General features: G+C 36.9%; 1 protein-coding gene and 1 pseudogene across 3 annotated transcripts; both read right to left on the reverse strand.

The window, feature by feature from the left end:
- Positions 1 to 36673: 36673 nt before the first annotated feature.
- CEP120 (centrosomal protein 120) lies at positions 36674 to 115460 on the reverse strand. Of its 3 annotated transcripts, XM_063706728.1 has the most exons (20): positions 114999 to 115460; positions 110448 to 110604; positions 108100 to 108214; positions 104492 to 104633; positions 91218 to 91366; positions 85393 to 85590; positions 83204 to 83431; positions 82005 to 82221; positions 80521 to 80695; positions 78664 to 78813; positions 77090 to 77272; positions 75129 to 75225; positions 74879 to 75031; positions 74257 to 74346; positions 70465 to 70557; positions 69499 to 69660; positions 64767 to 64889; positions 56267 to 56365; positions 41729 to 41874; positions 36674 to 38536 (listed from the first exon to the last, which is right to left on the reverse strand). In XM_063706728.1, exons 1-20 carry the CDS (start codon positions 115045 to 115047, stop codon positions 38302 to 38304), a joined length of 2961 nt encoding a protein of 986 aa, XP_063562798.1. In that variant the 5' UTR covers positions 115048 to 115460; the 3' UTR covers positions 36674 to 38301. The 3 variants fall into 3 exon arrangements, with proteins under 3 accessions (XP_063562798.1, XP_018884021.2, XP_055243401.1); XM_055387426.2 differs by lacking the exons at positions 36674 to 38536; positions 41729 to 41874 and adding an exon at positions 52799 to 53678 and having other exon boundaries at positions 114999 to 115446; XM_019028476.4 differs by lacking the exons at positions 104492 to 104633; positions 108100 to 108214; positions 110448 to 110604; positions 114999 to 115460 and adding an exon at positions 95769 to 95988.
- LOC129533664 (keratin, type II cytoskeletal 8-like) lies at positions 91375 to 95756 on the reverse strand (annotated as a pseudogene).
- Positions 115461 to 121896: the final 6436 nt, after the last annotated feature.

The raw sequence follows: 121896 nt of genomic DNA on the forward strand, positions 1-121896 counted from the left end.
TTCACAGGGTCCAGGAGTTAGGAAGTGGACATCTTGGGTAAGCCATCTCAGCCTACCATACCATCTGTTCTTATTTTACTAATACTTTTGAGAGGTGAAGCCAGCTGGACTTCCAGGGCACTTGGAGAACTTTTCTGTCTAGCTAGAGGATTGTAAACGTACCAACCAGTGCTCTGTGTCTAGCTAAAGGATTGTAAATGCACCAATCAGCACTCTGTAAAAACACACCAATCAGTGCTCTGTGTCTAGCTAAAGGATTGTAAATGTACCAATCAGCACTCTGTAAAAACACACCAATCAGCACTCTGTAAAATGGACCAATCAGCGCTCTGTAAAATGGACCAATCGGTGCTCTGTAAAATGAACCAATCAGCAGGACATGGGCGGGGACAAATAAGGGAATAAAAGCTGGCCGCCCCAGCCAGCAGCAGCAACCTAGTAGGGTCCTGTCCCCTGCTTTGGAGTCTTAGTTTTTTAGCTGTTCATGATAAACCTTGCTGCTGCTTACCCTTTGTGTTTGTGTCGCCTTTAAGAGCTGTAGCACTCACTGTGAAGGTCTGCGGCTTCATTCTCGAAGTCAGTGAGACCAAGAACCCACCTAAAGGAACCAACTCCGGACACACTTTCAAAAACCAATAATGGATGCTGAAATCTATTAATGCCTTTCTGGCATCTAAACATGATTATATGATTGTAAAATTATTTTTTCCTTAGATTTATTAATATGGTGAAGTACCGGTTTTCTAGTGGTGAAGCATGCTTGCATACCTAGTATAATTTTGGTCATGGTACATTATAATTTGGATGTGCTGCTGGATTCTGTTAGCTAGGAGTTGGAACATTTAAGAATTTTGAATTGATATGCAAACAAGTGAGCTAAAGCTCTAGCGCTCTAGAGCACGCTCACAGGCCCATATTCTTTCTCTCATCACTTTGCCGAGCTTTGGTGTAAATATTATGCTTATTTCACAAAAAGTTTTTTGGGAAGGTTTTCTTATATTTTTGTATTTTAGGATAGTTTAACATTTAAATAATCTATTTCCTAAGGTTTGGTAGAAATCCCCTCTGAAACCACTTGGGTTTAGACCAATTTCTAGAGTTTAGATACTTGACAACTTGCTTAATTTCTATCATTAAGATTGGTCTCTTAAACCTTTCATCAAAGTTTTAAAATTTGCTTTCATTGAATAGACCAAAATAGATTTTAATACTTGCTATGAATCTGTTTTCCCCCTTTATGATAATTTATTTTCTGTGTTTTTACTTTTTTTAATTTAGGCATTAGTTTATGAATGTTATTTCAGAGAAGCAGTTCTTCGATTTATTAGTTCTATAACTTTTATTTTCTAATTTGTTATTTTATGTCTTTGTGCTTTCATATTTATTCCACTCTCTAGTTCTGCTTTTTAAATTTTTTATTTTATTTATTTATTTATTTTGAGATGGAGTCTCTGTCTCCCAGGCTGGAGTGCAGTAGTGCAAATCTCAGCTCACTGCAACCTCTGCCTCCTGGGTTCAAGCAATTCTCCTGCTGCAGCCTCCTGAGTAGCTGGGACTACAGGTGCCGGTCGACACACCCAAATAATTTTTGTATTTTTGGTAGAGATGTGGTTTCGCCACATTGGCTAGGCTGGTCTCGAACTCCTGACCTCAGGTGATCCTCCTGTCTTGGCCTCCTAAAGTGCTGGGATTACAGGCGTGAGCCACCACACCCAGGCCTCTAGTTCTGCTCTTATATTATCTGAGTATACTAACTTTTTAAAATGTTTACCTAATGTCTTTTTTGGTAATACCAATCGATATTATGGCTTTTCCTCCGAGTATTGTATAAGTTTGGTAATATAAAATTTTTAGCATAATTTAATATTTATATTTTGTATCCTTAAAGAAATATAATTTTACTAATTTTGACATAAGATTTCTATCTGGTTTTCAGCTATTTTTTACTTTTCATGTTGAAATAATTCCAAATTTGTAGAAAATTTGAAAATAGGATTACCAAGAATGTTAACATTGTGTCATATTTGCTTTATCATTCCCTTTTTCCGTGTACAGATATATAGAATTTTTACGTGTGCACATTTTTACAGTAGGTAGCATACATAATGCCCCTGTAATCTTTTTATTTCTGTATGCATGTCCTCATAAGTATTCTCTTACATTTCCAGAGAACGGTGATATTAGCCTCATTTTAAAAGTGAGGAAATTGAAGTACAGAAACTCACCTCTCCTGGAATCCTCCATCCCTCTTACAAAGATAGAAATTTATGTGTGTCCTTCATCTTTTTTTTCCTAGTTACTTTCTATTTTGAGATAGCTGTATATTTATATACACAACTGTAAGAAATAATACAGAGAAATTCTGAATACCCTTCACCCAATCTCACCTAATAATAACATTCTACATAACCATAGTATAATATCACCACCAGGAAACTGACATTGATATAATCTTCCAAACTTTAGATTTCACAGCTTTACATGTACTCTGGAGTGTGTGTTTATGTACAGATCTGTGCGAAATTTTTAAATTCTGGTAAAATACACGTAACATAACATTTACCATTTTTAAGTATAATTCAGCAGCCTTAAGTATTCATATTGTTGTGCTACTGTCACCATTATCCATCCACAAACATTTTTTAATCTTGCAAACTCTGTACTAATAAACACTAACTCCCCATTTCTCCCTTCACAGCCCCTGGCAACCATCATCCTGTTTTCTGTCTCTATGAATTTGGCTATTCTAGGTACCTCATATAAGTGGAATCATTCAGTATTTGCCTTTCTATGATTGGTTTATTTCACTTAGCGTAATGACCTTGAGCTTCATCTATGTTGTAGCATGTGTCAGAATTCCCTTCCTTTTTTTAAAAAAAAATTATTTTCAGTTTATGAGTACATATATAGGTTTGTTACACAGGTAAAAGTGTGTCCAAGGCAGGTCTGGTAGTAATAAATTTCCTCAGCATTTTCTTGTCTGAAAGATTCTTATTTCTCTTTCACTTACAAAGCTTAGTTTTGCCAGATATAAAATTCTGGGTTGGAATGTCTTTTTTTAAAGAATGTTAAATTTTGGGAACCAATCTCTTCTGGCTTGTAAGGTTTCCACTGAGAGGTGTGCTGTTAGTCTGATGAGCTTCCCTTTGTAGGTGATCTGGCCTTTTTCTCTATCTGCCTTTAACATTATTTCTTCTATTTCGACCTTGGAGAATCTGATGATTATGTGTCTTGGGGATCTTCTCATGGAGTAGCTTACTGGGGTTCTCTGCATTTGCTGAATTTGAATGTTGGCTTGTCTAGCTAGGTTCAGGAAGTTCTCATGGATGATACCCTGAAATATGTTTTCCAAATTCTTCCCATCTCTTTCAGGTCACCAATCAGTCATAGATTCAGTCTCTTTACATATTCTCATAGTTCTTCTTGGAGATTTTGTTCATTCTTTTTTATTCTTTTTTCTGTCTTCTTCTTTTTTTTTTTTTTTTTTGCAACAGAGTCTCACTCTGCTGCCCAGGCTGGAGTGCAGTGGCATGATCTCAACTCACTGCAACCTCCACCTTCTGGGTTCAAGCAATTCTCTTGCCTCAGCTTTCCGAGTAGCTGTCATTACGGGCACGCACCACCTTGCCCAACTAATTTTTATATTCTTAGTAGAGATGGGGTTTCATCATGTTGGCCAGGCTGGTCTCGAACTCCTGACCTCAAGTGATCCACCCACCTTGGCCTCCCAAAGTGCTGGTATTACAGGTGTGAGCCACCATGCCTTGCCTGCCTGTCTTATTTCAGAAAGACAGTTTTCAAGCTCTGAGATTCTTTATTCTGCCTGGTTTATTCTGCTATTTATACTTGTAACTGTATAATGAAATTCTTTTATTGTGTTTTTCAGTTCTGTAAGTTCAGTTACATTCTTCTTTATACTGCCTATTTTGTCTGTGAGCTCCTGAAATGTTTTATCATGATTTTTAGCTTCTTTGCATTAGGTTACAACATGTTCCTTTAACTCAGTGAAGTTCGTTTTTATCCATATTCTGAATTATACTTCTGTCATTTTAGCCATCTCAGCCTCAGCCCAGTTCTAAACCCTTGCTGGAGAGGTGATGTGGTCATTAGAGGAAAGAGGGCACACTGGGTTTTTGAGTTTTCAGCATTCTTGGGCTGAATCTTTCTCATCTTTGTGGACCTATCTACCATCAATATTTGAGGTTGCTGACCTTTGGATGAGATTTTCATTTTCTTTTAACTGTCTGGCCACTTTTCCATAGGGCTGCTGTGGTTTGCTGGGGGCCTGCTCCAATCCCTAGTTACCTCAGATTTTCCAGTACCTGGAGGTATCACCAGTGAAGGCTGCAAAACAGCAGATGGCAGCCTGCCCCTTCCTCCGTGAGCTTTGTCTCAGGGAGGTATGGACCTGTTGCCAACCTGAACACATCTGTAAGGAGGTGGCTAGAGACCCCATCTGGGAGCTCTCAGCCAGTCAAGAGGAATGGGATCAGAGACCTGCTTAAAGTCACAGTCTGGCCATGCTTTCATAGAGTAGTTGTGCTGTGCTGGGGTGCTGCTTCTGCCCCCACTTGGCTTGGGCTCTCCAAAGTCTGGAGGCTGGAACAGCTAAGTTGCCCAAACAGCAAAGATGGCAGCCCACCCCTCCCTCTCAAAGCTCTGTCCCAGGAAGTTTTCAAATCTCTGTTGGCCAGAGAACACTGGCAGGGGTGGCTGGAGGGCCCAGGTGGGAGGTCCTATTCAGTGACGAGGAATGAATCAGGGACTTACTTAAAGAAGTGCTCTGGCCGTGTTTTGATAGAGCAGTTGTGCTGTGCTGGGGGATCCCGTCCACCTGGGGTCAGTTTGAACTCTCAAAAGCCCACAAGCTGGAATGGCTGTTGCCCAAACAGCTAAGATGGTGATCCACCCTTCCAACTGGGAATTCTGTCCTGAGGGTAATTCAAATCTCTGTTAGCTGGAGGACACCAGTAGGGGTGCGTGGAGGCCGAAGTTAAGAGGTTTCACCCAGTGAGGAGAAATGGGATTAGGGACCTGCTTAAAGAAGCAGTCTGGCCACATTTTCATAGAGCAGCCATGCTGCACTGGAGTATTGCTTCTGCCCCGGTCAGCAAAGGCTCCCCAAAGCCGACAGACTGCACTAAGTCGCCCAAACAGCAAAAATGGTGGTCCGTCCCTCCCTCTGGGAACTACATCCCAGGAAGAATTAAAATCTCTGTCAGTGAGACACCATCATCAGGGGTGACTGGAGGCCCTGGTTGGGAGGTCACACCCAGTGAGGAAGAATGGATTGGGGACCCACTTAAAGAAACAATCTGGCCACATTTTGGTAGAGCAGCTGTGCTGTGCTGGGTCAGTATTGTTGCCAGTGGTTGGCTGGAATTCCAAGCCAGTAGGTCTTATCCTGTGAGGCACTGTGGAACTGGGGTCCGCCAAGTGTTGCTGCTCGGTACCCTGGATTCAGACCCCTTCCTTGGGGCGTGTATGGAGGTCCAACCTCCTGCCTTGCTGGAGTTGCAATCACTTTTGCTGGGAAACCCAGAGGTGGAGTAGGTAAATCTCCGGGGCCAACGTGCATGCCTGAGTGGCTGCTCTGCTGAGACTCCATGCAGAAATGTATGTCAGACTGAAGGCCCTAGTAGAGTGAATTCACAAGGGGATCTCCTGACCCAAGGGTTGCAAAGGTCCAAAGGAGAAGCATGGTTTCCCAGGGTCACACATTCACTCACTGCTTCTCTGAGCAGGGGAGATTCCCTTGGTTCCATCTTGCTCCCAGGTAGGCCATCATTTTGCCTTGCATTTCTTCATTCTCCATGGGTCAAGTTGTTTCCTTGATTTGTCTACATGGGTCAAATACCTGGATGTTTCAGTTGAAAATTCTGTATTTCCACCCCCTTTTGTTCCTCTCCATGAGAACCATGCCCTGTAGCTGCTTCTAGGTGGCCATCTTGGCCCAAACCCTTACCTCTGTTTTTAGACTAAGTACTATTCCATTGTATATACACACTGCATTTTGTTTATCCATTCATACGTCAATGGACACTTGAGTTGCTTCTACCTTTTGGCTATTGTGATTAATGCTGCTATGAACATGAGTGTACAAATATCTCTTTGAGTTCCTGCTTTCAATTCTCTTGAATATTAAAAAGATAGGAAAAAAAACAGGGTTTTTCCTACTCCTCAGTTGCTCAGTACAACATTCTGACACAGATGTGTGGGTTGGTTTTGTCTGGTTTTGTTGTTATTTTTTAAAATAATTGCTAATGCATGTAACACATTGCAGGATGCAAATCAATTTCTCATATAACATTTCTTTTAGTTATTTTTTTTAAGTTCTGGAATACATGTGCAGAATGTGCAGGTTTGTTACATAGGTATACATGTGTCATGGTGATTTGTTGCACCTATCGACCCATCATCTAGGTTTTAAGCCCCACATGCGTTAGGTATTTGTCCTAATGCTCTCCCTCCCCTTGCACCCAACCCTGACAGGCCCTGGTGTGTGATGTTCCCCTCCCTGTATCCATGTGTTCTAATTGTTCACCTCCCATTTATGAATGAGAATATGTGGTGTTTGGTTTTCTGCTCCTGTGTTAGTTTGCTGAGAATGATGGTTTTCAGCTTCATCCATGTCCCTGCAAAGGATATTAACTCATTTTTTATGGCTGTGTGGTATTCCATGGTGTATATTTAACACATTTTCTTCATCCAGTCTATCGTTAATGGGCATTTGGGTTGGTTCCAAGTCTTTGCTATTGTTAACAGTGCTGCAATAAACATATGTGTGCATGTGTCTTTACAGTAGAATGATTTATAATCCTTTGGGTATATACCCAGTAATGGGATGGCTGGGTCAAATGGTATTTCTGGTTCTAGATCCTTGAGGAATTGCCACACTATCTTCCACAATGGTTGAAATAATTTACACTCCCACTAACAGTGTAAAAATATTCCTATTTCTCCACAGCCTCACCAGCATCTGTTGTTTCCTGACTTTTTAATAATCACCATTCTAACTGGCATAAAATGGTATCTCATTGTGGTTTTGATTTACATATCTCTAAGACTAGTGATGGTGAGCTTTTTTTCACATGTTTTTTGGCCACATAAATGTCTTCTTTTGAGAAGTATCTGTTGTTTATATCCTTTCCCCACTTTTTGATGAGGTTGTTTGTTTTTTCTTGTAAATTTGTTTAAGTTCCTTGTAGATTCTGGATATCAGCCCTTTGTCAGATGGATAGATTACAAAAATTTTCTCCCATTCTGTAGGTTGCCTGTTCACTCTGATGATAGTTTATTTTGCGGTGCAGAAGCTCTTTAGTTTAATTAGATCCCATTTGTCAATTTTGGCTTTTGTTGCCATTGCTTTTGGTGTTTTAGTCATGAAGTCTTTGCCCATGCCTCTGTCCTGAATGGTATTGCCTAGGTTTTCTTCTAGGGTTTTTATGGTTTTAGGTCTTACATTTAAGTCTTTAGTCCAACTTGAATTAATTTTTGTATAAGGTGTAAGGAATGGGTCTAGTTTCAGTTTTCTACATATGGCTGGCCAGTTTTCCCAGCACCATTTATTAAATAGGGAATCCTTTTCCCATGACTTATTTTGTCAGGTTTGTCAAAGATCGGATGATTGTAGATGTGTGGTGGTATTTCTGAGGGCTCTATTCTGTTCCATTGGTGTATATATCTGTTTTGGTACCAGTACTACGCTGTTTTGGTTACTGTAGCCTGTAGTATAGTTTGAACTCAGGTAGCATGATACCTCCAGCTTTGTTTTTTCTTTTTTGCTTAGAATCATCTTGGCTATATGGGCTCTTTTTTGATTTAATATGAAATTTAAAATAGTTTTTTTCTAATTCTGCAAAGAAAGTCACTGGTAGCTTGATGGAAATAGCATTGAGTGTATAAATTACTTAGGGCAGTATGGCCATTTTCATAATATTGATTCTTCCTGTTCATGAGCATGGAATGTTATTCTATTTGTTTGTGTCCTCATTTATTTCCTTGAGCAGTGGTTTGTAGTTCTCCTTGAAGAGGTCCTTCACATCCCTTGTAAGTTGTATTCCTAGGTATTTTATTTTCTTTCTAGCAATTGTGAATGGGAGTTCACTCATGATTTGGCTCTCTGTCTGTCTGTTATTGGTGTATATGAATGCTGGTGATTTTTGCACACAGATTTTGTATCCTGAGACTTTGCTGAAGTTGCTTATCATCTTAAGGAGTTTTGGGGCTGAGACGATGGGGTTTTCCAAATATATAATCATCTCATCTGCAAACAGAGACAATTTGACTTCCTCTGTTCCTATTTGAATACCCTTTATTTCTCTCTCTTGCCTGATTGCCCTGGACAGAACATCCAACACTATGTTGAATAGGAGTGGTGAGAGAGGGCATCCTTGTCTTGTGCTGGTTTTCAAAGGGAATGCTTCCAGCTTTTGCCCATGCAGTATGATATTGGCTGTGGGTTTGTCATAAATAGATCTTATTATTTTGAGATATGTTCCATCAATATCTAGCTTATTGAGAGTTTTTAGCATGAATGGGGTGTTGAATTTTGTTGAAAAGTTTTTCTGCATCTATTGAGATAATCATGTAGTTTTTGTCATTGGTTCTGTTTATGTGATGGATTACTTTTATTGATTTGTGTATGTGGAACCAGCCTTGCATTCCCAGGGATGCCCACTGTCTGGGCTTGGGCTTTTCTTGGTTGGTAGGGTATTAATTACTGCCTCAATTTTAGAGCTTGTTATTGGTCTATTCAGGGATTTGACTTCTTCCTGGTTTAGTCTTGGGGTGTGTATACGTTCAGGAATTTGTCTATTTCTTCTAGATTTTCTAGTTTATTTGTGTAGAGGTGTTTATAACACTCTCTGATGGTAGTTTTTATTTCTGTGGGATGAGTGGTGATATCCCCTTTATCATTTTTTATTGTCTCTATTTGATTCTTCTCTCTTTTCATCTTTATTAGTCTAGCTGGTGGTCTATTTTGTTCATCTTTTCAAAAAACCAGTTCCTGGATTTATTGATTTTTTGAATGATTTTTTTTGTCTCTATCTTTTTCAGTTCTGCTCTGATCTTAGTTATTTCTTGTCTTCTGCTACCTTTTGAATTTGTTTGATCTTACTTCTCTAGTTCTTTTAATTGTGATATTTGAGTGTCAATTTCAGATCTTTCCAGCTTTCTGATGTGGGCATTTAGGGCTATAAATTTCCCTCTTAACACTGCTTTAGCTATGTCTCAGAGATTCTGGTACATTCTCTCTTTGTTTTCATTGATTTCAAAGAACTTCTTTATTTCTGCCTTAATTTCATTATTTACCCAGTAGTCATTCAGGAGCAGGTTGTTCAATTTCCATGTAGTTATGCGGTTTTGAGTGAGTTTCTTAATCCTGAGTTCTAATTTGATTGCACTGTGGTCTGAGAGACAGTTTGTTATCATTTCTGTTCTTTTGCATTTTGCTAGGAATGTTTTACTTCCAATTATGTGGTCAATTTTAGAATACATAATTACTTCCAATTATGTGGTCAATTTTAGAATACACGCTTTGTGGTGTTGAGAAGGATGTATATTCTGTTGATTTGGGGTGGAGAGTTCTGTAGATGGCTATTAAGTCTGCTTGGTCCAGAGCTGACTTCAAGCCCTGAATATCCTTGTTATCTCATTGATCTGTCTAATATTGACAGTGGGGTGTTAAAGTCTCCCACTATTAATGTGTGAGAGTCTAAGTCTCTTTGTAGGTCTCTAAGAACTTGTTTTAAGAATCTGGGTGCTCCTGTAGTGGATGTATATATATTTAGGATAGTTACCTCTTCTCGTTGCATTGATCCCTTTACTATTACATAATGCCCTTTATTGTCTTTTTTGATATTTGTTGGTTTAAAATCTGTTTTTATCAGCGACTAGGATTGCAACTCCTGCTTTTTTTTGCTTTCCATTTGCTTGGTAAATTTTCCTTCATCCCTTTATTTTGATCCTATGTGCATCTTCACATATGAAATGGGTCTCCTAAATACAGCATATCCATGGGTCTTGACTCTTTATCCAATTTGCCAGTCTGTGTCTTTTAATTGGGTCATTTAGCCCATGTGCATTTAAGGTTAATATTGTTATGTGTGAATTTTATTCTGTCATCATGATGCTAGGTGGTTACTTTGCCTGTCAGTTGATGCAGTTTCTTCACAGTGTCATTGGTCTTTATAATTTGGTGTGTTTCTGCAGTGGCTGGTACCAATTTTTCCTTTCCATATTTAGTGCTTCCTCCAGGAGCTCTTGTCAGGTAGGCCTGGTGGTGACAAAATCCCTCAGCATTTGCTTGTCTGTAAAGGATTTTATTTCTCCTTTGCTTATGAAGCTTAGTTTGGCTGGATAAGAAATTCTGCACTGAGAATTCTTTTCTTTAAGAATGTTAAACATTGGCTACCACACTCTTCTGGCTTGTAGGATTTCTGCAGAGAGATCTGCTGTTAGTCTGATGGGCTTCCCTTTTTAGGTAACCTGACCTTTCTTTCTGGCTGCCCTTAACATTTTTTTCCTTTGTTTCAACCTTGGAGAATCTGATGATTATGCGTCTTGGGGTTGCTCTTCTTGAGGAGTATCTTAGTGGTGTTCTCTGTATTTCCTGAATTTAAATATTGGCCTGTCTTGCTAAGTTTGGGAAGTTCTCCTGGATAATATCCTGAGGTGTGTTTTCCAAGTTGTTTCCATTCTCCCCATCACTTTCAGGTATACCAATCAATTGTAGGTTTGATCTTTTCACTTGGAGGCTTTGTTTCCCATATGTCTTGGAGGCTTTGTTCATTCCTTTTCATTCTTTTTTCTCTAATCTTGTCTTCATGCCTCATTTCAGTAAGTTGATCTTCAGTCTCTGATATACTTTCTTTCACTTGATGGATTCAGCTATTGATACTCGTGTATGCCTCATGAAGTTCTCACACTGTGTTTTTCAGCTCCATCAGGTCATTTATTTTCCTGTCTACACTGATTATTCTGGTTAGCAGTTCCTGTAACCTTTTATCAAGGTTTTTAGCTTCCTTGAGAATTTAGTTAGGACATGCTACTTTACTTGAGTTAGGACATGCTACTTTAGCTCAGAGGAGTTTGTTATTACCCCGTCTGAAGCCTACTTGTGTCACTTCATCAATCTCATTCTCCGTCTGGTTTAGTGCCCTTGCTGGAGAGGAGTTGTGATAATTTGGAGAAGAGGCATTCGGTTTTTGAAATTTCCAGCGTTTTTCCACTGGTTTTTCCTCATCTTCGTGGATTTATCTACCTTTGATCTTTGAGGCTGATGACCTTTGGATGGAGTGTTTGTGTGGGGGTCCTTTTTGTTGATGTTGATGTTGCTGCTTTCTGTTTGTTAGTTTTTCTTCCAACAGTTAGGTACCTCTACGGAAGGTCCACTGCAGTTTGCTGGAGGTCCACTCCAGACTCAGTTCACCTGCGTGTCACCAGTGAATGCTGGAGAATAGCAAGATTGCTGCCTGCTCCTTCCTCTGGAAGCTTCATCCCAGAGGGGCACCAGCCTGATGCCAGCTGGAGCTCTCCTATATAAGGTGTCTGTTGACCCCTGTTGGGAGGTCTCTCCCAGTCAGGAGGCATGGGGGGGTCAGGGACCCACTTGAGGAGGCAATTTATCCCTTAGCAGAGCTCAAGTACTGTGCTGGGAGAATCCTCCTTGTCAGGATCAGTGGCTCTTTTCAGAGCCACCTGGCCAAAAAGTAGAAGTTCACTGAAGCTGTGTCCACAGTCGCCCCTTCCCCCAGGCACTCTGTGCCAGGGAGATGGGAGTTTTATTTCCAAGTCCCTGACTGGGGCTGCTCCCTTTCTTTCAGAGATGCCCTGCCCAGTGAGGAGAAATCTAGAGCAGCAGCCTGGCCACAGCTGCTTTGCCACGCTATTGTGAATTCCACCCAGTCCAAACCTCGCAGCCTTCTTAGCACTGTCATAGGAAAACCGCTTACTCAAGCCTCAGTAATGGCAGACACCCTTCCCCCAGCCAGGCTCCATCGTCCCAGGTCAACTTCAGGCTGCTGTGCTGGCAGTTAGAATTTCAAGCCAGTGGTTCTTAGCTTTCTGGGCTCCATAGGAGTGGGACCTGCTGAGTGAGACCACTTGGCTCCCTGGCTTCAGCCCTTTTTCTAGGGGAGTGAATGGTTCTGTCTCCCTAGGGTTCCAGGCACCACTAGGGTATGAAAAAAAAACTCCTGCAGCTAGTTCGATGTCTGCCCAAACAGCCGCCCACTTTTGTGCTTGAAACCCAGGGCCCTGGTGGTGTAGGCACCCGAGGGAATCTCCTGGTCTGCGGATTGCAAAAATTGTGGGGAAAGTGTAGTATCCAGGCCAGGTAGCAGTCCTTCATTGGCTTCCCTTGGCTAGGGCAGTGAGGTCCCTCAGTTCCTTGCACTTCCCAGGTGAGGTGACACCCCACCCTGCTTCTGCTCATCCTCTATGGGCTGCACCCACTGCCTAACTAGTCTCAATGAGATGAACTGGGTACCTCAGTTGGAAATGCAGAAATCACCTGTGTTCTGCATTGATCTCACTGGGAGCTGCAGACTGGAGCTGTTCTTATTCAGCCATCTTGCCAGATCCCCTTGTTGTTGTTTTTAACTACACACCAACCAAGCAATTGTGCAGCAAATATCAGTTAGGTGTCTCCTTATTTAATTCTACCTGGAGAATAACATCCCCTACTTTAGACATCAGTCATATGTACTAGGCTCTCACCTATCCTTCTGACCAACCAGGTATAAATCAGAGTTCTCACGACCCCTCTTTGGATTGCATTAATCAGATAGGGTGGCTCACAGAACCCAGGGCAACACTTTACTTACATTTACTCATTATTATAAAGGATATTATAAGGAATACAGATGAACACTCAGATGGAAGAGATACATAGTGTGATGTATGGGAGAAGGGGCATGGAGCTTCCATGCCCTCTCCAGATGCCTCACTCTCCAGGAGCTGGCACATGTTCAGCTGTCTTGAAATTCTCCAAATCTAATCCCTTTGGGTTTTTACAGAAGTTTTATTATGTAGGCATGATTGATTAAATTGCTGACCACTGATGAACAGCTTAAGAGGATGGGAGGGTGAGGCTGAAAGTCTCAGTCTTCTAATCATGTGTGTTGGCCTATTAGCCATTTGCATATCTTTGGAGAGATGCCTATTCAAGTCCTTTGCCATTATTAAATCAAGTTGTTTTGTTGTCATGTTTTAATTGTAGGAGTTCTTTATATATTCTAGATATTTACCCCTAATTAGATATATGATTTGCAAATGTTTTCTCCCATTTCATGGGTTGGCTTTTCACTCTTTTGATTATGTCCTTTGCAGAGAAGTTTTAAATTTTGATATAGTCGAATTTATTTATTTCTTTTGTGGACTGCGGTTTTGATGTCATATCCAAGAAATTACTGCCAAACCCAATGTCATAAGGATCTCCTCATATGTTGTCTTCAAGAGTTTTATAATTTTAAGTTTTAATTTAGGTTTTTGATGCAGTTTTAGTTAATTTTTATATATGATTTAAGGTAAAGGTCAAACTTTTTTCTTATGCATGTGTATATCCAGTTTTTCCAACACCATTTGTCGAAAAGACTACTTTCCCCATTGAATGGTCCTGGCACCTTTATAAAAATCATCTAACCATATATGTGTACATTTATTTCTGGGCTCTCAATTCTAGACCGTTGGTCTATATGTCTGTCTTTATGCCAGTACCACACTATTTTGATTATATAGCTTTGTAGAAAGTTTTGAAATCAGGAAATGTGCAAACTCCAACTTCATTTCTTTTTTTCAGTATTGTATTTGTTATTCAAAGTCTGCTGATGTTTGAATGGTGGTGTCCTCTCCAAAGTTCATGTTGATACTGAATCCCCAATGCAACAGTATTAAGACTTGTAGCCTTTGGGAGGTGACTAAGTCATGACTAAGTCATGGGGGCTCTGCCCTCATGAATGGGATCAGTACCCTTATAGAAACGCTTAAGGTTGAAGGAAGTACTCTGTTGCGCATCCTTCCCTTCCACCATATGAAGACGCAGTGTTCATCCCTTCTGCTGAAGGATGCAGCAGGAAGGTGCCATCTTGGAGGCAAACAGCAACCCTCACTAGACACCAAACCTGCCATTGCCTTGACCTTGGACTTCCCAGCCTCCATAACTCTAAGAAATAAGTTTCTACTCTTTATAAATTATTCCATCTTAAACATTTTGTTATAACAGCACAAAGGGACTAAGACAGAGTTCCTTAAAATTCCCTATGAATTTTAGGATGGGATTTTCTACTTCTGGAAAAAAATGTTATTGGGATTTTGATAGGGATTGCACTGAATTTGTAGAATGCTTTGGTGGTATTGACCTCTTAAGAATATTAAATCTTTCAATCCATTAACATGAGATGTCTTTCCATTTATTGATTTCTTCTTTAATTTCTTTCAACATCATTTTGTAGTTTCAGTGTACAAGTCCTTAGGAATAAACTTAACCAAGGAGATTAAGTTAACCTCCTTGGTTAAGTTAATTCCTAAGTACTTTCTTGATGTTATTGTAAATAGAATTGTTTTCTTCATTTCCCTTTGGATCATTCATTGTTGTTTTATAGAAACACAACTGATTTTTTTCTTGTCAACTTTGTATTCCAAAAGTTTGCTGAATTCATTTATTAGTTGAAGTTTTCCCTCCTCTTCAATATTTTGGAAGAGCTTGAGGAGGCTTTTTTAAAATTCTTTTTAAAATATTTGGTAGAATTCAGTGAAACCATCTGGTCCTGCTAAATTAATTTGTTGCTTTTTCTGGAAACTTTAGGGTTTTCTGTTTATAAGTTTACATCATCTGTGAACAGAGATAATTTAACTTCTTCTTTTCTAATATAAATGCCTTTTATTTATTTTTCTTGCCCAACTGCACTGGCTAGGACTTCCAGTACTATGTTGAATAGGAGTGGTAAGATTGGGCATTTTATGATTAAAACACTCAAACTAGGAATAGAGAAAAAGTACTGAAGTTTTTCTACTGTAAGTGTTGTAATCATGAAAGGGTGTTCAATTTTGTCAAATGTTTTTCCTAATCAATTGAGATAGTATGAAGATTTTCTTCATTAATCTGATGTATTAAACTAATATTTTTGTTTGTTCTGTATGTTGAACCATCTTTGTTTTCCAAGAATTAATTTCACTTGGTCAGAGTGTATAATTCTTTCAATGTACTATTAAGTTCTGTTTGCTAGTATTTTGTTGAAGATTCTCATATCAGTATTCATCGAGGATATTGGTTTGTAGTTTTAGTTTCTTGTACTGTTTTTTTCATGACTTTGAGATTAGGTTAATGTTGCCTCAAAGAATGGAAGTTTTCCAATAGAATGAAAACTACCTCAAATGAAAGTTTTCCCTCTTCTTTAATATTTTGGAAGAGCTTGAGGAGGATTGGTTTTAATTCTTTAAATACGTCTTAAGAGTTCACCAGTGAAGCCGTCTGGTCCTGGGCTTTTCTTTGTTGGGATATTTTTCACTACTAATTTAATCTTTTTACTAGTTATAGATTTTTAAATATGTTTTCTATTCTTTTATGATTGTCTTGGTAGGTCATGTGTTTCTAGGAATTTGTCCATTTCATCTAGGTCATCCAATTTGTTGGTTTACAATTGTCTATAATATTCTTTTACAGTGCTTTCTATTTCTGTAAAATCGATAGTAATGTCTTCTCTTTAATTTCTGATTTTAGTTATTTAAGTCTTGTTTCTTTTGCTTAGTCACTTAGCTAAATATTTGACAATTTTATTAATCTTTTCAAAAAATCAACACTTAATTTCACTTATTTTTCTCTGTTGTTTTTCTATTCTTTATTTTGTCTATGTTCTAATTTCTATTTCCTTTCTTATGCTAGACTTGGGTTTAGAGTGTTCTTTTTTCTAGTTAAGGGGTAAACTTATGTTGTCAATTTGAGATTATTCTTTTTTTATTTGAGCACTTATAACTACATATTTTTCTTTTAGCATTGCTTTCACTGTATCCCATAATTTTGGTATATTGTGTTTTCATTTTCATTTGTGTCAAGGCATTTTGGAATTTCTCTTTTGATTTCTTCTTTGACATATTCATTGTTTAATTTTTACACGCTTGTGGATTTTTCATTTTTCAGTCTGCTATTGATTTCTAATTTCATTTCATTGTTATTGGAAAAAGTACTTTGTATGATTTCAACCTTCTAAAAATTATGAATATTTAGTTTGTGGCCTAACGTGTGGTCTATCCTGGAGAAGGTTCCATGTGCACTTAAGAAAAATATGTTTACTGCTATTGTCGAGTGGAGTGTTCTTTATATGTTCGTTAGTTCCAAGTGGTATAACGTTGTTCAAGTCATCTGTTTTTTTATTTATCTTCTACAGGTATTTTTTGTACCATAGGGATTACATATATATCCTAAAGTTATAACAATCTACTTTTTTCTCTTTTTAAAATTTTATTTCAATAGTTTTTGGGGAACAGGTGGTTTTTAGTTACATAGATAAGTTCTTTAGTGGTAATGTCTGAGATTTTGGTGCACCCACCACGCAAACTATTTACGTTGTACCCAATCTGTAGTCTTTTATCCTTCACCCCCCTACTGCCCTTCCTTCTGAGTCCCCAAAGTCCATCATATCATTTTTATGCTTTTGTGTCTTCATAGCTTAGCTCCCACTTATAAGTGAGAACATACGATATTTGATTGTCCATTCCTGAGTTACTTCACTTAGAATAATGATCTCCAACTCCATCCAGGTTGCTGGAAATGCCATTATTTCATTTCTTTATATGGCTGAGTAGTGTTACATGGTGGATATATACTACATTTTCTTTATCCACTCATTGGTTGATGGGCGTCTAGGCTGGTTTTATATTTTTGCATTGCAAATTGTACTGTTATAAAAATGCGTGTTCAAGTCTTTCTTATGTTATGACTTCTTTTCTTCTGGGTAGATACCCAGTAGTGGGATTGCTGGATCAAATGGTAGTTCTGCTTTTAGTTCTTTAAGGAATCCCCACACTATTTTCGATAGTGATTGTACTAATTTACATTCCCACCAGCAGTGTAAAAGTGTTCACTTTTCACCATATCCACACCAACATCTATTATTCTTGGATTATGAAATTATGGCCATTCTTGCAGAAGTAAGGTGGTATCTCATTGTGGTTTTAATTTGCATTTCCCTGATAATTAGTGGTGTCGAGCATTTTTTCATATGTTTATTGACTATTTGTATATCTTCTTTTGAGAATTGTCTATTCATGTCCTTAGCCCACTTTTGGATGGGATTGTTTGTTTTTTCTTGCTGATTTGAATTCCTTGTAGATTCCTTTGTCAGATGCATAGTTTGTGAATATTTTCTCTCATTCGGTGGGTTGTCTGTTTAATGTGCTGATTCTTTCTTTTGCTGTGCATCAGCTTTTTAGTTTAATTAGGTCCCATCTATTTACTTTTGTTTGTGTTGCATTTGCTTTTGGGTTCTTGGTCATGAAGTCTTTGCCTAAGCCAATTTCTAGAAGAGTTTTTCCAATTTTATCTTCTAGAGTTTTTATGGTTTCAGGTCTTAGACTTAAGCCTTAGATCCATATTAGGTTGATTTTTGTATAAGATGAGAGTTGAAGATCCAGTTTCATTCTTCTATATGTGGCTTGCCAATTATCCCGGCACCATTTTTTAATAGGATGTCCTTCCCTATGTTTTTGTTTTTGTTTGCTTTGTCAAAGATCAGTTGGCTGTAAGTATTTATTTCTTTATTTCTGGGCTCTCTATTCTGTTCCATTGGTCTACATGCATATTTTTATACCAGTACCATGCTGTTCTGGTAATTATATCCTTGTAGTATAGTTTGGATTTGGGTAATGTGACATCTCCAGATTTATTCTTTTTGCATAGTATTGCTTTGGCTATGCATGCTCTTTTTTGGTCCCATATGAATTTTAGAATCATTTTTGCTAGTTCTGTGAAAAATGATGATGGTATTTTTATGGGAATTGCATTGAATCTGTTGATTGCTTTTGGCAGTATGGTCATTTTCACAATATTGATTCTACCCATCCATATGAGCATGGGATATGTTTCCATTTGTTTGTGTCATCAGTGATTTCTTTCAGCAGTGGTCTGTATTGTTTTCCTTGTAGAGCTCTTTCACCTCCTTGGTTAGGTGTATTCCTAAGCATTTTATTTTATTTTTTGCAGGTATTTTAAAAGGGATTGAGTTCTTGATTTGATTCTCAGGTTGGTTGGTGGTGGTGTATAGCAGTGCTGCTGATTTGTGTACATTGATTTTGTATCTTAATAAAATTAAATTCATTTATCAGATCTAGGAGCTTTTTGAATAAATCTTTAGGGTTTTCTCAGTATACCATCATATCATTGGTGAACAGCAACAGTTTGACTTCCTGTTTACCTATTTGGATGTCCTTTATTTCTGTCTCTTGTCTGATTGCTCTGGCTAGGACTTTCAGTACTATGTTAAATAGAAGTGGTAAAAGTGGGCAGCTTTTCTTGTTCTAGTTCTCAGGGGGGAATGTTTTCAACTTTTCCCTGTTCAGTATAATGTTGGCTGTGGGTTTGTCATAGGTAGCCTTTTTTACTTTGAGGTATGTCCCTTCTATGCCAATTTTGCTGAGTGTTTTAATAATAAAGCGATTCTGGATTTTGTCAAATGCTTATTCTGCATCTATTGAGATGATTGTATGATTTTTGTTTTTAATTCTGTTTGTGTGATATATCACATTTATTGATTTGTGTATGTTAAACCATCCCTGGAAGGAAATTCACTTGTTCATGTTGTATTATCTTTTTGAGATATGCTGTTGGATTTGGTTAGCTAGTATTTTGTTGAGGATTTTTGCGTCAGTGTTTATCATGGATATTGCTCTGAAGTTTTCTTTTTTGTTATGTCCTTTCCTGGTTTTTGATATTAGAGTGATACTGACTCCATAAAATGATGTAGGGAGGATTCTCTCTTTCTCTATCCTTTGAAATAGTTTCAGTGAGATTGGTACCAATTCTTCTTCAAATGTCTGCTAGAATTAAGCTGTGAATCCATCTGGTCCTGGACTTTTTTTGTTGGCAATTTTTAAAAATTAATGTTTCAATCTCATTACTTGTTTTTGGTCTGTTCAGGGTTCCTATTTCTTCCTGATTTAATTGAGAAGGGTTGTATATTTCCAGGAATGTATTCTTCTCCTCTTGCTTTTCTGTTTGTATGTGTATAAGTGTTGATAGTAGCCTTGACTGATCTTTTGTATTTCTGTAGTATCAGTTACAATATCTCCTGTTTTATTTCTAATTGAGCTTATTTGCATCTTCTCTCTTCTTGGTTAATTTTACCAGTGGTCTATCAATTTTATTTGTCTTTTTGAAGAACCAGCTTTTTGTGTCATTTATCTTTTCCATTTTTTTGTTTCAATTTCATTTAGTTCTCCTATGGTCTTTGTTATTTTTTTATTATTATTCTGCTGTGTTTGGGTTTGGTTTGTTCCTGTTTCTCTAGTTCACTGTGGTGTGACCTTAGATTGTAAATTTGTACTCTTTCAGACTTTTTGATGTAGGCATTTAATGCTATGAACCTTCCTCTTAACACTGCTTTTGCTGTATCCCAGAGGCTTTGATAAGTTGTGTCAATGTTATCATTCAGTTCAAAGAATTTTTAAATTTTCATCTGGATTCCATTGTTTACCTAAAGATCATTTAAGGGCAGATTATTTAATTTTCATGTATTTGTATAGTTTTGAGGGATCCTTTTGGAGTTAATCTCCAGTTTTATTTCACTGTGGTCTAAGAGGATATTTGGTATAATTTTGATTTTTCTCAAATTTATCAAGACTTGTTTTGTGGCCTATCATGTGGTCTATCTTGGAGAATGTTCCATGTGCTGATGAATGGAATGTATATTCTGCAGCGGTTGGTAGAATGTTCTGTAAATATCTGTTCAGTCCATTTGTTCTAGGGTATAGAACAAATTAAGTCCATTGTTTCTCTGTTGACTTCCTTCCTTGATGACCTGTCTAGTGCTGTCAGTGGAAAATTGAAATCCTCCACTATTATTGTGTTGCTGTCTATCTCATTTCTTAGGTCTAGTAGTAATTGTTTTATGAATTTGGGTGTTAAGTGCATATATATTTAGGATTGTAATATCATCCTGTTGGACTAATCCTTTTCTAATTATAAAATGTTCCTCTTTGTCTTTCTTTCTTTTTTTTTTCTATTGTTGCTTTAGAGTCTGTTTTTTTTTTTTTTTTTTTTCTGAGATAAGAATAGCTACCCCTGCTCACTTTTGGTTTCCATTTACATGGAATATTTTTTTCCACTCCTTTACCTTAAATTTATGCGAGTCCTTACATGTTAGGTGAGTCTCTTGGAGACAGAAGATACTTGGTTGATGGATTTTTATCCATTCTGCCTTTCTGTATCTTTTTAAGTGGAGCATTTAGGCCATTTATATTCAATGTTAGTATTGAGATATGAGGTGCTGTTCTATTTATCATGCTAGTTGGTGCCTAAATACCTTGTTTTTGTTCATTGTGTTATTGTTTCTTAGGCCCTGTGAGATTTATGCTTTAATGGTGTTTTGTTTTGGTGTATTTTAAGGTTTTGTTTCAAGATTTAGAACTCTTTTTAGCATTTCTTGTAGTGCAGGCTTGGTTTTGACAAATTGTTTGAACATTTCTTTTTGTCATAAAAAGACTGTCTCTCCTTCATTTATAAAGCTTAGTTTTGCTGGATACAAAATTCTTGATTAACAATTATTTTGTTTAAAAAGGCTATAGATAGGACCCCAATCCTTCCTGGCTGATAAGGTTTCTGCTGACAAATCTGCTGTTAATCTGATAGGTTATCCTTTATAGATACCTGATTCTTTTGTCTCACAGGTTTTTAAAGGTTCTTTCCTTCACCTTGATTTTAGATAACCTGATGACTATGGCCTAGGTGATGATATTTTTGAAATGAATTTCACAGGAGTTCTTGAAGCTTCTTGTATTTGGATATCTAGATTTCTAGCAATGCCAGGGAAGTTTTCCTCAGCTATTCTGGCAAATAAGTTTTCTGAACTTTTAGATTTCCCTTCTTCCTCAGGAACACCAATTATTCTTAGGTTTGGCTGATTAACATAATCCCAAATTTCTTAGAGGCTTTGTTCAATTATTATTTTTCTTTTTTTGTTTTTAATATACTTTTAAGTTCTGGGGTACATATGCAGAACATGCAGGTTTGTTACATAGGTATACACATGCCATGGTGGATTGCTATACCCATCAACTCGTCATCTACATTAGGTATTTCTCCTAATGCTATCCCTCCCCTAGCCCCCCACCCCCTGACAGGCCCAAGTATGTGATGTTCCTCTCCCTGTGTCCATGTATTCTCATTGATCAACTCCCACTTATGAGTGAGAACATGCAGTGTTTGGTTTTCAGTTCTTGTGTTAGTTTGCTGAAAATGATGGTTTCCAGCTTCATCCATGTCCCTGTGAAGGACATGAACTCATCCCTTCTTTATGGCTGCATAGTATTCCATGGTGTATATGTGCCACATTTTCTTAATCCAGTCTATCATTGATGGGCATTTGGGTTGGCTCCAAGTATTTGCTATTGTGAACAGTGCTGCAATAAACATATGTGTGCATGTGTCTTTATAGTAGAAGTATTTATAATCCTTTGGGTATATACCCAGTAATAAGATTGCTGGGTCAAATGGTATTTCTAGTTCTAGATCCTAGAGGAATTGCCACACTGTCTTCCAAAATGGTTGAACTAATTTACATTCCCACCAATGGTGTAAAAGCATTCCTATTTCTCCACATCCTCTCCAGCATCTGTTCTTTCCTGACATTTTAATAATCGGTATTCTAACTGACATGAGATGATATCTCATTGTGGTTTTGATTTGCATTTCTCTAATGACCGTGATGATGAGCTTTTTTTTCATAAGATTGTTGGCTGCATAAATGTCTTCTTCTGAGAAGTGTCTGTTTATATCTTTTGGCCACTTTTTGATGGGGCTGTTTGTTTTTTTCTTGTAAATTTGTTTAAATTCCTTGTAGATTCTGGATATTAGCCCTTTGTCAGATGGATAGATTGCAAAAATTGTCTCCCATTCTGTAGGTTGCCAGTTTACTCTGATGATTGTTTATTTTGCTGTGCAGAAGCTCTTTAGTTTAATTAGGTCTCATTTGTCAATTTTGGCTTTTGTTGCCATTGCTTTTGGTGTTTTAGTCATGAAGTCTTTGCCTATGCCAATGTCCTGAATGGTATTGCCTAGGTTTTCTTCTAGGGTTTTTATGGTTTTAGGTCTTATTAAGTCTTTAATCCATCTTGAGTTAATTTTTGTATAAGGTATAAGGAACGAATCCAGTTTGAGCTTTCTGCAAATGGCTAGCCAGGTTTCCCAACACCATTTATTAAATAGAGAATCCTTTTCCCATTGCTTTTTTTTTGTCAGGTTTGTCAAAGATCAGATGGTTGTAGATGTGTGGTGCTATTTCTGAGGCCTCTGTTCTGTTCCATTGGTCTATATATCTGTTTTGGTACCAGTACCATGCTGTTTTGGTTAGTGTAGCCTTGTGGTATAGTTTGAAGTCAGGTAGCATGATGCCTCCAGCTTTACTTTTTTTTTTTTTTTTTCCTTAGGAGTGTCTAGGCTATGCAGGCTGTTTTTTGGTTTAATATGAAATTTAAAGTAGTTTTTTCCAATTCTGCGGAGAAAGTCAGTGGTAGCTTGATGGGGATAGCATTGAATCTATAAATTACTTTGGGCAGTATACCCATTTTCACGATATTGATTCTTTCTATCCATGAGCATGGAGTTTTTTCCATTTGTTAGTGTCCTCTCTTATTTCCTTGAGCAGTGGTTTGTAGTTCTCCTTGAAGAGGTCCTTCACATCCCTTGTAAGTTGTATTCTTAGGTATTTTATTCACTTTCTAGCAATTGTAAGTGAGAGTTCACTCATGATTTGGCTCTCTGTTTGTCTGTTATTGGTGTATAGGAATGCTTGTGATTTTTGCCATTGATTTTATATCCTGAGACTTTGCTGAAGTTGCTTATCAATGTAAGAAGATTTAGGACTGAGACAATAGGGTTTTCTAAATATACAATCATGTCATCTGCAAACAGAGACAATTTGACTTCTTTTTCTAATTGAATACCCTTCATTTCTTTCTCTTGCCTGATTGCCCTGGCCAAAGCTTACAATACTATGTCGAATAGGAGTGGTGAGAGAGGGCATCCTTATGTTGTGCTGGTTTTCAAAGGGAATGCTTCCAGTTTTTTCCCATTCCGTATGACATCGGTTGTGGGTTTGTCATAAATAGCTCTTATTATTTTGAGACATGTTCCATCAATATCTAGCTTATTGAGAGTTTTTAGCATGAATGGGGTGTTGAATTTTGTTGAAAAGTTTTTCTGCATCTATTGAGATAATCATGTAGTTTTTGTCATTGGTTCTGTTTATGTGATGGATTACTTTTATTGATTTGTGTATGTGGAACCAGCCTTGCATCCCAGGGATGAAGCTGACTTGATCATGCTGGATAAACTTTTTGATGTGCTGCTGGATTCAGTTTGCCAGTATTTTATTGAGGATTTTTCCATTTATATTCACCAGGAATATTAGCCTGAAATTTTCTTTTTTTGTTATGTCTCTGCCAGGTTTTGGTATCAGGATGATGTTGGCCTTGTAATATGAGTTAGAGAGGATTCTCTCGTTTTATATTGTTTGGGATAGTTTCAGAAGAAATGGTACCAGCTCTTCTTTGTACCTCTGGTAGAATTCGGCTGTGAATCTGTCTGGTCCTGGACTTTTTTGGTTGGTAGGCTATTAATTACTGCCTCAATTCAGAACTTGTTATTGGTCTATTCAGAGATTTGGCTTCTTCCTGGTTTAGTCTTGAGAGGGTGTGTGTGTCCAGGAATTTATCCATTTCTTCTAGATTTTCTAGTTTATTTGTATAGAGGTGTTTATAACATTCTCTGATGGTAGTTTGTATTTCTGTGGGATGAGTGGTGATATTCCCTTTATCATTTTTTTTTGCATGTATTTGATTCATCTCTCTTTTCTTTATTAGTCTGGCTAGGGGTCTATTTTGTTAATCTTAAAAGAAAAACCCAGCTCCTGGATTTATTGATTTCTTGAATGGTTTTTCGTTTGTCTATCTCCTTCAGTTCTGCTCTGATCTTAGTTATTTCTTGTCTTTTGCTAGCTTTTGAATTTGCTTGCTCTTGCTTGTCTAGTTCTTTTAATTGTGATGTTAGGGTGTCAATTTTAGATCTTTCCTGCTTTCTCTTGTGGATATTTAGTGCTATAAATTTCCTCCTCTGCACTGCTTTAAATGTGTCCCAGAAATTCTGGTATATTGTGTCTTTGTTCTCATTGGTTTCAAAGAACATCTTTATTTCTGTCTTCATTTTGTTATTTACCCAGCAGTCATTCAGGAGCCGATTGCTCAGTTTCCATGTAGTTGTGCAGTTTTTAGTGAGTTTCTTAATACTGAGTTCTAATTTGATTACACTGTGGTCTGAGACACTGTTTGTTATGATTTTTCTTCTTTTGCATTTGCTGAGGAGTGTTTTGCTTCCAGTTATGTGGCCAATTTTAGAATTAGTGCAATGTGGTGTTGAGAAGAATGTATATTCTGTTGATTTGGGGTGGAGAGTTCTGTAGATGTCTATTAGGTCTGCTTGGCCCAGAGCTGAGTTCAAGTCCTGGATATCCTTGTTAATTTTCTAATATTGACAGAAATATTGGGGTGTTAAAGTCTCCCATTATTATTGTGTGGGAGTCTAAGTCTCTTAGTAGGTATCTAAGAACTTGCTTTATGAATCTGGGTTCTCCTGTAATAGGTGCATGTATATTTAGGATAGTTAGCTCTTCTTGTTGCATTGATCCCTTTTACCATTATGTAATGCCCCTTTTTGTCTCTTTTGATCTTTGTTGGTTTAAAGTCTGTTTTATCAAAGACTAGGATTTCAACATCCCCCCCTTTTTTTTTCTTTCCATTTGCTTGGTAACTTTTCCTCCATCCCTTTATTTTGAGCCTATGTGTGTCTTTGCATGTGAGATGGGTCTCCTGAGTACAGCACACCCATGGGTCTTGACTATCCAATTTGCCAGTCTGTGTCTTTTAATTGGGGGCATTTAGTGCAGGTACATTTAAGGTTAATATTATTATTTGATCATGTCATCATGATGCTAGCTGGTTATTTTGCCTGTTAGTTGATTCAGTTTCTTCATAGTGTCAATGGTCTTTACAATTTGGTATGTTTTTGCAGTTGTTGGTACCAGTTGTTCTTTCCATGTTTAGTGCTTCCTTCAGGAGCTCTTGTAAGGCAGGCCTGGTGGTGACAAAATCACTCAGCGTTTGCTTGTCTGTAAAGGATTTTGTTTCTCCTTTGCCTATGAAGCTTAGTTTGGCTGGATATGAAATTCTGGGTAAATTCTTCCCTTAAGAATGTTGAATATTGGCCCCCACTCTCTTCTGGCTTGCAGGGTTTCTGCAGAGAGCTCTGCTGTTAGTCTAATAGTCTTCCCTTTGTGGATAACCTGACTTTTCTCTCTGGCTACCCTTAACATTTTTTCCTTCATTTCAACCTTGGTGAATCTGATGTTTATGTGTCTTGGAGTTGCTCTTCTCGAGGAGTATCTTTGTGTTGTTCTCTGTATTTCCTGAATTTGAATGTTGGCCTGTCTTGCTAGGTTGGGAAAGTTCTCCTGGATAATATCCTGAAGAGTGTTTTCCACCTTTGTTCCATTTTCCCCATCACTTTCAGGTACAACAATCAAACATAGGTTTGGTCTTTTCACACAGTCACATATTTCTTGGAGGCTTTGTTCATTCCTTTTCATTCTGTTTTTTCTAACCTTCTCTTCCTGCTTTATTTCACTAAGATGATCCTCAATCTCTGATATCCTTTCTTCTGCTTGATCGATTTGGCTATTGATGCTTGTGTATGCTTCATGATGTCCTCATGCTATGTTCTTCAGCTCTATCAGGTCATTTATACTCTTCTCTAAACTGGTTATTCTAGTTAGCAATTCATCTAACCTTCTTTCAAGTTTCTTAGCTTTCTTGCTTTTGGTTAGAACATGCTCCTTTAGCTTGAAGGAGTTTGTTATTACCCACTTCTGAAGCTTACTCTGTCACTTCATCAAACTCATTCTCCATCCAGTTTTATTCCCTTGCTGGAGAGGAGTTGTGATCTTTTGGAGAAGAGACTTTCTGGTTTTGGGAATTTTTAGCATTTTTGTGCTGGTTTCTCCCCATCTTCATGGATTTATCTCCAGAGATTTATCAAATACCAAAGTCTCTGATGTGGTGACCTTTGGATTGGGTTTTGTTGTGAACGTCCTTTTTGTTGATGTTGATGCTATTCCTGTTTGTTAGTTTTCCTTCTACCAGTCAGGACCCTCTGCTGCAGGTCTGCTGGAGTTTGCTGGAGGTCCACTCCAGACCCTGTTTGCCTGGGTATCACCAGTGGAGGCTGCAGAACAGCAAAGATTGCTGCCTGTTCCTTCCTCTGGAAGCTTTGTCCCAGAGGGGCACCTGCCAGATGCCAGCCAGAGCTCTCCTGTATGAGGTGTTTGTCAACCCCTGCTGGGAGGTGTCTCCTAGTCAGGAGGCACGGGGGTCAGGGATCCAATTGAGGAGGCAGTCTGTCCCTTAGAAGAGCCCAAGCACTGTGCTGGCAGCTCTGCTGCTCTCTTCAGAGCTGTCAGGCAGGAAAATTTAAGTCTGCTGAAGCTGCACCAACAGCTGCCCCTTCCCCTAGGTGCTCTGTCCCAGGGAGATAAGAGTTTGATCTATAAGCCCTGAGTGGGGCTGCTACCTTTCTTTCAGAGATGCCCTGCCCACAGAGGAGGAATCTAGAGAGGCAGTCTGGCTACAGCGGCTTTGCCAGGCTGTGATGGGCTCTGCCCAGTTCAAACTTCCTGGTGGCTTTATTTATAACCTGTGGGGAAAACCACCTACTCAAGCCCCAGAAATGGCAGACGCCCCTCCCCCCACCAAGCTGGAGCATCTCAGGTCAACTTTAGACTGCTGTGCTGGCAGCGAGAATTTCAAAGCAGTGGATCTTATCTTACTGGTCTCTGTGGGGGTGGGATCCACTGAGCTAGACCACTTGGCTCCCTGGCTTTAGCCCTATTTCCAGGGGAGTGAACAGTTCTGTCTTGCTGGCATTCCAGACACCACTGGGGTATGAAAAGGAACTTCAGCAGCTAGCGCAGTGTCTGCCCAAATGGCCACCCGGTTTTGTGCTTGAAACCCAGGGCCCTGGTGGCATAGGCACCACAGAGAATCTGCTGGTCTGAGGGTTGTGAAGACCATGGAAAAAGCATAGTATCTGGGCTGGAATGCACTGTTCCTCACAGCACAGTCCCTCATGGCTTCCTTTGGCTAGGGGAGGGAGTTCCCCGACCCCTTGCACTTCCTAGGTGAGGCAACACCCCACCCTGCTTCTGCTCACCCTCTGTGGGCTGTAGACACTGTCTAATCAGTCCCAGTGAGATGAGCCAGGTATCTCAGTTGGAAATGCAGAAATCACCCGCCTTCTGCATTGATCTCACTGGGAACTGCAGACCGGAGCTGTCTCTATTTGGCCATCTTACCAGCCACCCCCTACTCAATATTTTTAGAATTTAATATTTTCGATGGACTATATATGCTCATTTTTTCTGAATATTTCAAGTAATCTTGTAAAGGTTAATTTTCTGTTCTCTGATTATAGAATGCATATCTGCAAATTATGCGTTTTAATAATATTTAGTGCCGGGTGTGGTGGCTCACACCTGTAATCCCAGCACTTTGGGAGGCTGAGACGGGTGGATCACCTGAGGTCAGGAGTTCGAGACCAGCCTGACCAACATGGTGAAACCACATCTCAACTAAAGAATACAAAAATTATCCAGGCATGGTGGCAGGTGCCCATAATCCCAGCTACTTGGGAGGCTGAGGCAGGAGAATCATTTGAACTCGGGAGGCGGAGGTTGCAGTGAGCTGAGATCATGCCATTGTACTCCAGCCTGGGTGACAGAGCAAGACTCTGTCTCAAAATAATAATAATAATAATAATAATAATATTTAGGTCTTCTATGTTCTTATTTTTTTCTCACTCCCTTAATGCAGTGAAGCCTGCAAACACAGAGAATCAGAAGCAAGAGCATACAGAGAGGGTCCTCATGGTATTAATCTCAATACCATTTCCACCATTCTTCATTACTGCCATCGTTTTTACATGGCAATTATTTTCTATTTGGTGCTTAGCGATTTCAAAATGGATTTCTGTCACTTACAATAAGAGCATTGATTATGACAATATTCCAGTTCACTAATATTTTCCCTAGCTTTAGTACTTGCTAATCTGTATTTTCTCTTTCCTTCAATAATTTGTTCTTTTCCTTTTGAATTAAATATAATTTCACAAAGCGCCTCAAATTCCCTGTGAAAGGAAGCAAGCTATAAACCTGAACATAATATCAAATAACTCCAAATATAATACTTTTTCCCCTCTGCTGCAGCTGCCCGTCATGGTAGTCTGTGATATATACAAAAGATAACTCAGTTTCTGTAGTCTTTGATTCAACATTCAAAGGAGGCTGTGATACATTTTTTAAAGGTTTACTTTTAAAATGGTTAAAATAAGCAGTTTCCAATGGAGTAAATACTAAGCCTCCGTTATCTGGAAAATCTACTTATGTGGAAAAGTACATGCTGGGCGTGGTGGCAGGCGCCTGTAGTCCCAGCTACTCCAGAGGCAGGAGAATGGCGTGAACCTGGGAGGTGGAGCTTGCAGTGAGCCGAGATCACACCGCTGCACTCCAGCCTGGGCAACAGAGTGAGACTCTGTCTCAAAAAAATACATGCATGCATACATACATACATACATACATACATACATACATACATACATACAAACAAAAAGACAACCAAGGGTGGGTTGGCAGCTGTTATTTTAGTACTGGTATTTTTAAAAAATTCAACAGCTTTATTTAGGTTTAATTGCCATAAGATAAATACGTGCCACAAAATAGTAAGTGGCACATATTTAAAGTATGCATTTTGAAAATTTTGACATGCATAAACCTGTAAAACTATCACCTGAATCAAAATAATAAACCTATCCATTACCCCTAAAGTTTCCTCATGCCACTTTATAATTCCTCCATCCTGTTCATTTCCTTACCCAGCATCCCAATGGGAAACAACCACTGATCTGCTTTCTGTCACTATAGATTAATTTTCACTTTCTAGAACTTTCTATAAATGGAAGCATACATAATGTACTTTTTGTTGGGCTTCTTTCATTCTGTGTAATTATCCTGAAATTCCTCTATGTTGTTGCGTGTTATCAGTAACTCATTTTTATTGAAGAGTAGTATTTAATTGTATGGATATGTCATAGTTCACCCATTTATCTGTTGAAGAACATTTGATTTCTTTTTTAGCTACAAAGCTTTTATGAACATTCATGTGCAATTCTTTGTGTGGATGTATGCTTTATTTCCTGAGTAAATACCTAGGAGTCCGTGGTCAGTCTATGTAGTCCATTTAATTTTAGCCATTTTAATAGCTGTGCAGCAGTGTCTCGTTGTGGTTTTAACTTGCATTTTCCTAATCAGTAAGGATGTTGAGCTTCTTTTCCTGTACTGACTGGGTATCCGTATACGTTTTGTAGTGAAGCATTTATGTAAATGATTTATCTTTTTAAAAATTGAGCTGTTTTCTTATTGACGCTCAAAAATTCTTTATGTATTCTGGATATAAATCCTGTATCAGATATATTATTTGCAAATATTTTCTTCTAAGCATGCCTGGTTTTTTCATTCTCTAATCAGTGTCTTTGAAGTGCAGAGTTATTAATTTTGATGAAGTTCTATTTATCAGTTTGTTCCTTTATGGATTGTGCTTTTGGTGTCACATGAAAGAAATCTTTGTCTAACTTAAAGCCACAACGGCTTTCTTTTAGAGGTTTTATAACTTTAGCTTTTACATTTATACCTATGAACTATTTTGAATTAACTTGTGTATACAGAGTGTAGTTGGGATCAAAGTTTAGTTTTTTACTTATGGACATCCAATTTTTCCAGAAGTATTTGTCAAAATGACCATCCTTTCTCCACTGAATTGCCTTTGCACTTTTGTGGAAAATCAGCTGTCTATGTATGTGTAGTCTTGATTACTGTAGCTTTATAAATCTTGAAATCAGGTAGTATTAGCCTTCCCACTTCTTCTTTCTGAAAGAAAAACAAAATGGGAAGAGTAACACTACCTGATTTCAAGACATATGAAGATATTCTAGGTGTTTTGTGTTTCAATAGAAATTTTAGAATCAGTTTCTCGATTTTTACAAAAAAGTGTGCTGGGATTTTGATAGGGATTACAAAATGACACCCTTAACAACACTGACTGTTCTGACATATAAATATGGCATGTCTCTCTAGTTACTTCAGTCTTCTTTAATTTCTCTCAATAATGTTTTATAGTTTTCACTGCATAGGTGTTTCACATTTTTGTTATATTTATTCCTAAATATTGCATATTTTTATGGTATTGTTACTGTATGAGACTAATACAGAGAAATACAACTGATTTTTGGTTATTATTCATATTGACCTTGTATTCTGCAACCTTGCTAAGTCTACTTATTAGTTCTAGAAACTTTGTAGATTCCATTGGATTTTTTGAGATAGTCAATCATGTCATCTGTGAACAAGGATAGTTTTGACTCCTGTCTTTGCAATCTAGATGCCTTTAGTTTCTTTTTTCTTCTTTATTTCAATGGTTATGAACTTCCAATACACTATTGAATAGAGCAGATGTTCTTGTTTCTGTTCCTGACCTTTGAAGGAAAGCATCTCCCTTTCACCATTAAGTGGGAATTAGCTGTAGGTTTTTCATAGATGTCCTTTATCAGATTGAGGAAGTTCCTCTACATTTACTGGGGAGTTTTTTTGTTTGTTTGTTTGTTTGTTTATCAGGAATGGATACCGATATCCATTTGGTATCCATTTGTCAAATGCTTTTTCTTACTGACCATTAATATCACTTGTCTTAGTCTGTTTGGCCTGTTATAACAAAATGCAAAAGGCTGAGTAGCTTATAAATAATATAAATTCATTTCTTATAGTTCTAGAGGCTAAGAAATCCAAGATCAAGGTGCTGACAGACCCGGTATCTGGTGAAGGTCCACTGTCTGGTGCATAGATGGTCCCTGATAGCCATGTCCTCACATGGTAGAAGAATGAAGGCAGCTTTCTGGGTCCTCTTTTATAAGGTCACAAATCCCATTCATGGGGACCCCACCTTTATGATCTAATCACCTCCCAAAGGCCCCACCTCCTAATATCATCACATTGGTAATTAGGTTTCAACAAATGAACTTTGAGGGACACAAGCATTCAGACCACAGTATCACTTGTACCCCAAATGTCAAAAATGTTATGTTCCATAGAGTGCATTGGACCCTGTGGATTTTAAGGGTACCTTAGAGTCCAACTGAGTTTGCATATACTCACTCCCTCATCCTTTGCTAGCCAACTTTCTTGGAGCACAGGCCTAGAAATAGATTGGGGTGTTCTAGTCTCCTCAATAGGCTTACCTCTGAAGTTCCCTTATGACTAGCAGCTAATCTAATGTAATTTATAACAAATTGCTTCTCTGGTTCAAATAGATTTGGGTAATACTTGTAGTTTAAAATTTAGTATCTCCTCTTACTGAATCTGAGAAAATGTCTCTTGACATAAAATAATTAACATGTATAGAGCTTTTAGTAATAATGCTGTGATTAGAAACTTTTGTATACTGTGCATCATAGCAACTGAAGCTATCATTAGAAAGGTAGAACAGTGAGTGTAGATAAAGAAGAACAAATCTATTTTATGTCTTATTCTTTCTTTGCTATTGATTACATGAAGGCATTGGAGGCCCTCTGACACTTTCATAATTTCTTAATAACAAAGAAATGTGTAAATCTCTTTCCAAGATATCATAATGGGAAGAACAATAGTAATACTTTATACATAACTATGTAAAATTTTAGGCTAAATAAATAGCTTCCGTATAGTCGCTAAATATATACATTTTGGTTGAATGAATTCCTCAATGTATTTGATCACAGTAAAATAGGCAGATTATTCTTTTATCTAGTAGAAGGGCACACCATTGGGAATTATACTAAGTGTGTATATGCACTGAGGGTAGCGTTAAAATGCCTACTGCACATATAGAGGAAATTTTAAATTCTGGAGTCATACCAAAACATACTAGGTTGACATTTGCGTCTCTTCATATTTGCACTGCTGGGATCATAGACATGCTCAGATAGATGTGATAATGACACTGAGGTTCAAGTGACAATATGAGGCAAAAAATAATAGTAGAAGCAGTGGAACCATATAACAATTTTATAGACCTTAGAAGGAAAAAGAAAACATAGACCAAATGAAAATTGGGCACTAAGCTCTGCCTCTCTTCCCCGTCTCTTTTTCTTTCTTTATGTCTGTCTGCCCCTCTCTCAGCCTCTCTCTCTCACTCTGAGTTTTCTAAATAATCTTTTTAAGACAAATTTGGGGTGTCATTGTTCCTGGCAAATACTTATACATTGATAGGGAGATGGAAGAGATAAAAAATGAGGATTGATAATAGAGGAAAAGATGGTAGGCTAAATGTGAACTTGCAAATACATTTTTTATTGGCAAAAAGAAAAAAAGTCTGTGGGTTAAATTACTTCTGAAAACTATTTACACATCTATTTCCTATTTGATACTTTTCTTTGTGCGAATTTTACAAATTTCAGTGACCTAAATAAAATTCTGCCAGAAACCAAGAGAAGACCATTAATCTCATCTGCCAACAATGAAGCTAAATCAGGAATTGAAATCTCCTTCCTCAAGGCAACAATTAAATGAATACACCAAGCACACTGCTATACTGTCTTCTCTGATCTAAACAGAATAACTAAAGATGTATGCTAATATTAACTCCTCAGATTCTTGATTTGACTTACCATCTGCAGGGCATCACATTTTGCTCACAATATGAACTGAATTCAACTAATGCGATAATAGTCTTGAGATTCCAAATTTCAAGAAAACAGAAATTTTAGTAACTAAATCCTTCTTTGCAAATTAGTCACAGAAATGAAACTAGTGCTTGAATAATATCTTTAATCCTGCTCAATCTATTCACTCATATGAGAACTTGCTGAAGAATTGTGCAATATACTGCAAGCTACTAGACACAGACTCTCACTATTGGGTTGACATTCACTAAAATTTACAATTATGTCAAAGCAAGATTTTATAGTAAAGTTTTATTTGCTTTAGCCAAATTTTAATCTAAACTATTGGGGAAAATTCTGCATTCATCCAGTGCATCTTCATGTTTTTGACTAGTTAACATGTTAATCAAGAAAAGAGCTATGCCGTCCAACTATTAAATAAGTTATTTGGAAAAGAAAAGAAATTTGTCTACGAATGTGTGAGTGAAATGTTTCCAAGAAGAAATTATAAATGGACTCTATTTTAGTTCTCTCCTATTACAAATGACAGGTTTAACATTCTTAGAAACCTTAAGAATATAATAACATCTTTAAAAGCCTCTAGGGATTATTGTACATTAATGTATCAGTCAGTAAATTATTTATCTAAAAATTAATCTTCCTAAACAGATTTCCACCCCCCTTCAATTTGAAAGCTAAACTTCTGAGTCTCCACTTCAGCAACTTCATATCTGAAGAGCCTACATCTGTAAAAACATTTCAAATGAAAACACTAAGACAACCCCCAGAGAAGCAAATAAAATGGGAATTAAGTATATAGCAGCCTTTCTACGGTTACATTCCTAACAATAGCAGATTCTAATTTGATGCCAAACAGAGGTTATGTAACAAAATCAGTGAGCAATCTATTTCTTTTGGTTTCAGTAGAACATTTAGGTGCTTCAGTAATTCTGTCTCTGTTTCCCCATTTATGCCAATATGGATGGATTGCGTGTCTCCGAGACCTAGAAGCAGAGGGCACATTAGCTAGGAAGAAGCATGATTGTACACTAGAGCAAGTGGCAGAAAAAGTGTACGACGAAACGTCTAGGCTTCAAGGGATATGCTGTTAATACAATTGCCAAAACACAAACGTCAAAGATGGATTTAAATTTTCAAGTCATAATTTAAAATTACTCAGCCAGACTTTAACACTCTTACACAAACCACTTTATTCGTTAATAAGACCACGAACCAACAGTAAGAGAACCTACCTCCAAAAAAAGATACTAAGCCTACTTTAGGGTACTAGTAATATGTGTTGGGTTTTTTTTTTTTTTTTAATTCTCTCTCCAATTTACATCCATGGTCTGGACTATCTGTTAAATTTTAAAAACCATTTTTTTTTCTAAATTGTCATTAAGAATAACAAGACATAATTTTATAAAACATGAAGGCATTACAATTCTAAGTTTCAAGGAGTCTCCAATTTATCTTTAGAACTCAGGATATAAATGTAGCCATTAGTTTTCACTCATTTCAGATTTTGGTAAAGGTGCTATAAGCATTTAATGAAGCATCTTCGATCCATTTCCACAATCAAGAAATGACAAGATGTTATCTTCAGAAATGACTTGACAAGTGACTCTTGTGCAGAAAACTTTCAGCATGAGAACACTGGGTAGGCAGATTTGAGGCACAGTTTGAAGCAAACTTTTAAATTGTGGTAAAATATACAGAACATAAAATGCACCATCTTAATTATTTTTAAGTGTACTATTCAGTGGAATTATTCACAATGCTGTGCAACTATTTCCATTATCCATATCCAGAGCTTTTTCACATCCCAAACAGAAACTCTGGACCTATTGAACAGTAATTCCCCCTTCCTCTTTTCCCCTAGTTCCTTCCAGCCCCTGGAAACCGCTAGTCTACTTTCTGCATCTATGAATTTAAAGCAAACTTTTATTATTATTTTTTTTAAGCAAAAAACAATCCAACAAACAGAACTCCTCCACTTCTATAGGGCATGGGCAGTCAGACAAGTTCATAAACCTGTCAGTGAGGCCATGGAGGCCTATTTTCCCCTGCATTTCAGCCGTCAAATTTTTTACATCTATTTTGACAGGTAGACCATACACAATCTTTTCATTTCTTTATGAATTTAGCGAATATTATCTGAGTGCCTACTTATGGCCGGTACTCTTTTAATTCTGGAAGAAACTAAGATAGACCTGGTCGCTGCCCTCACAGCCCTCACATTCTGGTTAACACTGCTTCACTTTATCTCCAAACTCTGTAAAGTGTGGAAGAGTGTGCAATTTTGATGAGATACCAATGATATGACACAAGCCTTGTGTCAATAACCCATTTTCAGCATCAGAATTGCTAGAACATTATCTACTTTTCACTATTATTTTTGGTCAGTGCTTTACAGGTGATAGATACAAGAAGAGTTGAACTCTATTCCCAATGGATGATGAATATTATGATGAATATTATGCCCTTATGTTGGCCTTCTGGATCTCTGTATCATTTAATTCAATATCTGACAAAACATATAGAAACTAGTGATAGAAAAAGATATGCTTTAGGTTTTCTAATATTTTCTATTTTAAATATCCAATTTGGGATTCGATTTATATGAAATGCCCAGAATAGGCAAATCCAAAGGGACCAAAAGATTAGTTGTTGTTAGGGGCTGGGATAGAAGAGAATGAGGAGTGACTGCTAATGGGTACAGGAGTTTCTTTTTGGGGTGATAAAAATGTCTTAAATAGTGGTGGTGGTTGTACAGCCTTGTGACTGTATCAAACACTGAATTTTATACTTTAAAATGGTGATTTTACGTTGTGTGAATTATATCAATTTTAATAAAAAATTTAGGTATTCAATAAAGCTAGACACAATGGTATTAGTGAGAACACATCTTTTAAGTCCATATATAGCTACCAGAGGGCCCTTCCTATGGACTGTAAAAAACAGGTCGGTCCATTCTGAAGTGGCTGCAAACAAGCAGTATATACTGGGGCAATCTGAATTCAGATTCAGGCTGGGCAGCATCTGGACAGGAAGTAGAGGAGAAAATCATCTGGTCAGACAAGACTGTCTCCCCATCAGCAGAGGCCCTAATACGTCCTTAAATCACACTCAAACCCCCACATCCTCTTGAAGCAACAGGAATTCAGGTCCAGATAGAAATTACTAGGATTTATCTGCAAGGGAACTCCTATGTTTATACAGACATGGTATTAGATATACCTGGTAGATTACACACCCCTCCTATGCAGTACATGCCCACATTAAACATGGAAACTAGACTTTCTCCATGAAAAACCACAGAAATTTTAAAGGTAAATCTGATTTTACCCTAAAATATTTGATATTTTCCTGTTATTAGGAAACTTATTCACCCACCCATGCCTGCACCCACTCACTGATTTATCTACTGTGGTCATACTCATTAACTCCTAGGCAAAATCAGTGTAAAAACATTCGATGCCACTTACAAATGGAATGGGTATTGCTAAAAGGACTACAAAACAGTGTTAAGATTTCAGACTCCCCTAGTTGTTAAGACAAAAAATAGTATGTAAACACTTGAGAAAAAAAGACAGTCATTTGAAATAGGAAAACCCAAACACTTTGCCCGTTCTGTTTAAAAACAAAAGTAACAGGCTGCTCAAGAACTCAGAGATGCACACAATTATGATTTTATTTGTTAAGTTACAATAGCCAAAAGAGCTTTACAAAAGGCAAAATAAACTACACATCCATTTTAGAAAAGTCCTTTTTGTTTCTTTAAATCAGAGGCCCCCTCTAGTGTTTGAAAGCAGTCACAGGCAACACACAATGCAATTGAAAGTAAACAGTCACAGCATTTTACCGCAGACCTTCCAAAACAAAAGGCTTGCTTCTGTTCCATTCAAGTGGCACAAAAATCAATGAGAGAAAAATAGCTAACCATAATTAATATTGCAAATTCCTGCTATGATTCAGATTCATTATCCTCTCATTCAGTAATTTCTTTATTATTTACTGCTGGGTTATTTTTTACTAGATTAATACTCTGTTAATAAGGAAAAAATATATAATAAATATAGGAACTTTAATTTCCCTAATAAGAAATATACCTCATTTGAAATGACCGAAAATTAATGTTACCATATATCCTACTCTGCTTTGATGGAAGTTATTGGTAACTTCCTAAAGTATATACTTAATTTTAACTTTATTATATTTGGAAATCAGAACTTTTTAAAGTACATATATTTTGAAATTCAACCTAATCTGTGACTTTGCTAAAACTTTTTCAGTACTCTGTAAAAGGAGGTGGGAAGCGTTGCTTTGAGGACAAATGTTGGCTCTGAAGAATATGATATAAAGGAACTCTTAAGAGTTTATACAGACATGGCACTGCATAAATCCAATGAGTGAATCTCGTGCGCTTTTGAAAAAGATTGATTGAAATTAGCGGGAGTAAAAAATAGTTGATTTTCACTCTATTTTTTCAGCTAATGTCTTTATGTGTCTGTTTCCATGTTCTATTACAGAGGGTTTAAGCTGACAGCTAGTATTACTATAACTGGAAAATAAAAAGAAATCTCTAATTTTAACAAAAGAAAACAATGCAAACTTGAGGAAGAAACCAACAGAGAAAACTATATTAAGCTAATACTTCATGTTCTTAAAAGTTATAAATACACTGAAAATTTGAAAATTCAATAGCTCTTGAAACAAATTTAATCTGTATTAACTTTATTTAAATAAATGACCAATCTGTCACCCAACATGTCATGTGGCTTCTCTGCACTGATCTTGCTTTGTTTTCAAACTTGTCACTTGCAAATATTATAAGAAAAAAAGGTCATCTAAAATGAGTTAAACTGGTTACAATTGGTCTCAACTTTTAAGAATTTACATTCAAATGGAATAGGACGCAGCATTTTTAAAGTGCAAGATATACTCTTTTGGCTCAACATGAAACATTATAGAACTGGAAATTACCGCAGTCATTTCTCCTACAACAAACTTAGTTAAAAGCTGTTTTGAAAGTTAGCCATCAGATTATAAGCTATGAAAAACACTGAAAAGTCATTTAAAATGAGTATATAAATGCAAATTACAAATAAAACCAGTGTGGGAGAGGTAGCATAAAGTAAATAAGATCAAATAAATACTATACAATAACATACAAAATTTTGCTTATAAAAAATTGAAAATACCATTTTAAAACATCCATTTTCCTCACTTTTGAGGGTTTTACAAAGAAATTAAAATTTAGACTTAGAGTCTCTATAAAGCTTTTCCAAATGTTATTAATTACTGGCATTGCTTTTTGCCAAAATCTCTCTGATCTGTCGGTCGAGTTCACTTATTATTCGATCCTCGTGATTATACACACCCGTTCTCATCAAAGTATCCCTTTCTTCTATCAGGCGAGTCAAATAATCATCCAAACCTTCTTCCAATACACTGCCATGGGGGCCATCCTTTTTTCCACTTGCAATCTCTGTGGAATCCTGGTATTGTTTTTGCTCTTGTTGCCTTAACCTGAGAAGTCAAGAACAAATGCCATTGTAGCAACTGTGTTGGTTTTCTTAATGTCACTATTTAAAAACAAAATGATTCAATGGTAAGACAAGGTTTTAGTAATATTTTCAGGAAGAAAACAAACCAAAAAAAACCAGTGTTCCACTTGGCTAGTCAGAGTCTGCACATTTATAAAAGGCAACTTTAAAAACAATACTTGTTTTTCTAATTACAAAATACATGAAAACTAGATATTTTGGAGCTGTGACAAAATACATGAAAACCAGATATTTTGGAGCTGTGTAAAGAAGAAAATAAAAATCATCTGTAATGTGATCCCAATTTGAGTAATATTTTTCTGTATTTTCAAGTTTAAAAAATGCATATATGTACTTAAAATATGTATTTTTTGAAAAACTTGATACTACATATGCAATTCTGTATACTACTTTTCTCATTTATATAGAGATTTTTTTATATCATTAAATGTTCCTCTAAATTGTTTTATAATATTCCATCATTTGGGGTATCATCATTTAGTCATCCTTTATTATTGATCTTTAGGTTGCTCCTAAACCTTTGTTGTTGTTGTGAACATATTTTTAAAAATTCATTCAACAAACATTTATTTGTGCCAAACACGTTTTGGGGATACTGCAGTGAACCAAGAAAAAAATTCCCTACTATTATGGAGTTGTATCTCTGTTTGTAGAAAGTGAAATTCTATACATACGCGTAGTTCAAAGGGCATATGCATGTTAAGGTTTTGTATGGATATCTTCAAGTTATGTTTGTTATAATCTCATTTGGGGATAAGAAAAGGAGAGTAGATGCTGACCTGCAATTTGGGTATTTCCAATAGAATACTGTTGATCAAACTGTCTTGAAACTGGAGCAGTAATAATAATACTTAGTATATTTTGTTTGTTTGAGACAAGGTCTCACTCTGTCGCCCAGGCTGGAGTGCAGTGGTGTGATCACAACTCACTGCAGCCTCGACCTCCTGGGCTCAATGGATCTGCCCACCTCAGCCTCTCGAGTAGCTGGGACTATAGGCCATGCCACCACACCCGGCTAAATTTTGTATATATATATTGTTTTTAGAGACGACATTTCATTATGTTTTCCAGGCTGGTCTCAAACTCCCTCACTCTCTTAACCACTTCTTGGATGGCATGATATATTGCCCCTTACTGTCCTGGTCACATGCCATTGGAAGCTCTCTAGGTAGCTGATTTCCCTTAAAGTGTGTTGCACAGTGGTAAGAACACCCCAGAGGTGATTTACCAGTACTGAATACCGAACACTACTTCTATGAATGTCCCTAACTGCACTGACTCTTCGGTAGCCAAATCACACCATTATTAGTGGCCACATAAGTTCTCCTAGGCTTCTTCACATGAACTGTTTTATATCTTATCTATCACTTAAGTGATTTTTCTTATAGCTTATACAGAGGACTCTGCTTTTGTCTCTAATATATTTAATCTTGTTGGTTTCAGTTCTCTCAGAATCCTAATTTACTAAGACATTAGTAAGATTCAATTGTGTATAATCTACAAATTTGATAGGCAACATGGATATCTTTAACCCACCAAAACAGTGCTTAGCAAACAGCAGGAGCTAAATATATATTTGCTAAACTAGAACCAAGAAAGTGCTATATTTTGGAAGGCAAGGATATTATAATTCATTAATTTGTAATATCTTCCAAGTCTACAACATGGTAGATACCAAATAAATATTTCCTGAATAAATGAGAATAAAAGTACCACAGATTGAATCCTGTTAAGGACGGTATTTAAGCTGACCTTTTACAACTGGTATTTCTTCAATTATCTTTTAAATATAGTTATTTAATTCAGCTAGGAACCCACTTAATATAGTGACCACATTTTTCTCCACTTCATGCATGGAGATATAATAAGAGACTGTTTTAAATGTAATGTGTAGGCTCTGAACTGTGTCCCTGTCAAATTCAGATGTTGAACCCTTAACCTCTAATGTGATGGTATTTGGAAATGGACCTTTGGGAGACAATCAGGTTTAGATGAGGTCATGAGGGTGAACTCTCATCATGGGATTAGTGCTCTCCTAAGAAGAGACACCAGAGAGAGGACACAGTGAGAAGGTGGCTCTCTAAAACCAACCACACTGGCACTGTGATCTTTGACTTCTAGCCTCTAGTACTGTGAGAAAATAAACTTCTGTTTAATCTACCCAGTCTGTGGTATTTTTTTTTAACCAGTCCAAGTTAACTAAAACTGCACTTTGCTCAAAGAAAAATATACTAGACCCTTGATAAACTAAGCTAAAAAGTCTTCCCCCAAAACCACCCTCCAAAAAGACTAGAATTCATTTTTATGCTGCTTCCTAGTGATTACTTTTCTAACATGAAACACTTGAAGTTGTGATTCAGATGAACGCAGCACTACAGAGAAGCCCAGTGTAGCACAGTAGTTAAAATGCAATCTCTGGAATCGGATTTGAACTCTGGCTCCATGATTTACTAGCTACATGATCTTGAATAATGTTTAAGCTCTGTCTTTAACCTTCAATCTCTTCATCTTGAAAATGGTGAAAATATCTTCCTCACAAAGTAGATTTGAAGATTTAAAAAAAAAAGGGCCGGGCAATATAAGACATTTAAAACAGCTCCTGGCACAAAGTAAGAGCTCATTAAGAGCTATTGTTACAGATATTAATAACATAACTAAATTTGAAATTTCTTATACTTTATATAAGTGAAGACTCAGTTTAATAGTAGCAATAATCCTGATATCATCACACAAAAATAAATTTTAAAGTAGTAATGCTATAAATGGAAACACAAGAGCTGAATGGACTTGCCATAGCTGTATTCACAGAAAAAAAAAAAGTTTAATAGTCTTTGGCATAGACTTTTTTTTTCTTTCTTTTTAGATTTGACACAAGGTCTCACTCTGTCACTCAGGCTGGAGTGCAGTGTGGCATGACCACAGCTCACTGCAGCCTGGAACTCCTGGGCTCAAACGATCCTCCCACCATCCTCTCAAAGTGCTAGGATTACAGGCATGCGCCACAGTACCCAGCTGGCATAGATTTTCTATTGTATATGTCTGCTACATTTTATATATTTTTATATATGATCTACTTTATCCTTGGGAGACCTCAAGTTGTACCTTCCCTGAACCAAACTTTGGTTTTTGAAAGAAACACTTTTAGTTATTATACCTGTTCAATTCATTTCTTATATCCAACAATTCTTGTCGCTCGGTTTTTACTGTATCTTTTTCCTCAGCGGCAAGGTAACGTAGTCTCATCTGTTCCAATTCTTCCTGCTGTTTTTTAAGACGAGCCATTTGACTTTCTTGCTCCCTCTTGAAAGAAACAAAGAAACAAGTCATATCCTTAATATTAGGAACAAATATTTTATATGACTTTGACTTGTGATTATAATCCTATTTGACAACACCCATGATATAGCCACACACTGCCAATTCTTTTTTTTTTTAACAGAGTCTCACTGTGTTGCCCAGGATGGAGTGCACTGGCTAGTCACAGGAGCAACGAAGCACACTACAGCCACAGACTGCTAGGTTCAAGCAATCCTCCTGCTTCGGCCTCTGGGCCCAAGTAGGAGTATCTGGGCCCAAGGTGTGTGCCCACTCTTGCACTGCTAATTTTATGAGTTATATATTAACCAGAAATACCCAGCTAGGTTTTCTCTAAACACTCTATTCTCTTTTACTATAAGTCATAATCCTTCAATCAGTGATTGATATTAGCTGACTATCACAGGACAACGGAAGTTGAAGGCAAGAAAGAGGGTGCTATCAATACAATGAACTGTCAATACAATGAACAGCCAAAAGGCTAGTGGTAAGAGCAGCATCTGAGAAAAACATTATACAAAGATGTACCTAGAAAAATTCAATAACTGTCCCTATACAAATCACTAATTCCACTCCTACTTCAGTAAATATGCCTTTCCACTCTGTTCTCCAGACTCATACAAAAACCTATGCACATATATTCTTAAACAAAAATGAAAACAAACAATACATTCTAGTTTGCATTTTTAAAAAAGTTTAACAATTCTTCAGGTCAATAGATAAAGTCTTTTAAAATAAATGAGTAACATTCCACATAATGGATGTTCCATGACTTATTCAACCACTTTCTCAATAACAGACACTTTTGCTACTACAAACAATGCTGTAATAGGACACCTTGTCATCTATCACACAGTTAGCTCAGGAATCCTTACGTCATTTTCTTTTGTTTAGGACAGAATCCCAAAGTGGGAGAGCTGAGTCAATAGGTTTTTGTTAACTATTTTTTTAAAGTATTTATTGAATTGTAACAAACAGAAAACTGCCAAATGACAAGGTACATTTTGATATACTTTCACAAAGTAGACCACTCACATACCCACCATCCAGATCAGACTGCCAGAATCCCTGAAGTCTGTGTCTCCTCCCAGTCACTAACCATTCACCTTTTCCCAACAATAACTACTACCCTAATTTTAAAAACAAAAATAAGTTTTGAACTTAACACAGAATCTATACAGTATGTATTTGTGTCAGGGTTCTTTCATTTAACATTGTTTTTGAGACTCATTGTTCTCTGTAGTTAATCATTTACATTATTATACAGCATTCCATTGAATGAATATACAATTTATTCATTCCACTGCTGAAGGACATTGGGCAGTTTCCAGTTTTGAATTATAAATAATGGTGATGTGAAGATTTTATACATGTCTTTTGGAACACATTTGTATGCATTCCTACTGGATATATACATAGGCTTCAAATTGCGTGGTCAGAGGATATAAGAATTACAACACCATTAGTAAATAGAGGTTTTAGTATCCTTTATCTGAAATGCTTGGGGCCATAAGTGTTTTGATTTTGAAATATTTGCATATACATAATGAGATATCTTGGGGATGGGACCATCTAAACATGAAATTCATTTATGTTTCACATACACCTTGTATACACAGCCTGAAAGTAATTTTACATAACGTTTTACACAATGTTTTAAATAATTCTGTGTGAACTGTCACATAGGGTCAGGTGTAGATTTTTCCACTTGTGGTGTCCTGTCAGGGCTCAAAAAGTTCAGATTTTGAAGCATTTCCGATTAGGGATGTTCAACCTGTATTTCCAAACAGTTTGCAAAGTAGTCTTATCAATTCATACTTCCACTTGAGCATTCCAATGCTTTATATTCTTGCCAACACTTCATAATGTCATTTTTTTTCATTTTAGCCATTTGACAGGTTACATAGTAGTATCTCATTGTGATTTTATCTTGCACTACTCAAAGACCAGTGAGGTTGAACACATTTCAATAGTTTTAATGACATTTAGGTATCTTTGTTCATAAAGTTCCTATTTAAGCTTTTGGTACTTTACTTGGTTGTCCATCTTCTGTTATTGATGTTTATAAATACTGGATAAGCCCTTCGTCAATTATATAAATTACAACTATTTCCCAGTAGTCTTCGGCCTGTCTTTTTACTCCATTAATGTTTTTTAATAAAGAGAAGTCCTTAATTTTAACATAGTTCAGATTTTTCTGTTTATTCCTTTTTGGTTAACCGTGCTCTTTCCTATTTAAGACATTTTTTTTGCCTGTCTCAATCTTGAAGATATTCTTTTATGTTACCCTTTTGAAGTTTCACTTTTTCCCCATGTAGAGCTCAAACTGACCTAGCAACATTTATTGAAAAACACCTCTTCTCTTGTTGCTTGGCAGTTATCACCTGTCACATATCACCTCTGTCCATATATGTATGTTTTTGTTTCTGGATGCTCTAAACTGATCTATTTATCCTTACATTAACACTACACTGTTTTAATTACTGTAACACTTGTAACAATGTCTTAATATATGATAGTTCTTCTACATTTGCCTATTCTTCAAAATGATTTTAGCTATTCTTGGCTCTTACATTTTCATGTAAATTTCCATTTCTAAGGCTAAAAAAAACCTGCTGAGATTTTATGATGATTATATTGAATCCACAGATCAATTTGGCCAAAACCAGTGTCTTTAAAATACTGATTTTTCAATCAATGGAATGGTTTACCTAATTATGTAGGTCTTAACTTTTGATAATAGTTTATAGTTCTCTATATGCTAAGACTAACATATTTCTTTGATTATATTTTAGATGCTACTGTAAATGGTAGAGCTTTACAATGTTCACTTCCTAATTGCCTCTAGTAGACAAATAACATTGATTTTTACACACTGACTTTGTTTCCAGCAAACTTGCTAAACTCACTTATTCCTAATAGGTCAATGTAGATACTTTTTAGCTTTCTAAATACATCTGTGTTATCTGCAAATAAGGGTAGTTTTATTTTTTCCTTTCCAAATGATACAGTATTTCTTTTTCTTGCCCTATTACACTGGCTAGAACACCTCTAATACAATGTTGAAAAGAAACGGTAATAGAGGGAAGGTTTCTCTCATTTCTGATCTCAGAAGAAAGTTCCATTATTTTAAGAATGTTTTTTGTAGGCTTTATGTAAAAACTCTTTATTAGATTAACAAATTTCCTGTCTAGTCTTAGTTTGTTAACGAATATGACTTTTTCTGCAGCTATTGACATGATTTTTTTCTCCTTTAATCTTTGAATGTGGTAAATAACCAACCTTGCATTTGTTTAGTAAATAAACTTCGTTGTGATGCTTACAAGTTTAATATCTTAAACTTGTATCTTTAATGTTTTAAAAGACTGGCCAATTAATTTTGTCCTTGTAAGCTTTTAGGAGCAAGGTTATGCTAGTCTCATTAAAAAAAAAGTAAGAAGCATTTTTCACTTCCCATTTTCTAAAATCTTAGTGTAAGATTAGTGTTATTTCTTCCTAAAATGTTTACTAAAATTCAAATGTGAAGACATATGGGTCTGGAGCCTTCTTTGTGGGCAGGTTTTTTAATAGATTCAATTTCTCTAATAGCTATAAGACTATTTCTATTTTCTGTTTCTTGGTGTATCAGTTTTGGAAGTTCTTTTTTCAAATTCACATGAAATTGTTCATACTATCCTCTTATCTCTGTAAATGTCTTTGAGATCTGTAGTCTTGTCTCTTTTTTCAATTCCTGATATGGGTAGTTACTGTCTATTCTTGTCCTTGAATACTTGCTAAGGCGGGGTTGGGGTCCTTTCAAAGACATGACTTTTGGCTTCATTGATTTTTCTTGTACATTTTCCCCCATTTCATTAATTTCTATTCATCTTATTTCCTTGCTCCCATTTTACTTTCTTCTTGTTCAACTGAGTTTTTGAAAGGAATATTTAGAGAGCAGATTTATTGTCTTATTTTCTAAACACAACTGTGGTTATACATTTCCCTCTAAGCACAGCTTTCACTAAATCCCACACTTTGATGTGTTTTATGTGCACTATTTTTCAGTTCAAAATATTTTCTAATTTTAGTGTGGTCTCCAGTTTACCATGGGTTACGAGAAGTATACTACTTAATATTCACTCATTTGGGGACATTTCTTATTATCTTTTTATTTCTAGCTAAATATCACTGTGGTCAGAGAACATATTCTAAATTACAATCTTCTGGAATGTGTTGAGAATTGTAGTTTAATCCAACATATAAGCAACTTCGCTAAATGTTCCATGTGCACTAGAAAATAGTGTATATTCTGGACTTTTTTGATGAAGTGTTCTAGAATATACCAATGGTTAGTTGTGTTGCCCAAATCTTCTACATTGTTACTTATTTTCGGTCTGTTTGCACCATCAGTTCTCAGGAGAGTTACGGTAAAATCTTCTATCATTATAGATTTACCTATTTCTCTTTTTAGCTCTATTAATTTTTTTTATCTAATTTGTTGCTGTGTTACCAGGTACAAATGTAGAACTGTTGTCATCTTCCAGGTGGATTAACTCCCTTTTATAACTAAGAAAACTCCCTTTACCTACAGTAAAATGCCTCTTGCCCTATAAGTCTGGTTTGCCTAATATTAAGTATCGCTAGACCAGCTTTCTCTTACTTAGTATTATTGTAGTATGTATTTTCCTTCTGTTAGAATTCAACCATCCTATGTTTTTTTTTTAAATATATTTTTATTATACTTTAAGTTCTAGGGTACATGTGCACAACATGCAAGTTTGTTATATATGTATACATGTGCCATGTTGGTGTGCTGCATCCATTAACTCGTCATTTAGCATTAGGTATATCTCCTAATGCTATCCCTCCCCACTCCCCCCACCCCACAACAGTCCCCAGGATGTGATGTTCCCCTTCCTGTGTCCATGTGTTCTCATTGTTCAATTCCCACCTATGAGTGAGAACATGCGGTGTTTGGTTTTTTGTCCTTGCAATAGTTTGCTGAGAATGATGGTTTCCAGTTTCATCCATGTCCCTACAAAGGACATGAACTCATCATTTTTTATGGCTGCATAGTATTCCATGGTGTATATGTGCCATATTTTCTTAATCCAGTCTATCATTGTTGGACATTTGGGTTGGTTCCAAGTCTTTGCTATTGTGAATAGTGCCACAATAAACATATGTGTGCATATGTCTTTATAGCAGCATGATTTATAATCCTTTGGGTAATATACCCGGTAAGGGGATGGCTGGCTCAAATGGTATTTCTAGTTCCAGATCCCTGAGGAATCACCACACTGACTTCCACAATGGATGAACTAGTTTACAGTCCCACCAACAGTGTAAAAGTGTTCCTATTTCTCCACATCCTCTCCAGCACTTGTTGTTTCCTGACTTTTTAATGACTGCCATTCTAACTGGTGTGAGATAGTATCTCATTGTGGCTTTGATTTGCATTTCTCTGATGGCCAGTGATGATGAGCATTTTTTCATGTGTTTTTTGACTGCATAAATGTCTTCTTTTGGGAAGTGTCTGTTCATATCCTTTGCCCACTTTTTGATGGGGTTGTTTTTTTCTTGTAAATTTGTTTGAGTTCATTGTAGATTCTGGATATTAGCCCTTTGTCAGGTGAGTAGGTTGCAAAAATTTTCTCCCATTCTGTAGGTTGCCTGTTCACTCTGATGGTAGTTTATTTTGCTGTGCAGAAGCTCTTTAATTAGATCCCATTTGTCAATTTTGGCTTTTGTTGCCATTGCTTTTGGTGTTTTAGACATGAAGTCCTTGCCCATGCCTCTGTCCGGAATGGTATTGCCTAGGTTTTCTTCTAGGGTTTTTATGGTTTTAGGTCTAACATGTAAGTCTTTAATCCATCTTGAATTAATTTTTGTATAAGGTGTAAGGAAGGGATCCAGTTTCAGCTTTCTACATATGGCTAGCCAGTTTTCCCAGCACCATTTATTAAATAGGGAATCCTTTCCCCATTTCTTGCTTTTGTCAGGTTTGTCAAAGATCAGATAGTTGTAGATATGCAGCATTATTTCTGAGGGCTCTGTTCTGTTCCATTGGTTTATATCTCTGTTTTGGTACCAGTAGTACCATGCTGTTTTGGTTACTGTAGCCTTGTAGTATAGTTTGAAGTCAGGTAGCATGATGCCTCCAGCTTTGTTCTTTTGGCTTAGGATTGACTTGGCAATGCGGGCTCTTTTTTGGTTCCATATGAACTTTAAAGTAGTTTTTTCCAATTCTGTGAAGAAAGTCATTGGTAGCTTGATGGCGATGGCATTGAACATTCCACGCTCATGGGTAGGAAGAATCAATATCGTGAAAATGGCCATACTGCCCATCCTATGTTCTTATATTTAAGGTGTACCTCTTACAAAGCATATTGTTAGCTTTTTAAAATTCAGCTTTTAAATACCTGTCTTTAATGGGAGCATTTGGTCCACTTATATTTAAAGCATTTGGTGATATAGATTTATATCTTTCCATCTTATGATTTTCTATTCATTCCATCTATTTTATGTTCCTTCTTCTCTCTCCTTTTAATCACATAATTTGTCATTCAGTTTTCACCCTCAATCTTGTTACTAAATCATTTTTAACTCTTTTTTTAGAAATATGTATCCCTCACTTAACAGAATCTAATTAGGACCCTTACAACTTCAGATAATGCAACATACTTTAAACATTTCACTCCCTCTCTTTGTATTTTTGCACTATTTTTGTCATAAATTTTAATTCTATATATTTTAAAGTCAACAAATACTGTTATTGTTGTTTTCCTACAACCAACATCCATTTACAGTTAGCCTGATATTTAATTTCCATTGTTCTTTACTTTTCTGCATTTCAAAGCTTTCATTTGGGATCATTCTTCTTCTGCCTGAAGAACCCAGGTATTTCTTTTGCTTCAGATTTGCCATGACAAATTCTGCCAATTTTTGTCAGTCTGAAGTCTTTCATTTGTAAATAATGCTTTTACTGGGTAACAAAATTTTAGTTCAGCAATTGTTTTCTTTAGTACTTTAGGGATGCTATTTTACTGTCTTACAAATTTATTTTTGTTAAAAAGTCGTCTGTCAGTCTTATCATTGCTCCTTTGAAGGCAATGTATCTGTCCACCCCTGCCCGCAACAGCTTTTAAGGTTTTTCTTTGCTTTTTGCCAATTTTGCTGTGATGCATCTAGGTAGGCTTACTTTGTATTTATCCTGCTTGCAGTTCATAGATATTTTTGAATCTATGAACTGATATCTTTTTTACTTTTGGAAAATTCTTAGCCAGTATCTCTTTAAATATTGCTTTCTCCCCATTCTTTCTCCAATTACACATAAGATAGTCTCAAAATATACCACTTCTCTAATACATTTCTTCATCATATCACCTATTTTCTAGAGTATAATAATGGTAGTATTTCAAACTTCTTGTCTGATATTCCAAAATCTGAATTACACTTGTTGATTAATTTGTAATGAGCACAAGACATAAACAGGCACTCCACAGATGAAGAAATGTAAGTGGCATGGCAAAACCCTGTCTTTACAAAAATTAGCCAGGCATGGTGACATGCACCTGTAGTCCCAGATACTTGGGAGGCTGAGGTGGATGACCTGAGCCTAGGAGGTCGAGGCTGCAGTGAACTGTGAATACACCACTGCCCTCCAACTTGGGTGACAGACCTTGTTTGAAAAACAAACATAGGAAAAGATGCTCAAAGTTATTAGTAACTAGAGGAATGAAAATGTAAGTAAGTCCCAATGTGACACTACTTGGGGCCAACCAAACTGAAAAATTTAAGACATCTCACAATAGCCAATTGTTGGCAAAAATGTGAAGGACAAGAACAATTATATGCTACTACTGGGAATTATAAATTAGTATAACCACTTTAAAGATAATTATGTAATATTTAGTGAAGCTGAAGAAATGAATGTCCCCTAGTACCAGAAATCCTCTTTTTAGCTACAAATACTATTGAAACTCTTACAGGTACTAACACATTCAGTGTTCTCTTATCCTGGATAAAATTGTGCAATATTTATAGAGAATGACTCTATGTATATAAAGGTTCAAAACATACAAAACTAAGCAATGTTGTTTGCAAGAAGACTTTTAATATATCTTATGTTACAAAATTATGATGAAAAGCAAAGCAATAATAAATATCAAATTCAGGATAGTGGTTACCTCTGGAAAGAGAAGACACAGTTGAGAAAGGGACACAGAGGGCTTCCAAAGCATTCATCATAATGCTCTGTTTCTTAAACCAGGAGGCAGGTGGAAAGAGTAGAAGAACCTTCTTTGAAATGTATATTTCATTTTAAAGTTATTTAAAAAGAAAAACATATCTGGACAAAAATACACCAAACTGTCTTCTTTGGCTGAGGAGAGGATAAGATTGCTGGTGATCTGTAGTGTCTATGTTATATGGGGCTGCAAATTGGCTTTTTAAAAAATTTTTACAATGAGTAAATATGACTGCAAGCAGGAAATAATAAAAGCTGGTTATTAGCTTTAGATTACTCTATAAAATTAAGTTTTAGATTACTCTATAAAATTAAGTTTTTGATAAAATTTAACATTTTCTAAAACATAAGAAAATCCTTTAAATGCTTTGAATTTTTAATCAAGTATAGGGCATTAATAATAATCACACACACACACAAGTTAGAGGTTAGTGAAAGAAGTCCTCTCCAGTGCCAGGTGCTCTGGGTTAAAGGCTCCTCAATCAAGTGAGTATAATCTTTATTTTGCCTTGGCTGCCTATAAATCCAGAAAGGAGATGTAAACGTACATACACTAGACTAAACAGCGGCTAAAAAGTGGCCACTACTTACTCTCCCACTCACACATACCATGTAAGTCTGTGGGAAAAAACTTACAACTAAACTAAGGAACTCAAGTAAAGTTTTCTGAAAATAACCCAGAGCTGACAAGTCAGTAGGAGGGCCTGGATGGTTTCAAGACACAGTTTTTAACCAAGACTTGGACCTCCAACTGTTTTCTTAAACAAAGATTTACATCCCATCCTTGGCTAAATTACTTATAAATTAATCAAATTAATTACTCACAGTGGATAAGCAGGAGGCTGGACAAGATAGTGCTGATGTCAGCCAATGAAGTCTGTGTTGTTTTAACTAAATATATCAGCTCAGTTTTAAACAGATCTACTGTGCACAAATATGGTAAGGGACCCACAATCCTTCCCAAAACATTAGTTCTCTTTCCTGTCCTGGGAACAAACATACCTATTCTGAATATATCTGACATAAAAATGTTAAATTGTCTACAACAAACTCATACTTCATAACAATGCTTCATTTGTTTTTTAAAAAGTAGGTTTTATTCTGCTTAATGATATTCTAAGATGTCAAGAAACGTTTTTAAGTAAATATGCAAATATGTTGTTTAGAGCACAAGTAGGAAAGCAGACAACTTCACTTGAGTATTTGTAGACCAATGCAATTCAAGTATTTGTTTTGGTTTTAAAATATTTCTATAGTATATCTTGAAGAAGAAAAAAAGCAAACTAAATTACCTCTCACAAGTCTAACAAGTAGAACTTTTAACTTTGTCCCATGATATCAAACTTAAGGGTATCACTTCCTCGTTTTCTAAATCAGGACTCACTTTATGTTATGCTTATTTATATTTTACAGCTGTTGCCTTCCCAGTTACCAAAGAACAAAAAAGCTTACCACTGGGAAACAGGCTTTTATGGTTGTGAATCAAAAGAAAAGATTTTTTTCTAAATAATTAGAAGGTTATATTTTTAATTCACAAATAGACGATCCTAGGTCATCTTTGAGTAATGGAAATCTCTGTTTAAACATTCTTCTGGCAATGGGCACCAAGCATTAGGTCTTATTTCCAAGCTTTACCAGCTGGGTTTTGTCATTAACATTTATTAACAATCTAAGATATGGCTTTCACCATCTAATCCGTACTACACAAATGTTTTGTATGGCCCTCCAGAGGGTTTTGATGTGACAAATTACTGGCAGAGATTACAGCCCCGTGGCTATTCACCAGAGGCAATGTAAAATTAACATGGTACTAATCCAATTTAAACAAGAAGTTGCACAAACAATCTTCTGAACAAAACCAGATAGACGATTCCAAAATTACATTCAAGCACAATAAATGTGTTTTTAATAAAAAGTTTAAGGAAAAGAAATTGAGTAATTTTCACACACATGAAATGTGCCTATTTGATGAAGTTATTAATTTTAATCTTACTAAAACAGTCAGGGGCAGAGCACAATTCACTATGATAATCCCAAGGTCTATTACTTTTCTTCTTAAAGTGTTGCATCTCAGTGTAGTCTGCAGAACATCAATGATTCCTAGTGACCTCAAAATGTGTTTACAGTGTTGCCTCTAAAGCAGAAAGTTTGTGGCGTAAGGATTAAAATTGGTTTGCAATGAAAAAGCAATGAGCATCTCTGCACTCAAATAACTTTTCTTTCATGGAGTATAAGTTTCAGAATTGAACCAGTAATTTAAAGCTTTTTTTTTCCTTTTCTTTACAAAAGGTATCTGAATGTTTGTGATATTCTCCTTATTTGAATAAAATAGCTAAAATTACTTTGCAATGCTTTTTGGGCAAGAGGGTAGGAAATACACAAGAAGAAGGTTAAATAGAAAATGGATTAAATGGAAAAAAGATCCAGCAGATAACAAAAGTGTATGAGGATGCATGTGTTAGGAAGGAGGGATTCTTGCAGTGGAGCCTTTCACTCTGAATCTTCTTTTAAAGGAGACTACTTCAATACCCCAGTGTAAAACTAACCAAAAGTCAGGAATTTGGGGGATTCTATTCAGAACATTGTTTACTTATATTATTTTTTGAAACTACCTCAAATGGTGAAAAACTTAAAGAATGTAATCTATAATATACACATATGAACATGACAAAGTAAAAAGTTCTTGCATAGATACTTCTCAATAAAAAACATGTCAATTATAATGACATTGTTTCAATAATTAATGATTATTCAGTTCTCCACAGAAAATGCCCTAACCAATAGCTAACATTGTTCCCCTTTTCAGCTGATTTGGGTAATGTGTAATGACTGTTCACTGCTCAGCTTCTTCAATGGAAGCACTATTTTCCACTTCTTCCCCATCTACTCTCCATTTAAAAACCTGAAATGATTTCCTATCCAGTAGTGTTATTTGAATCATTTTCTCTTTGAGATATTTCTCCCTTAGCTTTGAGTGACAAATGTGGTGATAGCCCCCAGTGGTCCCCTTGTTTTTCTAATACTTGCTGACTTCATTTACATTTCTTACCACCCTGCTATATTCTAAATATCAGTCCTCCTAGGTGAACAACTGCTATATCCATAGCATCCCATTGTGCAAGGTGCATAGCAGGCTCTCAATAAGCACTTGCTGAATGAATGAAAGAATGAACTAACTGCAGATGTTTCTTCATCTCAATGTACTCACATTCCTTTATACTCAAACTTGGGAAGTTTACCTACTGACACTCTTGCACATCTGTACATTTAGCCCTTACATACTTTTTGCTTCTGTACAGTTTTCTACAGAACGTCTATCACTGCATAACAATATCCCCCAATTATGCACACTTAAGAATTCTGTCAGTCACAAAGCCCTCTAGTATTTGTTCTGTTCATCAATATCGAAAGCTACTGTCTAATTAGGTCCCCACTGACTGAACGCACCACCACCACAGAACAGCTTTATGGCTCATCTCTTTTTAGCAAGTTACTTACCATTTACTGAGCACATACTATGTATCAAACACTTTAAAACCACTCATTTAATTCTCAGAATAACCTGTGGAAGAAAATTTGTCATTGTTCAAATAAAGAAACTAATCAGAGAAATTCCCAAAGTCAGAGAGGTAGAACCAAAATTCAACCTAGCTCTCTTGACTCCAGGGCCATGTTCTTAACTACTATTTATGCTGCTTCTGATGGAGCTTATATCTTGTTACCTTTAGCAGCCATTCTCTTCATATTTCCTTGGCCCCAATTCCACAGGGACTCCTCTCTATTATACTACATGCACTTAAATATCTTGGCATCATGACCATATATTAGCTGCTTCTCTCTCAAAATCACTTTAATTCTCATTACCAGACCTGGTCTCTCTTGTCAATGATGGCATTTTCCTTCTTAGGATATACCAACTCACAATGACCCGTACCTCAGTACTCTCGTCAGAGTGGCTAATTTTCTTCTCCTAGAAGTTATTTCATTTCTTGACTTCAATGGACTAAGACCACATCATAAAAGGGAAAGAGCCTGAGGCTGGATTCATCAAAAGCTTTCAATGCTAGGTCTATCACTTAGTACCTATGTGATCACATGCAACTTAACTTCTTTAAGTCTCAGTTTCTTCATCTATTAGGTTGGTGCAAAAGTAACTGCAGTTTTTGCCGCTTTCACTTTTGCACCTACCTAATAAAATGGGAATATTACCTGCTATGTAGGGATCTTTGTGAGGATTAAATGATAAATTCTGAAGGGCTCAGTGTTACACCTAGCACAAAGTAAGCCTTCCATACATGCTAATTGCTCTAACAGTATCATCATAATGATCTTCACATTTTCTCTAGTTGTTATTTCCTTCATTAGCTTTCTTTTCTCTTTCCTAAACATAAGAATTCCAAGTTCTAGCTGGCACAACTTTAAACACTACCTCTGCAAAGGACTCCTTTATGTCTATTTTTAAGCCCAATCATTCTTCCAACAACAGATCCATATTTCTAACTGGTAGCCGAATTTCATTCTGTAAAAATTAAAACATCCAAATTTGCAAATCCTATCTCCTTCCCACCCTCCAAACAGCTTTTTAGTAACTGTATTTCCAAAACTGGACCAGACACTGAAGCTTGAGCCCTTGGCATCATCTTTGACAAGAATCTTCTTGTTGCATTCCTACTGCTACTACTTAAGTTCCAGCCCTTATTACCAGAAATGACTTAGAAAATGGGCCCTCCTCTGTTTTATAAGAACAGCCTATGCTTTCCCACTTCATGCCTCTTTGCTATGATCATTCTGTTCATTTTATTTACATTTCCCCCACTGCTTTCCTAAATCACAACCAATTCCTCTATTAAAATCTTAAGTATCTATCTATCTCCAGAGGTCTATCACAAATACCTCCTCTCCCATGACACCTTTCCAACTCCTATTAAATAGACGTACTTTCTCCTCCTGAGTACTCTATATGGCCTGTGTCAAGGCTCTTACTATTAGGCAGTAAATTTTATATTTATAGTTGTTTCTTATTACTAAATTGCAAGCTCTGTGATGGAAAGGCCTATGTCTTGCATATATTTACACCTGGTATAATATTATTTTATACTTATTGTACATGTAAGACACTGCTTTCAATACAGGAGACTCTTAGTACTACCCATAATGTCTATCCTTAGTCCTGTCAACATTTATATAATATAGTCACATGGTACATTATTTTATATTTACATATATATCTACCTGTCTTCATTTGTAATGCTTACAATCCCAACTCCTCTATCATTTATGTTAGGGTAAACTACCTACCCTAGTTTTTAATTCTCATGTAGACTGGTAGTACTCCATGAAAGTGGTAAGCATTTAGTATAATACCATAACGATGTTTAATAGTATTTGACAGTTATGGAGACATATTAAGAAAAATACAAACCTGAAAGACCCTATGTGTGAAATTTCATTCAGAATAAAACTGACACATTAAAGAAAAGTGAACTTAGAATAAACTAACCATTATTAATCTTTAAAAGATTTAGGTCAGTTAGGGTTAGATTCAAAATAAAAATCTTATTCATAATTTCTTCAAATGATTAAGATCAAATGTGTCCAAAATTAAGATTAATTTCTTCTGAAGCTAACAGCATTTGTTGATTGGTAGCAGGGAAGAAAAAAATATAAGAATTCAGAAAACTTCTATCAAAGTTTTTAAACACTTTAAAAATCATGCAAAAATTCCCAATAATTCCCTTTCTTGACTCAATTACTGTGTCTTAAGAATAACATTTAAAATATATTCTTAAACTTGAGAAAATGTTCAAGTTACCCTTAAATTTCGTCCTAAAAAGCACTCCCAGTGGAAAGTTTAATCCTAAGAAAGAAAAGAGTGGTTGTTTTATAAGTGAAAGTAAAATAAATTATTCCCAGTTTCTTCTGAGGAAAGGGATAGCTGGCATTTTTTTTTAAAAGACATAATTGTTTCAGTTTCTAACTATAAAAAAGAAGGATCTTGCCTTTGTAACATATTTTTATAAAAGCCTCTAATCTCGAAAAATAGCAATATTCAAATGCAGACATCAGAACATAACAGATATTGCCAAACATACGAATTTGCAAAGAAACCAGGGAAAAAGATATAAAAAGAATAAGCTATAAACTACATACCTGTTTAAGTCTGGCAAGTTCTTTCAAAGCTCGTCCCCACTGCTGCTTGTAATGCAGTTTAGACTTAGTTGCAGATTCCAACTTTCTTTCAAGTTCAACCTAACAGTGATTAAAATCATATCAAGTGAAACACTATACCACTGTGTACAACCACTGAAAGATAATATATACAAAGAGTCTGGCTTAAGAAAAGAGTTTATACAGTGTAACATACGACATCATCTAAAACTGTTATATAATTTACTATAAATATTATGGCACATGAACATTTTCTTGTTTAAAATATAGTCTTATTTTTATTGCCTAACAGTCTATCCTAAAAAGAACTGAATTAGTCTTAACCTCCAGACAGTTACTATAAATGTATTTAAACATATATATTATATAAAGATCATAGAGTGAGAAATACATTCTATTTTTTACAAAAAGCAGTTCTAACTGTTAACATTCCAATTTAGCTGTAACTCTAAATCTTAGAAGCCAAATTTTGTTTTTGGAGGCCTATCTTCATATGGAATTTTGTCTTATGAAGACAGCCAGTAGAGATGCTTTTATAACTATATTTTGGCAAAATCATGAAACTCTGAAAACATTGAAATGTTTTATCAGAAAGCAGTTTACTAAGAAAGAGTACAAAGTCAAAAGTATTTTAAGAATGTTAACATAAAGCCAAGAGTAAGAAAAATAATGTTCCTTAATAACACACATTCTATTTTCTATTTTTCCTCAAATATATAAAGAAAAACACTAAAGTGATTCAATTAAAAAATATGATTATTTATACTTGCAGCAGGCAATCTGTTGTACATGAACTGAAGCCAACTTGGCTATGTTTTGGAATGTACTCAGTGTTTCAAACCAAGTACCAAACAAATTCACGTAGCCAACAGACAGTTTTACTATTAAGTGATAATGTAATAATCTGCTTGAATTACAGTAATACACTGTTACTCTGAACCGGTCTAATTTTTATATCAAGTCTAGTTTTTCCCATACATATATGAAAATAAAATGAAAGGAAAAACAGATGGTCAAATTCCCTTCACAAAAGTGCAGAACATCTTCTGCAGTAATATATGACTACATGGAGTCAAGGTCTTTTCTGCTTTACAAATCCCTAGTGCTTGGATTTAAATGTGTTGACATTTCACAACTAGACTCAAGCATCTTAAGTTGAATAATACTGCTGAGATTATTGAAGATGATCTCTTCTACTTATGCCCCAAAGATGTATACCTACTACTTGGTAATTTAACAAGAGGCCATGGCTCAGAAGAAAAGAAAAAAATATTTTTATCACTGTGGGATAAGAGGATAGTATTCAATTATACAAGCAATCATGTCCATGGGTCTTGGAGAGAAGGTCTAGTATACTAGACGAGCCCAAGAATGAGGGTTAGGCCAGAGATGAACCTAGAGGGATTACTTATACTCAATGCACCATCAGAAAAAATTGTGGATAGGTTATATCTGTTCTGCCATAATTATTAAAATAATTTGTATTTGCATAGTCACACTAAAACACATGTATAGTTATAGATATAATTTCTTTATTCTTAATACAATCCTGTAGCTAGTAAATCTGAGACACAAACCTCATTCTTCTAATTCATTCCTATCCCCAAATCAACAATTCCTAACTTATTTTTTTAAGATATAGATGTCTCTGTGATTCTAAAGAAATATATGGACCCAATTCCCAGAAAAAATATACACAACTAAAATTTTGATATAATTTCAAGGCATTCAAAGACTTGGGTTCTTAAGAGCCCTTACTGTAAGTAGATTTAAACTTCTGGAAGCCTTTGTACTTATATTTTTCTTTAGGTTTTCTTGGTCATGACTGAGGTAATAGACCATAAGCCAAGTTATATACTCCTGAAAGAAAAACTCAGCTCAGGACCTACAGTCCATTCAGAGGCTAGGAAAACTCAAAGCATAGATTAAAATTCACTGGTTTCCAATCTCCCTATTTCTACTCTTGATACACCTACAATTCTAGTTCTTTACTAGAAGTACGGCATTGTCTTTGTCTCTTAATCTGCTATTCCCAGATCAATTCTGTCACAAGGAACTCTACATTTCTCTCTTGAAATATTTTCAAATTCTATTCCTTTATATTCCTACCGCTACTTCCTTAGCCCAGGTTCTTCTCAACTCATCTTGACTATGAGGTTCTTTTGTCTCTCCAGCCTCCCAGCCTCAAATCTATTGTATCTATTAATCTTATAAAAACCACTATTAAATAAATCTATAGTAGCTACTATTTATCTACAGCATTAAACCTAAACTACTCCACCTAGGATTGAAAGCATTCCAAAATACAGTATCTGTCCTACCCGCTCAACCTGCTTTCCTCAACAGGAAACCTACTCCAACCAGGTTTGTGTCCCCTGTGCCTTCCCTACTCCTTGCCCAAGTTACTTCCTGAGGCTGCCAATTCTTTTTCCTCTGCTTACCTAAATCTTAAGGCTCAGCTCAGACTCTACCTCTACATGAAGCTGTCTTACAACTACTAGATTCCGAACGCCAAATGGTTTCTATCACATTCCTTGGTGTTTGATTATTCAAGGTCATTTACTGCTCTCTGAGTAATCTCCCAATTACTTTACGAACTCTTTAAGTGAAGTCTCAAAAGGAAGTCTCAAAGGGATAATGTACTTTTTCTCTTCCTGTCTTTGATTTTTCTCTTATCTTTCCCATTTGCCCCAAGTCAGGGGTGGCATATAGTAGATACTCACCAAATATTCTTACATACATAAATTTTAGCTTAATTAAAAATATTTATGTTCTTTCAATATATCTTCAGTCTTTTCAACCTATGTAGGCCCTACTAAATTACATGCCTTCAATATTTCATTTTTTAAAGTCCCAATTATTGAAGCTATATTTATATATATATGTATGTATGTATATATATCCCTAATCCAAAAATCCAAAATCCAAAGTGTTCCAAAATCCAATACTTTTTCAGCACTGACATGACACATAAGAAATGCATCTCAGACTTCAGATTTTCCCATCAGCGATGCTGAACAGGTAAATACAATGCAAACATCCCAAAATCCAAAAAATCTAAAACTGGATGCTGAACAGGTAAATACAATGCAAACATCCCAAAATCCAAAAAATCTAAAATTGGAAACACCTCTGATCCCAAGCATTTTGGATAAGGGATATGCAACCTGTAAAAAGAATCAACAATTACAGTTGCTAAAACTATATGTTTATGTTAACTTATTTTTAGACAATTTCAGTAAAAAATGGGAATATGCATATTACACTGAAAAGAATACGTAATGAGAAAAGAAACAAAACTCTCAATCAGACATAACCAGAGCTTACAAATTAAATCAGATACTTTTTAACTTGGGTCTTTCTTTTTGTGCATTTATCTCTTTGTCACTATTTTAAGAAATAAGATTCTGCCCTCTTCTGGCTCCAAAAAGATTTACAAAGAATTTTCAGAAGAGCTGAAAAGCCTCTTTTCACTAGGCACTTTAACATGGTGGATGAATGTATTAAGTCTAAAATAGAGGCAATTAAATTATGTACTTTTCTCTCTCAAGGCAAACTCACAGTACTGCTTATACTTTTAATATGTTTAATGATTTCTATCCTTCCGATAAAAGCATAGTTGGAAGAAATTTTAAAAGTCATTTAAAATTTATTTTTATTGTGGATATTACCTAGTCAACCAGTCTATATTCAGGGATGAATAAGATAACACCTCTGTTACAATTTTGATTTCTGGTCTTTAAATTTCCCCAGGGTAAAATGGAAGTACTCTTAGACACCCACATAATACATCTTGTGAGAATCCATATGACATTATCCAATGAGTGCTTCAAATATTTCTGGTAGGTACTACAGAATTCATATTTATAAACGCAGAAATACTTTACTACTTGGTTTTATCAAAAGAGAAATGGGGGCCGGGCGCGGTGGCTCACGCCTGTAATCCCAGCACTTTGGGAGGCCGAGGCGGGCGGATCACGAGGTCAGGAGATCGAGACCATCCTGGCTAACATGGTGAAACCCCGTCTCTACTAAAAATACAAAAAAATTAGCCGGGTGTGGTGGCGGGCGCCTGTAGCCCCAGCTACTCGGGAGGCTGAGGCAGGAGAATGGCGTGAACCCGGGAGGCGGAGCTTGCAGTGAGCAGAGATCTCGCCACTGCACTCCAGGCTGGGTGACAGAGCGAGACTCCGTCTCAAAAAAAAAAAAAAAAAAGAGAAATGGGAAATGTCCAGCTGGATTCAAGTTCACTGGTAGAAAAATGAAGAAACTGACCAAATATGTAAGAAAAAGAATCAATTAAGACTTGCAATTAAAGCAATGTGGGGATAAGAGTACCCCAAGATAGCTTGGCAGTTAACACGCTACAGAAACATTTACTGAGTTCAGAAACACTACATGAAAAATATATTTCAGGGAGATGGCTGAGTTTAGTTTTGGACATTCTGGGATATCTTGAAGACTGACTTCCAAGGGTCCAGGAGATGGACACTATTTCCATAATATTGAAAGATTATTCGTCTTTTCCACTTTCATGCTTCTATAAATGTACACTGGAGTTTTTCAGAGGCTACATGATGTATAATATCACAACAGAGTGAATTCAAAATCAGATATAAGAATTCAGATGTCTATTATCCAGACACTAAAGAGATTTGTAAAATAGTAAAACAATGTTACTCTTCTCAATTTTTTGTTTTAGAAAATAGTTATTTTTCATAAAAATGTTATCTAGGTTTTTTTTTCCTGTTATCTAGGTTTTTTTTTCCCATTTCTAATACAGTGATTATCAATAAAGCGAACCTGAGTCAAAAAAGTTTGAGAACTACTGTTCTAAGGCATTCAAGAAAAGATGTTGGGTAGGCAGTTGAATATATGGGTCATAAGCCGAAGAGACAGGTCTTGTCCTCTAACACATATTTTCTACACACTAGATGAATAATTTTTTTCCTTAATGTAAAGATCAAGTTACTCTCCTACTTAAAACCTTTCAATGGTATCTCATTATTTACTTAACTTTTATATTTACAAACATACGATTTAAGTAAAACAATGTCCTAGGTTCTATGTTTAGCATTTTACAAATATTGAGTCATTTAACTCTGTTATCAACCTTATCACCTTACTACCTCCATTTAAAAGATATGGAAATAAGTACAGAGAAGTAAACTAAGTGGCAGAGCTAGGATTTGAACCAAGGTGATGTGGCTCATGTTCATACTGTTAACTACTATTATACTATAACTCTATTAGAATAAAAACCTAAACTCCTTGTCATGGCTTTAATGGCCCATACTTTGAACCTCATCTTGTACATTCTCCTTCCCTCATGCTCTAGGATGGCCTTCGTCCTCAACCTCAAACAATCCAGGCTTAACCTCACTTCAGTTCCTTTGTAGCTGTTCCCAGGACACACCTTCTATAGCTTTTCACATTGCTAGCTCCTTCTCTTCTCACAGATCCCAATTAAAATGTTAGTTACCCTCCTCAAAGAGGCCTTCCTTAACCACCTTATGTGGGGTGGTATCTATTCCTGACAGGCCACCTACATTGCCACATTCAATGACATCACCTTTTTTTTATTACTTTTATGTTTGACATAAACAAAAATGATCTCATTCATTTATTTTTTTACTCTCTCCTCTATAATGGATCTCCCTGAGGAATCTGTCTTGTTCAATGCAAGACTAACTATAATCCTAGGAACATAGAAGGTACTCAATAAATAGCTGGTGAAATGATTAGCAGCAACTTAACATCTCAAAACAATTTTGTACCAAGATGACAACATGCCCTCCATTAATTTTTGCTGAATAAATGAATATATGAAAATTCTGAGTAGCATACATGGTGTTGGTTCATCATCATGAATAACAAATGTTTACTCAGTGCTATAAGGTACAGGGTGCTGTCCTAAGAATAGGTAATATGAAAATAGCTATAACATGGTTTCTGCCTTGGAAAGTTTAGAATCTAGGTTGGATTATGGTAGCTCTGAAATAAGTATAAGAAGTATACAGTAAGTATTAAAAGTTCCTAGAGGAATCTATTCCACAGCCTACTATCAGATTATAGTATCTCAACATAAGCTTTAAGGATTTGAGTGCTGGATTTATTAAATAAAAGATTTTGAAGCTATTCCATAGTCTTTCTCTCCCTGCCACACTTTAGCAGACACCAGACACTACTTCTCTCAAAGTACTCTTGGCTGTGACTGTTATTCCTTAGTCCATTTTCCAAAACATGGAAGTCTATCACTCCCTAATGCTACTTTGTTTCTGTTTTTGTTTTTGTTTTTTGAGATAAGTTCTTGCTCTGTCGCCCAGGCTGAAGTGCAGTGGTGGGATCATGGCTCACTGTAGTCTCAACCTCTTTGGGCTCCAGTGATCCTCCCACCTCAGCCTCCTGAGTAGCTGGGACAACAGGTATGTGCCACCACATCCAGCTAGTGTATATATATGTTATATATACATATATATGTGTGTGTGTGTGTGTGTATATATATACACATATATACTTATATACATACATACACACATATATAATGTATATATTATAATATATACTTTATATATATATTATATATGTATATTTTTCTATAGAGGCAGGGTTTCTCCATGTTGCCCAGGCTGGTCTTGAACTGAGCTCAAGCAATCTGCCCACCGTGGCCTCCCAAAGTGCTGGGATTACAGGCATGAGCCACTATACCCAGTCCCCAATGTTACTTTCTGATTACAATTCATCAAAACTCATTTCTATTAACATCCATTACACAAATCTTACAAACTTGGGAGTAATATTTGACTTTGCTTACCAGATAAAATTTGAATTCTTTAACTTAGCATCTAAGACATTCCCCCATATGGCCAAAAATTACCTTTACTTCCAGCATTCTCTTATCAGCCCTATTTTATAAACTACTATTACAGGTTCAGCATCTCTCATCCAAAAATCTAAAATGTTCCAACATTTGAAACTTTTTGAATGTAACATGATGCCTATATTAGTCTGTTTTCACGCTGCTGATAAAGACAAACCTGAGACTGGGCAATTTACAAAGGAAAGAGGTTTAATGGAGAACTCACAGTTCCACGTGGCTGGGGAAGCCTCACAATCATAGTAGAAGGCAAGGAGGAGCAAGTCACATTTTATGTGGATGGCAGCAGGCAAAGAGAGAGCTGGTGCAGGCAAACTCCCATTTTTTAAAGCCATCAGATGTTGTGAGACTTATTCACTATTAGGAGAACATCACAAGAAAGACTTGCCCCCATGATTCAATTATCTCCCACCGGGTCCCTCCCACAACATCTGGGAATTATGGGAGATACAAGATGAGATATGGGTGGGGACACAGAGCCAAACTATATCAATGCCCAAAGGAAATGCTCAGCGGAGCTCTGTTGTCCAGTGAACTAGAACCACAGGGAGGATGGCCTGAAGGAAGCTGGAGAGAAGGGCTCTCTGATGGGACATGGAACCATAAAAAGATTCAACTACTGCCAGCGAAAATAAAGCAAGTAGAGAGAGATGGAAAAAACTTCCCAACATAGATCCAACTCCCACCTACTGGTCTTCCGCTAGTGCCCCCTGGTGGCGAGTCTATGAGGGAAAGGAAGCCTTCAACACAAAGCTGAGTAGGAAAAGATGGGAATGGCTGGCACAATTAAATCCTTAAACTTTAAAGGTAATTTTCCTATGTATTACCTGTGTTATTTTCCTCTGACTGCTATATTTTTTTAATCATGCCTAAAAGTTATTAAATCATAAAATCTAAAAGTTATTAAATCATAAAATGCAAGAACACATATGGTCAAACTTGTCTATTGGACATTACACATTTTTAATGCCTAGCACCTGAACATTGTTTGTGGAGGAATCTCAATTTAAATGAGAAGAACATGGCTTCCAACCACAGAAAACAAAATAAGACAACTATTCCTTCTTCCTAGCTTAGAGCTAGAGTGCAAGTCTGTGGTTCAAATGAATACTCCTATCTAGGACATTGAATCTACAGGGGTGATACATGGAGAGAATATTCACAATGGCTACCACAAAACAGTTCAACAGCATGACATTAGAATCAGAGGGTAGGGAATCCAGTGACATGGCAGTGACAGCACCAACAGGAGCATCCGAAGTAGACTGTTTTCTGACAGGATCTTGGCTATGCCTTGCTTTCCCTATCCTGCCCATATTCTGAAACTACTTCTTTAGCCTCCTGAAAGTTTTGTAAATCCCTTCCTTACTAGAGTTAGTCAGTTCTGATGTTTGCAACCAAGGACTCTAATCTGTATAAGCTACAACTGACATAAGCCAAGAAATTCAAGTACTAATAATGTCACGTGCCTTTAATTCTCTAATGCATTCTTATTTGACATCAGAACACTACAGCAAAACATTATTATATTGTATACACATTATTGATTGATTTTATAAATTAATCACTGGGACTAGTTAAACTGCACAAAATTAACATGTGTACCTTTTCCAAGGTGAGAAGATTTATTTCAGACTGTAGACGGATTTCTGGTTTGTTGTTTTGCTGGTCCTTGAACTGTTGGAACTCTTTTTCCAAAATCTTATACTTATTTTCAGCATCATTAAGCTGTATTAAAAAAAGTTTAGCCATTTCAAAACAATGATATGCAAAGTTTAACAATAAAGTATTCAATTCAACAAGGTCTTTTTTTTTTATTCTACAGCATGCTCATAGTAGAAAATCTGGAAAACTGATAAAGTACAATGAGGAAAATAAAGATCCTTAGTAATTAAAAATTCAGTAAATCAACTGATTCTACAAAAACTTTTGAAGAGTATGAAATTTCTTATCAAACTGGTATCATGAAAATGTTTTTGGTAAAACTCAAATGTCAAATGTAAAAGTTACCTTCAGAAATACTAACACTTTCTTTACACTTTTCTTAAGATGTCGCATGTAAGAAAAAATTCAGCAAGAGACCACCAGAAGCAGAGAGGAACAAACACATTTCAACACTAAGGCAACTCTGTCTCTCCTGGATTCCATGAGAGCAGAGTAAGTGCAAGTTCTCTGCCAACCCAGGATTAGGCCCTACAGCTACAGTGAAAAGAATCTCAGGAGAAGACTCAGGAATAAAAACAGAGAAAGAGATTACAGGCTAAAATTACTAGAAATCCTCAGAAAACAAAGAAGGAAAAAGAAACCAGAAAAACCATCAGCCCAATTAATTAAATCAAGGAGTGACCGGGAGATCCAGTTTACTAAAAGAATGGAAATTCCTTGAATTTGAAGAGTTGAGGACGAACAATCAGGAATAGTCTAAAGCAATTGCCCAGTGTCCAAAGCACAGGAGCATAAAGAAGAGCTGGCAAGAGTGTCTCCAGATGGTGACAAGTTTGCAGACTTTTACTAGACTACTTTGAGGCCAACAAGCCAACCCTGGCCCTCTACTTATGGAGACGGCCTACACAGGATTCTGGGATACAGATGGAAGGGTGACATCTTTTCAGGTTCTCTCTTTACAGATGTGATTGTCCTTCCAATTCCTGAGTTCTAACTCCAGGCTTGTGTTTTGAGGGGCTCCTCTGAGCCACATGGAAGATCCTCGGGTACCCCAGTGGAGCCCTGGAACATAAGGCCTCCACAGTCAGCTCCATGCCTGTTTCCTTTTTCCCAGAGACCCCCAGCCCCCAGCAGCAGTGGTCAACCTCTGCTGATTCTGCTCCAGATCTTGAATTTAGAGACAGTTACAACCTGGATCCCAATTCTGTTTGAAAGCAAAAGAATACCATAATCATCAGTACTCTGGTGCATGACTCTACCCAGCCCAATGTAATGAAAATAAAATGTGAAAAAAATGAATAATCCTGACCCCCTGCCAAAAAAAGACTGAGCATTACAGATATGCCAGATAAATATCCATGTAAATAAAAATAAGCTCAATTTTAATGTAGCATTTCTTGTTTTTACAGTTTGGTACCATATGAATTTTACAAATTCAAATACTATTACAAGTTAAGGTAATTTAAAGATTATTTGGTTCAATTCCTTCATACTAATAGGTAAAAACAACAACAACAACAACAACAACAACAACAACAACAACTGAAAGTCAAAGAAGCTAAATAATTGAGGCAATGTCAAAGACCTAGTGAGCTAAGTCAGTAGCGGGGCAAAAACTAACTTCAGACCTTTTCATCCCCTTGAATAATGCTTTCATTAAAGCAGTCAATACTTCCTGAAAAACAAAATAACAAGATAGCCTTGACTAAACATTCAAATTTCTCTTAGAACAGTTTCAAAAATTTTTAAAAAGGTATGAAGATGTTCTTTTTTGAATGAGTTTTTTTTGAAATGCGAACAAAGATTGCTAAAGATGTTTTCCAAAAACATATACCGCTATGACTATCCATCATTAGATAAACCAATTGTCTCTCCCCTAAGGCATAGGACTTACCTAAATCTGAAATATTAATACTAAGAAAATATGTGGCAAAAATGGAAATCATCAGTAATAATTAGGATTTATCTAGCATGTTTAGGTAATGTAGTGTTCCATACATGAGAATTGTCCATATGACAGAAGTTTACCTATTTTTTAACATCCAAAGTTGAACAGAAACCTTTCTAAAGTCTCTCACTTTTCTGTTTTAAACAAAAGCTAAGAAAATATTAAATTTGGTAGTTTCTTCACAATTCCAGAACATTATCATACACAATTCTTGTTACAATTGGGTTATAAAGCAGTAAGCTATTAAGGCATGTTGGGCTCTTTTTCCTTTGCTAAGTGATCCACAAACTACAGATTTGAGTTCTGGTGACTGCTATAATCTATTTGAGTACAGATACTTCATCTTCATCAGCTCTCACTGACAGTGTAACTGTCCCTTCTACCAGTCTAGTTAGAATTGTGTGTATAATACATGTAACATGGTCAAGGTAAGGGCCCAAAAAGCTTTTCCACACCTAAAATGTGAAATGTATACAGTCATGGACTTAGCAATCTGGGCATCTTGGAAACTTCTCCTGTCCTTCCTACCCCTTTTTTTCCCCCAGGTTTTAGAACAGTGCTTCAAGAATACAAGTGTGCTCCAGGTAATTTTTCCAAAATACCAGTTCTTCCCACCAAAGTTAGTTATTCCTACAAAGAAGTAAACTACACCATATACAACACCATACACAAGTCTTTTTCTTTTTTTTGAGACACCGTCTCATTCTGTTGCTCAGGCTGGAGTGCAGTGTTGTGATTATGGCTCACTGGAGTCTTGACCTCCTGGGCTCAAGTGATGCTCCCGCCTCAGCCTCCTGAGTAGCTGGAACCACAGGTGTGCACCACTATGCCTGGCTAATTTTTATATGTTTTGAAGAGATGCAGTTTTGCCATGTTGCCCAGGCTGGTCTTGAACTCCTGGGCTCAAGCACTCCTCCCACCTCAGTCTCCGAAAGTGTTGGGATTACAAGTGTGAACCACTGTGCCTGGCTTATACCAGTCTTAGACAAGGTACAGATATGTGTATTTCTCAAGAGCTCTCCTGGTGACTCTAATATGTGTTAAGAGCCTTTGTTCTAGATGGGTGAATCTTCCTGATAATTGGAAGAAGAGAAGCATTACTGGTGAATCCCATCATAATTGCCCACTTTTACAACTTTATCTTTTGTATTTTAAACAAGACTCCCCTACTTGGTAACAATCAAATTCATATTTTTACAACCACCTAAATAATGGCTCTGTGCTGCTGTGGAAACTGTTCATGAGAAAATTTACTGAAGACTTGGGAGGCATTCATCATACATATCTAATCTACATTGGAATTTTTCAAGAAAGATAAGCTTAATTTTTAACAGCTTGATTCTTTTTTTTTTTTTTAGCAAATATTTATTGAGCCCCTATTATGTGCTGACAACTGGCCTGGACTCCTGGGATACAGCTATAAACCAGAACAGTTTTTATGGAGCAAACAATCTGATACTGATTAAATTATCATGCTAATGAAAATAAAAACAAACTGATATGACATATCATAAAGAAAAAGAACAGGAGAATAATGTCCTATGAGACCATAAAATAAAAATTTGTCCTAGACTTGAGGAGCATGAATTAGGGAAGATTTCTAGGAGTGGGTGATGCTTTAGCTTGAAACTGAAGGAGGAACAGAGTATACCAGGCCCAGATAATGCAGCAAACATGAAGATCCTGTGGCTGAAGTGAGCATGGCATGCCTGAGAACTTGAGGGAAGACAAGCACGGGCAGAGAGTACACAGCACAGGCACAAGAGTGGGAGATGAAGTCAGAGAGACAGGCTCTGATCTATGCAGAGGCCTGCAGGACAAGGCAATGATTCTGATCTTTTTCCTATGAGCAACAAGACAATGCTGAAAGGTTTTAAAGAGGAGAGTATCAAGATTCCCAATTTCAAAAATATCATTCTGGCTACAACATGAGGAGCAGATTAGAGAGGCCCGTCACTGAAACAAAGAACATTTACAGGTAGAAGGTCAAGTATGGAGAGAAGGACCACAGTGGGTTTTAAATGCCTTTAAGACATCTGAACAGAGATGCCAAAAAGCCAATCAGATATATGGGTCTAGAGGGCAAAGGTAAGGTCTTGGATATGACCCTGGATGTGAAAGTCCCAGATGTAGACTGTCTCTGAAATCATGGGCATGAAATCACGAATAAGATTGTTTTTGCAGAAAGTAAGTCCTGAGCTTGGAGGAAGTCCAACATGTAACGGCTAAAGGAAGACAAGCCTGCAAAAGAGCCTGAGGGTGGCCAGAAAGGTAGAGAAAAACAAGGGAGAGTGGTGATGTGGAAGTTGAGAAGAGAAAATACAAAAACAAGGACAACAGTGTTGATGATATCAATCAGTTTTACTGAGCATGAGGAGAGGAAATAGGAACAGAGACAATTCTCTCATGAAATTTGGATCTTAACTAAATTTGGTCCTTAACTGAATTTGGTTCAGTGCTACATGAAGAATATCTATATTTGCTTAAAGAAGACTTATCAGAAAAAGATTTAAGTTGGAAATGACCTGAAATATGCACAATTTCATACAAAATAGTTAGAAAAAGATCCAACTTAAAGTATATTTGAATCTCAGTGCAATAAATATGATTAATAGTCTAAATTACTATGAATTTTACCACTTTTTAGTAGTTAGTGAACTATTTCTCTTATTAATAGAATGCAAATAAACTAAGCATAAAAAGATGACAAGTACGTTATCCAACCTGTTGCTGAAGGCGGTGTTTATCCTCTTCGAGCTGTTTGATTTTTAACCTTTCTAGTTCTACTTGATGAATACAGTCCTCTTTGGCCCTACGGATAGAGTCCTGCAGTTCTTGCAGGTTCCGTTGACGTTCTGATTGCAGTTCCTTTTTTTCTCTTTGAAGCTTAAAACAAAGGCATCTTTAAGAGGTTGGTTTATTGCTAGCTGCATTATACTATTCGATATTCCAATATCTTTCTATACACTCAAATGTTGAGGATATTTACAAATTTATTTTCATATCTTTTTTAGTTATTAGAGAGTTAATGTTCAAGTGTACCATTATAAGTTTTCAATCATTGTTTATTACTATTATACACACATATAAAAATCCATAAACAATTTGTATAAATTCACTTGAAAACCCTAAGCACTTAACATTTCCATTTGAATAAAACCTTTTTAAGTGTGTAAGCAAATATGCCCAAGTTTCTTTTCTTCTTTTAGAAACTTCTGATTCTTGCCTAATCACATAGAATACAGCCTTGGTATTAGGCAAAAATCTACACTATTAAGTTTAAACACTCTGACATACTTTTCGACCTATTTTTAATATATAAGATATGCTGAATAGCAGTTTGAATAGCAGTTTTCTGCATGTCTAAAAGACAATTTTCATGAAATATATAGAGCACAAAGTAATAAACAGTATGAATTTCATATATAGACTCTGTGAAATAAAGATATATGATAGATGACATACTTACTAATAATACCACTTTCCACCTCTTTGTAAATAATTATGTAAGACTCTCATAAATGGAGTGCCTCTAGTTCCAGTCTTTGCTTGTCTCATTCTTATAAGCAGCCCATCCTGAGTCCCTTCTCTCTCGGGACTATTTTGCACCTAACTTTTAAAATAGTATTTCTACTTTGCAATAAACCCCTCTATGCTGAAAAAAAAAAATATGATGGACGAATGACATACCTCTGATTCCACACTAGCAAGCTGCTGCTCTCGCTTCTCCAAGTCAATTAGAGTTTTTTGAAGTTTTCCTTCTAGAATAGTATATTCAGCCACCTAAAATATAGTAAAAAAAAAAAAAAAAAAAAGTTACCTACCTTCTCCCAAACTTAAAACACACACAAATTCAAAAATACACATCATTTCACTGAAACAGAGGACCTGAGAATAGGAAAGTCACAAATTACATCCGCCAATTCAAAGAAAAAAATGTGCTTTTATGAATTTGAGACTGGTGATGGTCATATTTCCTCCTCTTGGTCTTTTTTCTTCTCCAAGATAAACACAAATTTTAACTGTTATTCACATATTATGATTTCCACATCCTCTAGTATGTTAGACTTAATCTAAATTTACAGAGGATGGAAACAAAAGACTGCTAAATTTGAAACGCATATGTAGTGTAAGCAACTAAATAGCCAAGTGCGGAGTCCAGGGAAGAAGTCAGGGATGGGGGTGCGTGTGGTGGGTGTCTTGGTGTATATAATGCCAAGAGAGTGAATGACATCATCCAAGGAGTGAGTATACAGAGAGAAGAAAGGATGGTATTTGAGGACTGGGCTCTGGGACAAGCCAATAAAGCCAACATGAGGAGAATCTAGCATGAAAATTAGAAAAGAGAGACCAGTGAAGACAGCAGAACACAACAGTAGAAAAGTGTAGTCCAAAAAAAAAAAGTATAGTCAAAGAAGCCAAATAGAGGAAGTGTTTCAAAGACAGAGATAAACCGGGTAAGGATGAGGAAGGATTGTTTGTTAAGACAAAAACTAACTGTTCTGGCGAGTGAGAAAATGAATTGACTAGGGAAAGCAGTAGGATTGTGAGCAGCCGTGAGGACGTCTTAGCGCTTGAGGTCCTAAACCTCCTTAAAATCATCTCTTTACCACCCATCTTTTCTCCATAACCTTTCGCTACTATTAGTTTTTGGCTTTCGTTTTTTATACACATTGTTTTCCTGGTCTCCTGGACTTTAGTTTCACATTCCTCTATTCTAGCCACTGTACCTCCATCAGAATTATTGTTATAGAATGAAAACCTAATTATTTTATATAAAAATCTTCATTTAAAAAGTTTCTGATATTTCTACCTTTCTCAACCAGGGTTTATCATCTGAACCACAAACCACAGAAAATGATTTAATTATTTTCTCCATCCTCTCCTAAAATGGTACATAACTACCATTTTAGATGCATAGGATAAAGTTAATTTATTACCAATAATGGATCACTTAGGGTATTAAGGGCTTCATTCTCTCAGGAAGGCCTGGCTAAGAAAAGCCTACAGTATCTAGTCTAAACTCTACATAATGGATTTACGAGATCATTTATTCTCCAGGGTATCAACCTCTCTTACCTTATTTCTTGAGGCACACTCTTTCCTCCCCTCTTCCAACATCAAACTACATATATTTTTCTTAATGCAGAGTGTATTTCAAACTTCTTTGCCTTTTGCTCAAGGGGCTGTGTCTGGAATACCCTTTGAGTCTACCTGGCAATATCCACTAATCTTCACAAAAGTGAAAGCATGATCTTATCTACAGAACACTTCCTTATGTAGAACTGATGTCTTCCTTCTCTGTGGGTAATGACTATCTTCAGCTATCTGACAGGCAGTCATAGGTAAGACAGAGTATATCTCAGTTGCTCCAGAGGGCAGAACAAGAACCACGTATATATTTACTCCTTCAGGTAAATTTTCAAAGTGTGAAAGAAGTTATACATCGTTTTTTAAGACAAATCAGGTAAATAAAATAAACAGAAAAGGCTCACATATAATTGACATTTAAAAAATACTATAGTGAGAGTCTCAGGGTATTTAGCTTTAAAATATTTCATCATACTGAAAAACAACTTTTTTTTCTCACTACTGACTTGATTTTATGGTGGTTGATAAAATTTAAAAGAAAAACTGATCCCATGCAAGATAGGATACTTTAAGACAAATGAATTAAAGTATTTGGTCTCAAAAATGCACTTAGGTTGAAAGAAAATGGCAAATCTCAATCTCAGATCTACCTTTATCATATGACTAATTTGAATAAACAGCACAAACACTTATTATGTAGGCATCATATTGTTTTCTGACTGGAGTTATTAACTAGCCAGGAACTCATCATTTCAGGCTGAAAGGGTAGAAGCGTATAAATGGAAACCAATTACAAATTTCAACTGAAAAGATCATTATTACCAAAATGACAACAAACCAAAAATTACTTGGTGAGTTTTCACAGAAAGTTTAATTATGGCACAAAGTGAATTTGTCATGGTTCTAGTAATTTTATTAACTTTTCAAGTATTTCCCGATTTGAATTTTGCAGACCTCAATACTAAAATACTCTTCAACAGCAATGAAGAGAAATGATTCAAGGATAAACTCATCTTGTCTTAAAGGCTAGGTTAAAAATTTTAAAAATTAAAATGATATTTTCCAGCTCCCCCAGATTCAATGAATATCTAATAGGTGAGGTCTGTAAATATTACTTAATATGAAACTCACTTAATAACAGGATAACTCGCATAATGTTAAAATGTATGTCAGGGCTTCTAATTATTGTAATTTTGGTTATCTGAACGTTTCTAAAGAATAGAGACTTTGAAATACTCTTATTTTTGTCTTTCAGCTTTTTTAAAAGTTCACTGGTTATTGAAGTTTTTAATGGTGAGAATTAAGTTAGAAAAAGCTGATTTGGTTATTTTAAAATCAAAGGCCTGTGTACTTCTGTTTCCACCCATAAAAGACAAATGGCCCTCCTTTATAAACACAAATTAAACAACATTTATGAAACAACTGTTTTTAGACATTGGGCAACAGGCAGCACAGGACAATGATCCCTAAAAGGTGAGAAATAAATGAGGCAACCCCTACAATATATCTAGCTTACTGTCTGAAGACTGTAGTAGCTCAAGGAAGGGGAACCCAAACAGACACTAGCAATCTTGCTGAGCTGAGAAAACGGAATGGAGACCAGAGAGGCTGAGGCAACTAGAGTTGATGAGAGGAGGGGGTTATAGAGAGAAGGAGCACTGGAGCACTGGAGACCTGTAGAGCCATCCCCTCAAATCTGAAGCTGAATACTGATTAACCACTAATAAGAGTATTTCTAAAGTCCTAAAATTATTAATAGAATATTTGAAGAAAGTCTGTTAGGGTTGTTTTATTTAATAACTTCAGTGTAAATGGATAAATATTAAGCTTTTGCTTCAGGAATAAAATCAGATGGTCTCATGTTATCATTTTTAAAAATGTAATTTATTTCATAATTCTTAAAAATAGCTTAAACGTTTGAGGCATTCTATTAACTTACAGATTATAATACGTAGTTTTATATATATTGAAATGTGCTTTTATTTCTTTTTTATACATCAGCAGGGTTTTTCTCTATTCATTTTTGTATATTCATACACACACACACATTTTTTTTTAAGAGATGGGGGTCTCACTATGTTGTCCAGGCTTGTCTCAACCTCCTGGCCTCAAGCAATCCTCCCTCAGTGCTGGGATTACAGGTGTGAGCAACCATACCTGGCCTATATTATATATTTTTTGAATATGTAATACATTTGCATATTCCAAAAGCACAAAATACTTTACAGTGAAACGCCTCCCTTCTCTATCCAGAGCCACCATTCACTTCTTCCATGCCAACATATCACCACTAAAATTAGTTATTCCTTCCAGAGACTGTCTTTAATGCAAATACAAGATATTATCATTAATATTCTTCCTTCTCTTCCTCACTTTTACACAAGTTATTACCTTTTTCTTTACTAGTGATTCTCTTTCTCGGTCCCTTTTCTTCCATTCCTCTGCAAGAGCCTGCATATGAGCCAGTTCTTTCTGCTTCAGCTACAAAAGGAAGAAAAATAAAGTCGCCGAAAAACCCCAAATATGTCAAATAAATGAATCAGTTGTCAGTTAAATAACCGATGCTGATCACTAATATGATTTTTTCAGGCATTCTTTTTTATTCTAAAAAAAAAAAAAAAAGGAGGATGCCTGAGGCAAATAATGCCCATTTGAGTTCACTTCAGGAAACTATAAAACTAACAGTGGGTTGTGCTTTCTAACTCTTGTTTGGAGACTAATGATGCAAGGTTCCAGGAGGGCATGCCAAATGAGGACATGAAATTTAAAGAGTAACTTCCCAATTTTACCCAATAATCATGAACAAAGTTTACAGAATTCTGAGTGGCTTCTGCCAAGGTGCCACATTTCAGGTATTTTTTGATTCTCAAATTTTTTTAAGTAAAGCATTGTTGACATTCAAAGAAATTAGATAAGGTACCTACAGAACATAGAGATTAAACCTTGCTATGGAGAAGGAAAAATATACAGAGCAGACAAAGCAGATTTTTTAAAGTAACATTTAAAAAGTAACCTGATTTTCAAATATATCTTCTTGCATCTCCTTCCACATTTCTAGCTCAAGTGCTGCTTTGTATTCTAAGGTTTCACGAGGCTCTGTCTGGATCTCTGAAGGACAAGGTGCTGGAGGAAGAGAAGATGGCTTTTGTTGTACGGCAGATACACCCTAAGAGATGAACCAAAAAGTACATTTAAACACTCACACACATATGCACATTAGATTCCTTTTAAAAAATAATTTGATAACATTCAATTATATTTACCTGAGATGAATCAGAGATAAAAATCTCACGCATTTTTACTAGTCCATAATCTTCTAGAGTCACTGTGTAAGAAAGATCTGCTATCCTGTTATTTGATCTACAAATAAAATAAGAAATACCTTAAAATTCACAGAAATACTTTATATTATTTTTCCTTTTATTTCCCCAGTGCTTTAGCAATGGGAAGTAAGCAACATTTTCTGCTCCTAACTCTATTGTTTTTGAAACTGCAGCAACTTCTGTAGGCTTCAACACCTTCCATATATATATAAATTGATCATCACAAACACCCTGCTAAATACATGCATACATTTACTACAAAATGACCCCTATAAGAGCTTTAAAAGGTATAAAGGTGAAATTTAAAATCTTACTGCCCACAGGTAATTATTGCTAATATGTAGTTTATTTCCTTCCTGTTTTATTTATATATAGATATACATGCACACATGCATGCTGACTTCATACAGTTTTGTCTTGTTTTCCTATTTACATCAGGGGCATTTTCTCACATCATAACATTAATTTAAAAATGTGATTTTTTTTTTTACTGCCTGTAAAATATACAAATGAATTGATGTAGTAAAATATACTTAACAATTCCCCTACTCTTGATTATATTGGTTATTCTGAATTCTTTTTTCTACTTTTCCTGGGATGTACATACTCATAAATATTTTACTAGACATAAGCAATGCCTCTAGGCCTAATTGGCACATAAGCAATGCTTCTAGGATAATTATATGTTAGTATGATCATAATGAGCACCTCTTTGTATCATACAACTGCATGCAGCATTTGTCATTAACCAAATGAGAACAAGATAAAATATTAGAAGAAAATAAAATGCTAGTAATACAAAACCATGATTTTGTCTAAATCAAATATACTCTGGTCAAACAAAACTTGAATGAATGGTTCTCACACAATTAGAACACTTAATTAACCAACTTTTGTATTTTCTTCTTCTGATCTCACAGATTTCAGAAGAAATGAATAAAGTTAAATGAAGCACTACTGTATCTGAAAGAAACTCCTGAGAGTATCTAAGGTTCTCACTTAAGTAAATCTAAAACTTTCTGTCTACAAAGTATGGCAATAAAAGTTAATATTCATAACAAACGAGCAGCATTAAAATAGCTTCAATTATTAGTGATTTTATTATCTTCTACTTATGACAAAAAATGCTAATTTTTAAGAAAGATTCTCCAATAATAGGAGTTGAAACAAAATGGCTATGAATGGTGAGGAATAAGGAAAGACATTTCAATACTTTTAGAGCTAAAATTTCACTGAGGCTTGTTTCTCTTTTTTTTGTCTTATCTTTAATGATAAAGGGCATATGATATATAATGTTAAGTTAAATTTTAAATTTTTATTGTTAATTTTAAAAAGATAATTCAACAAATATTTTACTGTATTTAAAATATGTTAAAAAAACGCAAGTTTTTCTTTGTGGCAATGAAGTTCAGGGCAAAAAACCAATAATTATTTTAAAAACTGCCTCTGACTGCCAAATATCTATAATGTCCTCAGACTTTTGATTTGGGGTAGGAGTAAAATATTTTAAGTGGAAAAACAGTCTCAGCCATTCCCAGTGCAAAATAATGTAAAATACATTATAAAGTTTAACCTCAAATTACAAAATAAAAAAATAGATCCTGCATTTATAATTCTCAAGCTAGAGAGAGGAAGGAAAATAATTAGCCATCTGAATATTACAATACCATGGTAACACAGACTCTTGACTTCTGTGAGGTGAAATCGGTATCAGAAAGCTAAAGGGCAAAGTGGGGTATAGCTGCCACAGGTCAGAGAAGATCAGAAAAAAGAGGTTATGAAAGGGTGAAGTGGTGGATCAGAAAAAAGAGGTTATGGAAGGGTGAAGTGGTGGCTGACTAATCAAAATCATTCCATGAATTGAAAAGAAAAGCAAATACCAAGTCTGTGAAATGCATTACCCTTGTGCTGCTATAACAGGCACACTTTCACTGTAAGTTTGACGCCAACACTGTTCACCATTAGAACCTAAAAAACGAGTTTTTTCTGAAGACAAGATGTTAGAAAGCTGGATTCTCGCAATTCCCAGAAGTAAATCTTTACTCATTTTATCCTTGTGCCATAGTTCAACCAGTAATGGAATCCTAAGGAAGAGAGAAACATGTGTTCATACCTATCAACTCTGACCTAAAGTCTTTTCTGAACTAAATTCTTTGAATTCCCTCAATGGAGTCAAAGATGTTTTTTGTTACCTGGAATGTCGTCTAACACAATTGTTAGACTGAATGCTAAATTTCACAGGCACCAAATATGAAATGATGTTTCCATCAATGATGAACCTCACATACAATGATGGTCCCATAAAATTATATCATATTTTTACTGTATCTTTTCTGTTTAGATACACAAATACTTACCTTTGTCCAACTGCCTACAGTATTCAGTACAGTCACATGCTGTGCAGGTTCGCAGTCTAGAAGCAATAGGCTATTCCACCCAGCTTAGGTGCACAGTAGGCTATACCATCTAAGTCTGTTCAAGTACATTCTACAATGTTCACACAACAATAGAATTATCTAATAATGCACTTCTCATAATGTATCCCTATCTTTAATTCACGACTATACCTGTTTTTTTTTTTTTGAGACAGGGTCTTGGTCTGCCACTCAGGCTGCTGTGCAATGGCATAATCACAACTCACTACAGCCTCAACCTCCTGGGCTCAAGTGATCCTCCCGTTTTAGCCCCCTAAGTAGCTGGGACTGCAGGTGCGTACCACCATGCTGGCTAATTTTTGTATTTTTTGTAGAGACAGGGTTTCACCATTTTGCTCAGGCTAGTCTAAAACTCCTGGGCTCAAAGCAATCTGCTCAAGTTGGCCTCCCAAAGTGCTGGGATTACAGGTGTAAGTCACCATGCCAGGCCTACTATTATATTTTTTGTACCACTTTCTATGCAATAAAAACCTTCAAATGCTGTAATTCCCACAAATGGTTAGATTTAAGTTACCCTTCATTCTTTTTAAAATAATGTATAAATTTGAATTGTGATACTCTGAGAAAGTAAAAGGTGTTTCGCAGATCTCAGATTTTTTCATGAATCCATTTCAGATAGATTAACATCTCTAGTTATAGGTTTAAAAAAACAGAAAAAGCAAATTTTTTCATTCAGTGAATCAACAATAAAAAGTAAATATTTAGTTCTTAGCTTTTTATCTTCCCACATTATATCAGGAAAAGGCAAGACCACTTTTCAAAGGCCCCTCATTACATATAGTTTGTTTTAACAAAGTTAAAATATCTAAATTCAGGTAAATAAGATAGGAAAATCAAAAAAGAGCCTTTATAATAAACCATGCAAAACCCTGTAGCAGATGCACAAATGTCATACACATCATTAGTAAATTTGTTTCTTGATCCTCAAATGCATAAACTGCTATGGATTTAAACCTATAAGAATTCCTTTTTAATAAAATACAAATTTTCAAGAATTGACTTAAATTAATTAATATCATACATAACACTGTATGCATTACCTTAAGAAGGTGTCTTGCAGCTGATGAGGCATAGTTGCAAAATCAAATGCACAGTAAGATTGGGGAAGAAAAACTTCCATGTTTTTCCGAACTTCTACAGGAGGATTAGTCATAATAGGAGCTGCACTTCCAAAGAATGGATATGAGTACCTAGAATTTAAAAAAAAAAAAAAAAGTCTTAATGATATGGTTTACAGATGACATTTAGTCTGTTTTTTAGAAAAAAGTATAATATGAATATTATGAGCAAATACAACTTTTTAATAGAAACATGGTAGAAATAGCAATCTGTCATCTGTGTAAGAAGTTCCTTGACGGCACATGTCCTACCTTTTTTATCTCTGCACTCCCAGGGACACAGGCAGTTTCTGCCATATATAAATATTCAAGAAATGCTTCCTAAATTTATCTGTAAACCTGGTTTGTTTTATACAATAGTATCCTGATTTTTTATGGGATAAAAAGCCCTTAGTCAACTCCAAAAGGATGCATTCATGGAAATCTGGTAATTATGGTAATCTTGCAAGGATGCAAACAATTCGAATGTATTATGGATGAATCAAGAGAGTGACATAACAACACTGTTTCTCCCTTTCATCACAAAGCCATGCTAGATTAAATGGAAGAATGCCTGACTACTGCTGAACTTAATTTGTATTTAAAGCTAAATATAAAGATATTATAATGTTCATTTAAATTTAATCCTGTATCTTGTTATTCATATATGAGAACTAAAATTTAAACACGACTAGTAAAAACTGCTTTCCAACAAGAAGAATTCTATGTAGTCACCCAATTCCTATATAATTACATATCCATTTAAATCATGTCATTTCCGAGGAAAGTTAAACGCCCTAGAGTTTCAGCTCCCTATACTTACCACCACACTACAGGATTTAGCGATTAAAAGAAAAATAAATAAATAAAGGAAGTCATGCAGATGAGAAACTTTTCAAATACCAGTGTTACCTAACCAATTCCATGACACAGCTGCAAACTGCAATTTCATACCAATACAGAGCATAGTATGAAAATTTATCAACAGAAAAAGTTAAGTGGCCAGCATTTTTAAAGTGCCTTAAAATGATTCAAAGACCGAACTATTAGTCCGTATCAAATGAATTCTATGAAGAGTGTTAAGTGGACTGTAACAATTTATTTCCTCAACTTTTGCAAATGCTAATGCTTGTTCCCAAAAAATTTATGAGGAGATGCTAACTACCCCAAACTAAATACATTATTGTATTATATTTAATTTATATCTCGGGCACAAAAGACTATAAAAATGTAACATCATTAAAAACAAATTATTGTGTAAAACTACTTAACTGACATATATATTATATAAAATTCTTAATATAGAACAATGTAGACACATTCCACTTACAGCTGATTAAGTATGGTGTTTAGATTCATAGCTATGAAATGGAGGTATTAGGAATATGAGCTCCCATTATAATACAGTTTTATAGAAAAATCAGATAATACACTACCATTATTTTGACCAGTAATACCTTTTTCCAGAAAAAAAGCACTTTTCAAGTTTAAGAGGCACTGTACTTTATATGGCATATTATGTATGTTTATCAAATTACATACATGTATTATATTACTTAGAATAAATTATTATAAATGCCTACAATTATTATATCAGAATAATAAGACAGTTACCTCTCCTACTACTATGCTACCCTTGTTTGAATTCAAAATCATTAGGATATAGCCTTACCCCCTTTTAGTCCACTGATTTAACAAATGTTATAACTTCTTTGGTGACATTTCTCTCTGCAATTCCCCAAACACAGGAAAGTCCTTTCTCTTCAGAAAATAATACTTTGAAACAAAATCAAATCACACCTTAATATACAGTTGATTGGAAAACCAATCTCCAAGGCATGTATACTCCTTAAGTCTATTGAAAAGCAAAAATGATGTGATGTTGCTGGTACAGCAATCTTCTGTCCTGAAGCTACTTCTGAAGCATTGGATGTAGTCACTAGCTGGGCCAGTGAAGCAGGTACAGAAGAACTGGCTGAAATGAACATAAAATAAAACAAAATAATCACACTTGCTAAGTTTCTCTTAAATTGTACAGATAGTTTAAGGCTATCATCTCATTTACCTTTAAGCAGGAATTGGGCTATTTTGTCTCATGAACATATGAATTGAGGTATAAGTATCTTAAAAGTAACTCACACAAAATAACCCAGGTTTTAATTTCCATTCTAGAATTGTGTGAAAAAAGAGCTTACTCTCAATACATATAGAAAACGTACAGAACCAATAGAGAAATAGACATGACTGCAGCCTAGAAGGCACTAACTTATTTCCAAGAGGCACATAACTTAACATTTGAAGGGCTGTAGATGAGACTTACTGAGATATAATGACATCACCTTTTTACAGTAATTTTGGTTATTTTAGGCATATTTAAAATGACAGAAAGCTAAAACTTAAAAAGACAGATATCTAGTCCAACCTATTAGAGATCAGAGATACTTAGTGAGTGGCCGAAGTCACACAGCTACTCAGTGACAGAGATGTAACTTACAGCAAAGACATCTAACTCCTAATCCCCTACTATTTACACTACTAACTATAACTGCAATGGATGGAAAAATTTTATTAAATCAGATAAACATGCATTCTTAGACTCTCTCTTAACTTCAGGATCAAAAATGGTTATTATGAGTTTACTATAAGAGGCAGTTAACAACTGTTTTCTCCAAACTTCAAGATATTTAAGAATCTAATCATTTAAAAAATCTACTTGCAAAAACTATATTATTTAATGTCTATTGAATAGGATATTTCCAGTGTACAAGTAAAATAAAAAATTCTGTTAGAGAATTATATTTTGAAGTTAGATAGATTGCAATGACTTTGCATTGAAATTTTTTATATTTCCACACATTACTGTTTTGTTTTTTGTTTTGAGATGGAGTTCCGCTCTTGTTGCCCAGGCTGGAGTGCAATGGCGCGATCTTGGCTCACCACAACCTCCGCCTCCTGGGTTCAAGCAATTCTCCTGCCTCAGCCTCCCGAGTAGCCGGGATTACAGGCATGCACCAGCACGCCCGGCTAATTTTGTATTTTTAGTAGAGACGGGATTTCTCTACCTTGGTCAGGCTGGTCTCGAATGCCCAGCCTCAGGTGATCCACCTGCCTCGGTCTTCCAAAGTGCTGGGATTACAGGCGTGAGCCACCGTGCCCAGCCTTATTGGTTCTTAACAAACCCACAATTTTTACTTATAACTCATGAAAGTTCTCATAGTCATTTTTTAGATGGCTGCAAAATGCAATACCTCAAAGATCTATAAACAAACAACAAAAAACCTTACCTTTTGGATTTGGTTTGGTGTCCTTATCATACTGTAAACTTTCCACTTCACTTTCTGTTGCATCATCTTTTGTTGGAGGTGACTGGTTGTGAGATGGAACAGGGGACACTCTTGGTGATTTTGGCCCAGTAAGTGTCTTCTCCTTTATGGGGGTTAAAACTTTCTTCTTTGAATGCTCTGGCTCATGTTCATTCTGGGTCTTTAATTCAATTAAAGACTAAAAACAATTTTTAAATAAAGTATAATTTGCAAAGAACTTTCCTTCATAATTAAGCAAAGAACTTGGTGTTGTTTTTTAAAAATATAAGCTTCCTTTCCCAGTTTGGATATTCCTAGTCTATTTTTCTTCATAATTTGCAAATTTCCTTATAGCATCTAGGACCAGAAAAAGGAAGATGAACAGAGGAAATATGATATCCAGAGCTGAATACCAAAATGCATCTTAATGGGTAAGAAAGGATATTTGAGAAAAGAAGTCAGGCATAGGTGTCCCCGGGAATGGTTATTCCTACCAAGGCAGTACAATGGAGAACTATACTCCTAAAGAGAAAAAACACATGTCTAGTATGACTTTCCTTCTCTCCTTTATTCCACTCCCCACTAAAAATATATGTATATGTATCTTTTAAACACTCATTTCGGTTCTTCTATCTTTAATTGACAACCTGCATAAAGATCAGCTTTTTGAAAGAACAAGATAAAGTTGACTTCTGGGAATAGATACAATAAAAAAATACACGGCCAAATAAATGATCATCTGTGTCATGAAAACTGACTAAAGAGAGTATGAGGACTACAAAGCACTAAGGACTCAAGGATTTTATTTTGGCTCAGGTTGCATTAACCAAAAAGATACCAGTAATGCAGATTCCCAGAAACTAGGTCTAAAAATGTTCTCTTTCACTGGAGTTCCTTTTCTGGAGTTGGGGGTGGGGGAGACCATAAGTGGGTTTCCACTACACAAAAAGACGGTCTCAAAGGCTAAGAGGGCTCTGGGTAGAATCACTTATAAACCATAACAGAAGTCACAGCACTTTTCAGAAAGGTCTTTTCAGAAAGGAGGTATCATATAACAAAGGTCACTAATTAAGATTAATAAATATATCCTTATGAAGGTAACTCTTCTAAAATTCAACTTTTGTAAGTAATCATGCGTGGGACTAGTGAAGCCAGGGGAATGAAGGAGGGCCACTACTTGCCTGGGAGTCTATGCCTTCTCTCTGCAGAGCCACAGACACTCCCACAGTTGGGGCTAGCTCCACAGGAATAGGTGCAAGCTTCTGTTTGGCTCTGTTTGGAGGGTCAAGGGTAAAAGCACCTTCGACTGTGACTGGGTGCTGGTTGATTTCTGTACTGCCCTTTTTAAGTAATCCAGTTAAAGGTATTTCTGTACTTCCAAGTGACTGGTCTCCACAGCAGAGGTGAATCTAATATGAAAGGGAAAAATCAAAATAGGGCTTTATACTTTCTCCTTTCTCCTAAATATCATAAACTTAATAAGAAGTTGTAAAATGATGCATGGAAAGAAAATATAATGCAGGTTATACCTAATTGACCTCAAGTGACTAAGTAATGAATTCTCACACATAACTGTTAAAACTGGTGATAAAACACAAAGTTTACTAAAAACTCAATAATAGCTATTACCTTTTTCATTTCTTCTTTTGGTATTACATAATCATATGTTATTGCTTCTTTTTCTGTCTCTTTGGTGAGCTACTTTAATATTTTACTATAACAAAATTAATGCATGAATTTAAACAAAAAAAAAAGAAATACCTCAACATTTTTCTTTTTCCATTTTACCATTAATTTAAACACAGTTTCAAAAAATAAGTCAGTGGATCAATCCTGATTTGGAATTTAAAAACCTCAAATAGTTTTGTTTTTTTCACCCATAAGATATCTTGAATATTTCTCTTTTCTTGCTTTTCAGACCTCATATTAAAAAGAGTGCTTAACAGTAAGTAAAAGAATATCTCTGGAGTGGAATATGCTGTTAATCACTGATAGCTAATTAAAAGTTCAATATTATCACCTTTTGACAAGTACAAAAAAAAAGACTCTTCCAGATAAATGTTATATAACTTGTTTTCCCTTACTATATTGAAGCCTTAGCAAACTTAGTATTTGAATGAATAATAAATAAGCAATCATGCTGTAAAATATATTTAGCTCTAATATCATCAGTGAAAGAGTTAAGAGAGACCTGTAACTTAGTCCCAAAGTTATTATAAGGTGTAATATTTTTATGGGCTGGAAAAAAAAGTATTTTTATGATGTAAATGTCCTCCATTAGAAACTAATAAATCAATACTTTTGGTAAGGACTGATATGTTAGATACAGAATAAAATTCAAACTGCTTTTCCCTGCATGTCACCATTTTATATAGTCTTCAGTTTTCTAAATATCTTGGGTTTAGCAGAATCATCTCTAAAATTTAGTTCTACTAAAATTTCCTAATGCTTCTTCTCACCTCCTGTCCATTACTTTATTCTAAACAAATGAGTATCTAACCATATACAACACAACCCTATTTCAGTTTGATCAAAAGGAAGTGTCATAAAAGACAGAAGAGTAATGTTTACTAGGTAAGGTTAACTTACCTTTTTTTTGAGACAGAGTCTTGCTCTGCTGCCCAAGCTGGAGTACAGTGGTGTGATCATAGCTGACTGCAGTCTCCAACTTCTGGACTCAAGCAGTCCTTCCACCTCACCCTCCCGAGTAGTTAAGATTACAGGCACACACCACTATGTCTAAGTAATTTTTTATTTTTTGTAGAAACAGGGTCTTGCTATGTTGCCCAGGCTATTCTTGAACTCCTGGCCTCAAGTGATCCTCCCATCTTAGCCTCTCAAAGTGCTGGAATTATAGGTGTGAGCTACCATGCTCCACCAATGTTTGCTTTTAAATGGAGTCCAATTCAAAAATAGTTCATAAAAAATATTCAACTCAAGGGCAGATTTTTAGAAAGCTGTCTTACCTCATTGCTTTTAATGGCAGTAAGGCATATATATTTTGAAATTGAGAGTGTGATCTGTGTGCCTACACCTAATATCTCCATTAACAATAATGAAACCTTGCTCGTGCCTGCTGCCCTAGGCTCCAGGTATAATTTTTTTTATTGCAAAGGACTGATAACTGATATACCTCTTTTCTCAATTCCTGGGAAAAGAGGTGTTATCTCATAAAATTCTGAGGTAATTGTAATGCCAACAACTTCATGACTCAGGATAGTACCTAAAAAAATTAGAAGATGTGGCAGAAAGATAACCTCTACTACTGAAATAGGATGAAGTTTAGGTACTAAACTCTCGTTTAGTTTAGGTACTAAATTAATGCTTAAAAGACCACCTCCAGCTAAAAACGATTTGCTGCAATACTCACCTGCAGTTTAGACTGAAGAGCCAGGTAAACACGAAGAATTTCTACACTGCTACGGATGCGAACTGATGCTCTCTCTGGCTCAAAGTTTGGGTTGATTAAATCATTGAAGGGTTCATTTGTAACATCATTTCCCAGTAAAGAGTAGTAAAAGAAAAACTCAGGCTGTCTTTCTGGAAGTTTCATGGTACATGGAATTAACTAAACATTTCAGGAAAAAGAAAACAGTTATTACTTTCTAAACTTCTGAACATGCTTAGTGTATCTATTACATTCCAAAAACATTTGCTAAAATGTTGATTTTTTTATTTGATGTCTTAACCGCTCAAATAAAATTTATGAATTTCTGCCAAATTACTACCAAATTACTATTTTTTTAAAAAAGAGTTGTCTTAGAAAAGCAGAGTCTAAAAGACTTTATAGATTTATGTTGTTTTAAAGTTTTCATTGCATTCAACTGGTCCATGAAAGAATATGTGAAAGTTCTACTTAGAAGAAAGAGATTAAATATTTCAAATTGAGCTTTCCTTATTTTCACATATTTTATTTCATCTCATACTTCCTCAGCCATCAGAGGCTCTATGTTATGAATGAGGAAAGGTTTTAAAGAAATTTAATCCAGGCTATCTAATATATAACATCTTAGTTGAGGTCTCTGATAAAGTTTTTAGCTATTCTGTCGAAATTTAGAGGCCTATGAAAATAACACCACAAAAATACCTTTTGTACTATGAGTGTTACTTTTCAGAGTTACTAGTTTCATGGCCACATATGACTAAGAGATGGGATTCTTGTCCTACAAAATATATTTTCTAACAGACCTTTAATGTTCACTAGCATACTGTTAAACAATAAGCTATAAACATTTAATGTGTTCATCAATAGGAGATGGCTTACATATAATTATCATACACCATGGCTGCTAAATAATAACACATTAACATGAAAGTTATCTAAGACACCAGTCCCTAACCATTTTGGCACCAGGGACTGGTTTCGTGGAAGACAATTTTTCCACAAACAGGAGGGTATAGGGGGAATAGCTACAGGAGGAAACTGTTCTACCTCAGATCATTAGGCATTAGATTCTCATAAGGAGCACGCAACCTAGATTCCTTACATGTGTAGCTGATAATAAGGTCGTGCTCCTATGAAAATCTAATGCCACCACTGATCTGATAGGAGGCAGAGCTCAGGCCCTAATGCTCACTTGCCCGCTGCTCACCTCCTGCTATGTAGCCTGTTCCTAACAGGCCACAAACCTGTACCAGTCCGCAGCCTGAGGGTTGAGGATCCCTCTCTAAGATACACTGTTGGCTTAAAAAAATTGCAGGACAGTTTGCATAGTTTGTGAAAATAAAAGTACTAACTACTTAGATTACAATAGCACAGTACCAGACACATAATAAATGTAAGTTATTTTAATCCTGTACTTTAAAATGTATTCATGTTTAAGTGAGGAGATTTTAATCATGTGGACTTACACACATTGAGAGGAGCACCTATGCACTTATAATTGTTACAATCACAAATTCTGGAGTCAGATCCCAAACCCTAACTCTAGTTCCATCAGTAACTTACTGTGAAATTTTAGAAAAATTACTTAATCACTGTGTGTATGCACTTGTTTTAGGGTTGTTGGAAGGATTAAAAGAGATACATAGTCTCTGCTACAACAATGCCTAGCACACAGCTGTTGTTATGTGAGAATGGAAAATACCTAGAGAAGAACACATAACCATTACAGTGATTATTCTGGAGGGGTTTAGGGAAGATTTTCATTTTCTTTTACTTTCTTTCATGATCATACAGCAATAAAAACATTAAGAAATAAAGATCCTTATATATTTCACAGTACATTTAATTCTAAATTATTCCCATTATGGGAAGAAATTCTTTAAAATTTCTTTATTATCCTGATATTTAGAGACTATTTTTTTCCTACTCTTAACTTTCAATATTTAAGAAAAGAAGGAAGCAAGATTGTCACTAGCCGGTCTTCCTGCTCCAAACTCAATCCTCCATTCTACTAAAACTTTATAGTAACATGTGCTAAGTCACTGATTTGCATCTGAAAAGGTTTGTAAATCTGTTTATTGCTAGATGCTTTCTCACACTGCCTTTGACTAAGTTGAGAGGAAAAAATTAAACAGCTAATTTCATCCCAAACATAAACAATACAATCATTAAGCAGCAACACCCTACCATCCATACTCTCCTGCCCCCAGTCCCTGGAAATCACAAATCTGCTTGTAGGAACTTTTGCCTATTGTGGATGATTCATATAAATGGAACCACACAATATGTGGCCTTTTGTGTCTTGCTTCTTTCACTTAGCATGTTTCCAACATTCCTTTATGTTGTGGCATGTATCAGTACTTCATTCCTTTTTTTTTTTTTTTTGAGACAGAGTCTCGCACTGTCACCCAGGCTTGAGTGCAGTTGTGTGATCTCGGCTCACTGCAAGCTCCGCCTCCTGGGTTCACGCCATTCTCCTGCCTCAGCCTCCCAAGTAGCTGGGACTACAGGCACCCGCCACCACACCCGGCTAATTTTTTTTGTATTTTTAGTAGAGACGGGATTTCACCATGTTAGCCAGGATGGTCTCGATCTCCTGACCTCGTGATCTGCCCTCCTCAGCCTCCCAAAGTGCTGGGATTACAGATGTGAGCCACCGCGCCTGGTCTCCATTCCTTTTTTTTTTTTTTTTACTATAAAGATGGAGGTCTCGCTATGTTGCCCTGGCTGGTCTTGAACTGTTGGGACTCAAGGGATCCTCTTGCCTCAGGCTCCTGAGTAGCTAAGATTACAGGTGTATGCCACACCACCCACAGGTAGTACTTTGATAGCTAAATTGTATTTAATTGTATAGATATGCCAAAGTTTGTTTATCCATTCATCTATTGAGGGCATCTGGGTAGTTTTCACCTTCTGGCTATCATGTATAATACTGCTATAAACACTCACGTACAGATTTTTATTTTAATACCTATTTCCAATACTTTTGGGTGTATACCTAGGAGTAGTATTGCTGATCATGTGGTAATTCTGTTTAACATTGTGAGGAATCTATCTGCCTTAATTTTTTTATAGAGATAGTAAATAGTTTGCCAGACATCAACCTGTTTGTTTTTTTTTTTAAACTAAACTGAAACAGTAATTTGTCCCAGTAATTCACCTGTATTACCAAGAACTGTATTATATTGGTTTTTAAAAGTTATGGACTCAATAGGTCAATTACCCACAGGAAACTTTACCATACAAATGTAGCTTCTCACAAACAACATGGTAGGCACCTTAGTAATATTACCTCATTCCTCATGCACAACTGAAAAGATGGTAACTATCATGACTATATAAAATCAAGCCTCAAAAAGGTTAAGTAACTTGCCTAAGTTGAAGGAGCTAGAAAACAGAATGAGATTCCAACTCAAATCTATCTTATTCCCAACTCATTAAGAGGCAAGAGAGCATTATATGGGAACAAGAGAATATTAAAAATGACCACGTGGTCAGAAATACTTGGGTCATTAACTAGCTGTAAGATCTTCCTAAGACTTGGTTTCCTTATCTCTAAAATGAAAATGATCAACTCGAAGATTGTGGTAGAATTAAGCGCAAAATATGCAGAGTGGGTGGCACAATGTCTATTATACAAAGCATTACACAGTAAGTAATCAATAAATATGAACAATTATGCTTCCCTAAGGAGGATAAAAGTATTAAAACAGTGATTTCAAATTCAGCTGGGCATGGTGGCTCATGACTGTAATCCCAGCACTTTAGGAGGCCAAGGCAGGAGGATCACCTGAGGTCAGGAGTTTGAGACCAACCTGGCAAATATGGTGAAACCCCATCTCTACTATAAAAACTGGCCAGGTGTGATGGCAGGTGCCTGTAATCCCAGCTACTCGGGAGGGTGAGGCAGGAGAATCACTTGAACCGGGAAGGCAGAGGTTGTAGTGAGCTGAGATTGCACCATTGCACTCCAGCCTGGGTGACAAGAGCGAGGCTCCACCTCAAAAAAATAAAAATAAAAAATAAAATGCTTTGCAAATATGGTAACGACACAGTAAAAACACAGTACATTCCTAATTATCTGACATATGGACAAGAGTGTTCTGATGTGGTTAATAAATAAAAAGGCAATAGATATCTGGCTTTCCCTGCAACTAGAGTGGCATATTAAACTATTAACAATCCATAAGCAGACCTTTAAGAGAAGAAAAATACGGAAACTGATATAAAGGCAAAAGTATGTATGTATCAATGAGGAAATTTACAGTACCAAATAAGGAGAGAAAGAGTAAATGCTCAAAGAACACCAAGTTCTTTATATAGTGGGGATGAATTCAGTGTGACAAAGTAAACACATTTCCTGAGAAAAATCTTTACCTGATGTACCTTGCAAGTCAAATAAAAATGTGGCCACTAATTGCAAATTTCATTTGTGAATGTGGATTACGTGGACATTTTGTTCCTCTAAGAAAGTAAATAAGGCCGGGCATGGTGGCTTACACCTGTAATCCCAGCACCTTGCGAGGCTGAGGTGGGAGGATCATTTGAGGCCAGGAGTTCAAGACCAGCCTGACCAGCATAGTGAAACCCTGTCTCTACAAAAAAATTAAAAATTAGGTGGATGTGGTGGCACATGCCTATAATCCCAGCTACTCAGGAGGCTGAGGCAGAAGGATCAACTGACTCTCGGAGCTTGAGGCTACAGTGAGCTATGATCACGCCAAGGCACTCCAGCCTGGGCAACAAAGAAAGACCTGTCTCTTAGGGAAAAAGTGGGGAGGGGAATACTCTGATAAAAATTGTACAGTTATAAAACATATTATCTATTTTTATAAGTATTAATTCATTTCAGCTACTATAGAACAACATAATGTCAAGAAAAGTAGATCTGTAAAACCAAGTTGATGGCAGAGGAGGGAAAAAAAAAGGGAAGTGGACTTGAGAAGGACAGTGGAATAACAGCTAGTTTTGTGTTGAGCCGCTGTTGGGAAGGCAATCTACCATGAACCCTGAGCATCCCTGCACATTCTTGCAGAGTATGGCAAGACTGCAAGGCCCAGACCACTCTTTTACTCAGCCCATTTCCCAGGGTTGTTTAAGCAGCTTGAGAGATAAGGTAATGTGTCTTCCTGGACAAAGACTAGGCCTGCTTACTGCTTACAATAAAAGTGGCAGGTTCCCCAAATTCAGTTTCCTCAGCTGTGATAAAACCCACTATGTGTAGAGCAACCACCTGGGCCCCTCTGTGTAGTCCCCATGGGACCTGGGGTAAGGGCAACTGAAGGAAATATACCAATATTCATGTTCTTGCTCTGCTGCTAAGGGTAATAAATTCTTTTGTTTCTGATCCAAGAACCTGTGTCTTCTGCTAGCATCCATGACAGTAACAGCTTAATTTATTAGTTTATAAACAAGATAAAATAGAACCCAAAACTCTATAGGCATTAAGTATTAGTGGCAGAAGGTATTCCTGACATTGTAAGTTTCTCCAAAAAGTAAATCGTTCACAAATTTTAAAATCCTTCCATGTCAGTCCTTACAATGCCACACAGTACAATGGAAAACAATGTTAACTGATGGCCATTCTCCTAAATCCTGAGAGATTTATTCTCTTACAATCAAGATCATCAAAATCTATTTTTTCTAAATTAAGAAGTTTTCTTTCCAGTATGAAAGAAAACATGTTTTGAACTCATTTTTCAAAAGTTAAAAAAAAGTCTACTTGCAAGTCTTTTTAATACCTGAAAGGTAAAATGTTTTACATAGTTTTCAAATTATTTGTAAGTCACCAATCTCATGGAAAGTCTCACCTGTTCCAACTGGGTGGCAAATGCTATGGTCACTGACATAATAAAGGAGTCAGTACAGTATTCTGCTGGTCCAATCTGATGGTAGCCTCCCTCTTCATTCAGCACAGCCACAATGTCCCTGGGGTCAAGTCCAGCCAGGATGGCAGGTACTTTACAGAGAAAAACACGATTAAACTACATTGTAGTTTGTCATAAACCATTATAAGATTTTTAAAACTGATTATATTTTGTAATTTGCTTGGTAATTTTCATGAATACAGTTAATATCTAATAAGGTTTCCTTTACTCTCTTATATACTCACCAAAGAAACCTTACTTAACCAGCATTGTCTTTCTGTATGTAAAAGTAAAATTCTGAAGTAACATTTTTAAAACCTTAAGGTAATAAACCACATAGAAAAGGCATCTAACATAGGTTTTACAGTGAATCTAAACTGGAAAGTGAATAAGCTAGATATGGCTAAGAAGAAAAGGGCAGCTGAACAGGGAATGGGGGAGTAAAAAAAAAGAGTGTTCTAGACAGAAGGGACAGTATGTACAAAAACACAGAAGCAAGAGAAAGCATGTGTGAGAAAACTGACACAGGCATAGGGTGCCAGATCACAGAGTGAGAACCGATATACAGAGGGAGGTGGGGCTGGATAAGCAGAGGCCATATCATACAGTCCTTCTGTATGCTATCCAGAAACATTTTTGGATAGTTTTCTAAGAATAAGAGAAAATCATGAAACTAGTTTTGAGAAGAAAACTGACATAATCAAATAGGCTTTAGTATGAGGAGACTGAAGAGGGACAGGGTTTTTCAAATTGATTTAAAAAACAAAAAACATACACAACTAAAATAATTGATAATATCCAATGTTGAGGAGAATGCAGGAAAGTGAATGCTCTCAATGTTGGCAGGTACATGCTAGAATAACCTATTAGAAGGTGATATATCAGGGCCTATCAAAATTTTACATGTGCATACCCTATAAACGAGCAATCCTTCTTCTAGGAGTTAATCCTAAAGAGTTGTGCTTACAGTAGCAGTGGCTGAAAACAGTATAATAATTAAGAGCACAGATATCTAAGTCGCATAGACCAAGGTTCCAATCCCAGTTCTGTCCTTGACTTGTTGCACAGGGAACCCATATCCATCTCTTTTAGTCTCCATTTTTTTTTTCTAGAAAGCTTTTATAGAGTTGTTGAAAGATCAAATCAAATAATGAAAGCAAAGCATTTAGCACAGACTCTGACCCATTAAGCACTTTAATAAAGGCAGCCATCATACAATAAGGCCAATAGAGCTTAGAAGTTAAAATAAGTATGACATGTTCTCACTGACAGGGAAGGGAGTTACAAATAGGGTGAAGATGAAAACTAGAATCTTGCGGTGTTGGAATGGAATTGAAGGTGTCAATCTGAATTGACAATATATATACTGAAGCGTCTATATACACATATACAGAGCAGCATCAATTCAGATATCATATATATACATATATATATACACATAAATACATACATATACATATATATATGGCTTTTTTTTTTTTTTTGGAGAGCTAGCTGAGGTTTTATTTTGGACCGAAAAAAAAAAAAAAGCAACTGAATTGTTTTGTAGCTGGAGGCATGGGCAAAGCGGGGGTCCCCAGGCAGTAAACTCCCCCGCGGGTGGACTGAGGCCTAGGGCTGAGCCTCAGGTGGGTCTCCTGTTCCCAGTGCTACCCTGCATAGCGACCTCCCTCCCAGGCTCTGGGGCAGCGCAGGAGGGGTAGGCTGGGAGGGGCTGCCACAGCTGTTCACTTGGGCAGGACGTCAGAGGACTCGGACACCAGCTTCCCATCACGTGTCTCGATCTTCTTCACAACCACGGCCCTGGAGGAGCTGGTGCGGCTGAAGGAGCTGGAGCCCAGGCCGTAGCTGAGGCCGGGGCTTGTGAGGCCCCCATAGGCCGAGCTCAGACCACTTGCATAACTGCTGGTGGTCTTCGTATGAATACTCATGTTCTGCATCCCAGACTCCAGCCGGCTCTCCTCGCCCTCCAGCAGCTTCTTGTAGGTGGCGATCTCGATGTCCAGGGCCAGCCTGACGTTCATCAGCTCCTGGTACTCACGCAGCTGCCACGCCATGTCCTGCTTGGCCCGCTGCAGGGCGGCCTCCAGCTCGACAACTTGGTGTTAGCATCCTTAATGGCCAGCTCTCCACACTGCTCGGCATCTGCAATGGCGGCCTCCAGGAAAGCCCTCTGGCCTTTGAGGCCCTCATTCTCAGCCTGAAGCCGGCTGATGTTCCAGTTCATCTCGGAGATCTTAGTCTTTGTGCACCGCAGGTTATCCCCGTGCTTCCCAGCCAGACTCTGCAGCTCCTCATCCTTCATCTGGTACATGCTCTCAGCCTCGGCCTGGCTGCGGTTGGCGATCTCCTCGTACTGTGCCTTGACCTCAGCGATGATGCTGTTCATATCCAGGGAGCGGCTGTTGTCCATGGACAGCACCACAGATGTGTCTGAGATCCAGGACTGCAGCTCCCAGATCTCCTCTTCATACAGCTGCCTGAGGAAGTTGATCTCATCAGTCAGCCCTTCCAGGCGAGACTCCAGCTCTACCTTGTTCATGTAAGCTTCATCCACATCCTTCTTGATGAGGACAAATTCATTCTCCATCTCTGCACGCTTATTGATCTCATCCTCATACTTGTATTTGAAGTCCTCCACCAGCCCCTGCATGTTGCCAAGCTCCGCCTCCAGCTTCAGTTTCTCCTAGCCCAGAGTCTCCAGCTGCCGCCTAAGGTTGTTGATGTAGCTCTCGAACATGTCCATGTTGCTCCCGGCCGTCTTCTGCTGCTGCAGGAAGCTCCACTTGGTCTCCAGCATCTTGTTCTGCTGCTCCAGGAACCGTACTTTGTCTATGAAGGAGGCAAACTTGTTGTTGAGGGTCTTGATCTGCTCCTTCTCCTGGGTGCACACAGCCTGGATGTCGGGGTCCACCTCCAGGACAAGGGGGCTCAGCAGGCTCTGGCTGACTGTGACCGCGGTGATGCCTCCCACGCCGCTGGCCCCACCATAGCCGCCGCCCAGGCCACCCCGAAAGCAGCTGCTGCCCACTCGGGAGAAGCTTGAGGAGCTGATGTGGGCACCAGGCCCACTTGTGTAGGAGTGGCTGCTGAAGGCCCGGGGGCCAGAGGTGGACACCTTGTAGGACTTCTGGGTCACCTAATGGACACGGTGGAGGCAGGAGTGAAGGCAGGCGGGCCGAACCAGGCGGAGATCCTAGAAGGAGCGGAGAAGCTGCTTCTTGGTCTGTTTTTTGTTTTTTATTGAGACAGAGTCTTGCTCTGTCACCCAGGCTGCAGTGGATCTCGGCTTACTGCAACCTCTGCCCCGCCAGATTCAAGCAATTCTGCTGCCTCCGCCTCCTGAGTAGCTGGGATTACAGGCTTGTGCCACCAAGCCAGGCTAATTTTTTGTATTTTTAGTAGAGAAGGGGTTTCACCATGTTGGCCAGGCCAGTCTCAAACTCCTGGCCTCAAGTGATCCACCTGCCTCAGCCTCCCAAAGTGCTGGAACAGGCATGAGCCACCGCACCTGGTACTGTTCAATGTATATTGATAAATATAAGCAAAATGGTGTATATGTGCTATGGTTTCAATGTGTCCCCTCCAAAACTCAGGTGTTGAAACTTAATGGCCAATGTGATGGTATTAGGAGATATGGTCTTAAACAGGTGATTAGGTCATGAGAGCTCCTCCCTAATGAATGAGATCAGGTGCCCTTATAAAAGGGCTTGGTGGAGAGAGTTCCTCTCTTGCTCTTCAGCCTTCCAATATGTGAGGATGTAGGACAAAGTACCTCACCAGATGCCAGTGCCTCGATCTTGAACTTCCCAGCCTCCAGCACTGCGAGAAATAAATTTGTTCTTTATAAATTACCCAGTCTGTAGTATTCTATCATAGCAGCACAAAACAGGTAAGACCATATGTATATATACAAATGTGTGTATGTATTTGTATGTGTGTGTACACATATATGCACAAATTCCCTCACTTTGTCTACTGAAAGGGCCTGGGAGCAGTGACACCTCGATATCAGCTAACATACCTAGCACCTAGATCTTGGCTTCTAAAAATCATTCTTTACTGAAAGGAAGCAGGGCTCCTTAGAGAAATGGCTGAATCCAGAGCTGAGACAGAGTAAGCACAAGATGAGCTTGGAACATCTTGCTGTGCCTGAAAATATTTGTTGATAAGTTCAAAGAATCATGGAGACATTCAAAAGGAAACAAAAGCAACTTAAAAGGGCTGCCCAAATCTGGGACAAACAATTAAGCGTAGTTAAATATTGTAAAACACGAAATAAAAAGAGAAAACTGTAAATTCAGACTGATATAAACGAATTGAAGGTCTAATGAGAAATTGAATATATTCATAATTTCACAATTCTGCCCAAAAGAGTTATTAATTACAAAAGAAAAAAGAGCAAGTTTACAGTTGAGAGCACTAACACACAACACTTTAATCAAGTAATCAAAGTTAGCATCAGAAATAGGACAAATCAAAATTGTGCACCACCTGATAAGATGCAATGGGAAGAACGTGGCATCTCTTCGATGAAATTTCTGCCAAAGATGCATAAGCTAAATCTAAAATCAGACAAACTCAAGTCATGAAACAATCTACAAATTAACTGGCCTGCAATCTTCAAAATTTCAAGGTCATGGAAAGATCAAGGAACTATTTCAGAATACACAGATATAACAATTCAATGTAACATCTAATTCTAAACTAAATCCTTTTCCTATAAAGGAAATTATTGGGAAAAGACACAAAACTCAAATGAAATTAGGTGGTAGCAATGTATCAATGTTTCATTAATGTAATAAGGTTATATGTGTTAATATATTGATGTAAATTTCCCAGTTCTGATGGATATACCACGGATATGAAGGAGAATGCTCTAATAAATACTCCAAATATTCAGGTGCATTAGGTAGTAAATTCCTCTCAAACAGTCCAGGGAAAAATATTCTTCTTCATAACATACTTCCAACTTTTGGGGAAGACTGAGATTATTTCACAATGAAAACAAATTCTTAAAATTTTTTTTCACTGAGGGAAAAAATAATAAAGGCTCTAGAATCTGACTTCCAAGATCACATCCTGACTTCACTACTTACAATGTATGCCATTTTGGCAAACACATCGCTGAAATTCAATTTAACAATCTCTTGGGTTTATGGTGCCTAGAGGTCATCCAAAAGAAGATGTCCAGGAGGCAAGTGATATTTGCGTCCAAAGGCCTAAGTGGGGGTCTTCGGCACAGAAGAGTATGATTGTATGACTGATGCCTGGTAAATAAATAGTATTGCATTGGAAGAGTGTGTACAGAATGAGAAGAAATTTCTTTAATATATAAAGGTTGGGAAGAGAATGAAAAGGCCAAAAGGAAGTTAAGAAGTACTGGTAAGAGAAGAAGCTGAAGAAAAGTTATTGTTAAAATACTGAATTATAATATCTTCTCAATTCAAAAGGTAATTCTCAACTCAGAATTAAACTTTTAGGACAAGACAACTATTTATAAATTCACTGAACTAAGAATATATGTGCCAATACAAACACCGCTATTAACATTAGTTTTCCATGTAAGTCTAGGACATTCCATGCAACATGACTGAAGCATAGTAGAATATCAGTTGTATGATTTCAATTTCACTATTTGTTTCTCTCACTTCCAGAAGACACCTTCTTCCTCTACAGAAAAAGTTTACAGAAGAGATGTAATCACAAAATATTAGAGTAGGAAAAAACTTTCGAGACTATCTCATCCAACTCCATCATTTTACCTAAAAGAAAATAGGGACTGTAAAACATTCAAGAAGAAATATGCAGTCTGGCACATAGAGCTTAGAAATCTTCAGTTAGCCCTAATAGCAAATAAAAAGCTGAACGAACTAAAAATTAACAACTCTCCATAGATCTGTCAGAGAAGTGAGGTCTCAGGAAAACTGCTGCTCCCCAAAACTAAGGAAACAGACAGGGAGCTACAGAATATCACAATTTTGGAACAGAAAGAGCCAATGCGGTAAGTAGGAAAATGTGAACTGGGATGAACTGCTAGTAGCTTGGTGTGAACCAGCCTGAGAGATAAAAACTCCAGGGGGACCCAGTCACAAGGGAGCCCCACACTTTTGTGACTTTTACCTCCAGGGAGCTCTACCAGGTCCTCACAGTGAATATCAGAGAAAAGTTCCCTCATTCTTCTGGCATAGGGAAGAGAAAAGAAACCATTCTGAAACATGCCAGACAATTCTGTTCTTGTTAACAAGGCCTGCCCTCGGAGAAACTATTTGCCAGAGCCTAACCTGTTGAGGTTCTATCAGAGCCTAATTGACCAGGGAGAAGAGAAATACCCAACTCCAGCTGCCTCTGGTCTTCCATGCAAGGGAAGGGAATACACAACTCCAGCCCCTCCAGACACTCTGCCCCATCTAAGGGAAGAAAAAACTGAGAAGCAATGGTGAAGTTCAGACCCAAGGGGCACAGGCTCAGTAAAAGACTGAGACCTAACCTTAAGGCTATAGAATGCTTCCCCTTCCCGACTCCTGACCACTACATTACTAAGGCCTATTTACAGCAGTTCCTTTTGTCCCATACATCATGTCCGGCTTAAAACAAAAAATTGCAAGGCATACTAAAAGGAAAAAAAAAATACAGTTTGAAGAGACTAAACAAGCATCAGAACTAAAGTCAGATATGGCAGGAATGTTGGAATTATCAAAACAGAAAAAATTTTTAACTATGATTAATATGCCTTATAAGGTTTTAATGAAAAAAGTAGACAGCATACAAGAACAGAGAGATAATGGGAGCAGAAAGATGCTAAAGTGCAAGAAAGAATAAAAAAGAAATGCTAGAGACAAAAAATACTAAAACAGAAATGAATGACTATGAGAATTGCTTCATTAGTAGTGGGACACAGGCTGAGGAAAGAATCTCTGAGCTTAGTATGACAATAGGAGTTTCCAAAACTGGAACATCAAGAGAAAAAAGACTGGGGGAAAAAAAAACCACAGAACAGAACAGAACAGAACAGAACATCTCAGAACTGTGAGATAACTAAAAACGGTGTAATAAACACAGACTGGGAATACCAGAAGAAAAAAGAGAGAAAGGAACAGAAGAAATATTTGAAGCAATAATTACTGAGAATTTACCCCAATTAATGTCACACACCAAACCACAGATTCAGGAAGCTCAGAGAACACTAAGCAGGATAAATGCCAAAAAAAAAAAAAAAAAAAAAAACTTGCTGCTAGGCATCCCATATTAAAACATCAGAAAATCAAAGCTAAAGAAAAAATATTGAAAGAAGCCAAACGGGAAAAAAAAATCTTACCTCTAAGGGACCAAAGATAAGAATTACATCCAATTTCTCAGAAGCCATGCAAGCAAGAAGGGTAGAGTGAAGTATTTACAATGTTGAGGGAAAAAAAAAAACAACCACCCTAGAATTCTGTGCCCAGTGAAATTATCCTTCAAAAGTGAAGGAGAAATAAAAACTCTCAGATAAATAAAAATTGAGGGCATTTGTTGCCAGTAGACCTGTGTGCAAGAAATATTAAAAAGTTCTTCACAGACAAGAAAAATGGCATGGGTAAGAAGCTCAGATCTACACAAAGAAATGAACATCAGAGAATAAATGAAAGTAAAATAAAAACTTTTATTTTTTATTCTTAATTGATCTAACAGATAAAAGGTTCTTCAATTATTATGTGTGTGTGTGCACGCATGCACATGTGTATGCTGATGTATAACTGAAATGAAAGCAATGATACAAGGGACAAGAAGGAGGGATTAGTAATATTTTATTTTAAAATACCTAAAACAACCTGTGAAGCAGTATAGTGTTATTTGAAGCTGGACCTTCAAAGTAAAAGCAGTATACTGTTATTTGAAATTTGTAAATGTATAGTGCAAACTCTAGGGCAACCACTAAAAAAGTAAAAAAACAAAAACAAAAACAAAAAAGTATAACTGATATGCAAGAAAGAGAAAATTAAAACCACAAATGTGGGAAAAGAGTTACAGACAAAAACAGGAATAAGAAACAAGAGAAACAAATATAAAACACTAATAAGGTTATTCACGCAACTATATTAATAATCACCTTGAACATCAATAGTTTAAATGCACCAGTTAAAAAACAGATTGTCAGAGTGGATCAAAAAACAAGATCCAACTATATGTTGTTATCTATAAGAAACCCACTTTAAATATAAAAACAAATATAGATTAAAAGCTATACTAATCAAAAGAAAATGGTAGTAGTTATATTAATTTCAGACAGAACAGACTTCAGACCAAAGAAAGTTCACAGGGAAAGGAGGAATATTACATGATGATAAAGGAGTCAATTCTGCAAAAAGACAAAATAATTTTTAATGTGAATGCACCTAACAGAGTATCAAAATACATGCAGCAAAAACTAACAGAGCTTCAAGGAGAAATAGTTGAATCCAACTTGGAGACTTTAACACACACTATGAGAAATGGACAGATCCAGCAGGCAGAAAATCATTGACATAACTGAACTCAACATTATCAATCAACTGGATGCAATGGATATCTATAGACCACTTCAAATAACAACAGCAGAATACACATTCTTCTCAAGCTTACATAGAAAGTTCACCAAGACAGAGCAATTCTGGGCCATAAAACACACCTTAACAAATTTAAGAACAGAACCGTGTCTGCTGTCAGGCTACATAAACTAGAAATCAGTAACAGAGATAGCTGGAAAATCCCAAAATACTTTGAGATTAAACAACATACTTCTAAATAACACATGGGTTAAAAAAAAATCTCAAGAGAAATTTAAAATATCTTGAACTAAATGAAAATGAAAACACAACAAAAATTGTGAGATGCAATTTTTATTTGTCTGAGAGTTTTTATTTCTCCTTCACTTTTGAAGGATAATTTCGCTGGGCACAGAAATTGTGACATGCAATGAAAGCAGTGCTTAGAGGAAGATTTATAGCATTAAATGCATATGTTTGTTAGAAGAGAAGATCTAAAATCAAACATCTAAGCTTCCACCTTAGGAAACCAGAAAAGGAGCAAATTAGGTCCAAGTAAGCAGAAGATAATAATAAAAATTAGAGCAAATCAATAGAACTGAAGACAGGAAATCAATAGAGAAAAATTAACAAAATCAAAAGCTGGCTCTCTGAAAAGATAAATAAAATCAATAAGCCTCCAGCCAGGCTCAATAAGAAAAAAAAAAAAGAAAGGATACAAATTACCCATATCAGAAATGAAAGATGGGATAACTACAGAGCCTACTGGTATTAAAATAATAATAAAGGAATACTATGAAGATGTCTAGGCCCACAAATTTGATAATCTAGATGAAATAGACCAATTCCTTGAAAGACACAATATGCCAAAACTCATACAGGAGTAAATAGACAATCTGACTAGGCCTATTATCTATTAAAGAAATTGAGTCAATAATCAATAACCTTCCCAAACAGAAAGTACCAGGTCTAGAGATCACTGGTGAATTCCACCAAACATTTAAGGAAGAAATTATACCAATTCTCTATAATCTCTTTCAGAAGACAGAAACATAGAGAGTACTTCCTAACTCATTCTATGAGGCCAGCATCATCCTAATACCAAAATCAAAGACATTACAATAAAGAAAAGAAAACAAACAAAAAATACAGACCGATATCTCTCATGAACACAAATGCAAATATCTTCAACAAAATATTAGCAAATCAAATCCATCAGTGTATAAAAAGAATAATAGGCTGGGCATGGTGGCTTACACCTGTAATTTCAGCACTTTGTGAGGCTGAGGTGGGAGGATCACTTGAGCCCAGGAGTTCAAGACCAGTCTTGGCAACATAGGGAGACTGCATCTCTACAAAAGGTTTTTAGAAAGAAAAATAATTATACACCATGATCAAGTGGGATTTATCCCAGGTATGCAAGGCTGGTTCAACATTCAAAAATCAATTAATGTAATCCATCACATCAACAGCCTAATGAAGAAAAAAAAATCACATAATCTTATCAATAGATGCAGAAAAAGTATTTGACAAAATCCATTATCTATTAATGATAAAAACTCTCAATAAACCAGAATTAGAAGGAAACTTCCTCAACTTAATAAAGAATATATAAAAACCTACAGCTAACATTATACTTAATGGTGAAAAACCTGAAGCATTCAAGATCAGGTACAAGACAAGGATGTCCCCTCTCACCACTTCTTTTCAACATCACACTTAGAGCCTTACTAATGGAAAAGAAAAGGAAATAAAAAGTATACAGATTAGGAAAGAAGAAATATAATTCATCAAGTACAAGACAAGGATGTCCCTTCTCACCACTCCTTTTCAACATCATACTTAGAGCCTTACTAATGCAAAAGAAAAGGAAATAAAGAGTATACAGATGAGGAAAGAAGAAATATAACTGTCTTTGTTCACAGAGGACATGATTACATAAAAAATCTGTGGAAAGAATCAACAACAACAAAAAGAATTTTAAAAAAGGCCAGGCGTGGTGGCTTATGCCTGTAAGCCCAGCACTTTGGGAGGCCGAGGCAGGCGCATCACCTGAGGTCAGTAGTTTGAGAACAGCCTGGCCAATGTAGTGAAACCCTCTCTCTACTAAAATACAAAAATTAGCCAGGCATGGTGGCATATACCTGTAGTCCCAGCTACTCAGGAGGCTGAGGCAGGAGAATCGCTTGAACCTGGGAGTCGGGGCTGCGGTAAGCCAAGATCGCACCACTGCACTCCAGCCTGGGTGACAGAGTGAGATCCTGTCTCAAAAAACAAAACAAGCAAAAAAAAAAAAAAAAAAAAAAAAACCCCCACCCCCAACACACACACAAGTGATTATAGCAAGGTTATAAGATACAAAGTTAATACACAAGTCAACAGCTTTCTTATATGCCAGCAACGAACAAATAAAATTTACATGAACACCCCCAAAAATAAAGAATTCGTATATAAATCTAACAAAATATGTAAATCTATATGAATAAAACTATAAAACTCTGATAAAAGAAATCAAAGAACTAAATAAATGGAGACAGTGCATGTTCACAGAAGACTCAATATTGTCAAGATGTCAGTTCTTCCTAATTTGATCTACAGATTCAATACGATCCCAATAAAAATCCCAGCAAATTATTTTGTAGATACTGACAAATTCTTAAGTTTATATGGAGAAGCAAAAGAACCAGAACAGCCAATTCAATATTGAAGAAAAAGAATAGAGTCAGAGGACTGACACTGACTTCAAGTCTTACTTGAAGCTACAGTAATCAAGACAGTGTTGCCCTGACAAACAAATAGACAAATAGATCAATGGAGCATAATAAAGAGACCAGAAATAGACTCACATAAGTAAAGTCAACTGATCTTTGACAAAGGAGCAAAGGCAATGCAATGGAGCAAAGAAAGTCTTTTCAACAAATGATGCTGGAACAAGTGGACATCTACATGCAAAAAGTGAGTCTAGACACAGACCTTACAACCTTTCCAAAAATTAACTCAGAATGGATTACAGACCTAAATGTAAACTGCAAAACTATAAAAGTCCTAGAAGATAACAAAGGAGAAACCTAGATGGCCTTGGGTGGTGGCAACAATTTTTCAGATACAACTACAAAGGCACAATCCATGAATGCAACAACTCATAAGCTGGACTTCATTAAAATTTAAAACTTCTGCTCTGGGAAAGACAATGTCAAGAGAATGAGAAGATAAGCCACATACTGGGAAAACATATTTGTAAAATACATATCTGATAAAGAACTATTATCCAAAATATACAAAGAACTCTTAAAATTCAACAAGAAAATGAACAACCCAATTTAAAAATGGGCCCAAGACCTGAGCAGACACCTCAAAGAAGATACACACATGGTAGGTAAGCATATGCAAACATGCTCAACATCCTATGTCATTGAGGAATTGCAAATTAAAACAACAATGAGATACTATGATATACCTAGTAGAATGGCCAAAATCCAAAACACTAACACCACCAAATTCTGGTAAGAATATGGAGCAACAGAAATTCTCATTCACTGCTGGTGGGAATGCCAAATAGCACGGCCACTTTGGAAGGCAGCGTGGATATTTCTTACAGAACTAAACATACTCTTACCACATGATCCAATGACTGCAATCCTGGATATTTACTCAAATGAACTGAAAACTTCTGTCCACATAAGAACCTGCACACAGATGTTTACAGCAGTTTACAGTACCTTTATTTATAATTGCCAAAAGTTAGAAGCGACCAAGATGTCCCTTAGGAGCTGAGTGAAAAAATAAACTGTGATACATCCAGACAAGTGACTATAAGCACTCAAAAGAAATGAGCTATCAAGCCATGCAAAGACATGAAGTAACTTACATGCACTTATGACTAAGGGAAAGAAACCAATCTGGAAAAGGCTACATACTATATTATTCCAACTATATGACATTCAGGAAAAGGCAAAACTATGGAGACAGTAAATAAGATCAATAGTTGCCAAGGGGATGGGAGGAGGGAGGAATGAATAGGTGGAGCACAGATGATTTTTAGGGTGGTGAAACTATTCTGTATGATACTACAATAGTGGATACTACAAGTCATTTACATTTGTCAAAACCCATAGAATGTCCAACACCAAGAGAGAAACCTAATGTAAACTATAGACCTTGGGTGACACTGATATGAATGATATGATATGTTCATGCATTGTAGTATCACCACTCTGGTGTGGCATGTTGACAGCAAGAGAGGCTGCAAGTATGTGGGGACAGGGAGTATATAGGAGAACTCTCATTTCTCTCTGCTCAATTTTACTGTGAAACTAAAACTGCTCTAAAAAATAAAGTTTATTAATTAAAAAAGAAAAAATATAAAGGTTTTGTTAAACTACAGTTGAGTTAATAAATAGAGAACAGCATGATCATTTTGGGCTTTCCTGTACTCATCCTAGGAAGAAAACTGTCCTAAGTAGCAAATTTTTAAAACTATACAAAATTGTGCTTTGTTCTATTACATACCAAATAAAGAATAAATTTTCCTATTTCTAAGATTTGCAAACACGAGCTAAGAGCAACAAGTGCTGCATGTGTAACAATGTCACAATATTTGTCTGATGAACAGTTTACACCCTGCATATATGTCCCTATAACACTCCCGCTTCCTAAAGCTCTAGTCCAAAGATGGAACTTCTCAGAGAATGTTTTTAGAGATGATGCACAAACCTTTTCCATCTCGAGGGGGAGCCCCCTTTGCTTTAAAGCTATCCACTGGTGGCTTTGTATCGGTTTCCAAAGCAATACTTATCTGTATCTCAGACTTGAATTTGGTGTATTTATTACTCAGCAACTGGTACCATTTTGGTGCCTAGAGAATAATAAAATAACAAAACACCTAAAAGTTAATCAGGGAAAAAACATATTGGGAAATGCTATACAGTTCTAAATAAATTTATTGTAGCTTTTCAGTACTTTATCCTCTATAAACAATTTTTTTTTTCACATTTTTCTCAAAACAAATCAATCCTGCTTAGGAAGCCATCAACTGAATTTCCCTCTAGAAAAAACTACGTAGAAATTTAAATTGTTTTCTTTGCTTGTCTTCCTATGCTTCAAGAGGCAAAATATTAAAAGGAAGAAAGCATAATATATTTCTTTCTACCTTTCGTCTTATACCCTCAATTTCACTTCATCCCTTAAACAACAAAAAAACTACCAGTTTTCTAATTCCCTAACCTCCATCTTCTCACGTTTTTAAATTATACCTTTTCTTTCTGCCATAGACCTGTTTCGTTCTGCTTATATCAATAAGCATAGGAAAATCTTGGATGGGTGGCTCATGCCTGTAATCCCAATACTTTGGAAGGCCAAGGTGGGCAGATCACTTGAGTCCAGGAGTTCAAGACCAGCCTGGGCAACATGGTGAAACCCCGTCTGTCTCTACTAAAAATACGAAAAATTAGCTAGGCATGGTGGTGCACGCCTGTAATCCCAGCTACCTAGGAGGCTGAGATGGGAGGATTGCTTGAGCCCGATAAATCAAAGCTGCAGTGAGCCATGATCACACCACTGCACTCCAGCCTGAGCAACAGGAGTGAAGCCCTGTCACAAAAAAAAATAATAATAATAATAAATAAATAAGAAAAAGAAAAAAGAAAATCTTATTAGTGTTAATAAAAAGCATTAACAAAATACTAAAGTTAAGGCCTAATGGAAGAGTGGTGGATTATGAACCAGGTACTTGACTGATACTGAAACAAAAGCCTTCTTACAGAATGAAGCATCCTAAATTATTTGAATATCCCCACTAGACCAACCTCAGAAATTCTAGTACTCAAGATAGCCTGAAAAATATCATGCCTACATATATTATTAGGGCAGGAACCACTGATCAGTGGGAATACCATTTCAATACTTGGAAACAGCATTTTTTACTCTGATAATTTGTTATATAAAGATATAGTAGATGGTGCTTATATTGTCTTTGTTATATAAAGACATAATAAATGGTGCCTATACTGCTATTTTATATTCAAGTCATGTCTGATAAGTAAAATAGAATTAAGTAGGCCAAAGCTTTAAATAAAAATCAACAACCTAATTTTTTAAAGATAAAAATGCATAATACAGTTTGTTGATGTATTTCTTATAACAAATAGTTATAATTTTGAATATAAGCCTGAAAGAAAGATTTCTAGCTACTCAGAGAATTGATGACTTTGTCTGTTATATAACTCAGAAAAATAAATCTGGATTTTTTTCTGTTTATATTTATTTACAGAGAATCAATTTATTTTGAACTTCAAATATTGTACTATCCAATTACAAATATTTATGCTGACAAACAGGAGAGAATAAGCAATACAGCATTTAGTTTAAATAACTGAGCCATTTCTCCCTTTGATTACAAATATGTTGACAAACTGTTCTCAAGGACAAGGGGACAAGGAATGCCAAGAGTATTTAGAGGCATGACCTCATCCCTCAGATACCCCCCAAGAGGATTTACCTTCTCTGCAACTAAACTGACTGCAGAAGTGTCTTCTAGACACTTGCACGCTACATGAGAGAAGGTGGTTAAGAGAAACATCAAGAGCCCAATCAAAGCCCAGGGTCTAAAACTAAAGAAGGAAAAACCTTTTCAGAATAAGATTTAGTGGCAGAGAGGCAGTGAGTACCAAGGATGGGGGGAAAACAAGTCCTCTTTTAAAGCATTTTTAAATTTCAGTTTCTTTTAAATTATTCCAACCTTGGGCTAGGCTGACTGATCATATGCAAATATCATTGCTATCAGCAGCAAAAATATTAGTAAAAGATAAATTTTTCTTCACAGAAACCCAATTTAAGATTCAAATCAAGAATGGCGTTTTAAATAAAAGAGAAGATATTATTTTAATTGTTTAACTTTTTTCCCCCCTTGAGAAAATTATGACCCAAGACAATCAGAAAAATTGCAAGGGAGATTTCTAAAGTCAGTCACATACAAAAAGGTCAGAAGATACTTAAAGCGCTAAGCAGCAGCCGGGCGCGGTGGCTCACACCTGTAATCCCAACACTCTGGGAGGCCAAGGCGGGCGGATCATAAGGTCAGGAAATCGAGACCATCCTGGCTAACACAGTGAAACCCCGTCTCTACTAAAAATTCAAAAAAAAAAAATTAGCTGGGCGTGGTGGCGGGTGCCTGTAGTCCCAGCTACTGGGGAGGCTGAGGCGGAAGAATGGCATGAACCCGGGAGTCAGAGCTTGCAGTGAGCCGAGATCGTGCCACTACACTCCAGCCTGGGCAACAGAGCAAGACTCCATCTCAAAAAAAAAAAAAAAAAAAAAGCCCTAAGCAGCACCATGTTAAATAATAAAAGTCACCATCACAGGAATCAGGATGATTCTGAGTTCTTTTTCTTGGGAGTAGGGGGGCAGAGAGGTACTGGTTAGATAACATCAACTGTGTTTCAGTAAGTTCACTTGCTCTGACTGCTATGCAAGGAATGCAAGGAGCAGGAAGCAGGGAGGCTATTATGATAGCCAAGGTAAGAAACAATAGCAGCTGAGTTTGGGGTGGCAGCAGTGAAAAGCAGAATAGCAGACAGATCAGGAGGGAAAAACCCCAACTGGGAACAGGTAGTTATGGAGGAAGGAAAAGGAAAAATGTCAAGGAAGACTTCTGTATTTCTAACTTGTATAACTGAAAGGGGAATGGTGACAATTCACTGAAGCAGGAAACATTAGAAGAGGATGAACCACCTTTAAAAGGAAAGCTCAGGGGCTAGGCATGTTAAGCTTCCGGTAATAGCAACTTGGATACAAGTCAGTTCAGAGATGTCTTTTTGAGCAAGATAGTTCTTGGTCAAGGAAATCATTAAAATGTTGAGATTTTCTAAATCTAATTTATAAACTAAAACATAAGAACTGCCATATTGGCTGGGTGCAGTGGCTCACACCTGTAATCCCAGCACTTTGGGAAGCCAAGGCAGGCAGATCACTTGAGGTGAGGAGTTTGAAACCAGCCTGGCCAACATAGCAAAACCCCATCACTAAAAATACAAAAGTTAGCCAGGCGTGGTGGTGAGTGCCTGTAATCCCAGCTACTCAGGAGGCTAAGGCAGGGAGAATTGCTTGAACTTGGGAAGTGGAGGTTGCAGTGAGCCAAGATTGTGCTATTGCACTCCAGCCTGGGTAACAGAGACTCCGTCTCAAAAAAAAAAAGAACTGCCATATTGGCTCAAGCCTATGACTGATCAGGTCTAGTATTTCATGTCCTTTTCATCAATCTGTTATCTACTGAAAATAATCAACTGTCTAACATAATCATTAGCAAAACATCAAAAGGGCAATACCTGCTTTGTTTCTTGAGCGGTTCTTAAATCCAGAACGATGTAACCTATGGTTTCCTTGGCTGAAGTTGCAGGATCCAAGGCAAAACATTGGAGTTTGATAGGAGTACGCTGTAGCCTATAACAAAACATGTGATAAATAAAATGGTTTTTGCTTAATAAACTTTCTATTGGCCTTGAAAATATTGCCTATTATCAAGATACCTATAATTTTGTTGGATAAAACTATAACTATTTTATATTGTCTAAAAAACTCTTCAACAGGCAAGAACTAGGCCATGCGCAATGGCTCACGCCTGTAATCCCAGCACTTGGGGAGTTCGAGGAGGGCAGATCACGAGGTCAGGAAATCGAGACCATCCTCACCAACATGGTGAAATCCCATCTCTACTAAAATTAAAAAAAAAAACAAAAAAAAATAGCTGCGTGTGGTGCCACGCGCCTGTAATCCCAGATACTCAGGAGGCTGAGGCAGGGGAATTATGTGAACCTGGGAGGCGGAGGTTGCAGTGAGCCGAGATCACGCCACTACACTCCAGCCCGGGTGACAGAGCAAGACTCCATCTCAAAAATAAAAATAAAAATAAAAAAAATAAACAGGTAAGAACTATTAATTATATCTACTAATCTCTACACCAACTAAATATTATACAAAACATGTCAACATATTTTACATTCTTTCATCTAAGAAGCCATCATGTAGGTCAATGTTTCTCAAGCTTCCGTAATGTGTAAAACTTTCTGAAAGTAAAAAATTATTATGAATTTTCAGGACCTATTTTATTTTTCTTATACTGTAACATACATAAAATTACAAATACAAATACATGCTTATAGCTCTTTTGTAGCTAAAAAACAAACAGGAATTAAATATAAAATAAATTAAAATTTAAATTAATAATATAACACATAACAATGTTCTGAAAGAATGATATTGGCTTGTTTAGCATGGGCTGTTTTAGTTCGGAACCCCTCAACTGGCTCATGCATTAAGCTGAATAGATTTTGCCACTGCTTTTATCTAGTGGAGTTATTACAGAACTGCACTTAGCACAAAATCATCACTTATAAATTCAATTTATCTGTATTTTCTCAGCTTACAACAATCAGAGTGGTACTAACCTGGCACTAACAAAATGGAAGCCCTAACAGCTCATAGCAGGACTCCATTACAGACACCACTGAAAGGAAATCCAACATTGATATTCTCTAAGAATGCAATACTTCTTCAAATAAATCCATGGACTACTCTAGCAACAGAGGTAAATAGAGTTTTCCTTGCTTTCCTTTTTTTTAACTTTCCATTTTGATTTAATTTAGTACTGAGAACAAGCAAGTATTAAAGTGATAACATGTTTTCCAGAAGAAAATATATTTTTAATCCTTTAATAAATAAGAGTATTGCTTTTATTGTTGTTGCCTGCTTCTAGTCAGAGTTCACAAAAAATATATACTATAACTTTAAGTCTATTTTATATACTAATAAAGTGGTTTTGTTTAAAATTAAATATAAATTAATTAGAAAGAAACCTTGATAGAATTACTTTCATAACTTTTCACTGGATACCCCTCTATATATCCTTGGCAAGCCAGGTAAATATACAATAAGTAAATTAACAGAAATTACAAGGAATTCCAACCATATTTAATAATGAGTAGGTATCATCAAGGTATTTCTAGAATATCTACTGTCTCACACATTAGGAAAAAAAAAAACCCAAACAGCCCAGTGTAAGTGTAGTGTAAAAGCTTAGGCTCTGGAGCTGGATTGCCTGGGCTCTACCACTACTAAGCTAACAGACTTAAAGCAAGTTACTAATACTTAACATCTCAGGCCTCAGTTTCCTCATCTATAATACGGGGGAAATAAAAATACCAACTTCATAGTGTTGTTCTGATGTTTAACTGTTATTGTTGCAAAGTACTTTAAAAATTTCCCGTCACATTTAAAAAAACACTCAATAACTATAATTATTAAACGTAATGACAGATACAAAATTTATAGGTTGAACATTCCTAATTTGAAATGCTCCAAATTCTAAAACTTTGAGTGCTGACATGATGCCACAAATGGAAAATTCCACACACAAGCATTTAACATACTTCATTTTATGAAAATTTATTTAAAATATTATATAAAACTACCTTTGACTATGTGTATAATGTAAAACAAATAAATTTCATGTTTAGACTTGGGTCCCATCCCCGAGGTATCTTACTTTGATTATGCAGATATTCCAAAAATCCGAAATACTTCTGGTCCCAAGTATTAAATACTCAAACTGTATTTATTTATAACAGCCTGAAAAATAAGAAACCAATAAAGAAGCTAAAATGAAAATGATAATCACCTGTGCTGATGAAGCGCTTTCCTGTCAATTTCCCAAGCTAACTCAGTAGCAAATTCTGGCTGGTCAGTGTGGTCCACAGGATCAGTAGCCAACTGTTCTCCATCAAACTTTGCTTCCACTACAAGCATATGCTTTGGACGTTTGGGGAAATGCCGACCTGGAGAAACAGAATATATAGATTAATCAAAAGTGTACAAAAATCAAACAGGATCATTTACCATGTGTTTTTTTGTTTGGCTGGTTTTTTTTTTTTTTTTTTTGAGATGGAGTCTTACTCTGTCGCTCAGGCTGGAGTTCAGTAGCGCAATCTCAGCTCACTGCAACCTCCGCCTCCCAGGTTCATGCGATTCTCCTACCTGAGTCTCCCGAGTAGCTGGGATTACAGGTGCACACCACCAAACCCAGCTAATTTTTGTATTTTCAGTAGAGACAGGGTTTTGCCATGTTGGAACTCCTGACTTCAGGTGATCTACCTGCCTCGGCCTCCCAAAGTGCTGGGATTACAGGCATGAGCCACCATGCCCAGCCTAGCATGTGTTTTTTTAAAACTAATGATCTGTTAAGTGTGCTTGACATGCATTCCATAAGCTACCTCACTAATGCAGGCTCACATATACACTCACTTCCATAATTCATAAGAAACATGAATCAAATGGAAAGCTATAATTTATAAATGTGTGCTTCTCAAACATTAGTGTGCATATGAATCACCTAGGGACCCTGTTAAAATGTAGATTTTGACTCAGTAGATCTAGGGTGGGCCTAAGATTCCACATTTCTAACAAGATCCAAGGTGATGTGAATGCTGCTGTCCTTGGTACACACTTTGAGTAGGAATGATCTCAACAACATCTGGAATTAAACACTTAATGTGATTACACGAATTTTAGATACTACTATTGCAGTACTTAATAGAGAATAGTCATCTGAAAAGCTGGGAAATAAATTAGTAAAAACAAATTTGCCTGCAGCTTAATTTTTCTGTTAACTCAGTTAAGAATACTTTCCTGGTGAAACCCCATCTCTACTAAAAATGCAAAAAATTAGCCGGGTGTGGTGGCATGCGCCTGTAGTCCCAGCTACTCGGGAGGCTGAGGCAGGAGAACAGCTTGAACCCGGGAGGCAGAGGTGGCAGTGAGCACTGCACTCCAGCCTGGGCAACAGAGCAAGACTCCGTCTCAAACAAAAAAAAAAAACAAAAAAAAAACAGAATACTTTCCAAATTAGCTAAAGAAAAATAGCCACATGGATTCCTTCATTCTATTCTCAAGGACAACACTGTACACTATCAGGAAATATTCAAATATTCTATCTACACATCACTTTTCATTTGTACTGCCAAACCCCATTTCATCAATGTTTACTGAAGACATATTCAGAGTCAGGTATTTTATCAGATGGTGGGGTACAAAATGAGTAAAATAGAGTACTTGCTCTAAAAAAACTGAGGATCTAGTTAAGAGAAACAAACCAAAAAATACTGAAAACAGGAAGCTAAAGAACATCAATGAAGAAGCACTAAGAATCTTGCACTGAGTCAACTAGTTCTCTTGTTTATAAATCTGTTAAGGTGGATCTTAGTGAGGGGAATTTTATCCACTGATTAATGAAGAAATCCCTGCTGCTACTCACCCTGGTACAAGCTACTTGTGGGGGAAGTGTAGGAATTAAGCTGTTAAAAAGACCTTGACTGCTAACCTTGTGAGTTTAAGCCTGAGGCTCTCATTGAAACTCTGTATTAGGAGTATTAACACACATCGCACAGCTCTCCCAATTAGCATTAACAGAGGCCCATCCCAGGACCTCATTTTCTGCTGCTCCAAAAGATACCTAGCTTCCCCAAATGAATGTCATATATGTCAAAGAACCTATATTTTCCATATTATTATAACTAGCAGCTTCCAACAAGCTTGAGAACAGAGGATGTGAAGTGGAACAAACAGGTGCCTGCCTTGCTGCAGACAATGATACAGAGATAACAGAAATGGTCTTTTTCATCCTTGGAATCTAGTACATAGCCCAAATTTTGTTCATGGTAAAAGCTTAACCATTTTCTTTTGAAAAAGGGCATTTCTAAAAGCGTAGTCAAGAAATTGCAAGTTAACTCTTAAGGACTGTAGTCCCCCGAGTCCTCCACCAAGCCAAAGGGATGAGAATACATGAGGGGAAATGAGACTGAAAAGGTAGGCAAGAGGTCTACCACAAAGGGCCATGTATGCCATTCTAAGAAATACAGACATTATCCTTTAGGACACTGAAGGACTTTATGAAAATCAGATTTGCATTTCAGAAAGATCATCCCCAGGGAGTAAAGGAGGAAGTCTAGATGTTTCTGGAAAGGAAGAAAACGTTCAAGAATCAGACTATTGAAAAGATTATTACAATAAGTTAGGTGGATAATGAGGGCCCCTTACCAAGGCACTCACAATGTAAACTCATTCATTCAAAAACTTGTATGTAGAATCTATTATTATTCAGAAAATAAAATCAATTATACTTGATGACCATTTGGAAGTTAGAAATGGAGAGTGAATCCAGGCTGAGGATGACTCCTTGGTTCTTGGCTTAAGGCAACAGCATGGTTATGATGAATGGAAATACAGTACGAACAAGAGAGAAGAATAGTTTGGAGGGAGGACCACATGCTAGTTTTGGGTTTGTTTGTGGAAACAACCTAACAGACATCCTTGACTCCAGGTTCTCTTCCTTCCTTAGGAATATATGCTGCCAACCTATTTCTTGGAACATTAATTCTAAACTGGCTTTCAAGATCCTCCGAGGCCTATTCGCTCCAGTTGTACAAGCTCATTTCTTACCATGACATTTCTAAATATTCACCTTCCTCTACCCTGGTCATCTTGCTGATCTTTTCAATGTTCCACCCACCATGCTCACCCCGGCACAAGCTACTTGGTTGGGAATCAAGCTGGTCAGAAAGACCTTGACTGCTAACCTTTTGAGTGTAAGCCTGAGGCTCTCACTTGAAACTCTGTATTAGGAATATTAACACACATCGCACAGCTCTCCCAATTAGCACTAACAGGCCTCTCTCAGGACCTCATTTTCTGCTGCTCTAAAACTAGCTTCCCCAAATGAACTGCATTTATGTCCTGGGTTGTCAGACTGGCCTGGGTTGTCCATAGAATTCTATTGTCACATATCTAAAGCTCACTTATTATTTAAAGAACTTCAGCCATCCCACCCACCCTACCCTCAAACCTATATTTACAGTCCATATCACATATTTTAAATATTATACCCCAACATATTGTGTCCTGTGATCTCCCCACGTGGACAGACCTCTACATCCTTGGAGGGAAAGGAGGTATTTGTTTCCTCATAGCATGGTCAGTTGTAAGTCTAAAAACTGTTGTTAACCAAATTTTAAGGTTATTTCAGTCCTATGTTTTTAAACAATAAGTAAACTAACAGTTAATAGTGCTCCAAATCTTTATGGCTTCTGATCAGTCTCTTGTTCCAAAATTCAAAGATTAGGATTACAATGTTTCCTTTGATCTCATCCCTCACACAGTGCCAGGCCTTTATAAAACACTCTCCCATGGGGGAAAAAATGCAGCCAGGCTTCTGCTCTGGCTCAAGATGACTCCTTCTTAACATATTATTCGTAAAGTGTCCTCAATTCACCTGTTATCTCCTATGCCCTCCACTTTCTTGCAAATCTGTTCTCCAACCACACTGAATTTAAGCAACGTTTACTGAGTGAATTTAATTAAGCAAGGCAAAACGTGTCTTGCTTTTCCATACTCTAAGTGCTCTCTGCTCTTCCCTTTGCCTGGAATGCCCTTCCTTTTTTCACCTGACAAATTCCTAATCATCTGCAGGACCCCAAAAAATGCCACCTCCTCTAGTGAAACTTCCGCAGTTTCCTTAGACAGAGGTGGTCATTCATTAGGGTCTTCCACATCCTGATGAATTATTTGCTGACACACTCTCCTTGCTACACATCCTTAGCTTTTTAGAATCAGGACTGTTTTATTCTTACATTCCCAGCACAGTGTCTGACACTCAATGAGTCCCAATAAACCAATGTCATTCATCCAAAACACACCTTTTAAGGAATGTATAATATACCCTCTTAAGAACTGTAGTCCCCTGAGTCCTCCAGCAAGACGTGTAAAGGGAATTGCCTCCGGAACACTTTTGGAATCGCAGGAAGCCTGTATTCAAGTCAAAGCTCTTACAAGTGCTATTATTGGGAACCGCTGATCAGAACGCGCTTCTCAGGACCACGTTCAGCTCATATATAAAAGCCATCGACGTGCTGCTTTGGATGAAAATCGTTTTCTCTAGATTCTCTGGGGCTACGGCTAGTCACGCTAAATATCACTTACCCCTAACAGCGCTCATATCCCTGGAGAGATTTTTAAATCAATTGCCTAACAGACCTCACTACGTACAACTTTGAACAAGTCTGTGGGGACCACAAAAGCACAGATGACAGGGTTCTTAAGGTTAACAAGGCCTCGGTCCCACACAAGCTTTTAAAACTCGGGAGGCAGCAGTTGCAAAAGCAAGCCTCAGGCCGCTCACCTTCTAGGATGGACACGACGATGAGCAGTTGGTCGGATTTGGAGACCATGGTTGCGGTGAGCGGTCCGGGGGCGAAGGCGGCTGGGGGGAAGTGAGGTCCAGTTGAGTCGCGGGTAATCCGGGACCCCCGGCGGGACCCCCACTGCCCGCCCCCGGTCCCTGATGCCCGGACCCCGCTCCGCAGCCAGGTCCCACCGCCGTCTGCTGCAGCGCGCCCGGCTCCTCTGCCTCGGGCCGCCAGCCCAGATCCTAACTCTGCCCCGACTCAAGGAAAAAGCCACGCTGCAGCCCTGCCACTCTGCAAGCAGAGACAAGCCCGCCACCCGCCACCCGAGGACTTTTTGCCGCCTGCGTAGCCGCTTTTCAAACGCCCGGGCGGCCGCAGCGGCCGCCGCCGCGCCCAGCTTCCGCCTAGCAACCAGGCCCGCAGGCCCAGTGCCCAGGGGAGGTTGGAGGACAACGGGTGATAGAGACAGAGCAGTCAAGGCTAGAACGCCCGTCAGCGAGCTTCGCCTCCCGCCCTTTTACGCTCTGTTCCAGAGCCCTAAGGAGGACGCCTTCATTACCTCACAGCGCCCTCTGCTAGCCGGACGAGGAGAGGCGGGCGACTTGGTGTGGGACCAGCTGCGCAAGCGCACTACTGCTGTAAACGCTTCTTGAAGCTGCGTAGCCTTTAAGGAGCGTGAGTGTAGCGTATTACCTGCTTTATGCCTCAGCCACAACCTGAGAGTTATATTAGTGGGGATTAAAAAAACAAAAAAACCTAGCTTAATTGAGGTACCCAGTGTCAACACTGCTTAAAAAATTAAATCACAGAAAAATAATGACTTAAATCTAAACTCTAAAGTCCCTAAATCGTGCTCACGCGGCACCTCAAATTTCCGACCTTTGAAAACAAGTAGCTTCAATACGGTAATTACTGTACTTGTTAAAGCTGACGTAAACTCCCCGAGAATTTCCTGTCCCTTAGAAATTCCCCCTAAAACAAAAACACTGTCACGTGGGCAATGAAATATAAAGGTATAGGTTCTTCCACCCCCGATGACAAAGTTATTAGCAAACTCAAAACCAAAAATAAACAAGGCATTGAGGTGCTGTCTGCCGACCCTTTCCCCTTAACGTCTCCCAAATTCAGATTTAAGAAACGGTTCAAGACTTGTAAAGGGAACGGCCTCCTAAACACTACTCAAATTGCAAGAAGCATGTATTCAAGTCAAAGGCAAAGTTCTTTTGGAGGTTATCTAGCTTGAAATTTAAATAACCGAATTGGTTGGAGCGATCGTGGACACTATTAAGTTTGGGAAAAATTCTGCTTCGGAAAACAAAAGTAAATCATAATAGATAGAAAAATAAAGCTGCAGAGACAGCACTAGGTAGTGGACATAAGTGCGGCTTCTCCTATTACTTTCTGGTTTTGTAAATTGAGAAGTTGTTTTGAGAGCAAATATAATATCTCGCTGTTTTCTTTTTCTTCTATTGCTTTCTTGTTTTGGAAATTTAGAAGTTATTTTGAGAGCAAATAATATAATATCACTATCGTTTTCTTCTTCCTCTTCTTTCTTCTTCCTTCTTTGCTTTCTGCCCAAAAGAAAAGGAGGAATATGTAGAGATTGGACTAATTACTTCTAAGGCCCTTTCAGGTCCTATCACAGGCATTCTTAAAATGAAGCACTATACAATGTAAAATCAAAGTAATGATCTACTTTGGATTCATCATTGAACAATGCATTATTTTTGTGGAAGATGTCAAACATACTTTAAAGAAAGCAGAATGATATAATGAACCCCCAGTTACCCAGACCCCAGCTTCAACGATTATCAACTTAAGACCAATCATCTTCATCTGTTGTGTTATTTTTAAGGAAATCCCCAACATCACATCAATTCATCTTTTTGGATACATACTTCTAAAAGATGAAGACTTTTTGGCCAGGTGTGGTAGTGGCTCACACCTGTAATCCCAGCACTTTGGGAGGCTGAGGTGGGCGGATCACTTGAGTCAGGAGTTCGAGACCAACCTGGCCAACATAGCAGAACTCCATCTCTACTAAAAATACAAAAATTAGCCAGACGTGGTAGCGAAAGCCAGAAATCCCAGCTACTTGGGAGGCTGAAGCACAAGAAGGCTGAGGCACGAGAATCGCTTGAAATCAGGAGGCAGAGGTTGCAGTGAGCCGGTATCATGCCACAGCGCTCCAGCCTGGGCCACAGAGAAAGACTCAGTCTCAAAAAAAAAAAAAAAAAAAGATAACGACTTCTTAAAGAATCTTAAAATATTAAGTATTTAACCACAATCCCATTATTACACTTAATAATTAACAAAAATTTCTTAATCCCATTAAATATATACTGTTCAAATTTCTCTGATTGTCTAATAATTTGTTTGCAGTTTGTTTTTTCAAATCAGGATCCAAACAAGAACAACGGTTGGTATGTCTCTTGTCTTTTTTAATGTATATGGTTAGGCTTTGTGCCCCCACCAAAATCTCATTTTGAGTTGTAATCCCCACAACCCCCACGTGTCAAGGAAGGGACCAGGTGGAGGTAATTGAATCATGGGGGTGGTTTCCTCCATGCTATTCTCCTGATAGTCAGTGAGTTCTCAGGAGATCTGATGGTTTTATTAAGCGCTCTTCCCGCTTTACTCACTCACTCTTCTCCTTCTTGCTGCCTTGTGAGGAAGGTGCCTTGCTTCCGCTTTGCCTTCTGCCATGACTGTAAGTTTCCTGAGGCCTCCCCAGCCATGCTGAACTATGAGTCAATTAAACTTCTTTCCTTTTGAAATTACCCAGTCTTGGGCAGTTCTTTATAGTAGTATGAAAACGGACTAATGGAGGTACCCAATCCTACTTTTTTTTTTCCTTGAAATTCTTTATCGAAGAAACTGGTCATGTCTGTAGAGTTTACCACAGTCTAAATTTTGTTGGTATAATACCAATGTTGTGGTTTAACATATCCTCTGTTGAGAAGTCTAATAAATATGTACACATTAACAACACTTAAAGATTAGGAAACAAATTAACCACAAGCAAAGTATAATGTTATCAGTGGTGCAAGACAGTACTCAGCATTATAGACAAAGAGAGGCCCAAGTACCTCTGACGGAAAGAGTACCCCAGAAGATCAGAGTTTGGGACCTACCTCTGCTATTTGCATGTCAGGTGACCTTAAGCAAATCACTTTCCCTCTTTGAGCCTCAGTTTCAGCTATAAAATGATAGTATGCATGGTTCTTTAGTGCAGGACTTAAATGCAGTAAATGCCACTTAGTTACTATTTTTTATATGAACAATCTCAGACTTTAAGTAGTAGCTGTGAAAAGAGCCAGGAACTGTCCATCAGCATACCTTGTTGTTTTGCTTTAGGATATCTAGCAGGGCTTCACACCTAGATTATAAACCATTACTGTATGCCATAGAATAGTTTTAGGTCATAAAAAATCTGACAGATTATTAAAATTAACAAAGAAACTTTTTCATGTAGTAAATTTCACATGATTCCCTTTATTTGGATTTTCCTCCTGAACAACATCATTATTTCTAAAATCACTTTCAGCACAGCTACTGAAAAGTCACCAATTTAGTTGGCCTGGTGCTTCCTTTAACAGAATGTACAAAATCAATGATATGAAATTCCTCATCTAGAAATGGAATTATAATCCTATCATCATCTATATCTGTTATTCTATAATCTAATTTCCTTTCATATGTGATATTAAACAGTAGTAACTTCAGTTCTAGTATAAATCATCACATTTAAGCTTAAATTTATGAGGGAAAATCTTGTTGTAAGTTTATAACGTACCAATTACTGTTTCAAAATATGTAAGTAAATGCTAGTAACATGTAATTTTTATCTATAAGACAATATGAGATTCATTACACTGTAAGCTCATAAATTTAAACTGACAGGTTTTTTATTTTATTTATTTATTTTTTGAGATGGAGTCTTGCTCTGTCACCCACGCTGGAGTGCAGTGGTACGATCTTGGCTCACAGCTCACTGCAACCTCCGCCTCCCAGGTTCAAGTGATTCTCCTGCCTCAACCTCCTGAGTAGCTGGGATTACAGGTACATACCACTACACCCAGCTCATTTTCATATTTTTAGTAGAGATGAAGTTTCACCGTGTTGTCCAGGCTGGTTTTGAACTCCTGACCTCAGGTGATTCACCCGCTTTGGTCTCCCAAAGTGTTGGGATTACAGGTGTGAGCCACCATGCCTGGGTGAAACTGACAGAATTGATGAAAGGCTTGATTCTGAATTTATTAGTTTGTCAACCTAGTAACTAATCATATTAGGTGGCTTTCTATTTCCATAATTTTCTATCAAAAAAAGAATAAAACAAAGCATTCTGACATATTTTAAGCCTTTCTTTGCTGTAGTTGTTTTACCTTTTGGAAAAACATTTTACTCTGTAGGATTTCTCTGTATTTTTTCTCTTCAACCACTTCTGTGGACCACCACAGGAGGAATGATGAGCTATGTTTCTCTTCTTCAGCCTCTTCCACTGTATACACACAAATACACACACACTTCATAAAATTTTAGGCAAGCTCCCAAAGACTAATAAAATTAGCCCATCTGTTGAATAACTGCAGTTTGTAAAAGCATGGTGCCAGACCCAACTTCAAGAGGTGCTTCTAAAATTGCCTCCATTAGAAAGAGGCAATGGGCGTGAAAGTGATAACTAGTCCTCATCGCTTAGTGTCAAGAAGACAGAACCCTTTCAATTCAGGATCTACTGTAATTTAACTTGGCAATTAATTTAGGCATCTTTGATCCCTGGAAGAAGGGCCTCTAACATCTATCATAAGACAGGCAAGATAACCCAGTATCAAAGAGTCATATGTCCCTGAATTTCAAGTTCCATGACTTATTAGCTTTGTGACTTAGCCAAGTCACTTATCTCTGAACCTGTTTTTCCATCTGTAAAACAGGGTATTAGTCCTTTCCTCACATGGTTTTTGTCAGAATTAAATGGGATTGCTTCTGTGAGGGGCCTAGGACACGATGAAATCGCCAAATGTGGTAGCTAGTTTTATTGTTAGTATGGAGGGATAATTTGTTGTGGGATTATTTTGAAATTTGTTCCCCTTCTTTGGTTCTACAAAGGTAACCAGACCCTTATATTCCCTCACCTTGGCCTATATTTATATTCTATTGGTGATATCCCCAAAACAGCTCCTATCTCCCTGGCTTCTTTTAATTTTTGTGGGCACGTAGTAGGTATACATATTTATGGGTTATGTGAGATATTTTGATACAGGTCTGCAATGCATAATATCTCCCTGACTTCTGTGAAAACACCACAGTAGAGCATGCCAAAGTCAAACCATCCTGCAGGTCAGGTATGGTGAAGTAGTGAAGTGGGCTGGCAGGGTGAGGGCAGAAGTATGGCATACAGCTGTCTCAAGGAGCAGCCCTGCTCTGCTCCAGCTGATCATTGCCATGCAATAAGACAGGTTGTAAGTTTCATAAGGAGATAGAATTACAGATTTTTATGTGAACTCATGCAAATTTTAAATGCCAATAATGAAATTTAGTTTAAAAACAAAAAGCAGACCAGGTGCAGTGGCTCATGCCTATAATCCCAGCACTTTATGAGGCCGAGGCAGGCAGATCACTTGAGGCCAGGAGTTTGAGACCAGCCTGGCCACCATGGCCAAACCCCATCTCTATGAAATATACAAAAATTAGCTGGGTGTGGTGACACACACCTGTAGTCCCAGCTACTCAGGAAGCTGAGGCATGAGAATTGCTTGAACCTGGGAGGCAAGGTTGCAGTGAGCCAAGATTGCATCACTGCATTCCAGCCTGGGTGATAGAGCAAGGCTCTGTCTCAAAAAAAATCACCAAACACTTCTGCCAGCCACAGGTTAGTTACCTTCAGCCAAATTCATTGAGATGGTTGTGATAGATGTCAGGGCAGAGAAAAGACAGCAGTAAATAAAAGAGACTGCCTAAAGCTAGGAAGAAACAGGATGAAGGAAAGTGTAGTGGGGACCAACATTCCACACTTTGGCAGAGCCTTGGGCAGGGGACAGACACAGAAAGTGGCCCCGTGGGAACCCTAGAGAAGTGAGACCATAGGTCCTGGTTTATCATCCTTGGCATAGATTCTTATGCCCTAATTTGACAGACTCAGCAGGTTGGCTTGGGTATTAGCTTATCAGTGACCAGTAAGGTAAGAGCCAGCAAGGCCTCCCCCAATATTTGCTCTGTGTGAGAACTCCAGCACTTTGTATGTGGAGAGGGAAGACCCAGTGATTACTGAGATTGAATTTCCTTTTGATTGGCAGAAGGAGATTGGGGTTGAATTTGAGTATAAAGAAAAGCAACATTTCTTGCACACTGTCCTTTGTGTTGTAAGCTTCATGGGATTACTTTAGACTGAGATGAGCGTTGAGCCACTCTGTTGTGGTGTGTGTCACAGTGGCTCTCCCTGAGGCAAGGTATAGAGTGGAGGGTGGGAGAATGCCCCCTACTCCATGGAGGAAAGGCAGAGGTAGGGACATTCTGGAACTACAGCAAAGAGTTTCAGGCCAACAAAAAATGCTGCTCAGGTTTGCTTTGAAAAAACTATGCCATTGGTAAAATGACCACATTCTAGAGACAGATGACTTGTGAATGGGCTTCATTTTAGGAGTAGAGATTGGAACAGATGGTAGGTGCTGGAATCCCTCTCTGTAACACTGTGATATTGAGGAACATTATATGACATTGTGGGACTTTGATTCACTTATTGTGTAATGTCTGATGTGTGTGGATTTTTTTTTCATCCAAAAATCTTTCTTTTGACACCCCGGAGCCAATAGCAGAGGAAGAGCTGGTGCCGGCCTACTCAGCTGTCTGGTGAAGAAATTCCCCAGGCTCTGGTTGAGTGTTTTGGCCCATAAA

This window comes from Gorilla gorilla, chromosome 4, assembly GCF_029281585.2.
Source record: "Gorilla gorilla gorilla isolate KB3781 chromosome 4, NHGRI_mGorGor1-v2.1_pri, whole genome shotgun sequence".
Classification (NCBI taxonomy): Eukaryota; Metazoa; Chordata; class Mammalia; order Primates; family Hominidae; genus Gorilla; species Gorilla gorilla.

Coding starts and splice junctions, on each gene's coding strand:
- CEP120 (XM_063706728.1), bottom strand. CDS start 115,047: ATGGTCTCCAAATCCGACCAACTGCTCATCGTCGTGTCCATCCTAGAA. Junction 80,696..82,004: donor CACCAAACCAAATCCAAAAG/GTAAGGTTTTTT, acceptor TGTTCATTTCAG/CCAGTTCTTCTGTACCTGCT. Junction 56,366..64,766: donor ATCTTCTCACCTTGGAAAAG/GTACACATGTTA, acceptor AATCACTGTTAG/GTTGAACTTGAAAGAAAGTT.